The sequence below is a fragment of the Anomalospiza imberbis genome, chromosome 3 (assembly GCF_031753505.1).
Source record: "Anomalospiza imberbis isolate Cuckoo-Finch-1a 21T00152 chromosome 3, ASM3175350v1, whole genome shotgun sequence".
NCBI lineage: Eukaryota > Metazoa > Chordata > Aves > Passeriformes > Viduidae > Anomalospiza > Anomalospiza imberbis.
The window spans coordinates 31,527,529-31,649,424 of NC_089683.1; the positions used below are offsets into that span (position 1 = coordinate 31,527,529).

Below are 121,896 nucleotides of genomic sequence, written 5' to 3' on the forward strand. Positions count from 1 at the left end.
GCAGAGAAGCTAAATTAGTGCTAGATCTCCTGGGTTCTGAATCACAACCATGGCATTGCCCTTCCTCTTCTCACTACTTCTGCTCAAACCACAGCTTCATATACTGATCTTCTGCAACCACGCTCCTGGGGAAACCCAACAGAATCTGTCTTTTTGGACCTTCCTTCTGTGGGTAAGTCTGCTGGCAGATGGGTGGCCAAGTCACAGATGCCAAACGTCTGACTGGGTGAGGCTAAGCAGTACCCAGTGAGCAAGGCTGCCAAGCTGGTCCCTGTGGACAAGGATCCGTGCCTGCACGTAGCCAGCAAATGTCCAAATGAGGATGTTAACAGAGACACAGCTCTAGCATGAGTCGTGTGCTTTGGCTCCTCCTCTGCCTTACGCCACCACAATGACCCATCATGGTAAACCAAACTTGGAACAAGACAAAAACTCTGGACACATATAAAAATGCAGTTTATCCGAAATAGTATTTTCCAGGCTTCCTCTGGGGTCAATGCAATATTTGCTTACTCTGAGCAATATTGCTCCCAACAATACAGACATTGTTTGAACAATATGAACAGAGAGTGAACGAAGAGAGTGAACAACTGCTCTTAACAATACAAGCCCTTAAACTCATCAGCTAGAGAGGTTAGCAGAGTTAATGAAACTGGAAAACTCTGCCATCTTGGACTATTTGCTTAGATGTGAAAGAAAGTACCAAAAGAAGCAGTCCCAAGAGCTAAATTTCATCCAGTACCCCCAGCCTGTTCTGTTCAGGAGAGAAGGGCCTGAAAGCAGAAACCTGAAATACAACTTATAGGTTGTGGGAGAAGAACATTTCCCTTCTTTGCTTGTAAAGATGGACATTTGGGGAAAGCAGCTTCCCATATGTAACTCAGGCCTTTGGACATGATGCCAAGGTTTCTGGCCTTTGTGAAGGACTTGCACAAACTTCAGAGGGACTCCTGAGACCTTGTGAGTCATCTCTCTCTGACACAGGGACTTGAACTTTTTTCCCACTCAGCTGGTTTTCTCAAGTCCATTATCCTTCCACATCAGGACACATCCTGTGGGATACATTAGATATTAATTAACTACTATTAATGTGTTCTTCTTTGTGTCCAATATTTAGATCACAGGTGATTTCAAGTCCAGATAATGTATCATTAGGAACAAAGCCAGTACTCAGAGCAGCTGTTTTGCTAAGAAGCCTGGAAAATCTGAGACAGGATAGAGAAAACCATTTACCTTTTCTTCTCTCGTGACTGTCTCTCTATTCTGCTTATGGATCTTCATTGAGTTATTCCTACAACCAGATCATATGTTTCCAAAGTGTGCATGGCTTTTACTTAAACCTTTAAATTGTGAGAAATTACATTTCCTTAGTTACAACATTTTAATAGTTACTTTCATAGTCAATAGTGTCACCTGATTTACTTGGGTTTGATTTCCAGCTGCTGAACCTTTTGTTTTCTATTCTAAGCTGCTTTATTTTTTCAGCTAATTCAATTGATATCCCCATGGAGAAGCATGGGAAACTATTTTAATAAATGATGGAACATGAATATATTGTCAGTTACTGGGTAATGTGCTTTAACTTGTAATAGGTGACCTGAACAATAATACTGTGAGCTGCCTCTAGGTTTTTGCATACATAATTATTCAAAAGAGTAGTGCTACATAGTAATGGCATGGCAGTTTGTGCAGTTTTGCATTGCTTTTGAGGTGAACATTAGATCATAAAATCAGGGAGACAAGATTTCTTTTTAAAAGTACAATCCAAAGTATCATGAAAATGGTGAACCATAACTCAGGATGGTAAAACCTTATCCCTGACTGCTTTTTGAAAACCACATCCTCTGATAATTTTGTGTTTGAACAATAACAGTATTTTTATAAACATTCCTTAGCTCAGCAAATCATTTTTTTGTTAATTGTCTGTTGTCTGTCATAAAATAGAAGGACATTTTAGTGAACATGTATATGCTCATATAGATTTGCAGGAAAATGCAGTGTGTGTGTAGTTTCTATCTCACCTTTTCCAAACTTGTTCCCTATCTGACACAGCCTGATAAATGTTAATAACATTAATAACATGTTACTAACAGATGTTAGATTCCTCTCCCTTTCCTGCACACATGATAATTTTTCATTTCTCTCCTGAACGGAGCCCAGGACGGGACCTCATCCCCTGACACGTGGAGGAGTATCTTGTGACTATTATTACTGCTATTTTTTACTGATTATTTGCTTTAGTGACACCTCTGGGTGTCAGTCACATTCAGAACCCTTGTTCACTACACAGAAAATTTATATAAAGGAAGAGACAATAGTTAGATTTACATAGATGGATAGTACTTAACATGATAGACGACTCTCTTGGCATTTCACCAACTAATTCAGAGCCTCTTAGGTACTATAGAAAAGGCAGATGCTAAAACATCTCTGGGGTTACTGTATTTATGAATACATATGAAGAGGTTTCTATCTCATCAGAAGAGCAACTTTGGAAAATGCATGAAGATACTTCTCATAAATATGTGATATAAGGATGGTACTTTATTGCTCAGAGCTTGTACTGGTAATAAATAGATGATAAAACAGCTTTTCAGTGCAGTTGGAAAGGACAAGGAAAATAACAGTTGCAGAAGCATTCCTAATTAGGAGCCAAAATATTTGGCATGCCATTTTTAGGTCAGGTGCTAAAATACTCTGCTAATATGAGGCTAAACTGCAATCACAATGGAGGAAATCTAACCTTTTTATTTATTCCATTAGATATCCCGAATAACGGTTCTATATGGCTTAAATTTGTGTTAAGCAAAAGGTTTAGTCAACGGATCCTTTATTCCAACTTACATGGTTTTCCAGCTACATCCACCCCTCCAGGAGCTGACAGACCCTTCTGGTGGGCAGACTAGAGACAAGGGGTAGCAAGAGCTGAAAAGGGGCGTCTGCTATGCCTTTCTACTCCAAAGGACATCAGTGCATCACTTAGTTACATCTGAGGCAGCAGTTCCTCAAAAATGTTTATCCCAGCTGGAGAGTTGGAGGACTTCTACAGCAGACTGGACTCCCAACCAAAGAGTGCAGTGGAAGAAACAGAAGTGAGTGGAGCTCAAGGTGAGGGCTGAGTCCTGACTCATCTCCCAACAGCAACACAGCCTTGTTGCAAGCTAAGGAAGAACATCTGATGGAGTTCTACAAACCAGTTCAAGAAGCTTCAAAGCAGTCTCATAGAAGTCATGTCCTGCAACTGTCAGCAGAGTTAACTATTACTTGAAAAAAACCAAAAAGTACTGAGCAGAGCAGAATTTTGAATATACCAAAAGAAGACTCAGGACCCTTGCCTATTTGTTGTGATTTATATCAAAAATGAGGAGTAAAAATCACAGAACCCTTCTCTGTTCTTTGTCTTGAGTATTACAAGCTAAAAGTAGCTGTTGGATTGTGTTGGATATGACCCAGATTTACCAAGAATAGAAAACCTATTTAATTATTTGGCTTTAGATAGCAAAAAAAAAAAAAAAAAAAAAAAAAAAGAAGGTGCAAGGAGCTATCAAATAGTAAGCATCTGCTCTATAAGCATTAGTGTTCACATGTTCAAAAAAACCCCAAACCTTGATGCAAGAACAGAGACATCCGAACCCTAGACTAGCTGGGTTTGGTACACACATCCTAAGGCTCTTTATGTCTGTGTGGTCCTGCTCATTCTTCTAGCTGCTGGTGGGAGAAAAGGGCAGTGGAAATCCTTAAATTGCCTACATGACAGATTAAACAGTCTGGTGTCACAGTAGCACTAAGGAACTTGCTTGCAGACAAGGCTGAGCAGGAAAGCAGGACTTTGCTTGCATCATATCAGCATTAATATTTACAGTGGTATAGACAAAATCCAGACATCTAAAGATTGCCTACATTTCCTTCAGGCAATCCACTCCAGATGCTGTCAAGTGACTTCTAGCAGTGACTTGCTTGAAAAGAGGGATTAGCTGGATGATCCCTACAAGGGCACTAACTCATTCCAGCATAAAAAATGTCAGAAGGACAATACATCATAATTATTTCTATTTCTGACACACTTTACACTACACCATTTCAGAAATTGAAAAATATAGTTAGAAAAACCCCAGCAGTGATGATGTAATTTGATCAGAACACTATTATATTATAAATCAGGAAGGAATTACTGAAAATACTACCATGCATACAAAGCTTTGCTCCTACCGACTAACAGCCTCTTTCTTGTTGGTATATCTCCAGAGAACTTCCAAAAGTAAATTCTACTGGTTTTTAAGCTATACATTTTGGATTATACTTCTGTAACTAAGTGATCATAGAAGTGATATGTCTAGAACAGGAAATTAAAAATCTGAACATTAAAAAGGAGAGATTTTTTTTAAGGAACTTGCAAGGAACAATAGTCCCAATTGACCTAAATGTAGATTTAGAAGCTGAACAGAAATTTCTAACTATCATTGTGATTTTTTGGCATTTCCAACTGCAAAATGATGTAAAATTGTATGCCTGGTCACAGTAAGAGAAAAGGTTAGGGAGTGGTCAAAAATAATGCTCCAAATCCCCTTGCCTTCCTTCTGTACTGATTTTCCACAATTAGTCCCTCAGGGTCATGAATGTATCAAATGTAGGATAATGCTGCATATAATAGAACTTTTTTTTCCCCTGAAATGGACATCTATTTGTCTGCTGTTCCTGTTCATGTAGAAGTGGAAGTGCAGGTTATATGGCAAGAGGAGCTGCTAGTACTCACAGTGAACCCAAAGAGAAGGACATAAGGACTGGAAGAATTTAATTAGTGTATGTCTTTTCTCTGTCCCATAGCCAGTGTCCCCTGCTTTAGCTGCACTGTTCTGTTCTATTACATCACCACATTCAACTCTGGCCACACCAAACTATTCCTTCAGAACAGCTAGACAATAGGAGGGATCAGATAAATAAGAAATTTCCTCATGTCCCTAAAGCTGCAGACAAATTCAGACTGGATCCACAGAGAAAAAAAGAAATTTGCAGGAGGTTGGCCAGGCAGAAGAGAAGAGAAATAGCCCTAAGAATATCTGTGGTGGGAATAGAATCAAGTCTATGGGCATAACCTGACCATGTGTGACAGCCTTTCTGATTAAGGGAAGACAGCAGTTGTTCTGCTTTCCGTCTTCCAAGGACTTGACTTGTCTTGTCCTAAACAGACTCTGAAAAGGGCACAAGCTTCTGTTTCCTGTTCTTTTTGCAAATCAAGAAGAATCTAGAGTGCAGTCTAGTGCAGGTGGGCTTGGTTTGGACTGTGGCTTTATGGCTCCTTTAAGATTAACGTGGTTAGGGTTTATATGTGGGAAAAAGCTGTTCTTCACCCCCACATTCATTCTATGCTCACATGTACTCCAAATCATCCATAAAAGGTCTGCAACATATGCACTAAACTGGTCAAATATGAAAGGCAGTCTTTGAAAATTTTACTTACTCACACTGCCTGTGTGAGTCACCTTTCAGTTTCAGCAGCTAAGTAAAGCATTTTTTGGCTCCTGTTGTCACCACTGATGAAAATAGGGATGAATAGATTTTCTGTAAGGCAAATTCTTCTTCTGTGCTACTTTTCTCATGGTATTTTTGCAAGTCTGAAGACAAAGTGTTTAATTCTGATCCATTTTTATTGTTTTTTTTTCTCAAAATCTATATGCTTCCGAGACATGAAGAGCACCCAGTGCATATACAAAACCTCGTATTTTGATTTATCTTCAATTTTACTTTTCAGGGTTTAATCAAATGACAATGATAGCCAGCTAACTTTTGGAGAATTTTCCATGTCTTCCCAGAACAGTGAATAATTGTCTAATTAGATGTTGCCCTCTGTCATGTGTTCAGCTGTTGATGTCTAGCACGCCTCTCAATGGACGTGCTGGTAATGACCCCGTCTTGAACATCTTCTGCCATATTTGGGAAGGTGCCACACAACTGAAGATTTTTTCTTTATTCCTGAAACTGATTGATAAACCAAGCCAGATTGTAAGACTCCTTCTGAAGAAAGCAGTTGTTAATCATTTTTGAAGCACTTGTAAGCAAGGAGCAGCAGTTTTCCAATCTTCTCACTTCTGTTCTTTATACATGCTAAACCTCTTGGGAATATCTGAAGCATTGCCAGAAGTAATTTTTATTTTCTTAGCCAACATGAGTAAAAGGTTACAGATGCTGAATGCAGTTTACATTCTACTTAACTGTGCCATTGATTATGCTCACCTGGAGATGCAAACACGTCCTTCTCAGGAATACTTATGGGGAACTAGCTGCCAGTACAGCAAACAGCTGTCTTTTAGACCACCATTTCTCAAGAAAAGATCAACAAATTCTTAATTATTTTGGTTATTGTTTATTCTTGCAGTGTTTTCCATCTGTGCACATTAAGTTCCCTGAAAATGACTTACCAGTAGTCTAATTTGTTCCAGTGAACAGAATCCTTCAAGTCATTGGTTTCTGGTATTTTTTTTTAATGTGATGATGGGAAATTAATGTTCAAAGCACTCACAATCTCTTAAATGTTGTACTTAAAATCAACATGAGAAATAACTTTTAAATTAAGAGCCATGACTGTTCTCCAGTACTGTATGACGTTATGTTACACCTGAAGAGATTATTTGAGTACCTTGATAGAGTGTACACTGAAATTTCCCTGTGTGTTTTTGCAGCTTCCTTGGTAGCTGTATGCCTTGCAGTCTTCAGTGTATTTGTCATAGCATAATTATATTCACTGGGCCTAGTCTCCACAATGGCAGACACTGTACCATGTAATCCCTTCCTAAGACACTCTCTGGCTACCAACTTTGCCAGAATCAGATGGCTCCCATAAGATTCCCCTCCTTAGACTTACCAATCCTCATCTCAAAACTCAGTGCATTTGTAGGTTTAGCTTACATCAAAGGTCTGCTTTCAAAAATCACTGTGTTCCTACTTTCCAGGCCATTTTCAGAATTACACTCCACCTTTCCTGAGATTTACTAGTTCCTGCCCAATATGCATCTAGCTAGGAAAGTTTTTGTTATTTTTTTAATAGCTGAGGACTTGAGTCACAAGAAAACTCAGCACCCTGGAGGACTGGAACAGGTTGGATAAAGGCATCTTTCTTTTTGTAAGTGTGACTTGGATTTGAAAAAGCTGAATCTTTGAACTCTGGCCCACTGCCTGCATTTCCTGGTAACTATAACAGACATGGACCATTTGTGAACAGCTCAGATATTTGGACGCCACTTACATACACAAGACTTGATCCAAAACCCACTACAGTCAATGGAAAGACTTTTGGTTGACTTCCATTCTCTCTGGACCAGGAATACTTCTAGGGCTAGAACATACATGCTGTCTTTTGCTGCTTTTTCTCCACGTAGTAGCACATCCATATTGCCTTCTCAAATATTTTCCAAATAATGGTCCAAAACAAAGACCTGAGTGCCTCAGCACAAAGTTCCCTTCTTCACAGAAAAATTCCAAAGGCCATAAACAGCAACTGTGAGTCACCACACCCAAAACAACAAATCAGTAAGTAGCAAACGCTCAGTAGAGATAATACATCAACTATAATGTGCAGAAAACAAACAGAAAATCTTTGAAATGGGATTACCACTATGCAGGTAAGATTTGTACAAAAGCTGATCCATTTATGAAGCACTGCAGCAATCAGAATTGCCAGGGAAATTAACAAAAGAATAATGTGGAACTCTACCCTAGAGGCCACAGACACAGTATTTTTTTATATTAAAAAAAAATATTTCTGCAAATTTCTAGTGGAAGTTATTGATTGTTTTCACTGACAAAAATATTGTTAGATTGCCAAAATTGTAAAATAATTATGAGATGTTTCATTAAGCGTGACAATTGAACTGAGCTCCTAAAAGAATGGGAAAACTTGTCACACTGAAAACTTTGGGCTCTTTGCACAGCCTGTGAGCAAAAGGAGATTTTTCCTGCAAACTGATATGAAAGGATCTTAATGTGTCTGAGAGAGGGAGCACAGGAACTTCTGTTCCTGGGGCTGATGGACTTGGATTTTTTGGAGTGGAAATCCTAGAGCTTCTGGGACACTGATGAGCTAATTGCACGAGTACAGCTGGTGGTGTGAAAAGCAGCAGTGGCCCTGCTGAGTCTCCATCCCATGGAATCACAGCAGTCTCACTGAGGTGGCACAAGTGTCAGCGTGTACCAGAGCCACCACAGCAGCACAAGGAAAAATTAGGGATTTAATAGTAATGGAACAGCTAGCCCAAATTCAGTCTCCAAGGAGCACCTCAGGGCACCGGGATCAGAGCAGGTGAACCTGCTGCCCTGTCTAGACACATGGGCACTTGGAGGCCCTGGGATCCGGGCACTGAACATACAGCCACTTCTACCACCTTGCCCCGTTGCTGCTCCCCTCTGAGGAGGACCCAGCTCTCACTGCCATGAGACTATCAAAATGGTCTAAGTCCTTCTTGAGCCCAAGGTCCTGCAATGAAAATAGTCTATTTATTGTGTCCTTGCTCTTGTGTGGCTGCTTCTGAGTTTGAATTTGAAGGTAGGGCAAAGTGCTCCAATTCATGAATTTCCAAATGTTCTGGAGTAGTGTTATGGTTTTAAATCACCCAAATTTGATTGTAAGGTTGCAGTAATTGAAATGTTCATCATAAATCTGAACACACCAAACCAGAGTTTCTCTTTGGAGATGGAAAAATAAGAACAGGAAAATATAGGAATCCACTTGGTTTTCCAGTTGCAGGTAAACACTGAACAATCAAGGCCACTGACCAATCCAATCACTACTGGATTAGTGCCAAGGAGGATTAGGATAACCCATCAGAAAAGTTAAAATGACCAATAAAAGATCAAAAGAGAAGATGTCTATAGATGTAAAAGATAATGTTTGCTTTTCTTTCCAAACCATGTGTGAGAACCCAACATTCTTCAAGAACTGACTGTACTGGCATGGGCAGACAAAAAGCAATGGGAAAGACCGGTAAATCCCCCTTCAGCCACATAAACAAACTTGTCTCTAGGCATGACATCACAATCGACAAAGGCCCCCAGTGCTAGGGTTTCATTCTGCTTCAAGTGTTATAAGCATTAATTTTAGACTTGAGTTGTTGAATAACCCCAGAGGGGAAAGGAAAACAAGCCATCAAGACTTTCCTCTATTCATCAAGTTCTGAAGGCAGTTTTTCCCACCAGCTGACACTATGTATTTCAGCCTTTTTCTTGAAGAGCAGCACAGCTAGAAAGTGCTATGGGGCATGGATTTTCCTCCTAGCAGGGAGGTGAACTGCTGGTTTATATATTGAAAGGTCAGATGCTTTTGTTTGTTCACAGTATATTGACTGTAACAGAACCAAGAGGGTCTACTTCGACATGTATAAACATATAATTCATCCCTTCCTGAAAATGTTTGTGTTTGTGATAATGCCTGGCAATAAAACAAGCTTCCACTGAAAGGCCTGAATCTATGTCTCCAGAAAGAACAATTTCGTGATAATGTCAAAATAATATGTTACATCCAAACAATAATGTGCCACAAAGTGGGGAACCACTGAGAAACAGATGTCAGTGATCTGAAAAAACAAACACTTTCAATGGATAAGAAGGTTCCACCTTGGGCAAGTCACTAGTGTTAAGGTTTATGCTGGGGTTCACACTCCAAAGTTTTCTCTGAGTGGCAGCTAATGGTTAATTTGAAAGCAGATCATCTGAGTGAAGGAAAAATTTTGTCTTCCACTTCTTTCTCTTCCATTGCTTTTGGAGCCTTATGAGGAAAGAGAAGCAAATCAGACTAAAAAGAGCTGCATCTATTATTGCTTAACTTTTTTAGTCTAAAAATACAAAAGGTTCTTGTAAAAATCTCATTTCCCATGCTGTCGACAATGATTTATTTTGCAAGGTGCTGGGGAAAAGTTAAGAGCAGGAATTGGATGAGTACAGTCAGAAAATCAGCTATTTTATGACCTACCAACTCCATTACCCTTCCTCGGTCCTAAGATGGCCCCTTCCCTAAAAGCTTTTCCATGGAATAAATCACTTCAATTTTGAATTCTACACAAAGCAGTTCAGAACTGCAGTTTTTCAAACCATGGTAGAAACTGGTGTTTGAGACAAAGCACACAGTTCCTTTGTGTGTGGGATCAGAGCTATGACATACTGGATAACCTGGGGTGGGAAATTATGCAGACCCTGGAACTGGGTCCATGGAGGACCCAACAGAATGCTTATAGCCACCTCTGCACACATCCTCTACCAAAACTGCAGCCACTATTCAGTATTTTGTCATCTGTTTACATAACAATTTTGTCCTCTCTAAGGGTTCACTTCTGAAAATAAGCCTCTGTTTTAAATGCTTTGACAGTGACTGCATAAATTTACATGACGCATTTCACAATCCTTGGAAAATTGCTTTGCTTATGATGAATACTCAACATTTCTTTGAGATAAGTTTGCAGTGGGAGCTGCGGGGGAAGGCTACACTGGCAAGACATCAAAATCTGAGGAAATCATAGAACACTGCTAATAACATCCTTGTGCTTTACCTCAACAATTATTTTTACAGCATGAGCAATTGTGCCAGAAATTCAAATTACATTCATTATATTACATTTGCCCAAGTGTTTTGTATGCAGGTATAATCCACTTTGTATCACAAGAATTAAGTAGGAGCCTATTACTGAATCATAGAATTAGAGAGCTGTTGAGCCTGGAAGGAGCCTCTGGAGATCCAATCTACCTAGAGCCAATGGCCCAAAACTATGTCCAGAGAGTTTTTGAATGCCTATCCAGGGATGGAGACTCCACACAGTCTCTGGACAACCTATGGCACTGCTTAGCCACTCAGCCAGTGAAAAACGTTTTCCTGATTCTCAGACGGAGCCTCCTGTGTTTCAGATTGTGCCCATTGCCTCTGGTCCTGTTACTGGATACTGCTGGAAAGAGCCTAGCTCTGTCTTCTTTTTTCCCCTCGATCAGGTGTTTATACACATTGATGAGATCCACCCTGAGCCTTCTCTTACCCAGAATGAACAGTCCAGCCAGGTTCTTCCATCCACTGCCATTATATTTTCTTGAGTGTAAATGTCCAGCTGGTAAAGCTGACCTGCTGTTTATTTACCCTCTGCCCAGTACCCTTTGAAATGTGTTTAGATGATTACAACATGGGGCTTTACTACATCAACTTTTTCCCCAGTTTAGAATAGCAGCTTTAAAATTGACCTCATTTTTCAATACACATGAAGTCACAATTGGAAGGAATCAACCTCTGAAAATATTCTAAAAGGTAAAGTGCAAGAGAAGGCAGAGAGATAAGTTGCTGGTTATGGTGGTTTTTTTAATTGCTTTTGTTCAACTACCTACATTTTATTTAAATCTATTTGATGACAGAGAGACTTATAAGAATTATAAAACTGATTTCATTTTTACTCATATTTTGCTAAAATAATTCGGCTTTTATATAAGCTAGCTCATATGCTTCTGTTCAGTGGGAGATATTTTAAGCAGATGTGCCACTTGTGTCTTGCATCTTAGGAAAGATGGATGGATACTTTTAATATGAAAGACACAATTCTTTTATCTATTGTATTTCTCCTTGGAGCATTTTCTGGTGTCTACACTAATAATTGCCCACAGGAAAATTATTCTACTTTTTGCTTTTGTGCAATGTACGTAACATATTTAGCTAAGAGATCCAAATTCACCCACTAAAAGATGATGTTTTCCCAGTCTTTGGCTTGATAACGTTCAACAGGAACTGAGGTTTTATATCCCAAAACATAAACTAGGCATGGAATCCCCACTACAGAGCACTTGCTATGCAGTTTCTTTCTAAATGTCCTGGTTGGCTCATCAGGGAGGAAAAAATTTTAGCAAAAGACTTCATATTTTACTCTTGGCTCTCCACCTTTCGGCAAGAAGGCACCTCCTCCTTCCTTATGGAAAGCACTGGGTGACTGCAAAGCACAGTCTCATGATTTAAAGGGAATGAGTTTACTGTAGCTATGGAGGGCAAGTAAATTAACAAGTTCTCTATACACATGTTCATGGAAGCCTCACAATGAGTACTTACGTGGAAGGAATTCTTGAAAACATAAGAGCTGCATAAAGCTTGAAAACTTAAGGCTGTTAGAGGCACGTGTTATCCCGACCTGCATCTGAAGATGGGCAGTTACAAGTCATCTCCATTCAAAAGTTACATAGATGTATTAATGTGGTACTAGATCTCAGCAAAAACTGCTATCATACTCTGCTATCATCAGATCTTGCTAGCTAGGGCACAGCACCATGACAGCACACTAAACAGACTTCTTTAGAAAGCTAGTTCATGTCTGAAAACAGAGTATAATTGGCCCCAGTGCCAAACAGAAGCTGAACTTTCTGGGATAAAAAAAACCTAACTTAACTCAAGGTACTGAGACCTATTGAAAATCTGGCCATAATTCATGAAATTCCATGCTGATCCATTTCCAATGAGTTCATTAAAGGCAAAACTCAATTGGTTTGGAAGGAACTTGTTCTTTCTCCAGTGGAATTTCCACCACACTGAAATATGGCTTTTCCCACAGTACAATGCACAATGCTACTAATGTTACAGTATAACCACAGTCCAATGTAATGTGCCAAAAAACTGCATTCTGAGAAATGTTGGTTGTAAAATTTGGCTGCCAAAGCTGAATTGATTCATTCCGCTTTAGAAACATGTATCCTTTTGCAGCAATTTGGGTAGGTGTGCAACCTGGGGAAAGACCAGCAAGAGTACAATCCAATACAGAGTACAATCCAATACAATCCAATATAAAGGAAGGTGAATTTTATACTGAAACAAAATGCCATACTGTGTTGGTATAAAAGTAGGATCTTCCTAGCTGTTGTAGCCATTCTCAAAACTGCAAAATCAGTTGTATATGAGAAACATGTACATAAGACATGGTAGTGAATATACAACTTAAGAGTCACAAAACACATTTTATTGTAATTATCATAATTTGTCATAATGATCCTAATTTATCATTCTATTCGCTCTGTTTACACAGAATGCAAAACAAGGGGAAAACAAAGCCATTTACATGTGAAATGTAAGCTATTTGGATCTTATGCGGTTCTAAAAAAGCGCAGTTGACTACACTTTCTTAATTTACCATGTAGTGGAGTGTCTAGGTATCATAGAAGTGTTCTTCCAAAATGAAAAATATTTTAATGAAAGTTATGGTGTTGTAAGTTACCACAAAACCAATGTGTTATATTCTGACCTCCAAACATTTTTGAAGACTTGCAATATATGCACAAAGTCTGACAAAAACTGTTGACAGGTAACAAAAATAAGGGAGATATACCTTTTTTGATCACTTCTAGGTAAGACCTATACCTTGATACGAAATGAAACTGTTCTTGCACATGTCCAGGCAGAGGGTTTTTTACCTCTCTAGCATTTCTAAGTTCAGTTTGAACACCACCACATCTTGTGAGACCATCTTAGAAGTACTTTTAAGAAGGAATGAATAATATATTTTGGTTTTGAGACCTCAAGAACTCTTAATTTACTCCAATGTGCAAGATGGATCTATTAAAATACATTGTATTAATATACAGAAAATGGGAAAAACTCTTCTTGTGATACCTAATCATATGTGTGTATACACACACACACACACACACACACACACACACACACACATATATATAGCCGTGATATTACCCATTCACTTCCAAATAAGAGACATAGAATGATTCAAAACTAAGAAAATAATTTTTTTATGCAAAAGAGAAATTTAAAATTATAAATTGCAAGTCTAAATAATGCATTTAGACTGAGTTTGAGACATCAAAAATGGACTGAGTCAGTCACACAGCTGAATGATTAAGGTTATTAGAGAAAATCTTTATTTCAGGAAATCAGTAATATCACTCCTGACACAGTCAGTGTTTGGCTGAAAGATTTATCATTTATGCCTCCTTTTAATGTCTTTCCATTTAGAGCTAATTTCAATGAGAATTGTCTAAAATATCTATTTATAAAAACTGCCTGTGACTCATCCATTCTACATTTCTAGGACCATTCCTGTATACTGGTACATAAGGCAGGATATAGGTATCATTCACATTTCTAGCATATTCCCTTTTGAAAAAATATCAATCACATTCTGTTTCCAAATACTGTATTTTTAGAATATGTGGAAATTGTGCCTGTGTATCGTCTGCCAGAAAGGGATGGTGAATACATTTATTTTAAAGCGTAGGCCTCTTACTTCTATTTTTATATTTCTGTAGATCATCAGCTACAATCTTCACCATTTTTCCCAGTAAGTCTCAATTAATCACAGCACAAAGCAATGCCTTAAATATTAAGATGAAGATTTTTGAGCAAAACTGTGGGTTTTCTTATATTTTACATCTATTTCAGTGTCTGTAAATTCAAGTATTATATATGCTATATCTCAGTTCTTAATTTATTCCACTTCTCTGTTTCCAGCAGAGGCCTCATTTTTATCTTTATTTAGTGACAAAACTCACTCTCTTCCATCCCTCCAGCAAGACTGCTGTGCTGAGTCACGTTCCAGTGTCAACAGCCACTGTCCCTCCCAGCACACCTTCAGCCTTAGTAGGAACAGCCCATACAAACCTGTCCTAAGGGAGAGGTTTTGTACAGTTTTACCATCCATCCAATCCAGTGAAGGAATAGTCCCAGTGACAACCATTTAAGGATTTCCCAAACTAAATATTGTTAAAACACTGCATGAGCAGAAAATAGTGTTTTCAGAGACAAATTATGAGCCTGGCTGTCCTTTCCAAACAAACAGAGGGACCTCCCCACCCTCCTATGCTCCAGGATGCCATTTCAGCCCAGCCTGGGGCAATCAGCCCCTGCCCCAGCACTGTTAAGAAAACACTTTAATTTCGTACCACAGTCTAAAGAAAGCTTTTGATCTTTACTTTACATTTAAACATCTTTCTCTTCAATTTTCTGAAAGTTTCCTATTTCACTAGGAAATTTCTTGCCTCATTTGTAGGGAAGCAAGTGCCATAAAAGGAAGACACATCTTTCAGACTGGACAGAAACTGGACAGATATAGGAAATGTTTGGTGCTGTTTTGGCTTTTGTTTCTATTGAAAAGAGATCAGTTCAGGAGACTGAGTAATATAACTGCAGGATACTACCTTAGAAGATGTACTGGCTGGGATTTTACAATCTACAGGCATTTTCTGTCAAATATACTGTACACAAGGGCATTGCCAAATAACAACACAGAGTATTCATGGTATTCTGAGGAACTGCCAAAGAAAACAAGCCTGCAGATTACCCTTTATTTGATGTTATGCTGACATTTTTCACATGAACAGGGTTTCTGGAACTGAAGATTAAAAGATGAACATCTAAGAATGGATTCTGGGCCAGGATTCCTGCTTTCTGTTCAAACATTGGTTATGGTTTTATATCTTTGCTTATTTACCCATAATGCAAAATAAGATTAAAGGCCATTGTAGGTAAAAGACTTATCTTTTCCACTGTTTTCCAGTGCACCAAAAAAGTACTTTTGTTCCTTGGAATTGCATAGAAGTAATAGATTTGGGTTAAAATCACGTCTTGAAACATCTCACTCCATAGTTGACAGCTATGTAAAGCTACTTACAAGAGAAAATAATATAATCTACTCAGAAGACTTCCCACTTGTTAATCTATCACAACATGAGTATAAAAGCTGGAAGAGGTCTAACAGTTCAAAAAGATACAGGGAGACTTGGAAAGGCCAATATTTATAAAAGTATCAGCTATAAGAAACCCAATACTTATAAAAGTATCAGCTATAAGAAACCCTAAAACTCTGTGTCCAATCCTCTGCTTTGGAGTTCTGGATGCAAGATGGGTAACAGCAAAATGCAAGTCACACGGAGTACATGATTCAGGAACCCTAGTGACTTTCTTAATCTTTTGTTCATATACTGCCAGAAAAATAGTAAGCCCTTGGAATAGCAGGAAGGCAAAAGGGAGTGGAAGAGAGCAGAAAGATTTCTTCTTGTCAGTCTTTACTTTGCCAGGCTAAATAAGCCCAACTCGTGCAATCACCAGGTGCTCTAGGCCCTGGACCCCTTGGTGCTCCTCAGATGAACTAGCTGTAATGTGCCCTTATCCTTCAGATTTCCCAGAGTTAAACAGGCAGGAGGCCTTTAGAGCGAGGAACAGCACATAAGCCTCAGGAAGGAAAGGGGGCATGGAAGAAGGGAAGGAACACCGTGCCAGGCACGACATGTCAGCATAATATGAGACACAAAAATGCTCCTGTACCATGTTCAGTAATTTTAATTACTTTGCTCTGTTCATTGTCGTGAACAGAACCCAAAACTGCAAACACTGAATAAAGTGTTGCAATTTTCCAGTAGAGGTTGCTATGAGGCTTAAACATCTGGGCACTAAAACTGATAAACGTCCCACTTTTTTTTCAGTTTGGCAGCTGCAAAACCGGTATTACTCAATGAATTTATCAGCTTTCTATACTTCTGCTTATCCCAGACAAGAACACGTTTTTTTTTCATAATGCTGGAGCTCTGTTTCTTGCTCAGAGACCAATAATTCTGGTGAAGTTCATGACAGTAGGCCCTGGATATGTTCCCTCTCTAATGGAAAAAGAGACAGCTTTTGTTTTCTTCTTTCTGTTATTTCCTGTGCATCTAAAGATTTTCTACTTTCATTACCGATTAAGTTAAAAATATATCTCCTTCAGTATTTTTAACTTCAGAACTTTACAGGGATAACACACTCTGAAAATGAGAAACAGAAAGTATTGTATTTCTTCTCTGTCCCATTTTCATTGATTTGTTCAATATTTAGTATTATAGAAATAATCTTTGTAGTGACTTGGAAGGTAACTCAAGTCTGGTTCAAGAGTCCAAGTTATTAGGGCCAAATTGCTTTCTGAAACTCAGAGATCAATGGGTGTCTCAAAGTAAGCACCCAGAAATGTCATGTTCTTAAAACTTCAGGAACTCTTGAAAATCCAGTGAGTAGCTTGCATCAGCCTAGGAAGTAATAAATATGAGCTTCACAAAGAAAATGTACAGTGGTAATGGATAAAAACCTCAAGACAACCTGGACTGCCTATAGAGGAATGACAGATGTGGGAGTCAAACTGCGCACAAAACTATTCTTTACAAACGGTTCAGAAACAAACAGGATTGCTCAAGGATGAAGAAATTCATAACCACATAGCTGACACATAAATGAAACTGAGACCAGTGCTTGTGTGACAGCTTAATACAGTCTTGCTGCATTTCCTCATCAAAAAGCAAATCTCTGATTACTAAGGGCTTTCTAAATCTCCAAGCTTAGGGAACAGATTTGTTCACTCAAAGCAGGAGTGAAAATGTAACCTCGCTAAATTTGGTGGAAAAAACATAGTTGATCATACAAGAGAATTTCACAATCACTCTCAGAGGTGTAACAGTCACAATTAGCTCAATGATTTCACAAAATAGCAAAAACAAAAAGGTGGAAACATATTAAGTATAAATCAATGAAAACACAACTGAGCATTTTTTTTCAGATGCCAAGAGTGTATCAGCATTAAAATCACTGTTGTATTTGCTTATTTTTAGCTTAGTGTCATCTAAGAAATATTCAGATCTGGAGAAGCATTCAAGAGAGTTTCTTTTAATCCTCAAGTCCTTTTCCAGAATGTGAAAGTGATCAGTAAGCATTCTTTAACTAGTTGGTCAAGGCAAAACTGTGAGGCCTTCTGCAGGTTACTGAAGGTAATGAACTCTTTATTAGAAACTGTGTTTCCTTGATGACTTATAAGCTATATGAGGTATGACCTTTTTTACTTTGAAGACCAGAAATAGAACTACCTTCATACCACTAGGTTCAATGGTACATCAAAAATAAAATTATACACAAGGTGTTCAATCTTATTTAAAAACTGACATGAAAACAATTTCTATTCTCACAGTGCAACATTTTCCCAAATTTTTTTCCCAGTCACAGCTGTGATCTGAGCTGCAGTCAAAAAACGCCAACACATTATTTCGTTTCTTAACAGCAAGGGACAACCTCAAGGATTATGTGCCTTCTTTAATGTGTTCTCCACAGAAGAATATATTTTTGAAACTTGCCAACAGGAATTATTGCCTTTAATATCTATAGAGATTTATCCATTTATCACTAATATATATATATTTTTTTTTTTACTACAAAGAGGGGCCTTCATGGGAAAAAAGATCAACTGCTTGTGCTGTTTTTGAAACCCCTTGTGTCTGGCCAAATCAGTTATTTTCCCTGTATCTTCTTCTTTTATAAGTCTCTGTACAGTCAGCACTAGGGAATTCAACAGAGTACTGCAAAACCACAGCAAAAGTAAAAATAAAGGACAGCATTATTACATCCTTTCCTTTGTTCCATTTTTGCCCACTATTGCACAGAGATTTCAGCAGAGATGCATTACCACAATATTTAGCCACCATAAATCAGTAACATTGCGTATTTTTTCAGTTTGGCTATCCATGCTATCAGAAATGCAAAGCACTTGCTCTCTGAGCAGGGGGCATGTGGAACAAAGACTGCCTCCTTCAAGCTCCTCTCTGCAAACACAGAATCACAAAATCACAGAGTCACAGAATTGGCAAGTCTCAAAGGGATCACAGTGGGTGATGTGGTTCAACCTCCCTGCTCAAACAGGGTCATCCTAGAGTGTATGGCACAGAATTGTATCCAGATGTTTCTTGAATATGTCCAGTGAGGGAGACTCCACACCCTCCCTGGGAAATCTGTTCCAGTGCTCAGTCATTCACAAGTAAAGAAGTTCTTCCTCATATTCAGATAGAACTTGCTGTACAAGAGTTTTTGGCCATTGCCTCTTGTCCTGTTGCTTGGCAGCACTGAGCAGAGCCTGGAAACATCCACTTGACACCCTCCCTTCAGGTACTTACAGAGTTTGGTGAGGTCCCCTCTTCTCGAGGCTGAACACACCTCCCTCAGCCTATCAAGGGCTCCATGCTGATTGCAAGCAAGCAGCAGCCCTTTCCCACCTGCTTGTTTGTATCCACAGCTTTTGCCAAAATGAAAGGAAATGTGTATGCAATTAAAATTCTGCTTTCAAATAATTTCTTTCTTTTGAACTGCCGGACTATGTAAACTGCTCAGTTGTATATGAAATATTCAGGAACTGAAATTTGTTTGCATTTGCATTGAATCTGTATTTTTCCAGGATTTCTTTGGCTCGCCTTTGCAACTTCTTTCCCAGAAGTGTCATCAGTAGCCCCTACCACCTCCTTAGAGCCATTCCCCTGAGAATTCCTGGAAATAAGTATTCTTCTTTGTTGGCCTCAAACAGTAAACACTCATTTATAAGCTGCCCAAATATCTAAAGTATTTTCTTCATATTCTGGATGGCCTAGTGAAAGTTCTTTTTGCTTCAGAATGTAGTCAGAAATCTGACACGTCAAACAGGTGAAATAAGTGTTAAGCAGCTTTGGGGATTATGGGGATTTTTAAATGAAACATAAATGCTTATCAGCACTTATTTCAAGTACACAGATGGTCACAACTCATACTTTGTAATTCTGTAGGGAGCATACAACCTAGAGCTTACATCTACCCTACAGATCTGTGAGCAGAATTTTGTCATTAAAAATGTATTGACTACCAAAACGCACAGGGTTCATTGAATGTTTAAATATTTCAGGCCACCAGATAATCAAAGGGTGGCATCTCTATTAGGATTGATATTGATAAAAACACAAAAAAAATACAAGGCATCCTTGGCAGGCATTTGGGGTATTTTGTGAAGAAATAAAAAATAAGTTAAAATATATGCTTTAAAAAAAGGTAAAATTTTCTGTTTAAAGGACAGAAAGGAATATTTTAAATGAAGACATGGGCATCTAGTTAAATTTGTCATAGAGACAATGCCAGAAACAGATGCGAGATCAGTGCAAGATGACGTTATTATTAAATACAATTTAGATAAACCTTTTAATCTCTTCTCCAAATTTCTACCAGTATCTTTTGCTTTTACTGCCTGACACATGGCTTTCTTTACTGTACATGAAACTGCTGAATACTTAGAAAAAAGCATAAAGAATTAATAGCTTTGATTCTCCTTCCTCAGTTTGACCCAGAATTAGTCTCTTGCAGTCTAAAAAACATGTGGATGCAATCAAAGAGGATCACTCTTTGAAATGCCATTTGTTTTTATTTCATTTCACTGATAACAAGTCAGGCAGTCTATGGAATTGTGTAATTTACATTTGTGTACACTAAAATTTGCCATGCAGCTTCCAGATTCAGTGATCAGGAAGCCAGCCTGCACACCTAGCTTCACTTCTGTGACAGATGTCTTGTATGATCTTAAGTAATACAGCTCCAGCTTTCCCAGTTATGTCAAAAGGCTTTGCTATGGCAAAAGCCATTCCTACTTATCAGGAAGACAGTGGAGATACCGTGGAAAAGAAGGATCACCACAGTCCACTCCTTCCTCCTCAGTTAGCAAGTAACTCTCCTGGCCCATGGTTGTTCTCTCCCAAATCACTCTTATCACCCTCTGCAGGTAAAGCTCCCTCACGGCCACCACTGTGGTCAGAGCTTGTGTGAACACAGATGACCTCCCAAGCAGGGAGAAGCCAGCTCTCCTACAGTCCCTGAAGGAAGGAACTTGGCAGACACCACACCCTGCTTCCTCAAGCAAGCTATTTGCCAATGTCGGTGCTGCCGCTTTGCTCACAGCACACCAGCACTCAGAGGCTGTGTAGCTTTAGGCGCTCTCTGCAGTTCAAGTAGTTCCTCAGGTGGAAAGTCTCTCTCCCTGCAGCAGCCATCCACCAGAAATCCCCCAAAAGACAGCACTTAATCCTCACAGTCGATCTCATTTTCCTCACCAAAAACCTCGCAGCCTGAATTTCTTAAAAGTTATTCATACCTCGGACAGAGGAGGCATCTCCTGCTTTCAACCCCACCGTCTCTAGCCACCACAGCCCAAATACCTATTAGACTATTCCCATTCTAATTGACTTTTGATACCTGGCATTTCCAGATTATTGAGTAAATAACACTAATACAATACAAATACATCAGTTCCACAATGCCTTTCAAAAAATGAATAGACACATACATTTTCAGTAGTTTTATTGAAAAATGCCTCTTTCATTTCAGAAATAAATAATATAAGGCAGTGAAATTCACAATTTGCAGTTAAAATATAAAAGCAGCAATTCTATATCAATAGTCTTGCAAACAATTTCCAACTGCTTTCGGTAACTAAGAAACATTGTATTCTGAAAAAAAAAATCCATACTAAATATACAACATAAACATGCAATTCCATCTCTGCAGGATTGACTGCAATTTGGCATAAATGTAACTGTGTCTACAAACAAGGAGATTTCAGGTATTATTAAACTGTACCCAGTTGATACAATGATTTCAGCTACTTAATGTTTGTGGAGTTTAGAGATGTATAAGAGCAGTATATGCTCTGCAGATTGTAACTCAGAATAGAAGAAAATTACAATGATACTGGAAGGAGAGGGAAATTTTTGGTTCTTTTTAACTAGATATTGCAGACTGTGATCTGACTGAACTGAAAACATGCATTTGAAAAAGAAGAAAAATGTAGAGCTAAAGCAGACAGTCCTTAAAAAATTTGCAACAGCTCTGTGGTTATTTCTGTTTTGATGTTTTGGTTTTCTTTTTTTAATGTACTTGTTGTTACATTATTTTAATGAAAAGGCAGCACTGGGATAACTGAATGCACACCTTAATCCGTATGCAACCACTACAAGCAACAGTATTTTACAAGCATTTCCAGAGCAACATGAAGTGTTTGGGTACACACATTGCTATCCCCACATAAGCAAGATACAAAACAGGGGTGCGGCTGATATGAAAAGACCAGAAAGCCATACTGCAACAGGAACGATGCACTCTCCCTGTGTGTATCTGCAAATGCAAGCAGAGCAAAAAAAAAACAAAAAAAAAAAACAAAAAAAAAAAAAAAAAAAAAAAAACCCAAAAAAAAAGCACCAATCAAAAAAAAAAACCCAAAACAAGACACACAGATCTTTTACGGTTTTGTTTTTGCATTTCTTGACAGTGATCTTTTCCAGCGCATGTGCTCAGGGTATTCTGGTGAATGCATTTCAACTCCATAGTCCTCATACTCGTCCTCTCTCCTTTCTGACTCCATAGGTACTATAAAGGGTTCACCTTCAGGCTGATAGGGTCCACTTTCAGGCACGTATGGTTCTGGTTGAAAATAGTTGTCCGATTGAACATAATAGTTATCGCATGTCTTTGAATCCATATATGCAAAGAAAGTTAGTCTGTCTACATAATGTTAGTTCAACCTTATTTTCATATAATAAATATATAAATAATTATTTCACTGGGGGTGTTTCTCAGGTTTGCTTAAGAAAGCTTTTTTGGCAGTAAAATAATAAAAGGTTTGAAATTCATCTTGAAAGGCTTCGTATTTATAATACACAAAACAGTGCAGAAAGAGTCATAAATTAGGCAAGGGACAAATTGTGGTAAAACTACTGAAAAAAAACCAAACAAAACCAAGAAAATCAAATAAAATTACTATTTTACAGCTACTTCAGTAAATCTAAGCATTGGGCTTTATTTTAAACTGCATAATTAAAAGAAGACATGGAGCAGGAAAAATGAAGAGTTGGGTTTGGCGTATGCTAATTTTCTCTGAGAATGGGAAAGTAAGTGTAGACATAACTATCACCAGCGGCAATATACAGTACATGTCATTTTGTCGTGCTGTTCCTCGTAACAAACCGAGTTACAGCTGGTGCTTCAGGAACACCAAAAACTACAGCAAAACAGAAGAAAAATTATTATAAAACTTTGGTATTTATAATTGCAGTTACAGATCCAACAAGATTACACATAAAAAAGGTATATGCCCCAATTCAGACATTGGTAACAAGCAACAGACAGGTAGGTTTCATAAGTTGTCAAAGATGTTATTCTGGCATACAGCAAGCAGCAGCAGGCTTTTATGCAAAAGTATCACATAGAGTTGTTAACAGATTTTAGTGGATACAGTCCCAAACAAATCATCTACAAGCCACAATTAGTTTACTATTTACATAAGTTATTTCTCATTTTCCAGGTTAAATCTGTCTCTCTTCTAATGGCATTACCTTTGCTGGTTAGTATTTTTACAAGCCTCCTTTGCCACTGAGGTTTTCTGGTGGTCTAGGTCTTTTTTTAAAAAGAAAGACTGTCTGTTTTATTATTGAAATGCAATAGGCTTAACGAATTGACGTCACCGTCCTTTATCTCATTCATGAGTTATGTTAGTAAAAGTATCTCCCCGTTCTATGAGGTCAACATGGTTCAAGAACCATATCCGTGGTGAAATATCCATACGGACTCATTTTCTAATAAGCACGTGCGCAAACATCTCAGAAACAGGATTTTCATGTATTCAAACTGTAAGCAGCACTGGCGACTTAGAAAATGTGTTAGCCGAAACCTGAAACAGGTCAAAGATGATGTTAGTCTTTTAAAAAGTCCATCTGATGTGCAAAAACATACTTTCATCCAACTAAATACATAACAATTAAGTCTTAGGCATATATTTATATATGTATACATAGTTGCTTGCTAGAAAGAACACTGCTGAATCACACGCACAATTTTCTTTATTTTTCATTTAAATAAGAATTTTTTTTTTGAGATCTGCACAACCACCTGGCTCTTTAACCAGTATCACTGAGTCTGCAAGTGTGTACATATATATATATATATATATTTCCTTTTCTTTTGCTTTTCATGGATACATGCACAATTACACTAACAGCAAACCATATCCAATAGTAGTATCACATACACTAATTTTGAGATCTGGCAAGGCATACATATTAATTTGTTAACAATACTGTGGTCCTGCAGGATCCCCATGTTAAAATATATTAGAATCTTTCCAGTCAAAAATGGTGGTCACTGTGACCCTTCGTTTTGGTTCCAGAAGCAGCCTACTGCTTTGAGCAACATCACAAAGTGGAAGGCTTATATGACTCAGGGCTAATCAGAGACTCCATGGCATTTAACTTGGTAGATATTGTAGGACAGTGGTGCTTTTCAGTTATCTGCACTTTTACCAAATGGATTTCCTTTGTGGAAAAATTTTATTTCAGGAATCAATTTTGCATAAATAATCCTGACATGGCTCAAAAAGAGACACATGGAAACTGCCAACCACAGCATTCCTTTTATTTTTCAAGAGAAACATGGAGAATTCAACCTTGTTCTGAAGACGATTGGAAGGGGTGGTGATAGAGGGGGGAAAAAAGAAGAGAAGAGAAGAAATTGGTCACTTAAATCCTATGAGCAACACTACCAGCTAGTAACCATCTACATTAAAAAACAAAAAAAAAAAAAAAAAAGAAAACAAGACTACAATATTTACTCACTACTTCCTATTTAAAACAAACCATGCTTAGCATCAAGTAATCCTACACCAAATTCTAAATGGCTGCTCATACACTTGCACATTACAATGAGGCAGGCCTGCTCACTGCACCCATCTCCTCCTGACTCAATATGTTCAGATTAGCAGGACTGTCTCATGTAAAGCAGCTCAATATCAACAGCCACATCTGTGAAGGCTATTTAGGGCAAGGTTAGGTTGTTCATAACCTACCTGGGAATCCTTGGCCATTGTAAGGGATGCTAGCACACTGGGATGAATCACAATATCCTGGTGGCCCTGGGGGACCCCGAATACCCGCATTTCCAGGACGGCCTGGTGGCCCTGGTGGTCCTCGTGATCCTGTGGAGCCTGGTGGACCAGTTCTAGATTCTCCTTGTGGACCTAATTTTAGAATTGAGAGGTTGGGAGATTGTTTTCTTTAAAAGACATCATGATAAAACAATTAATAATACTTCTGTCTAGACTACACAGACCAGGCTGTCTTTGGTGAGAAAGCACTCACACTCTTTGCTGTATGGGGGTCAACAGAAAGAAATACAAAAGAAATCTAGAAATGTGACTCATCATGAGTTGCTTCCCTGTGTGTGGCTTATTTAAGTATTTATTCTTAGAAACTAATTTAGTAAGGTTTTTGAGCCAAGTAAGAAATGTCAATGTATTCTCTGGTTAATTTCCCCTTTGTGTAAGATATGATGATCTCAAGGGAAACTACTAGATTAAACAAGCACACTGGATTTCTATTAAAATATAGGAGTACATCAATTATACTGCCCAGTAGCCCCAGGATAGATGAGGTAATGTTGTTTTTGGAACCAGTCTTATTATGGTTAGCAGAAAAGTAAAGCTTCAAGTAACTGGGGCTACAATTTGCTGCAAGCATATTACGGTTCCTGTAATGAAAAGTCATTTTAGCCTAGTAAACTACAAGCAGAACCAAGTGATGCAGCTGATTTATGCTAAGGCGTAAATAAAATTTCATAACACGAAAGCCAAAACTAATAATCAAATAACCTGTCTCTATTATCTGGTAACTCTGCATTCAGGAGTATTTTGTAGTCCAGCAAGTAAAATAAAATCTACACACTATAAAATAATCATCTGATAAGACTTATGAAAAATAGCTGTCAAATATTTGGACAGTGTATTTTCATGAAACACATTTTCACCTTAACAAGCATGCCAGATGACTAAATTAAAAGATGAAGATAAACACCTATTGGCCATGTCCAAAAATCTTTCTAAATTGCTATTTTTGTGGTGATTTCCTACAAATTCATTAGAGTAAACTCTAATATATGTCAAAAACATGCGGTTGCCAAAGGATGTTCATTCACCATATCAAGTCTGGTTCCCTATGAAGAAATATTTGTTCTTCTCCTACTTTTTTGTAATCTGATTAAACAAAAAATATTTACCAGGTGGTCCTGGCAAACCTCGTGGTCCTTGGGATCCAGTCCCTCTTTCCCCTTTCTCTCCAGGGATTCCTAGAGAATAATAAAAAGGCAATGAAAATCAAAGAAAGGAAACCACATCAACAGATATTTCTTAACACTCTCTCACTGACATTAATATTTACTTCCCATGATTTAATACAAGAGTGGTTGAAATTTATGTTCTATAGATGTTCAAATGTGAATTTGGGAAAATAATTTGGATATAAATATAGTAACCCAAGAATAAAATAGGATGTAGATCTAACTTAGCATGAATAAACTCTCTCAAACATAAAAAAGTTTTGAGATACTTAAGCACCACAGATTTTTATTTTAAACTACAATCAGAAAGGTATTTTCAGTCTTGCATACTTCTGCTATAAAGGATGGTTTGCACTCTCTTAGGAACAGTTATAATCAAAAAAGTTTAAGAAATTCTTCTGAATAACTTGATTTATTCCTAGCCTTTTTAAAAGAGTGTATAAAATACATCCTAGAAAACGTAGCACCGAGTCTATCCTATAGCAGAGTAGTGGAAATAAGCAAAGGCCACAAAAGAGTACACTACAGACACCCCATGTGATTGCAGTGATCCAAGATAGGTGTAAAGTAGGTTTACCCATATGTTTACATTCAGTTCAGTTGCTTCCCTCCCTCAGAACATTGTAAAGACCTAAGAGTGTTGATCTAATTCTTTAAAGTCCTACATTTATACTTGTTAATGACTCATTTTCTCTCTTAATCAGTGTTCTACTTTGCAAAGAGTTGTCTTACTCCAAACAGCCTTTCAAGATGCAGCTGTAAAGTGCCAGAAGAGATCCGAGAACATTTGCTCTCCTGGGATATTATGTGAAAGTCTCAGACAGCAGCCAAAATGTTATACCAATTGGTATTTCATGAAACCTGAGCAAGAGAGAAACAGGAAAGCACTGATCTAGTTAACCTTGTCCTTCAGTACACCAGTGTCCCTCGGGCAATCCAACTGGCCTAGCAGGGCTTCCTAGTCCGACATGGTAAAGGGAGCAGACTGCTCCTCTGGCAACCTCTGCACTATGTCCACAGTACAGCTGCCTTGGAATTTATTCACCTCTTTCACCAGGTGGTCCTTGAACCCCAGGAGGTCCTGGGAATCCTGGTCTTCCTCCAGGTCCAGGTTCTCCTCTTGTCCCAGCAGCTCCTGGGGGACCAGGTGGACCAGGTGGCCCTGGCTGGTTTCGGTTTGAATAATAATCATTCGGGATTTGATTCAGCATTTGATTGAATCGGCTCATTTGACCTTCAAAAGAAAATTAAAATGTGAAATGAGTGAAAATCTTTTATCAGAATGAGAAGGAATAAAATATTATCTCTCTTAATTAAATCCTATTCTCGTTTCTATTCAATAAATTAGTACAGATTAATTAGAAAGACTTAAGATGAATGTCCGATAAGAAAGCTGAACATAAATGGAGGAGGGACGGGATCAGGGAGCTTCTGGAAGCCAATGATATTAAAACAGTTCTCATAGAACTATTAAAATCAAAAAAGAGGCATTTTTTTACAGTACTCTTGCTCTTGGAGTTCTATTTAGAGGTTGTTTTTACTCTGAAGAACGGATTTGCTCCATTTCTAAAACTGTAGGCTCACATTTCTATGTACTTTCAGACCTCTGCAGCTACCACAGGCAATATAAATTATTCATATGTAGAGTTAGCAGCACAGTCGATGAAGTAATTTTCTTAAGCTTGTAGGATGCACTGGCTTGTACCTATACACCTTCTGCATATGTGCAAATTTCATTTCCAAAAAAAAAAGGATTTGTGAACAAAAGCAACACCATTTTGAAGCAATGCAGGAAGGAAGCCTTAATGGAGAGACACATCTGATTAGTATAATGTATCGGTCCTAGCATAACACTAAAGAGATCAGCTGAACATGAAAAAAACGAGGCAGGAACGCTCTAAGAAATGTTAAAAGATCTCTGACATGACATCCTTATTCATAAGCATATCCTTATTCATTCACATTCACAAATGTACTTTACTTCTTCTGTGATGTCTAACTAATAGAAATGTTTTTATTAGCAGTCATCACAGACATTTCAAAGGACATACTGTCCTCCTCCCTGTACACAGGCACTCTTAAAGATCCAAAAGGTATATCTGTTTTCCTCAGTCTACACTTAACCTTGTAATAGATACAACATTAAAAACCAGTTTGCTTCTGTCTTTCTTGGCAAGCCTACTGATAGCAAAAGCACTGCTTCAAGATCAGAAAGAAAGCCTCTGTAGACAGCAACTTCATGGGCTGCAGAGCTGCACTATGTGGCAGTAGAGGACTGAAATTCAATTCGAAGTCTTTTTCCAAATAAATATTGTTTCTACTTGCATATCATCACTGATTCTGTACGCAGTGTTTACTCAACACTCATCTGTCTTTCCCTGTTGGCAAAGTACCTGCAGTAAGCATCCTTTTTCTCACTGATTCCCTTCTCTTGAAGATAAGATATGTTTAATGAGAAAATATATACTGATTTTATTGCAAAGATGAAGTAATTTTGGACCAAAATGATAAAGACACCAGAATGTTAAAATTGCATGCCTATTTCCAAAGATCACAGATTAGTTCCAACTCAGTTTATTATTCTGTGATTGTCAAGCTAGCCTCTGGATCTGGCAAAAATTTGCTGCTACATTTTTTCCACCAATTCATTTGCATTGGACAGCTATCAGATTGTCAAGCTCTTGCTGTGCTCTGTGGCCAATATCTGTCACTTCAAATTTAAACCATTGTTTTATCCTTTTAAGAAAGTAGTTAATTACTTGTATGGGATACAAAGCAAGCAACACTGTTTACCATTTATGAGTTGTTCACAAACTTGTCTTGCAACTGCTCGCATCATGTTTTGAGAAGCAATATCACCCTAAATAATCAAATGCAAAACAAGTGTTTCATTAGCACTTTGTACTTTTAAAGACATGGTGTTTAATTTTAAAATTATGAGAAGAACTGACTTTTAAGCAGACTTACTCTGTCACCTTTTTCTCCCTTCATTCCAGGTGCACCCTAAAATAAATAAGTAAAAATTAAGCAACTGAAGGATTATGTTATTTCACCCCAACAAGAAGTGTGCAATTCTAGAAAAAGTTTTGACTCCTTCAAGAAGAAAGATCTGGTTCTCCTTAACTTTTCATTTCAGAGATGCTAAAACAGGTGCCAGAAAAGAGTGGAGAAACAATGATCTTTGTCACCAGACACACTAATAGATGCAAAAGAAAAAGATCTGAAGGAAAAATTCAAACTAGGACCAAAAAAATGGATGTATTCTGAAACTTGGATCACACTGTCAATTTCAAAGTTGAATTTCTAGCATCATATTTGTGTAAATGATTAATGGTCTTGTATGAGTTATATATGACTGTTTAATTTTAAGTTTTAAGACAACTTATTACAGAAGGTATGTTAAGAAGACTAACACATGTCAAGGAAAGGTAGTTGTCTTCTTGAATCCATATGAAAAGGATTCTATATTAAGTGAAATAGAATTACGTAGAGATGACACATAACACGGAGAGAGTGCTTATTCTATTTATAATGACAGCTTTCCTCTTAATTCTCAACCATTTCTAGTCTTAAAAATGTCTCATAGAAGTCTTAGTTTGAGCTCCTTTATAATTACTAACATTTGCCAACTTTTCTTTAACAGCATGTTCCATCTGCCTTTCAATAGTTTAGTGGTTGTGGGGTTTTCAGTTTTCAAGAGTACTATGTAAGAAGCAAACCAGGAGGACTGATTCTAATTTTTCTGTATGTATGCGTATGTGAAAAACACCGGGAATAATGATGGGGCTAGCATGAGCTCACATGGATTTTGATTTCTGGCCTAAATTACTTCTTGAACATAAGGCATATTTCAAAGGTGAAAGATCAGTTTGGTCATCTGCTGCTTTGCATGGCTCTCTACATAGTAACACACACATCCTGAGTGTTACTGCTTTTTACAGTGTAGTATTTCTTTAAGGAATCTATTTATCACCATTGACAAAGCAAAGGCCAAGTGTGGGCTGCAGCTGTTTCTCATAACATTCCTACAGTACCCACAATTAATTTCAACACAAAACACCAAATCATTCCAGTGAGGTCACAGCAGACACCTCTCGAATGTGGTGACACTGTTTCACAGACTTCTGTCAAGGGTTTGGGCAGACAAATGCCCTTGGGGTATGTCAGGGTGTGAACTTAGTGTGGTCTCTGAGCTTCTCTGCTGCAGAGTTGCACTCACATACCCCATGACATGCCACAGAAAATATGAGACAGTTCATCCATCACCGAGTTAAGTAGTTGTCATATGGTACATTTGCATCATGAATAACAAATCGTTCTTGCAAAATTAATTGTACAGACTCAAATGAAAGATTTAGAATGGTGACACCATAAATGTGCCATTGGAATAAATTATGCCACCAATGAGGCAGCTGCTAATATGTATAAAATATACCCATGAAGCTGATGAATAGCCTTTCCCTTCTGTCCTTTGATTTTCATCTATATTTTTCTTATTCTGTGAAGTCCACGGGGAAATACTTGTCTTTTAGTTTTAGCTTATTACAGCCATATGCTGAAAAAGACTATGGACTTGTAAATGCCACACCATAAATAAATGGTAACAACTAAAACCATCAGGAAAATATGACATTTCTGTCTGTCATTCTCCAATAATTAACATTGTGGTAAATGATGATGCATTCAAACTCTAAAAAAACCTTAATTTGATTCCCAAATAGACAGTCATTAATATCTCATTCATAAACTATTACATGTACCTGAAATATTCATTGAACAGAACAGTAGGTTTTTAATTGCACTAGTCTATTACATGAAAATCTGGCGGGGGGGAAAGTGGTAAAGAAACAATTCATGCTTCTCTTTCTGTTTGAAACTTGCCAATTTTTCTATTTCTTGCAAGCGTATTCCTTTGAAATTATCTGTTGTGCATGTATTTATAATACATGCTTGTTTTATTCTCTTTCTTTCTATGGCTTTCATGGTAAGACCTTCTACCAGAAGCAAATCATACAGTACATCTTTTGTTTATTCACTAGGTAACGAGAGAGGGAGAGGGAGGAGGCAAGGCAAGGCAAGACAAGGCAACAAGGTCCCCCAGCTAGGAAAATGCTAATGCCATGTCAGTCAATTTTAAAATTCATTGAAATAAAATGAGCCTCATTCCTCAATTTGTGACCTTGCAAACGCACACTGATTCACAAGACTTCCTTGTGGCTGGAAGTCTAGAGCCTATTTGGAACTAACTTTAAAATTTGAAGATTAGAGACTGACTGGCCATGTTAAAAATAAAATGCATTTTCCGCCTGGATACAAATTAAAAAAAAAAATTACAACTGCAATTACTGAGTTACTATTTGTGTCTTCCTCCCGCTTGGTTATATGCCTCTTAAATTTCAGTTTATTTTCTTTTAATAGACAAAAAAGTGCAGTTTAACCTACTGCTTGACAGCATTTTGAGAAACAGCAGCTGCTGCTGGTATTCTGTTTTGTTGCTATCCTGCAGTGAGGGAGTCACTTGGGGTCAGTGCAAGGGAAACTTGGTTTATGCTGCATGCGGGATTTTTCTGAGCTGTGGGATGAAGGCTAGGGCTGCAGCATAGTTCTACTGCTGAAGGAGGACAAAACAAAGGAAGTTTTGCTATTTTTACTTTTAAAGATAATGCGCTCAATTGTTTTTTCCCAAAAGAATGTTTGTTCCTTCAAGAACCACCAGCTCATTGCTCCCAAAGCAGCACCTTTTTGCGACTTAATCTAGGACATCTGCATAGATGGATGCAACAGCAGTGAACATATGGCAGCAGAGAATGCAAAATTCTCAAAACTTGCATGTAACTCACAACGGACTTGGACAACCCTCGAAAGGTTTTCATAGTTTATGTGATCCTGGAGGCATCAGTTTAATAGCACATTACTTATTAAATTTAAATGCCTTGCATTTTTTCCCAGGAACTGCCTAAATCAACAAAGTCAGACCCTGTTGTCAGAGAGTCTGTTTTATAAACAGGACAGCTCTACCTTAACACAACTTAGTCTGCCTACCCATCATTACTATTTTCAGTCTCACACCTATAAAACAAGCACTGGAACTTTTCCTCTCTAATAGTCCAACATCTTCTATTTCCCTTTATATTTATTCATAGAAAACATATCAATTTCTTCTTGAACCAATATTCTCTTCTAGTTTAATGAGTCTTTCTTACTGTTGATAGTTTATATATATATATATATATACATATATATATATATGATACCTTATGATGATACCTTATGATATGTGTATGAACCACTATTATGGAATTCTCACTCTCTGACCAGACAGACAGCAGATATTTTAGTCTCCTCTAGAACAGTCTGCATACAGTTCTCAATAAATTACCAACTCATTTATGTTCTTACGGTTCCTTTTTCAGTCATTTTGTTGCTACACTGGAAAAAACACCAAAGTTTCTCTTGGAGCTATTTGTAAGCAGACCAAAAAGCCAAATTTCCTATTTCCATGAAAATTCAGTTAACACTTCTAGGATTTACTTGTTCTAGTATAACTACACAGTGAGGTAGAGAAATGTTTACAGTGTGGTCTGCCTCAGCTTAGCACATTAGTGGTATCGAATACATCAGGAAGGAGCTCCAGCTGACCACATTCACTGGGACTAACTTCAGAACACCAAGGCTGCTCATAATTTGCAATTTTTACCTGGAATGCAATATCCCTTGGTTTGCAGGGGTCTTTCTCCTCACTTTCATTTAATAGTACTAGCAATACAAATTGTTTAGGTAGAAGAAAAACTGGCAGGATCTGGTGAAAAATTATTTATTCCTTGTATTTACCAGAGGCGAAGTGAAGCCTCATTATCTTTCTCTTCAGGCAGAATTATGATTCATGACAGTGCAAGTTGCATTTGGCTGTCAGGCTGCACCTTTGGCAGTTGTAATACTGCAAACAAAGGAAGGCCTTGAAATTCTGACCACCAGGAATCTGATAAAACATCTGTACAAGGTACAAGCCAGAATTCCTGCTGGGATCTGTTCTAGAAACATTAGAAATGGTAAATATGATGCATAGTGTCCCATTACAAGACTGCGGGAGGAAACATTTATTTCTAATTGAAAGGAACTCTTAAGAATTAGAGCGCAGGAGAATTTAGACATGGTGCTTGGACAGGAGTTGACTGTCTTGCTTTGCAAAAGCCTTTAAACTGGGCTTGTAGCCAGATTTCCTTCTAAACACATTATTTACCTGCAGAAGATCTTTACTTCTGACCTAGGTCAGCTATCCATTGTTGCAGGTGAAGGAAAAATCAGATACACCTGACAATTTAAAGCTCCCTCGTGAACAAAGCACAGCACTTTGTGTTCCACCCATGTCTATTCAACATATAACCAAGCACAAATATCCCATTAGCAATGTACATCTAAAGGCAGGAAAGCTTCAAGACTTTCCTAAGACACTCCGTGTCCTCTACTACAAGGAGAAACAGAATTTATAGTCCAGCAAACACAGATTGAATTCAATGTGTGTATGAGAAAATGACCCAGCTTCCAGGTGCTCCTGGGAGCTTACACATGCTCCTGGGAGCTTCCACTTCATGGCCATCAAGTTTCCCAGCCTACTACATATCCTTTCAAATTATCCGGCTTTTTTATATACAACTACACTGAGGCAGAATAGAAATTTCTAGATGACTGCCATACATTATCCACAAGTAATGAATGAGTTCTCATTTCACTTGCTGTCTCCACTCCTGACTCGAGCATAATTTCTCAGAGATCTATGAATGAATCAAATTAAATTTCTCCTGAAATTGTTGGTGGGAGGCAGCACCTCCTGCTCTTTCTCCCTGTTCTGAAAGCACTTTAAAAGTTTCAACAGAACCCACAGAAACCATTCCTAAATAATAGTGAAGTAACACTGTAAAAATAATTCAACATTTGCAGAACTGATTATGTAATATTATCAAAGATTGTCCACCTTCAGCAGTTTATCACTTTTTTACTACATGCACATGAGCTAGTGTAAAGACTTTACAATCATTTTGCTGACCTAGTTTTCCATGCTTATGCAGTGTAGGAATGAATATATGTCTTGGCACATAATAGCCTACAATCTTTTTAGTGGAAACCAGAGACCACAATTTCCAGCCCCAACTATTAAACTCAGCAAAATGGCATACTGTAAAAATAAAATTATTTTTTTAAAAAGACTTGTGGGTTTAGGTCAGCTCCACTGTATTAACCACCATGATAAGTGCAAGACAACTATTTAAAGCAGCAGAAGTCTCATGTTCATCAACAGACTGTAATTTTAAATTTGATACTCCTAGTGTATAATTATCTTACTGGTGTCCCACGATCTCCTGGTTTCCCTGGTTTTCCACTTGGGCCAGCAACTCCTGGAACTCCAGGAGCACCCTGCAACAGAAGGCATGTAAAATGAATTGTGGAAATACACAATTACCTACGTGCTAATAAGAAACGTGTTACTGTATTGAGTACAAAGCAATATTGAAAGTAGTTCCTATCAGGTTGTTTTCTGTTAGGTACACAGCAGGCTTAAAAAATTTTTTATGGAATAAATAGTTTGTTTTTTCTTGGAAATGTGTTCTTTTATGTGACACCATAGTTTAACAGGCGTTTTGGCACTGTATCAGTGTGTATATGTTTTTGGTATCATTCTCAATGACCGACTCCTAAAGCAGTACAAAACAGTTTGGCCTTCTAAGTTCGCCTAGCAGATCTGTGATCCATGTAAAAATCCACAACAAGAACACCATAAGCCATTCTAGTGATACTAGATAAATACAAAATATTAAAAGACCAGCATCAGATTATATGACAAAAGCTCATCTACACATTCACAAAGGAACATGAGAAAGACAATTGTGGGGACGTGGGGCCAGCCCAAATAATACCCTGCGTTAGAGACTGCTGTCTATATATGTAATGCAACTATGTGTTCTGTGTGCATCTGCCTTCTGGAAATGCACCTTCCAACTTGCTATGGGCTGGACCTGGTGACATGGGGCTGCAGCAAATTGCCTATCTCAGGCTGTCTGATCCAACATAGGCTTTTCTCTAATAGCCAGCCTCTTTTCTAGCATGGTCCCACAAAACACAATGAAGCAACTCTGTAAGCAAAAACTAATCTTCAAATACTCTTGTCAAGAAAAACTTGTATTAACAGTGTTTTCACCAGTGTACAAGTAATAAGACCATTGGTTTCAGAAGACCTAGCTATTAATTTAAAGATCACGGCTAAAGAGCTAGATAAACTAGTTCTTCCCTTATTTATCCTGGCAGAAATCAGTTTCAAAACCACTGTTACGAGCATTTGTGAATACATGTTTTGCCCAGCTGTCTGCTCACCTTCTACCAAGAGTTTTTCAGACCCTTTTAGGAAATTGAGCAAAGGATCTGTTTCATATTTGACAGAAATTGAAAATGTCAATGTGACTGTCCCTTGGCTCAGGACTCTTTATTCAGAGTATATCAAAGACAAAATTATATTTACCGCTGGTCCTGGTGGGCCTCTGGGACCTGTGGGACCATCTTTTCCTGTGAAACCCTATTCAAAAACAAAAGCAAGATTAGAGAAAATTATATAATTGCAATACTCCTGATTAATAGTAGCATTTCTTTTAAAACCTATCCACAGTACAAGTTATAAAATAGCTATTACAAATCATGCTGGAGAAGGCTATGGAACAATGAGCTTCAGAGACTTTAGATGTTCAGCTGCTGTTGAGTAACTGAAAATAAAATATGTGTTTCTTAATATTTTTTTAAAAAAGTAATCATTATTCTATCCCAGAGGAGCAAAATCTCTCTTTTCACTGTTCTCTCATTCCTTCCAGTTTAACTGGACCATCAGAGGTTTATACTTAACTGGAGAGCCTCCTCCCTCTCAGATACTTCCCCTGCAAGAATGAAGGCTGAGAAATCCCATTTCAGTAATCCAATATAGCATTCACAAGTCAATGTTGATGGTCCATGACCCACCAATCCAACAGTATCCTCTTTGGCAACTGGCTATCACACGGTCATCTATTTTCCTTTCCAGCTATGAATTCCCACTGAAGGACAGCTATAAATGCATATATCAGCCATTAATTTTGGCTGTAAAGGCAAATAATTGCTCCAGTCATCTTAAAGGTGATATTCCACTATGACAACAAAAGAGATTTACTTGACTCCAATTTGAAGAAAGGAATTGCAGCTCCACAATGAAATAACCAGTGTACATGCCCTTCATTAGGAAGATATTTCTGAGTTCTCCATCCAAAGAAGCTCCCAACAGCCAAAGGTTTAGGGGCAAGCCTAACCTTCACAGTAAGTTTGGCACAGACAGATTCCTTATGAATATGTCATCTCCCATATGATGGGAGATAAGCAGAGATGTTGAGATAAGCAGAGTTTCAAAGGGATCCCCTGTAGCAGCAACAATGTGGGGAAGACAGCAGGGCTGAGTCCCTTAGAGCAGTATGTCCCAGGGGATGTCCCAGTATGTCCCAGTATGTCCCAGGGGATATACTGCTCTAAGGGTGAAGGCAGCTGAGAACCTAATCAGGGGAGGGAGCAGGGCAATTTTTACAGAACCTATCTGTCTACCAATAGCTGTCTGGAGAGGTTTTCACCCCTGAGGTGTTTCCAACCCTTCTGCTTCTGTCTCTCCAGAAGGGATGTTGATAAAAGGACTGCTCTTGAAAAAACATTTGAAAATTGGAAGATATATAAAGAAAGGGAAAAATCCAACAAAACATAAAAATGACATTACTTGCTCTTTTCAGAACATAAACTGAGGAAAACTTACCCTTTCTCCTGGAGGTCCCACTGGTCCAGGTGGACCAGGTAAACCTGGCGTTCCCTGGAGGGAGAAAGAGTGAGAAATTGTATCCATGACAGAACAAACATCACTGCTATGTCCTTCCATATATCTCAAGTATATATGTTCTTCCCTCCTTTCTGTCTAATCTCATTGTACACTAACATGTAGCATTGCTTCCTACAGGACATTACTACTCCCTAAAAGTATACTACTTGGGGTTATAAGGACTAATGAAACAGATAAAGAATACAAAGCCCTTGGCCCATGATTGACCTTATCTGATACATGAAACTAAGTCCACAACACTTAAACATTCCTCATGTAGTCTTTTTATCATCAGTAAAATTAAGGACAATACAGTAACCACGGAATATTCATTATGCCATGACATGTGCAGATCAATGACCTTAGATTATCTATAAATATGGCAAATTAAAAAATACCTTAATTTTTTCTCTTCCTTGTATACTTCACAATACAGAAACCTGCAAGTAACTGAACTGTAATATTGTTTTCTTCTTTCAGAAAGCATACAATTAATGTCCCAAGGCTATTTGAATTCCAAAAGTAGAAAGTAATTAGGCAACATTGCTAAAGAAGGGTGCAGCAAAGGTTCTGCGATCTTTATTTTAGGAAGACATTTAACTGCAAGTGGTCAGAAGATGAGAGACCTTCCTGGAGAATTATCAGAGTACTCTTCCTAATCGAATGGTCTGTCATTGTGCATTCACAACTATCCAGATGGACATTTGGCTTGACCAAGTACAGCTGTTTTTTTCTCATTTGCTGTTTTGAATAGCTTAATATTGCCGACATTTCAAAATTCTAAGTGTAAGATAACTGTGTTTCCAAAACTGTGGCCCAGGGAGGTATGAGAAGAGCCTATGACTCCTAGTGACAGAAGTCATAGGCAGCCAAGCTGCATCAGGAATAGAGCAAAATGACATCACCTTGTCTAAGTGTCAACTTACCGATCGCCCTGGGAGTCCAGGCTGGCCAGCATCCCCTTTCATTCCTTGACGACCCTGTAATTTTCACACATGATTACAGAATACATCATTCTTCCAGGATGCAAGGCGTAGGAGGATATAAAGAAGCAATTTGTTGCCTTTCACAACTAGCTGGCCTTCTTTATATGCTACAGCACTGTAGTATAAATGCACAGCCCAAATCCACATGAGCTAAACTTGACAATACAGTATTTATTTTTTTACAGTGGCTTGCAGGATAATCCAGCATTAACAACTGGTACTCATCAAAAATTTTGTAAATATAGACTGAGAATATGGTTCGCAATTGATAAGAAAAATGAAAGTACATGACTCAAAGTGCTCTAAATTCTTGTTAGCTACTGAGAAATTCCACGAATGTTGGTGTTTTCATTCTTCAGACTTTTCAAGTGAACAAATAAATGTCTTATTTGCATTGCACATGTAAGAGGAATGTTTTTCCTTTCTTGCAGTTTGATACCTTTAGATCATCTTTAATAAAATTTTCCTCCCAGTGTATAACCAAAAAAAAAGCATGAAAAAATCTACACAGGGTAACAAAATCATTCTACTTTGTCCTTACAAAACAGAAGGTGTTCCTAATGTCTATCTTAAAGCACATTTTGTTTTCCATTTCCCAAATTCCATTAGAGATGGAGCAGGTAACTAATTTTCAAATTAAAAATGACACAGCATGCAACTAGACATCGCTTATTCTTTCCATAGACTTTATATTTTGACCAAAGACTTCATAAAAAAAGCTCCTGAATATATTAAAATTCAAGTTAATGCTAAATAGGAAACATCAGAATTATATTCTTGCCTTTAGGGTGATTATTTATTGAAATATGGCAAAAGCAGCTTTGATACATTCACAACGCAGGGTTATGCATGCAATCTTCTATAAAAAACAGAACATAGTAAAACTTCATCAGTGTTAATACGAATTACTCTGGCTTTGAAGGCATGCACATGAAATCAGAAATAGCATCTTGCTAAAATATGGATGCTGTTGCTAAGAAAACCCGTAGCTACTGATTTAAGCCAGACAATAGAAGTTGAACATATAAGTCTGTGAAAAAGTCTTCGAAGTAATACTGCATGCTTCATTTTCCTGTGCCACAGTTCGATAGTTTTGAGTTCTTAAACTGGAATGCCTAGCAACTCTACAGAAAAGACTGACAACAGAGCAGCACAACTTACATTGCTGCACTCAGACTTTGTCCCTTCATTAGAATCCCATAAGCACATGTGACATTCAGGACAGAAAATGCTATTTTATTAATGGACTTGTTTAGGAAAGAGATGCGTTTCACAATGCTACTGCATTGTAGGGACAAACAAATGCTCTGGCAAAGCTGCCACCCTCTTCCCAAGGCCACCACCCCCATGGGCAGCTCTGGCTCCACACACACTGCCTGCTGATGGCACTCACCGGTTCGCCTGGGATTGACAGCCCATTGGGACCCTGTGGACCTGGGGGACCTTGAGGGCCCGGAGGACCTGTCTCACCACGAGGACCAGGAGGCCCCTTAAAGCAGAAAATTAAAACAAAATTGTAAATGACAGTCCCGTCTGAAACCCATAACTGCAAAATCCTTTGGGTTAGACATTTAAGGTAAGTCGGAAGCCTGGAGACACATTTAATACTTCAGAACAATGGTGGAAATAGTTGTTCAAGAGGCATACTCTTTCATAAGCTATTCTCTGATTCATGCTGGCAGTCTCAGACCAATACACACCCTCTGGCAGTGCCACTTAGAAGTATTGCCATGTCCTCTGTACAGATGAGAGAACAATAATGCTGCAGAGTGTGTATCAACACTCTGATGCACATAATCCCAATATCCTGATATGTGGTCAATGCCTTTGAGGCTACATAGACTGTGATATATAGTCTTAAATAGGTAGGCTGCACATAAGTAACATCAAGGCATATTTTCAACTAAATTTTTAATCTACATTCTTAGACTAAAACTAAGCCTAAACATTTTCCTACATGTAAGCCTGCAGTAACATCATTATAGATGAATTTGGGAAACATACTTACAGATGATCCAGTCAAACCCCTTTCACCTCTGGGACCTTTAGCGCCTGGGCCGCCCTAAATTGAGTATTTGGAAAGAAAATGTATTTCATACACAGAAAGCAAAGGTGCAAAATACTTACGTGCATTATGAATTCTCTCTAACAATCTTAAATGAAGCCACATAGTTTTGAAGTGTACAGATTGTACTGTTAAAAATGTAGTAAAATGAAATATGCATCAGGAACTCAGGAAAACCACATCAGCTTCAGCCTTGCCAATTCAGCCCATGAAAAATTATTATTTTGATTTTTGTCTCTGCAGACATAAACTTCAATTTACAGTCATCAAAAACTCTGAATACCTCTCTAGTAGACTACCAGACAACTTAATTGGGCTTTAGATTCCTCATGCAGCACTTTTGATAGCTTCAAAGTATGACTACTGGGCTGACTATAACTCCCTAATATTCAAAGCAATTGAAAGGACTATGTCCATTCCATAAATTAATATCTGTCCCCATTTAAAAAAAAGTAATTTATTTCCCTGACAGAGTAAAGAATCTTTCCTTGGAGTGAAATCTGTACTCTGTATTTAGGAAAACTATTTCTGCAGTCCATTAAAAATGTCTTGTACATTATGTGCAAGAGACTGGGCCAGAGTCTTTCAGCCTATCAAACAATGAGGAGCTAATCTCAGTGATCACACTGGAAATACAGGAAAACATCATACAAGCAAGTTAGATGTGGTGGGAGCTGATGAAAAGGGGATGGATTACCATGTTGTTAAGGATATATTGATAGAAACTGTCTCTGACTGACACTTGTCTCACAAAACCACAGACCAACATCAAAATACTTCCATATATTTAAAAATCAGAAAATTTTTCTATTGTGAATAGTTACAGCTGGTAACTTACAGCTGGTCCAGGAGGTCCTGGAGGTCCAACACTGTCTTGAGTACAGGTACAAGCATTTGGAAGAGCTGGGCACTTTGCTTCATCTCTCTGAAAATTTAATCACAACTTATTACTGTCCTTTTAAAGAAATGTACTCAGTGGCAGCATGCTTTTCTGAAACAATAGCAGGAAGATTCTCTATTATCCTGTTTCCAAGTAAAACTCACAGTTAAACTGTGGTTTTGAAATGTTTCTACAGGATCTTTTATATTTTTAGCAAATATTCTCTGTGAGCTATGCTAGGCATTAACAATAGAGGCACAAGCAAAATGTTGTTCTAGTATTTATATCCATTTGACAATTAGCTTGTGCTGACAAAGAAGTTACTTTTTGAATGCCACTCCAAGAACAGATTAAATAAATAAATAAGTTCCCCATTTACAATACCTAGAATTTGAAACATCACTGGAATACAAATACAACAAACATTTTTTACACAATTTCTAAGGGGCTCAATTCTAGCATTACAGCTTTACTGTCTCAGACACAAAGCTTTGAAATAAGGTGATAAAACTCTGAAATAAGTTGACTGGATGCTCTGACAACTGTGATTTAGATGTGTTGTCAGTATAAGGTTTAATAACAGCCTAATAGTAATATTACTAAATTTACTGTCAATAACATTTTTCTGGATAGCCTCTGGTTCACTTATACTTACCATAGAAGGGAGATCACAGCATCTGTCTCTGCTAGTCCAAACTGGACTGCATACAATGTCAAAATTCTGGATTTCTAACTGTAAAAGAAAGTAATACTCTTGAAAGATCATTAAGTTAGGTGTGTTGTTAAGTATGAAATCTATTGACATTATCATTAAAAATCACTCCTCCATTTATTTCTAATGATAGAGTATCCACAGTATATGCACTCAATTACTATCTGCTCTCCCTATTAAAAGAAAAATATTCCCGCCCTTGTTTGAATTTACCTGAGTGCAACTTCCAGCTATTACATTTTTGTTCTTGCAATTCTGCTAGAACAAGAAGCTGTAAAGACTAAACTTCTCAGTTAAGTACATTGGGTTTGACACTACAGATGCTTGAAAGCTTCAGATGCAACAGAGGTTTCCCAACAATCCCCAATCTCTCTCCTCAGAAAATGTCAAAGTCTTGCAATAATGAATGGATTCATATTTATTGCTTACTGTTGCTGATTTTCGGTCCCCTTTTAAAAGCTTCCCAAGTATTTCATAGCCATCAGTTGTGATATTGCCAGCCTCCTTAATTGGTTTTTCCATTATTTCACTGCAGTCAATGTAAATCTTAACATTTGATGAAGTTACAACAATATGGACCTGAAAAGAAGTTTAATGAAATATTGAGACATGGCACACGGGCACAGATACTTTAACACCTTAATAGTATTTCACTGATTCAATAGTACTGTTTTAAATTTTATTCCAAATAATCCTGCTTTACTTCCAACTGGTGGAAACATTCAAACTTATGGAAAGTCTATGACATTTATAATCTCTTTAGAACGTGATTAGAAGGTCAATAAGATGAACACACAAGCACAACTAAGAAATACTATTTAATGTAATAGTTGAACTACTTTAAAAGCTTGCCTTAAATTTTTTTTAAGATGGCATAAAAGTAAAAAAAAAAAAAAAGAACTTTTGAGAGGAAGTGAATATAAGCATTTTTTGGGACCACACAAGATGTTTATAAGCCTGGGACTGCCCGCTGGCTAACAGACTGTAGTTCAGAGGGTGGATTGTTTCAGACCCAAAGATACAGAGTTCAGTTTCCACAGATGACTCAACCAGAGGCATTTACTACATTGAGGTCCAGGAAGTGACCAGAGAAGCCTGCCCAGAACAAGACAAAATAATGGAAGATGCAAGATAAAATTTTCATGAAAGAAATCTGGCTACAAAAACATATGAGAAAACAAGGGGAAACAGGGAAGAGGAAGAGATTAATTATTGGAAATAGAAGACACTTAGGAGGGAGAAAGGAATGACTGCAATAAAGAAAGAATACCAGGAGACAAGAATGAAATGCTTGGGGAAAACATAGTAAGCCTTAAACAGAGGAACATACAAAACCTAAGCAAAGATTATCTTTCCAAACATTTATGGTACGTACGGCAAATGTTACAAAAGTTAATTTTCAACATTTCTCTGACAACACAGAAAATATTTAGGGGTCTCTGAGAAAGAAACAAGGGCCACTTGAGCATGTCTAATCTGCAGTTGATGAAAGAGCATCTTCAGTCAACAGAAAGTTTTCAGGGGCTTTATATACCTTACTGACAGCACATATTTCATATACATCATTATAATATCTATGTAATTGTTAAAGCATTAACACATTAATATCAGGAGTAAAGAATCCCTGAAGTATATGTTTATTTTTTAAATCTTCTCTTATCACAGTACATAACCATTCAGAAGCATATTGTTATTTGATAACTACTTTAAAAATTGGCATAAAGTTGAGAGAGTCCCCTAAATGTCCTGAGTCAATTAGTGCCTGAACAATCTCCTGGGAATTTTTACTTTTTTTCCCTTTTGAATATTTTCCCATGCAGACATGTCTCCAAGGCATCAGCACAGTTTATCTAAACGCTTTAAAAATTATGTGCTTACACTTTATATCTCAGTGCTGTGTAAACAAGTGGGGATTTTAATTAAAATTCCCAACTGTATTCATTGAATAAATAATAATAATAATAAAAAAAATATTACTGCATCATCCAGTTTAAACACATCACAGATGTAATTTACTAGCTCTGAAAGGTACTTAATATGTAAGTCCTTCTACTGGAATGTTAAATATTTGTCACACTTTAAATAAAATAAAACACATTGCATAGCAAATATAGATTATTATATTTTCATTAGCACAAAAAAATTTAGGAAGGGTAAATCTACATCAGAATGTTGAATGCGATCAGTTTAAAAAGGTTCAAATAGGAATAACTACTGAGCATCACCTATCCATCCAAAGAAGCAATCCCAACAATCAAAAATAAGGAGAGTTCTCCCAAGTCATTGACTCAGTCTCTTAAACTTAGATTTACTGCCAGATCTGAATTCCAGCCTGAATCTCATGGCCTAGGCAATAAATCTAATTAAAGGAGGCATCTGGTGTTTACACTAAATAACACGTCTCTGTATTCAACTCCAACATATTTTGTTTTCAACAGTTTCTAACACACCAACATAAAGAATCTGTTCTGACTAGTTCTATTTATTTCATTTATGACATTTTAGGAAAGAAAACATAATTTAATTTTTCTCTCCAGCTGCCTTATAAGATAAAGTCTGATGGTATTCTGATCTGCTGCTAAGTGAATCACATCAATAAGCCAAGCAAATATGTATATCCCATATGTATATCACGGGAAAGAGATACACTCATTATCAAATTTCCTCTTGCTAACTACTGCAAAATGGCAAGCTAAAAGGAAGTCTACTGTGGTAAGGATAAGAAAGTAGATGCTGTCTGTCCCTCCAAAACATCAGTTAGAAATTTAATGACTGTCTCAGGCAGTCAGAATTTTTCCTATGGAACTTGCCAGATTCAACAGCTTTCAGCATGGCTCTGCTACACAGAGTGTTCAAGTATGCCAAAGTAAATTTCCCCACAGTTAGGTGTAGTTAACAGTATTTCAGTGAATGAGCCAGTAAGTCATCAAATGAAAGCTACAAAAATGTTTAATATTTTGGAAAACCTCTCCTTGCATTGTAAAGATTTGTCATTTCTTTGAAACTGGATGGTAGGAGAAATTGTAAACGTACCTTTAGAAATGTGTTAATCTTACTTTCCTTCCTTCATCCATCTGGAACTACTGCTATCCATTATTAGGAGTTAATTAAAACAGCTGATGCTTGAGGCTTTCCCAGCAGGTGGGCTGGGGAAGCCTATTATGCCATCATTAACAACCTGACTGAGATAGCAATTTTAGTAATCATCTGGAGAGAAGCCAGAAAAGTCATCTTTGTTTCATGGTGAAAAATCCCAAATATAGCTCTAAACCAAGGCTCTTCCAGCTACTTTAAATACTATCAAAATCTGAACTTTTGATTCCTTTCTGGGAAAAAAAGATGGGGAATTACGCATTGCATTAAGTAACGGAAAAATTTTTTCTTAAGAAATAGGCTCTTCAGCAAGAATTTGTAATTGTAAAGCTTTAAGATAATTTGCAAATCACTGCTACTCCTGTTCATATTTTGGCATCTTAGGATCACTTTCTCTCCATATGTATTTGTGTATTTAACTAGTAAAATGATACCAAATTTTGGATTTTTATTTGCCGTGTAATTTTTTTTTTACTATCAAGTGTGATAAACAATTTTACATAACTGCTAATTTCCAGCAGCTAGCAGGGGTCACAGATTTTTCCCCATTTGCTCTGATAAATGAGCAGAACATCACTGTAAGTGCTGTCAGATAAGTTTGCTCAGCTCTATCAGATTTAGAGAAACTGTAAGGGAAAACGTGATTCTAAACATCAGCTAAATCAGCAACAGATATTTAAGAGACACTGCTGGCAGTACAGCTTGTAAAGAGCTCCACACCACTGACCTGAAGATGCGTCAGCTCTCACAGTGATATCTAAAATGAGGCATGCTACATAATGCTTTGCATCTAAACAGTACTTGGGGATGCCTCAACTTTCATACCAAAACAAGATACATCCTAGCCTTTACTGACAGTTTTTCTCACCCCAGTAGATTCATATATTTCCTTAAAATTGTGCTGTCCTACTAAGCTATTAAAAAAAAGGCAAATGTCAAAGTCAAAATAAAAGCTGTTTAATGTAGGTCTGATCCAAAGCTACTCATAACTATCAGTTACAAAGTCAATGACATAAAGATTTCTTCATATAGTCAAAAATAATCAGGCCTAAATTCTAAACTAACTAGGTATAAATTCTAAAACAAGAATCACTGGATATAATATAAGACCAGTTTGGGAAATTACTCCAAATTCTGAGGAAACCAATAGCTTTTATACTGTGTTATTTTCATAATCACCTGCGCTTTAAACAGATGAAGTCACAAAACATTATAATGCTGGCACCAGTTATCTTTCCTGGCTTTCAGTCTAGCAAAGCTCAGCTGACAATTTGGCCTCCAGTATCTGGAAGTTGACAGAGGCAACCTCTTATCAGTATCCTCAAAGGAATGCTGGTAATGACAAGTCATGCAGAAGATGGTATCATAAAGAAAACAAATGCTATACTCAAGCCATATTTAGTCATCAGATGAAAACTTTACTAAATAGAAGGGAGATAACTGAAAACATGAGAATGTGCACTTCAGATAACCAAAATTGTTGCAATTTCAGCTCACTTTTTTGCCCTAAAGATATATACTTAACACAGCAAGAAAACATTTTAAACATATTTTTAGGTGTATGTGTAGCCTGAGTCAAGCACTTCCTGATGACTAGAGGTAAGGAAGCTTAGGAACATCAAATTTTCATAACTTGGTGCACAAAATTAGAAAAGCAAGCACAGATCTATGACAAATGAAGGCAGATGCAGCACCATGTAAAGATTTCACTAGCCATTTTGTCAATCCAAAAACTGCAAGTTTCATTCTAAATTATAAAGTAACCTTTTATGGGCTTTTTCTCCTTCTTGTTGCTTCCTCAGTTAACATGACATTGGAATTTTTTAAGCCCAGTGTTTTTAAGCAAAAAAAAAAAAAATTTACTAAATATATACATACACATGTATTATGTTTGTTAAACATACAAATCTTATTCAATATGTTATTTACCTCCCAATACTGGTTCCCTGCCTACTCACTTTCTCTGGCTGTATCTTCCTCTGCTCTGAATAATTACAAATCATTACTCCCACGCAATCTTTTCTCACCACAATTTCCTTTCCTTTCTTTCTTTCTTCCACTTTAACTTTTATTCTTCCTCTTTCATGTAGCAGGAACCAGGCTACAATTTCTTCTTCAGAGATATCCCTCCACTTGCACAATCTTAACAAATTCTTGACAAATCTCTTACACTGATTTAAAGAAGACCTGTAACTTCACAGATCTTGTTTTACACGATCTGCAGGTCCCTATGTCAACTTAAAATACTATCCAAAAACCAAACACAGTCACCTGAGAGGGACTCGTGCTTGGCTTTCTTCTATTTAAAAGAACAGTACTTCAAAAAGCAACATCACAATTTCAATCCTTTACCTTATGGAAGCTTCCATAAAAGATTTTCTTTACGTCATCATTATCAAAAGTTACAGTTTGAACCTCTCCTCTTGCATCCTTGTTAAAGAATGACAGCACTTTGCTGGCAGCTGCAATAAATAAAAATAATACATTTCATTTCATGCATACTACTGAAACCACCATACTAATACAACCCTATAGATAATCTAGTTTACCCCTTATTTAGGTAAACACAAATCATAGATGATCTTAATGGCCTGTAAGTATATAGATGTACTTTCCTTTGATTTTAGAGTTAATACTAAAGTTGAAATGCAGTTTAGATTAATTATTCTTAGTTGAACTATAGATGTACAAAGTTTAAAAGAAATTTCTTAAAACTAAAAATGTATAATCTTTTTATCATGTAGAAATGTTTTGGGTTTGGAAATACTTGGTAAGAACACATGCAAAGTAACATAACATGTAACTTCTCTATGCAATAAGTATAATCATCCTTACGATCAAGCACAACTCCAACTTGTGGTTTGTAATCTCTGTCTGTAATCTGCCAAATTGCAAAAGGCTCATTGGGGGATTCAGGCAGAAGACGGAATAGCAAAATGATAGTGTACGCCTGTGGCAATCCCTCTGGGTGAATCTCCCTGTTAAGACAATACAAAGACATTTTTTTACATGGAAACACATGATGAAAATAAGATCATCATCATTTGCTCTTTTCCAAAGAAAAGACACAAGAGTAACAGGGAAACCACAGTATTTAGTGGAACAGAGCATTTAAACTACTCTCTCAAATAGAAAAAAACGTTGTGATATAAAAACACTGTGATTTGTTAAGATGAACTCACAACTGTCTTCAGTTGGTCCCAGCACCACAATTACAGAGGATGCCAGAATATGACCAAGAAATCTTGGGTATGTATTCTTGTGGCAAAATTCTGTATAAACTACACATGTTTTAAATTCCTTGTTGATAAATACAGAAAAAAAAAAAAAGACCACAGCTTTATTCATTTTTTTTCATCTGGCCTGCTTCAATCAGTCAACAGCATTTAACTATTGCTGCCCTTCAGGCACAGATACAGAGATGGAATATTTAATGTCATCTTTGCAACTGGTGATGTACTTGGGCTCCAGCTCATTCTTTAGTGGCTCAGGTTTAAATTTCTGATATTTAGGCTGTTACACATTAAATAAGCAGAGAGCCAAAAGTACATAAAAACATGCATGAAATGGCCTCCAGAATTTTCTGCAAGGGAAAGGAGAGAATGGAGGAAGAGAATGGCAAGAAAAGTGGTGATCACTGCTTCTCCTTAACCATTATAATGGAGCTCAGAAGGAGATTTAGTCACATGAACATAAACCTAAAAAACTTAACATGAAAAGAGAAGCTGCTTTGTATGTTGGACAAAGCTTATGAACCCATGCAATTAGGAACACTGCAATAAAAACCACATCACTAAGTCAACAACATCATACAGCACAGTGCAAGAATTCAAGTATTAGATATAGCAACACAATTTATAACTTGGATAACAAGTTATTTCAGATATGGAAACAACTATGCCACTAGGATCTGTATGAGTTTATTGCTTTGCTGACTCAGTCTAGAATTTTCTGGATTCTCATGAAAAATAAGGGCCCAGAATACTCTGGCAAGTCTATTCCACCTCTTGAGCAAACATTAAACTACGTACCACAACATTTCTAAAAAAATGAAATAAATATGAAGCCTATCTTTTTATTGTCTTTTAATCAACTTATCCTAAATGCAATATCTATCAATGCAAGAGAGTTGCAAAACTGGGATTATCTGTATTTCCCTAGACTGCTAAAATCCTTGCTGTCAGAGACCTCTCATCCCTACAGGTATTAATGGCATGCCAATGAACTTAAAACTCCTGATGTCCCCCACTTTTGAAGCTGTGATCTCAGAAAGCTAGCAAAAAAATTTATCTCTTCATAAACCTCAGCTTCTGTGCTTGTGATCTTATCTTTACGCAATCTGGCAGGATTGCAGATGATTTCAAAGGCTTCCATGAAAAGAAAAATTTTCCTAAATTTTATAGGAACAATGGGCTATTTTTAGGCATCTCCTCTGAACCAGAATAACCTTTTTTGAAACTTACTTTAACAGATGAGAGAGAAACTAATTTAAAAAAATTTAAAAAGGGAGAAAGGTACTGCTCCACTTCTAGTAAAAGTAACTACTAAGTAAGTCATATTTTTTTCTTTGGGAAAAAATTTTGGCAAGAATAACCGTCCTATTACCCATCCATAACCAAGCTCTAAGACCACAGGCCCTTGAAAACTCTGCTCCATTTGCCAAATAAGGCAAGTCAAGTAGAGGAGAAACCACCCTAAGTTAGCAGCATCAATGTGCTGCCTACTGCAGTAAGAACAATGCTTCTGGAAAAAGTGATGCTAATGCCTCCATACTGAAACCATTTCTGTCCAGCAATGTGGAATTCATTGTACTAAGGAGGTTGTTGTTCAACAGCCTAGGTATAAACTGTGGATTATGTGCAACTTGAATGGGGTAAGAAGCATAATCTCAAAGAAAAATAAGCAACTAGATTAATAGTGAACTATGATTGCAGTGGAAGGAATAGATTAGCATGTAATGAAAACAATGATAGATGTTCTTCAAGAGTGTACTTCTTGAAGCTCAGTAAAACAAACATTAAATTAATCCATCTTCCATAAGACACAAATGCTATCTATAAGCTCTGTTAATCCTTCATCACCTGGTCACTCTAAATATAAGTCTTGAGGTTTACTTACCGTATTGGCTGGTTGACAAAGGCATTTTTGTGAAGTCTATATGCTACATAGCTTGGGAAAGAGCCTGATTCCAGTGAAACTCCTTGTACAGAAGCAAAATGCTTCTCTGTTAGATTGTATGATTCCAGCATCTTGAAACCTTTAAGTCCAGAAAGAAAATAAAAAATAAGAAACACTGTAGAGTTGTAAAAGACACAAATGAACCTATGCCAAAATATCAGACAATTACTTACCAGGTGAAGTGTATCCCTCCAAGTAAATAAGGGGACAAGCTGAAAGACATGAAACAATATATAATTCAAAACTACTAGGCCTAACAGGATATGAACATGTGTATACTTCAGAAAGTGTTATTACCAAGAAGTCTATGCTATTATTATTTCTGAGACAGTTTTTGTTACATTTGTCATACTGTGTCCTGAGCTGTGGTAGATGTAATGTCAAAATCTTTACTCATCACTTTTAGTAGGGTATTTCTACTCTGAACAATTATATGGAATGACAAATGAACCCCAAATGTTTTAAGATTATAATTCATAAGAAGAAAGGAGGACAATGACACAGTCTTTCCATTAATATTTAAGGCATGAGTCAAGCTGCATAATAGCTGTCAGATTCTCAAGAAATAACTGCAAATTTATGTGGCTTCTCAGGAGCCAGCAGATGAGGCAATTAGGGAACATGCCATTGTACATGACAGGCCTGAGAATTTCTTATTTTTGCCATAGAAGGATTTCACTTGAATAAACAACTGAGCTTTACTTAGATAATTTTAAAGCAGCATCACACACTATAGCTATATATCTTTAGCACCATTTACCTATTCCAATGGTAAATGACTTGCTGTGCCCTGCAGTTTACATTAGGCATCATTCTACTTCTTAACCTTGTCAGTGACTGTTATTCTTTTCTTCTTCTACTAGTACTTTGGAAATGCAAGATTAGATTGCATAAAATATAATACTCACTTCAAAATTTTAAAAAGTAACTTGCTCCCTTGAACTATATCCAGTTATTCTGAAATCTAACTTTTTAACATGAACATATGATGTACCTTAAATAAGATGGCAAACTGTATTTGATTTGTGTGGCAAGGCTTTGGTAATGGGGAAGATACAAGGGTGATTTCTGTGGGAAGCTGCCAGACACTTCCCCTGTGTCCAACAGTCAGTTCCATCTGGTTCCAAGACGGACCTGACGCTGGCCAAGGCTGAGCCCATCAGCAGTGGTGATAGTGACTGGGGATAACAAATTTAACAGCGGGGGGTGGCTGGGGTTGGGGTTTGTGTGTGTTGGAACTGCACAACAGCCTGCAGCTGAAGAGAGGAATGAGAATATGTGAGAGAAACAACTCTGTCAGGCACCAGAGCAGAGATTCCACTGCATTCCTGGTCTTCCCTGAGGTGAAGACTATGGTGAGGCAGGCTGTCACTCTGCAGACTGTGGAAGTCCACAGAGGAGCAGATATCTGCCTGCAGCCCCTGGAGGACCCTAGGGCAGAGCAGGTGAATATCTGAAGGAGACTGTGACGCTGTGGGACTGTGGTAAGCCCATACTGGAGCAGGTTCCTGGCAAGACCCATGGCACCTGGAGAGAGACGTTCATGCCAGAACAGGTTTGCTGGCAGGACTGGTTTACCTCATAAGATACCTACAATGGAATAGGCTGTGCCTGAAAGACTGCACCATGTGGAAGGGACTTAATGAGGTTCAACAAGGACAAGTGTAGCATCATGTAAATTCACGTTGGGAGCTGACCTACTAGACAGCAGTTCTACTGAAAAGGACATGGAAGCTTTGGTGGATAACAGACTGACTATGAGCTGGCAGCGCCCTTGCAGCCAGAGAGGCCAATAGTATCCTATTCCATCAGTATTCCATCAGGAAGAGTGCCAGCAGGTCAAGGGAAGTGATCCTGCCCCTCTGCTCAACCCTAGTGAGGCACATCTGGAATGCCGTGTTAAGTTCTGGGCTCCTCTATTGCAAGAAAGACTAGGAGCTACTGGAAAGGTTCCAGCAGTAAAGCATGAAGATGAGAGGTCTGGAGCAGCTCTCTTTGAGGTAGGTGAGCCTGTTTAGAGGACACTGAGAGGGGATCTCATTAATACATATAAATATCCAAAGGTGGGTGTCAAGAGGATGGTGCCAGACTCTTTTCAGGAGTGCCGAGCAACAGAAAAAGGAGCAAAGGCCACAAACTAAAACACCAGAAGCTTCACCTCAATATGAGGAAGAACTTTCTTATTTTGAGGGTGGCAGGACATTGAAACAGGCTACCCAGGAAGGTTGTGGAGTTTCCCTCTCTGGAGAAATTCAATATCCACCTGGATGTGTTTCTGTGTAATCTGCTCTAGGTGACCAGAGGTGTTGGACTGGATGATCGCCAGAGCTCCCTTCCAATCCTAACAAGACGATTCTGTGATTCTGTGACTCACACTGGAGCAGTTCATGAAGAACTGCAGCCCATAGGAAGTACCCATGTTGAGAAGTTCATGGAGGACTGTCTCCCATGGTAGGGACCATCACTGGAGCAGGGGAAGAGTTTGAAAACTACTTCCCCTGGGGAGGAAGGAGCAGCAGAGAAAACATGTGATGAACTGACCACAGCCCTCATTCTCTGTACTCCTGTGGTGCCCAGGGTGAGGAGATAAAGAAAATTGGGAGTAAAGCTAACTCCAGGAAGAACGGAGGGGTGGGGAAAAGGTTTTTGATACCTGGTTTTATTTCTCCTTATCCTACCCTGATTTCATTGATAATAAATTCATTTTTCTCCATATTGAGTCTGTTTTGCCTCTGACAATAACTGCTGAGTTATTTCTCCTTGCCCTTATCTCAATCCATGAGCCTTTCATTGTATTTTCTTTTCCCTGTTCAGCTGAGAAGGGAGCAATAGAGCAGCTTTGGTGGGCACCCACCATCCAGCCAAGGTCAGCGCACCACTCACTTTTAGCAGTATATAAGCAAACATATTAATTTGGGAAAAAGGAAACCAATGTCTTCTACTCACTTGAGGTAGCTGTCTCACACACAAAGGTGACGAGGTTATCTTGAATCTTTTCAAAGGCATCAAAGTCATCAACAATAAATACATGACGCTCACTGGGCTTACTGGCAATCTTGGCCAGTTCATTGTAATCCACATCAGCCACACCAACCACAAAGACACTGAAGCCTGTAAAAGTAAAACTTGTTACTTGAAATGCAGTAAACATACATTAACATTTTTTTACATCAGTATTGCACAAACCATTGACTTGTGACAAGCTACCTATGAGCACAGATTCCAGATCTCTTTTCACCCTGTCAAAACTCTGAAACATGTTTCACATCTTTCTTTCAAAACTTTCTCCTCTTTCATTGTTTTTTGAGGCATTCTCCAATCTCATGGGCCCTTGGCTACATAGTCTCCTCACTCTTTAATACAAAACATACAATTGTCTCAACTCTACAGTATCTTAAATCTGTTCCGTGGCCAAAAACTGTACAGACCATTAGTTATCCAGTTGTCTATCTGTTTGGATTTCTTGTATTTCATGCCTCTCAGTTTCTCTTTCTTAGAGTAGTATTCACCTCACCAACGTCTACTTTCCAAGTTAAGTTGTCTAGTTTTTCTTTATAATCACCAGATAGACATGGGCATACTCAGAAAGCAATTCATCTTAGCTCCCTCACATGCTGAATTCAGGATAGGAAAAGTCATTGTCCATAGATGCCTATCTGTTGCTCTCTTCACCAGTCATAAAAGGACCCTACACAATGACCTTAGATTGGACATTTAGTTGTAAGATGTCTTAAGGTAAGTGAGAAGAACCAGACTACAGAAGTCAATTATATCACCAGGTGTAAATTTCACTGAAGAGAAACTGCACAGACATTGGAAAAGCCACTCGGAGGCTGAAACTGGGATTCACATTTATTACATTTATTCCAAACTATAAAAGTAACTTTTTTTTTTTTTAAAGAAGGTAATTATTCCCCTGTAGCCAGTTCTGGTGAAACTTTGGCTGAAATACTCTGTCCAGCTTTGAGCATGCTTTGATATGTGTAGAAAACAAAGCAAGTAGAGAGGAAACTAAAAATTATAAGGGGTTTCAAAAACATGATCAACATGACATTGAAGGAAATAGGTTCGTTTGGTCTAGAAAAGAGAAGACAAAAAGAGCAGATGACAACAGGTTTTAAATAGAAAGGCCCATTACAGTGAACAGTGATCAGCTTCTTTCCTGGTTAACTAGGTAAATGAAGACAACAATCTCACTAGCATGGAGAAAAACTTAGATGAAATGCAAGAGCAAGGTCTCCTACCACTTGTGTAGTTAAGCACTGAAGCATATTGTCCAGGGAGACTGAGAAACCATCTAGACAGAGCTAATTCTTCCAGATTAAAGAGACAGAGAAGATGACCACTTGTGCTTTACATGCATGTGATTCCCATAAGGATGTACAACATCTCCTGCTCAGAGATCAGGACTAGGTAGTTCATGCACTGAAATGCAAAATGCTGAGTGCTGGGACAGGAACAGCTTACTACACTCACATAAACCACAATCATCAAATCTGACAAGGAAGTGCTTCTTAGCTCAAAAGGCAGCAGAAGAGTCTGTTCAGACCCAGCTCCTTCAAAAACAGTTACTTAAACTGGGGATTCACTGGTTTAAACCAGATAAAACATAAACCTCAGCAAACCAGACCCACTAAAACATAAGCACTACTATGGAGCGCACTTCCCAATGATTTCTGGGGTCCACACACCTAAAAGAGGAAGAATTAACCAAAAGCCACATCTTTGAAATAATATGCATATGAAATCTTTGGGAAGCCACATCCTTCCCCAGAGAGAAGGCTTAAGAAAGAAAATGTAAGTCTAGGTCCAGAGAGCACAAATTCTTTTAATAGTTCTGAGGTTTTCCCAAATGCTCAGAATACATTTCCGAGTCCATAAAGGATGAGTAAATGCTTCCCAGATAATTGAAGCGATACAGAAAAGAAACAGCCAGGTAGGTGCTGTGAATTGCTTACCAGAGTGCTGTATGACTGTTGCTGCTTTCCTCACCTCATCCTGAGACCGACCATCTGTGACAACAACAAGTACCTTGGGAACACCTCGCCTCATGCCACTCTCCCAAGTCAAGACCTTTTCTTTGATAAATGTTAGGGCTTTGCCTGCAAAGTGTACAATAAACAAGGAATCATCCATATTATCCACAAGAGAAGAATTCTTTTACTTCGTAAGGGCAGCAGCCACAGAACTAAAACACAACAGAAAAACCTACTTCTTCAGCCATGCAATATTAGGATAATTACACATTTTCTGAAAATGTTTTATCTTAAATATATAGAATTACAGCCCAGAATTACCTGTCCTTGTGTTTCCTCCTCTATACTGAATGTTTTGAAGAGCTCCCAGGGCCTGGGCTTTGTCATCAAATGTATTCAGTTTAAATTCAGATTTTGCCTCATCACTGTACTGCACAAACGAAACCTGAAATGGAATATAACAACACAGTGTTCAGTCTCATACCTCCACATTCCGGCCAACTCTCTCCACTGAAGTATGTAAATTTGTATATTAATAATTCTTAAATAATAAAAAATTCTTTTCCAAATATATCTGATTGTGTACACACATATATATTTCTATATATAGACATCATGGACATGTGCACACAACTATCTTTTCTTTTTTTCCTTCTTTCCTTTTTTCTTTCTTTCTCTTCTGTGTATAAAATGTGATATGGCCTTAAATGCATATGATCAAATTCTTGCTATTACTATGGTGAGGTATATATGCCTATTCTCTACTTCTGAGCAGATGTACAGTATCTACTAAAACTCTTCCAGCTTTTTTTTTAGGGTTAAAAATAATTTGTCAATAGAATGTCAATAAAGTTGTACACACACACATGAGTCTATACTCTCTTGCCTTATATACTGAAATACAATCACTGAAAATTTATTGATAATCTTTTTTTCTCCTTTTAATATTCTCTAAAATTGCAATATTATAGCATACTATTTTAATGCTGAATAGAAATACTTCTGTATGTATATATTCACATTTGTGGTAGTAAATTCTCCTTTTAAAATTATTAATTTTCAATTAAAAACCTGAGATTTTTGCATCTTAAGTGGTATGTGACTTCATTATTTTATTAAACATTAGTGTTTGTATGTGTCTGTCACCTATATTGTCTTCTCCACTTCCATATATATTAGCAAGAAAAATATATGAAACAAAAAAACAAATTAAAAGGAAAACTACCCAGTATGAATTAGAGATATTTAAGATTTAAGAAAGGTGAAGAGGTAAAGATTGTCTGACACAGAGTGACTCTAAGGAGTATAATTTCCTTTAAAAGTCTAGAGAGTTAAAGATAGAGAATCAAATGACTAAAAAAATGCCTAGAAGATGAAAAGCAGACCTTTAACAATGTAAATATCCTGTCAGCCTTCTAACCAAAGAAAATGCATTGCACCTGCAGCTCTCTGCAACCAGAAATACCATGTAAGAAGCTCTCTCACACCTCATGTCATTCATTTCATCTAGTGAAAGAGAAGTGGTTGTGGGAACCTAGATAGACATTGATTTCATCCAGCTTCCTACAAGTAGAAGAAAACTGATAATGGTGCAATGCTTATGGCAAGAAGCCTGACAGGAAGTTACCTTGACATAACTGTGAGCAGCCCAGAACCCCTGAAAGTCTATCCCTCATTAGCTATTACTGTTTACTCTCTCAAAATGCACTAATTCGTTATGAGGACCCTTTCATACTTTTACTGTGCCCACTGTGGAGCGGCCCCATGTTACCACAGCATGAAAAGGCTTCTGCAAGTGCCTTTTTCAAAGGCATTCTGCCATTTAGTGCAGTGGGATTCTAGGGAGCTCAGCAATGGCAAGCCACCTGGACCCTGCAGGCACAGGACTCATCTTGTACACTGAGAATTTAAAATGTAGCCCTCAATCAAAAGTCAGAATGTCCCTAAAAAAATTTCTGATATGACAGAGACAAAACCTAGGATATAAGAACTAAGCAGTGTGCCAGTTGTTGATGTTGTATGCAAATAAACAAAAATATAAAATTGACCATACATTGTCCCAGTTTCTCTACCTGGAGGATTTCCACAAGCTGTAACATTTGTATTTCAGAATATTAACATCTCAAAATAGACTGGAGTTCCCTTTTATTTATAAAATGCCAACTATATTTAATAAATAATAGGCATGCACACCCATATACATGTCTTTTACAACAATCGAATACAAAAAATGACAGCATTCTGAAAAAAAAGTAACAATTCAGTTAATCTTCAATTTCCCTCCAAAATGTACCCAATGGAAATAACAAACTTACCTGGATTCCAGCAGGATTGATTAAATCAAAGGCTCCCACTGTACTAAAAACAAATTTCACTACTTTGTTGAAATTATCATCACCAATACTCCAGGAAGCATCAGTCAAGAATACTATGTCAGCTTTGGCACCTCTGCATACTGAAAGTCCAAGAAAAGGAGCCCTTAAAATACATCAACCATACCACCATGAAATAAATATTGCTTCAAAATTTGAAAATTCAAGAATGACAAATATTCAGCAATATTCAGCAAATACCACACATTCAACCTGGCACATGACTAATACACTACACAAAAACACTTACTAAACTGTATCAAAGAAAACTTCAAGAAACGTGAAAGGGTTCAAGAATAAAATGTAAATATTGTAAATTACTTTTTTTTTCCCTACCAGAAAACATGAATTGTCTGCTGAGAGCAGATAATCTAATAGGCTTTCTGCAGAGCTATAGAATATCAATAATTTTTTCCCCAAAGGTTTTCATCTTGCTGTTCTAAACCAGGAAATGCTGAAGTCTAATAAAGCTCTGGAACAAAGGGATGGCATTAGGAAAGGTCTCAATCTTCATTTCCCTAAAATACTGTGCTAGTTTTAAATCCACTTAAAGTTACAAAAAATGGAGGTAAACTTGGAGTACAGCAACTACACAGAAATATTGAATAATTCTAGAAATAAACATACCATCCCGAGCTGGAGGAATTGTGGGAGGTGGAGGAGGTGTAGGTGGTGGAGTTGGTGCCTCAGTAGGTTTGAGGACTGAAACAAAATAATAATTTTATTCTACAGCTGAAACAACACAAATGCTATAGCTAAAACTTAAAGTTCACAGTATCTGTTACCTACCTGTATGTGCCCTCACAGAGACTGGAGGTCCCTCAAGGTTAGGGGTCTGAACAAAGACAGTAGCATTGTATTCTGTGTCTGGTGAGAGGCCAGTAAAACAGTGGCTCGTTTCTGACCCACGTATTGTGATTTCCTGTCCTCTGGAACCTGTCAAAAAAGCCCAATGGAAAGAAAGTTAGAACCTATTACTTCCCTTCTAAGGTATATATACATAAGTGTAGAAATGAAGAAACTTCTGGAGAGGAGATTGGGACAGCACTCTTATTCTTGTCCCATAACAACCTTTCTAGACTAAAATTGTGTGGTGATTATGAAACCTGGAGCACACTGGAAAGTACAATTGCAGCGCACATGTGAAGCCAGCCAACTGGTAGATGTAGTCCACTTGACAATAAGCAGTACTCCCTCTTTGCAGCTTTTTCACCACTTAAGAAAAACAGGTTATGGTCAGAGCTTTAAAGTTCAACCAGATGTATCATTATGGTTGGTGCTTGCCACAATCCAAATAAGCGGTGTTGTCACTGACATAAGACAATTAGGTTTCTAGAAAATGCAAAAAATAGAACACACTTACCATCAGTTGGGTTTAGCTTCAGTCTGTAGGAAGTTGCTGACCGATGAGGTGACCACCGGATACAGAGAGTATCCCAACCCACTTTGTAACTTGTGAGGTCAGTGACATTCAAATATACTGTGGAAAGAGAGAAAATTTTTTTCTCTGGAAAATAGTATGTAATAGGTAAAGCACACCAAAATGAAAATTATATTAGCAATGCTGGCTTGGAACTTGATTTTTAAAAATACTTGCAGAAAGAAAGAGCAGTTCTAGTCAAATCTTTTTAGTTTACACCATACAGATCCTCACCTAGCTATTTGCAAAAACCCCAGATCCCATAATGGGTAACAGCCCATTTTATGAGTTGTCACATGAAGTTAATCTCTTTACAAAATAAGAAACCTCCAAAAATAAAAATCCAACACGCATATATAGCAGCACAGAAAGAATGTACTGAGTCAGGATGCTTGATTCATCATAATGGAAGTAATTTTTAGAAGTTTCTTAGCTGAGGCCATCATCAAAATTACTGGACATTCCTATGAGGTAAAAGCAGAGTATCAAAAAGCCTAGACCTGCTTAGTAACATGGTTAGATTCTGTAGTACCCTGGAGACAGGTAAAGATTGACTCCACGTATAGCTTAATAAAATTTTAGGAAATGGACTGGAAAATTTTATTTCATCAAGTCATTGCTTTAAAATATATTTTCATTACTCTTTCCAAGATTAGTGTTTTTAAGATCTACATTATGGCGAGATGACAAGTATTCTCCACAAGAGGATGTTCGGGCTTCCTAGCAACCAGCCATCAAAATCTTCTCTTAATCAATGTTATCTCAGACCAGCATATGTATCTAGCATGACAACAATAAAGTTGTTCTGACTTACATGTAGTGCCTTGATCTGTCAAAGGTATGCTCATTCCAGAATCATACTGGGCATAAACATTCACATCATAAGTAGTACTGGGAGACAGATTATGCAAAGTGTAGGAAGTCACTTCTCCCACAAAAAACTCCCTGGGATCATTTGAACCTTGAATCAAGGAAGCATTAAAAGCAGAGAAAGAAAGAAAGAATCGTGATTACATGAGCTACAAAACTATTCCGTCTCTTACACGTCAGTAAATATTAACCTCATTTTTTTTCTAAAACAAAGCATATTGATTTCTCAAATTTTAGCATATTACAATGTCGCAAACAGAACATACACATAGTTTTACAAACTATTGTGCAATGTTTGTGTTCAGCTTCTAGAAAGATATGTATATTGTTTGACGGCCACATAAAACAGAAGTTCTGCAGGCCATTAGTACCCAAATACCTGTCCAACATCATCTCATATACACAATTCATAGCCTTAGAAGGACAAGAGGCATTAAAGAGGCTAAAAACAAATCAAGTCACTGTATAAAGTTTTAACTATACAATTCAATCCCTGTAACTTAATGTATGAAACTGCAATTGATAGTTTGTGTTTATTATAGAATACTGATCATAAGACTATAAAGTTCTCAAGAAAATTGGTAAACAGAGGAAATAAATAAATCCTTTAACACAAAGTGATACATATGATTTCTACTCTGGTCTGCCATTAGCTATTCACTGTTCTGAAAGTGGTACACTCAGAATTAACAAGTTTGCTTACCCACAGGCTTGTATACAATTTTATAGCCAAGAACAGGGGATGGTGAAGGATCCCAGGAAACTCTGAAACGTGTATACCATTCATCAGTTATATACATATTTTGAGGAGGAAGCAGGCCAACTATAAAGAAAGAAAAAAAAACATTTTAATTAGGCTAGTAATTGTTTTTCAATTTTTAGAAATGCAGATTGTTACTCTGCAGGTAAGAATCACATCAAGGACATAATTAACTTAATGAAACCTTTACAATGTTGAAGTGTTCAAGGAATATGTCATAAATTTAAAAAAGAATAATCAATATGAAAACTATAATTACCAGTTCTGCCATTTCCAGTCAGTTGTCCACCATCTCCATCTTCGTACACAGCAACAACAGTAATTTTATATGGTGTATCTGATTGTAGTGGTTGTAGTATCACATTATTCCTTATGCCAGGAACTGTTGTCTAGAACACAAAAGAAACAGAGGTAAACACATCCACAGTCTTGCAACTGATCAGTAGTGACAATAGCTAGAAACAAAAATTTGTTCTGACATTTGGCACACTCTGTTTTATGTCCACCATAGAAAAAGTCATTCAGGATACCTTAAGGGTAACAGCCTATAAGCAATTATCAGTATTTGTTATTTTGAATTACAAAACACTGTGAGCATCACAAAAACATAAATCAAATTGACTCTTCAGTCCCAACCCTCACATCAGACTGAGATGCTGCAGTTCTCCACCAATATTTCAATACTCTTTCCTCACAGACATATAAAAGTCATAATGATGTGGGTTTTTTTCTTGGCAGAAACAAGTTATTCTGAGAGAGAAGCTCTAAATATATTGACATATTAAAATGTCCCTATTTATGCATCCCTCAATCTCAACTTCCTTATGCAGCCATGCACTATTGCTCCCTTCTAATGAAAATGTAGGTATAAACCCAAAAGTGATCCTGCTCCATAAGGAAGACACAAAGCACTGAAACTAAGGGAAGTAACTTGAGGTATCTGTCTCAAAAGTGCATGCCAGTCAGTACTTGCTATGAATACTTGATTAAAATTTTCAGTTGTTTGACACTTGCTATTTTTATGGGTTGTCCAATCTTTTCTGCAAAGAAGATATGTGTGTTGACAATATGTGTGTCCTGATTAATGAGTCCAGTAGGGAATTTTCAAACAGTGAATTTTCAGCAAGTGCTATACAGTAATATAAAAGCAATAAAAATGTCATTTTGGCTGGTGGCAGTTGGCAGGAATTCTGCTATTGTCCTCTGCAGGTTCTGAGCTTAGATTTGCTAAATATTCTGTGAATTTTATAAGCTTGAGAATAACTTGTGTTATCATTAAGGTGCAGGAAATGAAACACACAATTCATACTGAAACTTAGAAGAGCAAGTTAGATGCTGAATCACAGTTATCATTGCTGTCTTATTAGACTGTCAATTCTCTTCAATTTATGAAATGCAGACTTATGTTTATTCTGTATCCTAGAACACTGACTTTGTAATGAATACAGTATGAAGTAATAGATGGCTATTCAATGCATCACACTTCAACAAAATGCCAGGAAGCAGATTCTGTTCAGAATTTTCTGATAAATGTGTGACTCGCATATTTAACATTATTTCACACACGTATTTGTTCAAGAAACCATATATTTTCTGTACCTTCATGGAAAAAGACCCCTGTTTTATATAAACCATGCCTTCCTAACATTGACAACAATGAGCAGAAAAGCCACAGAGCCTGCACAGTGTACTTCATGTAGAACAAGTGTCTTATTTTTTCTGTAGCCTAAAGAATTGACTGAAAACATCTCAGTGCTTACTAAGGAATTACAGAACTTACATATTCATCGATAGGATCTCCCACAGTGGGTGAATAAATGATTCTGTACTGCTGGACTGGCCCATCAGCATGGTCCCATTGTACAGAAAGGCTGTTTGTAGTCTCATCAAATACTCTCACATTCCTTGGACCACTGCGAGGCACTGAAGAATGAAAATACAGAAGGTTGTATGGGGCATGATACCTCTAGATCAGTGTCACCCTCATCAATTCAAATGTTTCCCTGAAAATCCTGAATAAATAAATATGCATGGAGAGATTAAGTCAATGATCATGCGGTAGTGCCTGAAGGTCTTAAGCAGAAAGAGCCCAATTGGAGGAACTGGAGCAGTACGGAAGGGAGAGCACATCCAGATGTGAAAAGTGAGCATCGACACACATTCTGCTTCTCAAAATCATGCAGACAAGTATAGCTATAGCCTGTCACATCTTCAAGTTTTAGCTGAATATGGGGATTTTACAGGGAAAACATAGAAGTAAAATTATTGTTGTTGACAGGTTCTGCACCATTATTTCTAGTATGAATTTTAAAGAATCTAAGGATAACCCAACCAAGATCCTGTGAGATAAGCTGCAACAAGGAGATTTTGGTGTTTAGGTGTCTGCAGCAAAAAACAAAGAGCTGGGGATGCCAACACATACAATTACTATATCAGACACTGAACATGAAGCCCTTTTTTTTCTACTGACAACTAATTCTACCCATCCTAATAGGCTTTTTTTTAAAAAAAAGATAAATTGTTATTCACCTGTAATTTGATTTTGAAAAGAGCTTTTTAACTCTTACACATTCAAATTAAGCTTATTTCACAGTTTAAAATTACATTACTAATTGTTCAAGTACCACAACTGACAGACAGCATAGCAAAAGTTCCTTGCCACAGAAGCTTATAATTGCTGCAGGCATAATTCAGATGCATTAATTCAGAGTTGAATTAAATAGCTTACATTATGTATAATTGTAACTAATTTTATAAGTTCTTCACACACCAGTTTTGACATATATTTCACAACACAAGTACTGACTGTCTCTTACATGTTCTTCCCTGTGCTTGACTTGGATTTCCCTCTCCATCTGCATACAGAGCTATAACATTTATTGAGTAAGCAGTGTCAGGAGTCAAGCGCTCAAGAATCACATCACGAGTGTTGCCTGGCACCACAATCTAAAACAGAAACAACAAGCACCTATATAAATAAAGTTTCAGCTTATACCACCTTTTTTTAGAAAACAATTTGAATGAAATATAGAAAAATTGCAAACATGACCATGTTGCACACTGTCCAAGAAAAATACCATAAGTTTAAAATAAACATGTAATATTGATAAAAATTCAACAGCAGTGAAAAAAAACCCAAATAGTATAAGGAGCTCTCATTCTGCAAAAACAATTGTTACTAAAAAGTCCTTACAATTCCTTACATAAACACATGTACATCTACATGTACAATATGGTGTATATTTTGTGTGAGTACATTCATGGTCAAAATTTTAAAACTGCACGTATTTCTATAGAAATCTAAGAATTCTTACTTCACACCTGGAGGTTACCTTTTTTACCCATATCCAGATTTCAGTGCTCACCAACGCCCAGAAAAGAGTAATGATTTGGGGTAAGCAGATGGTTTGGTGGTAAAATCACATAAACCTGGCATCTGGTTTCATAGTTACACAATTCCTAATAAATATCTCTTGGAAAAAAAAAAAGGATTTAACTCATATTTACCTGCAATATGATAAAGGATACTCAATCCTTAATACAGAGTTTTAAATGGGAGAGTCTTATTTCTTTCATTTATCAAATTAAACCTTTATTAACAATGGACTAGACTCCTATAAAAACTGTTTTCAGCAGAGACTCTCCTGGGCAGACAGTTGGCCTGAGTTTACTATTATTTTTTACACTCATTAAAGGAAGCAATATTCTCTACACACATTTGACTAATAGTATAAAAGCTAAATTACTTACAGATTCTGATGGCCTTGGGCCAGCCAGTGGAGCATAATTAATTCTATATTGCTGTACTGGACCTGGAGCAGGTTCCCAACGGACATTCATGCTGTTTGGTGTGGGATTGTAAACGTGAATGTTTCTTGGTGTTCCTCTCTCCACTAGATCAAGAATAATTTAAATTACATTTTAGAAAGTTGTTTGTGTAAGTTCTATTTCTAAATGAATTTACAACAGTGCTTAAAAGAAGCTGAAAAGCACCTCAGCCCAAGATAAACACATTACTTTTGTTAGCCCAAAATTTACAAAGCTAAGAATCTCCATGTTCAGTCTTTCCAAACTTCCAAACTTCTGTACCAAGCAGCAAAGTACGTTTGTACTGCAAATTGAAAATATGATCATAACACTTTGTTATCCTATTGTTGATCAGATATGCATGAAAAAATAACCACAAACTACACATTTGGGCTAGTAATGTCAGGTCAAGCTGACATTAGTAGCCCAAACTTCCTAGAAAATTTTAAGTACACACATGGACATTAGCATGGATTAACACCAATATTCACTCCTTGTTCACAAGGATTTCTACTAGCACTGCAATTAAAATTTTACTGTTCAGTGAAGTAAACACTAAATGTGCTGCACAACTTTTGGCGCTAAGCTTGCCTGGGTTAAGTGGTCTGAAAGCCTCCACACAAATAAGCAAAGGAAACAGAATAAGTTACAAAGCTGCAAAAATAACCAAACAGGTAAACTTTTAATGTAAAATCAATTTCTAATGATCTGAGGCCATTCATTAAAAAATCCTAACATTTTCTTGAAAAGGGCCATTTTACTTACAGGTGCGCCCAGTGTCAGAGGTACGTCCACCATCCCCCTCTGGGAAAACTGGAACCACAGTTACAGTGTAAGGTGTGTTGGGTTCAAGAGTCCTCAGGATGACATAGTTTGTATTTCCTGGTACTGTGGTCTATAAATTTAAAAAGAAAGGAAGGGTCAAGAAACTTACAAAAACATACAAACAAAAAAAATAGTTTAAGATTTTTATTTATCACTTACTCCCCTAACATACCTAATTTTCAGACTGGATGTGATAAAAACCTTACAAAAGGTGAAGCTTAAAATAACATGGTTTGTGGTATCTTCTAGAATAGAACTGCTTTTCAAGATTCTGTCTCAGACTTAATACAATTGAGTTCTATGCACTCCTGTATAATCCCTTACAGTTTTCTCCACTTTTGAGTCCAGATCCTGTTTTACTAATGAAAGTAGCAGAATCTGCAGTGATCTCTTTAATGACTACTATTTAGCAGCTCAGAGGCATTAAAATATCATTTTCTAAGTAAAAAAAAAAAAAAAACACATTAAATAACATCACAACATGCTAGTGACAAGAAGTAATGAGCAGCTCATGTTAGGAAATAAAACTCCACAGCACTTAAGAATATTTGTCATCAGTAGCACTTTAGGTGCTATTGAAACAATGGCATTCATGTACAACTCATTTCATGTGCACATTGAATTGCACTGATGTAGAAAAAGAAACACAACTGGGAGACAATATTTCCCAGTCTGCAGCAAGGGTCTCCTATTTTCAGGATTCTTTTAGCTCTTTAGCAATTAAGTAATTTCGGAGGATTAGAATGTGGATTTTTCAGCTTCCACAAATACCATTGAAGCTTACAGTCACATGACTTCGTAGCAGTAAAAATGGGTAGAAATGAAATCTGCTAACTTTATAACCTTTTGTACACCCTGAAGTCAGCTTTACATTCACACACAGTGCCCTAGGGATAAAGAAACAAAAAATTGTGTGTGGCATTAAATCCCATGCTAAGAAGTAATCACTGATGGTCTACTATAGGAAATAAAACATCTGTAATACATATGGGAGGAACTTCCATGGAGGTGCTGTGCATTTTCTCCAGGGTGGCTACGAAGAGAAAAAAAAAAAAACAGTGCATAGGCAAAAAAGACCTACTTCACTCAGCAGCATTTCTCTCACCACCACCATGAGCTGTAATTTATCTGAGATGGTTAGTGAGATCCACATGAAGAATTTACCATTTCTTCTGCACCTCCAGCTGTAGGTCCATAAAACACTTTGTACTGGCGAGGACTTCCTTCTGCATGATCCCATCGAACATTCAGAGTACTGGTGGTTGGGTCATAAACTAGCAAGTTCTTAACAGTGGTGAGAGGTTCTGAAACAGATCAATAAGATGTCAGAAATGTGGAACTCTATTCTATCCTTTTTAATGTCAGAACACCCCTCTGTAATGTATTCTTAGAAAATTTTAAGAATAGGTTTAGTAGCTCATGTTAAATGTTATTTATCTTCATCAATCAGAACACATAGGCCCTATCCAACACCACATACAATGCTAGTTAGAAAAATTTATTTCTGGACACTATTTTGGAATTATGCAATGAGTTCATTAGGATTTTTTTTTCATTCCTCACCAAACACATTGCTTTGTCCGACTTTCCATTGCAAGTTCATAATTAAAGTAAATGAAACTGAATTAATAATTTTAGCTTTGTACAATTCTTTAAGTAAATACATTGAAATGGGTTTTATACCTGGAGTGTCTCTGATAGCAAATCACTCAGTGATTTCTATAGCAGAATCAAAAGAATGCATCAATATAAAATGGCAGAGTCCTTAAGTGCATACTATGAAGGTCAGCCTCTCAACTGAAGGTGCTTAAAAGCACATATATATGAGAGTAACGTGCCCTCAGATGCTTTAAGATGTTTACTAAATTATGGCATAAAACAATTAAACAAATAAAAATGAGGAAGAAGTTCCATAGTAAGATTAGGGTTTCTCTCAGCTGTAAAAACTGGGCATCCAGTCAATGGCAGTCCTCCAGGGTTTGTATACAGCCAGTAGACTGACAGGTGTTCTTACTTCAGAAACTTGAAAGCCCCCAAAGGAAAAATGACAAATAGAGATGAGGTGAATTTTACCACAAGAAAGTTTTCTCAGCTCTTCTGAAAAGCAATACATTGATATTGTCTTGTACCTAATATGACCTAAAGAAATTACTTACTGGTTCTGCCTCGTCCTGTCATTCGGCCCCCCTCACCGTCTGCGTACATTGATGACACAGTAATAGCATATGGTGTGTCAGGCTGCAGCTTCTGTATCACCACACTGTTCTGTCGTCCCCCAACAGTAGTCTGCAGCAAAACAAATGGAAAATATTAAAATCCTTTTTATACTCTCTTTTTGTGCTTATTGCTACAGTAAAGAACGCAAGCATTTGAGGCACAGTGGAAAACACTGTGATGTGTCAAATGCTGCAATATTCTTGTGACTGACACTGACAGTAGACATTGAACAGTAGTAATATTTAGTACATATTGGTTTTAGCAAGTTTAGACACGAAGCCATTATTTTTTAAAATCTCCAAACTTGAATACAACCACAATTATATATAAACTCCCAGTTCTGTAACAGCACAAATTATATTGTAACTCCTATCATTCTTTGTACTTTTAAGACTATCTGCACATTTTCAAAGCCTATTCAGCTTACATGTTCAGCATAACACTTCAAATCATCTGCTGATGAAGAATTGACAACGGGCAAGCATTTACACATCTTCACATTTCATAGCAGTATATTATTTTAATTTACAAGCAGACTGTTTTAACTTACAATCAAAGGGGTTTTTTGTACTCAAGTGTATAAAGCTCCTTTCAAAGCACAAATGCTTTAATCATCCCATCATGGCTGCCTCTACATTTTAGTATCTGATTGCCGTTCAAAACCTGACCTTAAATGATCATGCTGGTCTCTGCAGTTCAGTGTGCAGATTTTGCAGACAATTTTTTCTGTCTTCAAATCACCTGTGATTCCTCTCGGTGCTGAGGCTATTAAAAGTCAGACAGGGCAATGGAAACCCCCCAGAAATTTATTTTAAATACTTTGGTGGGGACTATTCTACTGCCTACCCAGCACCTACAGTTTAATAAAATATCAGAGTAGCAAAAGAAGACAAGGCATAATCATCATATGACTGCAAGTCATTTGCAAACAGACATTAATTGCCATGAGTAGACTAGGAGAGTTCTGTGTGCTCTCCTTAAATAGAGGTTTTTTTCTCCAACGGCCACTGCTTGACTCTATAACAAGCTGTAAGCAATTAAGTCTATTAATAATATTCTTTGCACAGATTTCAAGAGGATGATCATAATTCCCCTTTTACTCCACTGACAGCAATTAATTACAGATGTTAATTAAACTTATTGCTGTTCCTTATTTATCTAGTGATTTCTCACTAAAATAGTGTGTGACTGCTCAATATACATTTCAATTACCTCAACCCAAATGCATGTTGTTCAGAAGAGAGTTAAAATGGGTGTGTAAATATACAACTGATTCTAAAGTAAATATTCCTAGATATACTTCTGAACATGTGTGATCTCCAGTTACAGAGGCGAGCTATGAATGTGGTTCTCATCTGAGACTGCTCCTCTGACTCATTTGACAGTAACCACAACAGCCTCCCACTACAGAATAGGGCATTTTTAAGTAGCCCACACTTCTGATAAACAGCCTGACTGAATTACCATTCCAAGGCTGTGTTGCATAGGCTGCCAGTAGCCAAAATCATTCATGCTGACAACACAGGGAAAGCTGGCTGATCTTAAAGTACTGTCTCTCCATGGCATTACAGTTTCTCATCATCGTAAAAGAGTCTAAAAAACCTTAAATACTTCATTAGCACATGTTTTGCATGTATTTCTCTTTGCAAGTGCTACCTCTGTGTGTTTATTCTGACCCTTGAGTGGTGAAAGACAGTCTCAACTGTTCACAGCATGTTCCATGGCAGTCTTCTGACAACATGGGAACCACACTATGGAAATGATGGAAAACTCTGACTATGAAAGTAGTCATGGTAGTTCATATTATTGATTGTCCTGATACCTCTATCTGTGACTTGTAGCTTTAGATGCTGATTGACTTATTCCTCAACACACTTTATTTTAGTTTTATCCATGGATAAACAGTAGGAGTTTATGAACTCAAAGATCTTTTCCAACCTAAATGAGGCTATGACTATGTGATTTTTGAGAAAACAGGATGCATCCAAAATTACTGCTGCTCAATTAAGAGTATTCTTACTTGGATTTGAAAGGGGAAGAAAAAAAGGTAGGATTATATACTTATTCACTACAAATATAAATCTTCATGTAAAAGGTAATTAATATATACAGTGTTGTGCTTTGAAAATAAATTATTCTAATGGATTACTTTGCAGAAGGTAGCATTTAAGGTTGAATAACTTTAGCACTTCAAAATTAGTTACCGACTGTTCAGGGCCATCCCCACTGATAGGCTGGTAAATGATTCTGTATCTCTGCACTCGACCACTGGCAGGATCCCATTTGACAGTCAAACTGTGTGAAGTTGCATTGTACACCTGAAGGTTTCGTGGGCCACTCTTTGGGGCTGAGAAGCATAATAAAGAAAAGAATAAATATGTAGCTAACCAAAGAGCAGAGACAAACACTTCATTCTTACTTTTAAGGCTGTATGAATGCCTGATCAAGAGCAGAATGTATTAAGTACAGGGGAACATAAACTGTAATGTTTGTAAAATAATAAACATGTGGTAATCTAGTGTTTAGTATTCTTCTAAATACACAATAATATTTATCAGATGATCTCAGCTTTTTAATGTCAACATTCATCACAGTTTAGAAAAAGAGAGCTATAAGTTTCCTTCAATAAAATGGTACCTGGAAATTCAGATTCTTACCTTGTGTAGTAATAGGTACCAAGGGTACTAGGAAAAAAGTAGAAAGAATTTTCAGTATTCTTGTATGTGTATGCCTTCTGTTTCAATAACTATGAATAACAACATGCAGAATCCCTTAATTTACTTACATGTTCTTTCACTGCCAATGAGGTCATCACTTTCTGATTCATCAGGATAGATGGCGGTAACCGAGATATCATATAATGTATCTGGATTCAAATTTTCAAAGACCAAACTATTCTCTTCCCCATTTAAGATAGTCTTGTGAAGAAATTAAAAAAAAAAAAAAAAGGAAAAGATAGATAAATAAACAAAACCGAAACATACAAATGAAACAGGCAAACAGAGTGGGATATAACTAAGTTTTTACTCAGTAACATTACTGAACATGGCTGTAAATATGCCTCCTACACCTCACTGAATTTCCAAGTTATAGACCATTTATCAATTACATTTCTTAGTTTAAAAATACACCCTCTGAAGGACTGCCCACAAAAGCTTAAGGTGGCTGTGTATTCTTACCTCCTGTTTTTCTGCTCTTCCATAGGGCCCCCATGTTATTCTATATAGAGAGACATCTGGAGCTCCATGATCCCAAGTACCCCTGAAACTATTTGTAGTTATATCTGTGATTCTGAGATTGACTGGCGCTGGCACAGGCTCTATTATGAGAAAAAGAAAAATATTCCACAAAATGTAGCTACAAAATAAATACAGTTAAACAAAGGAATTACTCAGACAAATGACGTCTGAGTTTAGAAGATTATGTAGAAGATTAATCTCTCAGCTACCATGCTTCTAATGACTACAATCAAATGCTGTAGTATAACCCAGTCCACTTACAGTAAGCAAATTATCTTCCTAAGGTCACATCATTAGGTCATTGTCTGATAAAACAGACTTCAGAAGAGGTCACAACTCACATATCTACTCAAAACAACTGAAGCCCTGGCTGTTGCATTTTGGAGTTATATGGAGTGAACATGAACTCCCATAGAAACAGGTCAAGTTCCTGCATGAGTTTCTTGCAAATCTTAAAATTCCTTCTATAAGCCAAATAAGTCACCACTTATTTAGAAAGAATTCACAGAGGTTAACTGTAGGTTAAGGAAGGAAAATATTATAGCCACTGGGAAAAATATGTAAATAGGTAGAACCAGAGAATTAAACTTGAAATAATTTCTTTGGCAGACCTTTCCTCTTCTTTCCTTACACACACATTCACACAAAACCACAGGTACAGAGCAAAGACTAGCACAACAGCAAGCAGGAAATCTCACAGGCATTTTTAAACACATCAGACTACCAAATGAAAAAATTAGAAGAAAAAATGAGAGAGAATATGAATGGGTTTTTTCTTCTTTTTAACACCAGATGGAGGGGCAGTGAAAAGGTAAAATTACTCTTCTCTATTGTAGCTTTTCTGGTTAACTACATTCTTAAATCCTAAGCCTTGATCAGGATGAGAACTTCCTTGATAGCTGCTTCCTCCTTGCAGTGTGTCACATCTCTTGTATGGAGATACCTCTTACAGCTTGTGCAGCTCCATTTCCTTGTCTCCATTTGTTGAGGTTATTCAAATGCTGCCTTTATGATTCTCTAAAAGTAAAGTGGCTTTAGTATTCCATGATGCAAAAACTCTCTTGGATCAGAGCCAGGATCGTGTCTCTCTTCTAGTATATGGCCCAGCTTCTTACTCACTTGCCTAGATTCCTGTGAAGACTTGCTAAACCTTTCCTCTATTGTCCTCATATTTTCTTATCAATTCTACACCTACACTTGTCCTTCAGTCTTTAAATAGAAATAGTTTTGCTTCAGTGGTTCTTCACCTCTCTGCAAACTGCAATGTCAGTGTTCACTGCAGTAAGACACAACTCATCTAAGACTCCTGCTGTTTATTATATTGCAAATAATGCTACAAGTACAAATAAAATACTTTTCAGATTAAATTAGAGCTCCACCTAAATTCAATAACATATTGCAACACACATAACTTAAATCAAACATAAGGCAAAAACAACCACAAGAATGATTATTCGGAAAACTTACGAGTGATAGCTTCTGCATTTGTTGGTATGGATTCCCCTTCGTCATATACTGCAACAACTTTCACATTGTACAATTTTTGGGAGGAAAGGTCAGAGAGAGTAATGCTGGTTTTGAGTCTGTCAAGTTCCACCTAAGAATAAAAATAGTGACTTAAAGAATTGTAAATTGCTCTATTTCTTACTCTGCATTTGGTCTAATGGCAGAAATTCCTGCACTGAAAAACAAAGAAGTATTCTGCACTAAATTTTACTATTTGCCCTTAAATTTACTCCTAAATATTGAGTGTTCTCTACGAATTCCTTTGCAAAACATATTATATCAGATACACGTAGTACTTGTGGATCATTCACTGCTATATTCCTTTGGAAACAAGGATGCAGACTGAGCCTTTGGAAAATTCTGGTTCCTTTAAAAAACATATTTAATTCTCCAAGAGCTGGTTTATGCCGAAACAGGCAGCACAATTAAGGAAAGCTTGTACATAACTAAAAGACATCTCTAACAATGCTCACACATGTTCTGTCAGTAGGCAAAGGGGCTAACATACCTTTATTCCACTATCCTGTCCTCTTAATTATAAGCTGTTCTCAGACCTTGGCAGTACGATATTTAAGCAGAGCATAGAAATGGCTATTTACCAAAAGACATGAAAATTCTTCAGTCAGTTTGAGGATTTTTTCCTCTCTGGAGGAGGAGGAGAGGAGGAATATGGGAGTACCCAAGAAATCTATCTTGTGCTTATTCAGTTTCCAAGAAATCCGTACCCTTTCCTGACTGCAATCACTATGAACTGATGTTCTTTACTCTCACTGGTGAGTTATAATACTACCTTTACTATTATTTTCGTAATCTAGCTTCTCAAAATAAAACTTTCATAGTACTTTAAAAATTTTACCTCCTTTACATCAGCATCATCAGCTATTTTGTATCTTAGGATGTATTTTCGAACTTTTCCTGGGGCAGGATCCCAAAGGACATTCATGGTGCTGTGAGTAACATCCTGAATTGTTAAACCTCTGGGTCCAGGCAAAGGTACTGTAAAAATAATGATAGTAGTAAGTGAATGCTATTCATAGCAGAGGTATAGGTCTCTCACAAATGGAAGTGAATTCTTTTCATGTCTTTCAGTTAAAGTCTTTTCAGTGAATAGAGGCAACCACTTTCTGACAAGTTCATTGTCCTGGGCATTAGATGAGAGAGTTCAGAAGCTTATTTTCCCAGCAATGAGCAAAATATCTCTAAACTGTGGTAGTTTCACCTTTGTAACTTATGAGCACAACTCTTCCAGAAGTAACAGGGACTAAGACCATAATGTTTGGTGACAATAGTCACTTTTCATCTATGGTTAATGGTTTAAAATTTTTAAGGACATAAAAGTAGCCATACTGCATGCATCTACACCAGAAGCATGCCTCTGCCAATAGGAAATTTTTAAGGAAAGGCATAAAAGGGAAGCCATTTTTAGATCTATTTTTTTCTTGATATAGCATGTTTCTTTAGTATTTTCTATGCTTTAGAGGATGTCTGAATTTGGGAACAAGGTTTCTAAATTAATACATACAAAATTGAAACCTTTTAAAAACACTGTGATCTCAAGATTTCCTTCATTATTTAAGTTAAAAATTATATTGTTCCCCTTTTAGTAGCTGGACCCTTCTCATTGAAATTGTCTTTGAGGTCTTTGGGAAATGTGTAAGTGGTAGAAAATGCATAAAACATGGTTAAGATGGTCTTCTAAATGAAACAGACGATATAAAAACTGTTGCATGAAATATAATTAAAATTAGGTGTTGCTGAAGCAATAACAAAGCAAAAATCAAGATGTCCATACACGTCACTTCCTGTGTGGTGAGTGGATCACTCTTCATATCACCAAACAAAACGTAAGCTGTTAAAGTGTACTCAGTGTTGGGGATGAGATCTACCAGCTGCACCTCATTCACTGATGGTCCCACACGCATCTGCGCATGAAAAATAACACACCATGTTTAAAAACTGAAGAAAGCAAGGGCAGAAAAGCAAACAATGATTTAGCTTCAAGGGAATTTTGTTTGTGAGATTCACAGTATATTTACGTTTTCCTGACTGATGTCATTGTATATAATATCCCAGTAAGTTCACTGCACTTCAAGAAGTGCATGCCAGTCTTTTGACTACTATGATAGTCTAATATTTTTTCTTAATTTAATTTTAGTAGAGTACAGGTAGCAAAGACAAGTTCTCTTACCTCTTTCTCTGTGGCTGGGACTGTAGCATTCACAGGTTCATATGTTAACAAATAGCCAGTAGCTCCATTGAGAGGTTCCCATCTCACTCTCATGTAAGTTGATCCAATGTCATAAACATTCAAGTTTCTAACTGAAGAGATTGGCACTGTCAAATAAAAATATATATTAATTTATTTAGTTAAGCATCTTAATATTTTATATCACAGGTCATACCACTGAGAATATTGCACATGGGTATTAGGGCATGTTATGGGTAGTAGAGAGGTGATGTGCAAACAGTGGTATTTAAATCCTTAGTATAAGAATGAGGTAATGGTAATAATGCTTTGAATGTGGCCACAGATTTTCTACACACACAGCTAAAACTCTAACAAGTCTGCACTAAAACATTTTAATCTTGTAGAAAGCAACATTAACTCACTTGAAAATTTAAATATGAAACAACATGACTGGCTTGGGATCTTAACAAAGAGGATTTTTGTCCTTTCCTTTTGTTTTCTATATTTCTAAAATTATTAAATAAATTAAAATAAATGAAAATTTTCCATGAAACCATGTGAAAAAGTAACATAGACTTCATAAAAATGATATACATTTTAAGGATTTTCGACAAGTCTAATACAAAATAAAGAAGTGAAATGAACAGCAGACATTCAATATTATTAAAGAGGCAGAAGAGTCACTCTATGTTGCATACAGCATAAATATACCTGAAATCAATGTAGACAGCTCACAGGAGAAACATAGCTGAGCTATAACTCATAGGAGCGGCATAATTGTGTTGAATTAGCTTTTGCTAATTAGAAATAATTCTGTCTGGTAGTAACAGGAATTAATTACATAGCATAAACAATTTGTTTATCATCAGATTTCAGGAATTTATAAACTCTGTCTTGTAATTCATGTCTGTTGTTCTAGTTTTGTACAGCCATGCTTTATGAGCCTAGAAAGAAACTGGGACAAATATTTTCTACCACACTGCAGTTTCACTTTGCTGAAGTCAAGACAACAAGGTCTGAACAACCAGAGTAACACAACCCAGTTTGGTAATTCAAATTAAATATTTTACTTCTGCTAAGAAGAAAGTCCATAGTGCTGAAAGTTCTACTGGACAGTTCCCCAGATGCCAAACTGGCTGTTAACATGTTATTCAAAACTCATTTCTAACTTACAAGTTGTTTCCCTGCCGATCAGAGGTTCACTGCTTTCATCTTCTACCACAGAAAACACATTAACCACATATTCTGTTTCAGGTTGCAGGTCTTTCAGAACTGTTGTTCTTTCCATCCTACTTACATAAAACTGCAAGAGAAGCAATGTAATCACTGTAAGAAAAATATGTTTGTAATCTTATCTCTAAGAAAAACAATCATTCCTTGTGAAACTGCAGAAATCAATGACAAGGAGATAATTCTGGTCCTAATTTTGTATACATTTTGTCTGACAATATAGCATTATTTTTGCAAAGTAAGCTGTAGGGAAATCTCAGATGGACACTTGTTTCAAATTGCACTGGATCTGCTTAGCATCACTTACAGTGCACTCTGATTTCACATATGGTTTACACTTCTGCATCACTAAAGAACATAAAGAATGGACAAGGGAAAAATTTGATAAAAAATTCAAAATCCACGATAATCCAGATGGTTACAGCACAAGGCATTGGAAACACCTTGTTGAACAGAAATGCCATGAAGAAGTCAATTTGTAAAGTCAGTGTGCACTGGAACAACAGCTCAAACTTTAATCAAAGGCCAAATCTTGAACTCTCCATGAGCCAAATATAAGATTTAAAGCCACAGTCAGAGATGGGACGTTCAGAAATAGGTACACAGAGGCACCTAACTATGTTTTTCTAAACACTTCATTTTCCTAGATACTATTCTGTTTGGTTAAAGACAATAATGAGCAATTCAGATTTCACAGGACCAAGAGTTGCCAGCCACTGGCTCTCTGTGTAGAGAAATAGCAACTACAAGTTTTATCCTGTGCAATAAACAGTTTGGAGTCATATAGTGTTAATCTAAGCACTTACAGCCTGTATCCCCCACTGTCTCATTCTCTACAAAGAAGGAAATGCATGAAAAGGACACAGGACCTACCCTGTATGGTCAGAAAATTTCTGGTACAGCCATATTTCAACTAATATATGACAGTGCAGTATGAAAATAAAGGAGTTACTAGAAATAGAAGACAACTCTTTATAAGAAATATATTATACTTCTGGATTCATGACATTAAAACAACTGAAGTATTAGATATGCTCCTAATTTTTGTAGTTTTGTGTAGTGTATACTAAGGCATGATATTCTTGACCTTAGGAACATTTTTAAGTTGCTTTTACACCCTGCTCAGCACAAATTCAGAATGATATTACCATGATGTGGAAGCCCAAGGTTATACCAGACAATGTAAAAGCTGAACATACAATACTAACCTGTTTAGGGCTACCTCCAGACGTAGGATAATATTCAACTCTGTATCTATCAACACTCTCAGGAGGTGGGCTCCATCTCAGTCTGAAAGAACGAGGTGTCACTTCTGAAATAACTAAATTTGAAGGAGGTGGCAAATCACCTGCAAGAGGGAAGCAAATTAAAAAGATATTCATTTATCTTATCAGAAGGGGAAAAGCCCACTTTGTGTAGTTGCTTATATTTCTTTTTCCTCAGGAATTCTTTAACAATTGCATGAAGAGATCGCTCATATTAACATGCTCAAGATTAAACAAGTTCCCTGTAATTCCTATTCTACCTTCAACAGCAGTGTTTCACTGAAGAACCATCAGCTAACATCACTGGTTTTTCATGCTAAGCTTTGGTTTTGGGCTGTTAGACATCAACACTTGAAAAGAGCAGAGCTGCTAAAATTTTCCTGATTGGATGAGTATTATCAAAAAACATGCCACAAATGAAAAAAAGCTGGCACACTAAGAAAGATACTTCACAATTCTGGGGAGAAAAAGAAGGCACATCCAGCAATGTCATGCTGTGTTAAGTAATAATACAGTCACTGCTGGAAGGAAAGGAAGGACCCCTGCAGGGTAGTCCAGGTGGTCTGCACAACTTCCTCACATCACCAGCTGAAAAAACAGCCCACAGCTAACACAGTGTTCCAAATAAGTAATAAAAAGGAACTAGCAGTGCAAGCATGTAAATGGATAAAGAATGAAATAGACTGAAAATGTGATGTACCTGGACCTTTCACACTGTTACACAGATTTGTAGTTACATTATCAACAATGGTAGCCAGGAAGGAGAAATCTGCAACATTGTAAGCATGGATGTCATCTGGATCCGTTGCAATCTGCTTCAATTCATTTTCATCTGCATTTTTAATACCTTACAAGAGAAAAACAAAGCAAAACCTGTTAGAAATTATGGCCATGAAGCACAATAGCATGCAATTAAGTCCCTAAACACATTCTTTGAATAACCCTTTATGTACTTATGTATTTGGCCACTTCTCTGCACGTTTAGCAGACGAGCAGGAGGGGGTTGCTGCAAGCCACCCTGTCACAGAATACTTACCAATTGCATACAGTTCTACTCCCTCATCTTTGAGTTTTCTTGAAGGGGCAACTACATCATCTTGTGATTTGCCATCAGTGATGAGAACACCAATTTTGCGAGCTCTGGGTCTTAAGCCGGCAACTGGTTTGAAGTTGTTTCTTAAGATGAAATCCAAGGCCATTCCTAGCATGTCACAAAGAAAGTAACTATCACTGTAAACTATTTTCATATAGTAGTCACAGTAAAAGAAATTAGTGCATCCTAGTGACTTCACTCTGACAACATAGTTCCACAGTTAATTTCCTTATAGAAGCATTTTGAATCTAATTGCAGCCCACCATCTCGATCACAGCAACTGGTACTATTCAGGTGCTCTCTTACCTGGTGTGCATCACCCTCCTGACTTCCACTACTCCTCCTTCTGGTTCCTGGCTATCTTTACCCCAACACTGACATGGAATTGACCTTTCTTCTTCTCATAGGCTCAACAGCAACTATGCTGTTCATCTAAGCTCTTCATCACCCAAAACCTCTTCTAACACATTTCTCCTGAGTTTACACGACTATGCTGGACCTCTTCCAACCATAATGAGCTGAACTCTTAAGTCCCTTTCATCACAGACACATTTGGGTTCACTGAATAATATCAGGGTCAGCTACTAGAATCATTTTCACTGGAGCTTAAGTGAAATCCTGGCCCAGTGACCTACCTGTTAGAGTATTGCCTCCTTTGTATGGCAAGTTGGCTACAGCCTCTAACAAAGACTGTTTGGTTCGGTAAGCATTGAGATTCCATTCTGTCCTGGGATCACCACTATACTGTGCAAGACCTGGGAAAAAAGCCATCATTTACTCAGTCATTCTGTGTCTCTGTAGCAGTTATGCTCCATTTTTCCTTCAACATATGAGAACTTACCAATCTGTACTTTGTCAGGACCAATATCAAAAACTTCAACAATACGGGCAATGAAGTTCCTGATGGTTTTAAAATTTGGCCGCCCGATACTCCATGAACCATCCACCAGTAGCACAATATCAGCTTCTGCTCTGGTTCTACATTCTAAACCTGCCGTGTCAACCAGAAAAATATAGCCTTAGCATGATAGCTTTCTTTCCCCATCCTTTTAGATGACATATGTCATGAGTTAGCTTCCAAAATAGCTCTAGTTTTATTCACTGGCACTCCATCAAGTATGACCTATTTGAGAGCATTATTCACACTAGTCAGTGGTTCCATGGCAAAAGCTATCTAAATTCCTACATGTATGTTTCCTTTTAAAAATAAGCCTTTGCAAATGTCAAGGCCAGTGCTCTCTATTGTCATGTCAGTGTCTGTTTTGGCCTTTGAATATGGCTGATAACTTGATTTCAGAAGTTTGGTACAAGACTACTAAATGAACCACTGATATGGCAGTAAGCACTATTAGATTATAGAATTTTACAGTATTTTGGTCTGTCACATATAGCTAAACTACTAATTAATTTTAAACCATGTAATAGTAGGATTAACAGCATGTATTACAATCACTTTCAAATAAACAGTATTCCTCAATTTTCAGGGGAAAAAGACATAATAATACGTGTGGTATAGAAGTTTGCATGTACAGCAAAGAAAGAGCACAATCCAGAGAAGACACACAAGCATAAACACAGGTCAAGAGATACAGAGGGAACAAGAACAAACATTTATATAAAGCTGCAATATTCTCAAAGGGTAGGAAGTTATTTCAGATATCTTCAGTTTACAAATTACAAAATAAAATATGCATCATATTGTTTTTATCACAGGGAAAATAACAAAATATTTATACAAAACAGAAAGACACAATAATTTTATCCACAGCCATTTGCCAAAAAAAAAAAAAGCCAAAATCCTTTCTCTCTTTTTTCCTGGAGATCTTGTTACCAGCTGCAAATTTTCTGGCTTCCTGCCATCAGAGCTTCTGGTCTTTATATGGAAGAAATCCCATTGAGAAAAATCATCCACACTCATCATAGTTGAAAGATATTGTGATTTCATATATGTTCCACAGAATTGATCCAACACTGTAGACTCATGAATATAACTATTCCATGTACCTGGGGGTTAAAAGCATGATCCTCTTCTGCACAGAAAATATAGATCTAGTCTTTAGTCAGGACAATAAAATCATTTGGGAGCAGGGTTTAAGTCAAACCATGTTAGCTCAAAAAATTGCATGCATAACTTTAATATGAAAGTTAAAGTTAATTTTATGTACAATAAAAAAGTTAATCTATTTTGACTTATATATTTCCTCCAACATATTATAGTCCCTCACATGGAAAATTCTAGTAAATGTGCCAGATCTAGGGTGATTTTTCCCCCCTTTAATAAATAATTTACTGTTACATTTGCAGTCCAAGACATAAATTCATTTTTCACATTAACCGTGACTCAAATCCATGCATTAATAAAACTAATTAGCTTAAAGAGTGCAACACTGAAGACAGAAATGAGAGCTGCTATAATGAAAAATAACAAACCACTCTTTGTGCAATTTTTTATTGCCAGCTTATTAAAGCTTTGGTCTAATGTCACTGATGGCCTGTTCTAGGGTTGTTTTTTTTTTGAGTTTTACTCTCTATTATTAGACAGAGTAGGACACCAACTATTTAGGAAGTTTCTCAAAATGTTTCAATAAAGTCATATACAAGAGGAGTATTTTTTACACAGCCTAATGTGGACTAAGCAAAAACAATATAGTCAGCTGTCAGAAACCTTTTTTTCTTTATTTAACTCTGAAAGGGCTTTGCAGTTAGGTTCTTTCTCCTCACCAAATTCTCTCTGATAGTTATGCAAGCATTGAAATGGCAGAGGAGAAAAGGCTTTACTTATTCATGTATACTTGGGTATTCAGAAGCAGACCTGCTTTTTTATGCTTTCCATGAAGGACTGAGCCCTGAAACCTTCTTCAGGTGGTATTATTGAAAGTACAGTGAGCACAAATATTAACATGCAGAGGCCTATTAACCACACTAAAGGGAGGTAATATCATAACATTCACAAAAACCTTGAAAGAAAAGTTTACTAGCTACACAGTGAGCAGCTCCCAAAGAGATACTGGAGAGCACTCTGCAACTGCCTTTGTGAAAAAGTCTCCTCCTACTATAGGAAAAAAAAAAAAAAAGACTAAACAATGACTGTGTTGAATATGAACTTAAATCATATACATTAACACTAGGACATTCCCAACTATCAGATCTTTGTTCATTATATCATCTTAGTTGAAAAGTTACCATATAAGGACAAGCAAAAGGCCAACAATCTGCTTAAAATTCCTTGCTCGACTCCTGTCAAGACCGCTGTAGATGAGCCATGATAGCTGTTCACAAATTTGACCTTATGTGATTTAACAGAGATGTGGACGGCTTGAAAATGCAATGCAGATAGCTTTGAATAATCAGCAAAACACAGGTTGCCTGCATTATCCTCTTTGCAAGATCATCTGTGGGATGTAGAGGACTAGAACTGTGAAGTGGGGCATGCTTTGTGGCCATTTCAGAACAGGGTTTATGTCATCAGGGAAGGGAATATAATGAATCCTGTAAACAAGTATGTATGTGCATAAGAAAAACAAAAAGGAAATGTAGTAAACTTTTGATCTTTTTTTTATCCAAAATACAAAACTGCCTTTTCTTCAATTCAGTCATGTTTACCTCTAGATAAAAATGGCTCCGTAGTAGTATCTGAAAGGGTGGTCATCTCTTGTCCAACCAGAGGGTTGCTCTCTCCTCCTTCAAACATGCCAAAAACATTTACCTTATAGGTAGTTCCTGCCCTGAAATAGTCAAAGAGGTGTACTTTAACTAAAGTCATTTGGCTAGTTAAATGCTAAACACTTCACTTATTAAATTGTCACAGGAAAAAATACCTCATGGAAAAGAAGGTGCTAAAACATGAAGGCCAAATACTGCCTCTTCCACAAGACACTGATATTTCAACAATTTAAAAGCTGATTTTACAGTCTATACTTAAATTTATAGCCTTCCTCATTCAAGTTATTTAATTCTGTGAAGAGAAATTGTCCAGGCAGCCAGAGATCAGGTTAGGAAAGCTAATGTCCTTATAGAATTAAATCAGGCCAAAGACATCAAGGGCAACAAAAAAGTTTCTATGGTACATCAATGATAAAAGGAAGATTAGGGAGAAAATGGGCCCCCTCCAGAAGGAAACAGGAGACCTGGTTACCCAGGATATAGAGAAGGCTGAGGTACTGAATTATACTTTTGCCTCAGTTTTCACTGAAAGGTGCTTCAGCCACACTGCTGGAAGGTCACAGAGGGAAAATTAAGGGACTGGGAGTGATGCCTGGGCTGCATCACAAGAAGCGACCAGCGGGTCAAGGGAGTTGATTCTCACCCTCTAAGCACAGCGTCCAGCTCTGGAGCCACCAATATAAGAAGGGCTTGGACCTCTTGTAATGAGTCCAGAGGAAGATCAAAGAGATGATCAGAGGGATGGAGTACTTATCCTGTGAAGACAGGCTGAGAGTTTGGGTTGTTCAGCCTAGAGAAGAGAAGGGACTGGGGAGACCTTATGGTAGGCTTCCAGCACTTAAAGGGAGCCTAAAGAAAGCTGGAGAAGCACTTCTAACAGGGGCATGTAGTGATAGGGCAGAGAGTAATGGCTTTAAACTGAGACTAGATTTAGATCAGATATTAGGAAGTTCTTTACTGTGAGGGTAATGTGACACTTGAACAGGTGGCCCAGAGAAGTTGTGGGTGTCCCATCCCAGGGCATCAAGGCCAGGTTGGATGGGGCTTTGAGCAACCTGACCTACTGGAAAGTGCCCATGGCAATGAGGTTGGAACTAGATGATCTTTAATGTTACTTTCAACACAAACTATTCCATGACCATGGGATTCTTTGACTTAATGATCCTATTTTAATTATATTTAGTATACTTGCCTAACAGATTTTGACATAGTGTGAAGCCTGCTTTAAAAATCCAAGCCTCTGAGAAAATGAATCGAGAGCTAAACTAAGCATCTTTTTAGAAACATGGAACAAGAAACTTTTGAGAGGAAACTTTAGAAATCCCATTTATTCTTCATTATCTTTCTCATATGTGAAATACAGAATACAGCCTCAGTCATATTATATCTTTGCCTCCTTCAGTTCCTGTGAGAACACCACAAGTGATGTAAATTAATAATCATAGAAAGAAACCTGTCAGGTACCTTTCAGAGATGGCATAACAGGCATAACATTTCATAGCTAATTGACAAAATTATTTGCTTAACTTACAGTAGATTTTGCCAGGCATTTCAATACCAGATCAGGATTAAACAAAACCCTAGGCTAAAGTTATTTAAAAGAAACAAACAAAACAAAAACCAATATGAGGTAATATTCATACCTGAGCTCCTCCAATACCACTGTGCTGTCATACGGCCCCACAATTAATTCTCCAAGACTTCCATCATCTTCAGTAGGGTGGAAAGTTACTTTGTACCCCTTCACTCTCCCAGGGGCTGGCTCCCAGGTTACTCTGAAACTTGACATAGTTGAATCAGAAGTTCTCAGATTTCGAGGTGGCTTAAAGGGAGAGGCTGAAAGGGTGGGAAACAAAAGAGTTTAGATCAGGTCTGCATATGGCAAAAAATCAACAAGTATGCAAATCTAGTATTAGTGACAATCCTAAACTCTTTGTTCATTTCTTTAGACACAAAGACAAGTATTAAGAGATGAAAGATGAGATTCCTGACACTTACTTTTGGCTATCTAACCAATAGGTACATGGGCTAAGTCTCTTGTTGAGGCTCCCTCTGCAGTCAGTGTACTGAGGGATAAATTGCCTGGCAGCTAAAGCAACTTCACCAACCACAGGTGTGGCAGTGTGTCAAAAACCAATTCTTCTGAGGAGTGCCAGCCAAACAGCTTGAGGTTTTTAGGTCAAGAGCAACTTCCTCAGAAGACTAACAGCTGCCCACTGCAGGGCAGTACTCACAGACAATGGTTAACAAGCTGTTGCTAGCTTCTGCATTTTGTGCAACTTTTGCTTGTGTGCAACTCCAATGTGCAGTCATGGAAAATACTGCATCAGTGTAACCTCAAAGTTAAAAAAAAAAAAAAAAAAGGGAAATTGAGTAAACAAAAAGCTACCACTATAGCTTTGGCCTGAAGGACAGAAGAAAGAAAAAATATGCCTTGTCCCTGTGCCTATGCAGTTGTCTAGCTATAGCTGAAAGATCATAAATGTCCTCAAAATGTGAATTCTGCTGAGAAACAGTAGATACACTCCTACTCACGAGGAAAGTACAGATTGTCTGTCTCATCTCTCATCATACTCCCTGAATTATCATGATAGCTTCAACTAAAAAGATGACTCAGGCTTCACTTGCTTCCAAAGAGTGTTTACCACAACAGTTATTTAGACTGAAAGCAAATGCATATCTGTATCAAGAGGAAGAGTTCAAAAATCAAAAGCACCTGGATGATCTAATATTTATCTCAGCATAATTTTTAGCATTAAACAACTACTTATTGGTCAAGAGCTGATCAAGTTTTCATGACTCCTTTATATCAACCACATTTTAGGTTAAGAAGAAACCTTTCTTCAGTAACTGAGGTGCTGATATCTCCACTGTTGGGATGCCTTTATCTTACTTCCTGTCATTCAATGTAACATATATTCAGAAAGCAGAGAATGGCATGAACTATCTACAGAGTACTTCAGTGAATGGAACTAGTGTCAGACAGGCAGAAACATCTTGAAAAAGATTCTCTTTAGGTAATAGCTTTCCATCTATGGAAGCAGAAAACTGACACTAAATCTGATTGATCTGAACATATAGAGAACATTTCCTTACAAAATATAAGACCAGCATCACATTCATACTAAAGGTAGAGTAGAAAATGAGTTTTGCTTTTACCATAAAAATGCCTTCATTGAGACTTAATAAACTTTTTAAAGTTTCAGTTTCTGAGGGAGAAGACAACCTGTCCAAAAGACCATGAAGTCAGACTTCCACAGATGAATCTTCAAAATCATCTACTCCCCCTTTTTAGTACCTTGGGTTTTCAACAGAAAATATGACCAGAGAAGACAAACCTAAATAATAGGATGCTGAGTAGCTATTTAATCAATACCCACAAGCAAAAGGCAAAATATGCAGCAGCTGACAACACTTAAGATTAAGTAGCCTGTCTTCCTCACAAAACACCTTGTCTGAACTTCTGATGACAGCATTTCAAAACAATTCTAATATTTTCAAACAGATTTTACACTGTACTTACGTCTTTTAATATCAAAAGCAAAAAGCTGTGTTCAGGCTATGCCACAGTGAAATTAAAAAAAAAATCAAACTCTCTTCTCAACTTATAATATTTTCTTCAATTTTCCAGTCAATTCATGATCTTGGCAGACTCCACCATGCTTTTCTATGTTTCCTGATTATTAATTTTCATAATACAAAAACTTGTATTATGAAATCCTGTACAATCTTAAGGTACATACCTGTTGTTCCTTCTCCTTTTCTTGATTTCCCATGTCCAAAATCATAAATTGGAACAACAGTTAGGTCATACGTAGTTCGGGGTTTAAGTCGCTTTAACACTATGCTGGTAGCAGGAGCATTTACTCTTCCAGACATTTGTCTTCCTCCGCTGCGTGCTCTGTAGTTCACACGATAAGACAAGACTTTCCCAGGTGAAGGCTGCCATGTAACTCTCATTGAATTTTCTGTCTCGTTGTCTACTGTCAGAGTCCTGGCATTTGGTGACACTTTTCAGTGTAAAAATATGGATAATTTTTTACTTCATCATATAGAGATTTATTCAAATGCATAACTACAAAATTTGTTCTGCTGTATTAAAAAATAAATCTGCCCTTTTTAAAATTCCAGTATTTGATTGTGGGGAAGACACAGGGGAATCTCACGGGCCATTGTTAATTATTTTTTAATTGTAATGGACTAAACAAACAGAAGTGTAGTTTTCACTACTGAGACAAAAAAGGGGGAAGTATAAATCACATGATGGCAAAGCATAATTGGGAGTTTTATTTAGTCATGTTTTTCATTAATCCATTAAATAATGGATTCAGCACTCTCAAATGAAAGCAAAAAATTATAAAGTCGTTGATTTTCATGAACACATTGTCCTATAGATTTTCTAAGTTTTGACTTTACAGGTCTGATAAGGTACTGGTGAATACCTAAACAGCTGGTTGTTGAACCCCATGCAAACTGTCCTTCAAATAGAAGTGAGTGACTTTCCAAATGCTTGGAAAATCACTCATCACAACATAGCATATGTGCTGAAATAGGCCCTTGAACTAATAAAGCATTTTCTTGACAACTGAAGCATTCAGCTTCTAAGAGATATTTTCCAGACTGTACAAACGGTATAAATAATTCCAAGTGAAATGACAGGTATGCAATGCTGGCTGTCAGCCAAAATAAGCCATCTAGGTTTTGGCAAAGCTGAACTCTCTTGGCATGGTGGAATCCATCAGTATTTCAACAGACAGTAAGGTAGGCTTTGTAGTTCCTGGGAATTGACAATTTCTAATTGTGTGTATACCAGTTTCAGGCTATTAACCCCAGGTCTGGGGCTATTGATAGGGCCAACAGCAATTTCCCCCAGTCAGCACACAGAGAGTCAGCACAAACGATAAGGCTATGCTACCCACCTAACCTGGAAAAGCTAGAACAGCTAGTGCTGCTGTGCTTGAACCAAGAAGGAAGCCGTGGGACAGCAGTCTGCTTTGACTCTGGGGAGTCAGCTCTCACTAACAGCAATCACTACTCTTCCAAAACCTTAAGAACAACTGCACTGGGTCAAGGACAAAGGTTAACGTAATTCAGCAGCCTGTCTCCAACAGTAGTCAAAACAGATGCTTAGGACAGAGCACAAGAACATGTAAACACACATGATGCTTCCCCAGAGCCTTCCCTCAGGCTTTGTCTTCACATGGCCCCTTCAGTCAAACAACAGAAATGTCAAGCCTTATCCAGGACATCCCTTCATTCATTCTGACTCCTTTACTTGCCAGTTCTTGTTATAAAGAAACAAGCCATCCCTAGTCTCTCTTTTTTTCACTTTGCCTACACTGAAGGAGAGGCCTGATCCTGCTTTGACAAATACAATATAATGTTTGGCAAATAAGAAAAAGAAAAGCCCCAGAAAGGCAAATAACAAACATTAAAATCACCCAGTGAGACTCAGTTTGAGGACTGTGAAGATTGGAAGGGCAATAACCTGGAAAGGAAACTCATTGATTCTGTTGGAACGCACCCCATCTTTCCTCTTTGCTCTAGCTGTATTTCCTTCACCTGATTTTTAGCAGTCACACCAAACCTATAAAGAGCTGAATTCAGAGTAATATGCAGACCAAATCATATCTTAACTTGGAAGTAATTCTTGCTGAATCCAAACCTATATGACATAGAAGAGATTTTTGTAGGGTTTTTAATGGTCCAACAAAATGTCAAAATTGGCTGAGCTGAGGTGGCATTTTGGTTTGGGAAACTTTTCTCAAAAAAAAAAAAAAAGAGGAAAAATAGGGTCCATTTTCATTAAAAATTATAATTTTATCAAAACCAGAATGTTACATATGGTGATAATGTATTACACTTACCATCAGTAAAAGCCTCTCCTTCTACTGGGTCTCCTTCTCCACTGCTGTAGGCTGCATAGACTGAAATCCTGTATTTAGTCTCTGGCTCCAAGCCTTCTATCACAGCATCCACTGTATTTCCAGGGACTCTCTTCTCTCGCATGGTATCATCATAATGTGATTTCCATATTATCCTGTAATGGTTCACTGTTCCTGGAGCTGGTGTCCATGATAACCCAACTGTAGTGTCGGTTATGTCTGTGGTAACCAAATTACGTGGTGAACCGCGTTCTGCAAGAAAGAAAACAGCAAATTCTCTCTTAAACACAAATAGCAAAAGTTAGCAAAGTACAAATGTAAAAGTCAAATGATCTTAAGAGCTTAACCAAACTTTTCCCATCAATATTATTTTCAATAACATACAATGGTAGTCCCAAGAGAAAACAGATGAAGGTTTCAACAAAATGCTTAAAGCTAACTTTGGACTATGAATGATCCTATCCTTACCATGTAAGATACTTAGCAGTCATGCTTTAGAATATGCAAAATAAAAATGACAGTATTCAAAGACCTGGAATGAAGCCAGTGCCTAAATGTGGTGCAGCTCACTTAGGTAAATTTTAACTCTCAAAAAAATTGTTTTATTTCATTCATTCATTTTCATTGTTATGTGTGTAACTTTTTTCTTAGGGTTAAATAATGGAGACTTTTCACAGAATCATAGAATCTGCTGAGTTGGAAGGGACCCAGAAGGATCACCAACTACCGGCCCTGCACAGCACCATCCCCAGGAGTCACATCATGTTCCTGAGAGAATTATCCACACACTTCTCAAACTCTGTCAGGCTTGGTGCTGTGACCACTGCCCTGGAGAGCCTGTTGCAGTGCCCAAACATCCTCTGGATGAAGAACCTTTCTCTAATATCCAACCTAAACCTCCCCTGACACAACTTCAGGCCATTGCCTTGGTCCTGTCACTGGTCACCAGAGAAAAGAGATCAGTGTCTGCTCCTGTCTTCCCTCTCATATTCAACTTTCCATCAAAAAGGACTCCCAGGTTCCTTTCCATGGCACTGCTTTCCAGCATCTCATTCCCTGCTCTGTCTGTACATCCAGGGTTGCCCATCCCAGGTGCAGAATCTGGCACTTTCCCTTACTGAACTTCATATGCTTGATGACTATCCAGGCCTCTAATCAATCAGAGTCCTTTCTCTGACAATTTTATTTTGTTACTTATTAGCACTAGTATATTCCAGAGTCCCACTTACCAGATCAGCTATTTCATTTTATGTTCACAACTAATTTGCATGTGTTTACATCATCTCACACTTACTGTAGAAAACACTCTCCATCTTTCCATTCATAAGACCTGTACTTCTTTCCTCCCTGTAATTTGTTTCAGCCAGCTTGGAACAAAGGCAGCAGCTCATTAGTCTGTGAAATCCAGTGTCAGATGGATATGTGAGTCTCACCTAACACACCAGAGTAATTCCTCTGCTTAAAAGTGAAGCCCATTGGTCTAAAGTGTTGCAGTGAAGGGAGTGCCTCTGCTTAATGTTTAATGTAACAGTTTAATTATAGTTTAATTAGTACATATGTATACAGTTGTTTAAATATAACATATGTTCAATTTTCCTGTTGCAATGGCTTGCCTTTGATAGCAGGAAAGGAGCACTGACTGGTGGATTTAGTGCAACAGCCTCATCATAGAAAAATCTGCAAAAGGGCTCTATGAAACCAGATCCATATAGACAAAGAAGTACTCAGTTCTTTGGTGTGTATTCTCTGTGGGATTTCTCACTGTACAGGACTCCTGAGTGGTTCTTGCTTAGCAAAAGGACTTAAACACTTGGGGTGGCCTCATGGCATCACAGTTAAGTTTTACCCTCACTGATAAAAATATATCCTTATACTAATCCACAGCAGCCACAGGAGCAGAATCAAAATTATTTGAACACAGAAGAATTCAGTACTTATCCAATTTCCACTACTTAGTCTCATTGCAAGAACAGACCTCACTACATTCAGAAGCCTGAAGCAGTTTCAGGCTGAGCAGCAAATTGCTCAAAGTCATAGTCTGTGTTTTAACTTTTCATATTAATTTTTCTTTTACTTTCACCACAATCTGCAACATTTCCAGAAACAATCCCAGTGGGGCATAAAATATTATCTGTAAAAAGTTTTGTTTTAGAAACATCTTATTGCCGATACAACTTCATTTAAAGTTAGACAACTAATCCTACGTGACTTAATGATGAATAGAAATTCATGTCAGCCTATCAAAGATACCAGCTACACAGAGTACAGAAACAGAGAGTACCATAACAATCACAAACATGACTCTCAAATACAGCTAACAGAATATGTGTTGTGGGGGGGTTTCTGATTTTAATTCAGTCTTAGGGACATTCCATCATGTTTTTCTGGAGACAGTTCTTTTTCTGCCCTAATTCTGCATCAGTTTTTAAAATTGTACCCTTCAAACTGATTTCTAGCCGCATAATATAAATTACCACAATTTATGGCAACTTCTCTTCAAATAAAGGTTAAAATACAGAGGGTTTGTTAAAGTTCAGTTGACATTTCACAATAGTGATTGCATATACTGAAAAAGTTATAGTGAAAAGGCCCAATTCAGCTCATGCTTCATGAAGTCTCACCAAATTCAGCGACTGCTTTAAATGAAAGCCAGGGCAGAATCTTAGCTCCAAATAACAATTTTCCTGGAAGCCTGAAAAAAAGATTTGCCTTCAAAAGTAAATTACAACAATTTTTCTGTCTGCTCTTAAGCTCCTACTCTCAAATCTTGGCTTTTTCATACAATAAAAAAAATATTAAGGCAATCCAAATGGAAAAAATATGGAAAACCTAACTTGATAGAATGCACAGATGTCTCACAATAAAAACCTTTCTTTCCATATTTTAATGTAATATAAATATACAAGTCACTTTATTTTGGCTACTTTAAAACATGGCTCTGCCACAACATGATTTCAGTATTCAAGTATCTGCTACCACAGCACAATTTTTTGCAAGTCTACTCTTGGATACTACAGCTAATGATATATGTTGGAAATACTGCAAAAATAACTTCTTATTTAAAACCCTTATTGATTAAGTCATTATTGAGGTCATTAAATAACAGAGGAAAATAATTTGTTTGGAATGGATTATAATGAACAGCAGTTACTGTAATATGTTGGTTCTGAAAGAAATATTCTTTGGAACTAAATGTCTTTTTTATAAGTCAAGGTAAAAGAGGGAAAAGGAACTGGGATTTCTACCAAACCACTAGAGCTAAATGGAATATTTTTACTTCAAATAGTTGGAAACTGCTGACAAGACAACTTACCTACTAAGGGAAATTGGACATTTTATATGTTACACTGCAACTGAGAACACTTCTTCAACATAACACGCTAACTTGATTTGCACCTCACGTGTGAGGTGGAAGTTCACTCACAGCTTTTTTCTGCTTCACTTGGTCTCCCACAGTGGTTTTTTTTTTTTTTTAATTTATTATTAGGAGAACACCTAAGTTTAAGATGCAGTACAACTGTAAGACTTAAACTGTTAGGATTCCATGAAATATTATCAAAGCTGCTACACTCAGAGTCAAGAAACACATTTATCCTCCATAATAACAATGGTATAATGTGGCCACTAACAAACATACAATGAGACCTATGAAATTTTCTTCCCTTGGATTAAAACAAAATACCTGGGTAGTTTGCTTATATTTAATGTACACACAAAAATCTACAACAGTACTACCTGAACACTCATTTTTTCTTTGGTCAATGTGTTCAGAAATGCTTGTTGAACATCCACTTCTTGCCTGCTTGTTTAAACAGGATGGTTAAGGAGCATGGAGAGACAATGCACATCATAAGAAGGAAAAGTGTTGGCTGGCTAGCAAGAGACTTCTGCTTTTCCTTGACTGGAAGTGGAAGCTAATGTACGTTCATCACTTAATGCAGCCCCCCAAGACATCAGCAAACAAGGATGAAGTTGGTTTATTAAAATTATTCCCTAACAGGCAGGAGTCCTATGATGCTCTGGATCATCAAACCAGCTGATGTAAGCACAGCTGTAAGCTGTGGTGAGTGTGTACACAGGAAAACAAAGTGCTTGCATGGACAGGTCAAACCCTTGCCTGGGAGAGCTGGCCAGGCACCAGCTCCAGGCCGTCAGATTCACGTTGGCAGTTTTTAGCTCAGAGCACTTTTCACTGCCTACAGTCCCCTGTATATCTCTACCATTGCTTAGAGCAGACACATTTTCAAAAATTCACTTGGTAACCTTCAGTCAGGTGCTTTTATATCCTATTCTGAACTTCTGAAATGTCCAGTTTCCATATTAAATTTTTCCACTGTAGTGTGCCAGAGACACAATATGATATTAAAGCAGTTTCCCTCTGTCCACTTGGCTTACTTCCTGTAGCTCTCCAGCAATCACTGCTGTTATTAAACACAAGACTGAATCAGCTAAAATTAAAATGTTGACATTCATAAAAATCAAATGTCCTTATTCAAATGGCCTTTCCCCTCAGAGACATTTACACAACTCCAGCTGATCTCAGTGGGATTTTTACATGCAATTTGGGGCCAAATTTTAAACAGCTTTCTGTACGTGTTTTTTTAAAACCAGGTTTCAAAATCAATCTGCCGTGGTAAATTTTGTGCAGAGGCATGTTTCATTTAAGTTAAACATAGGATTTCGGTAAGTTAGTATCCTAAAATGTCAGAATCAACTAAATAAGCCTTCACTTGTAGAGGCATAGACCAAAATGTTCTGGCCTGAGTCCTAACTTGTTTACAATGGGCAAAAGTCAGGAGCATCCCATTGTGTAAGGAGTATGCCATTGTGTCAGCAGGCTAGATTGCCACAGCCAAGGATCTAAGTGCATGTATCAGATGAGATGATAGCAGGTAACACTCTAGATAGTAGATAGATGATATTCCAATGGTCAAACTCTCCTCAGCACTGGAGGAGACAACCGCTTGGGTGGGCTCATATTCCTCCCTCCAAGAGATAAAGTGGTTAGCAACCAACCCTCAGGCAAATAGAGAGGGGATGTGGCCATGGTGCAGGGGAAAGCCAAAGACTTACTACACAGAGGCATCCTCACATGACCCCATTAAAGAAGATTTCTTCTCTTCTGCAGAAAGGCAAGAAGATGCCAACCAGGAGAGTTCTAACCCAAAACAATGGTTAGAGAAACTTTAGCCAGAGCACTCCTGAGTCCCTGGTGTACGATAATGCCAACAGGTGCTCACATTCAGTCCCTTTAATATTTTGTCTGTCTTTTCCAAAAGTTATTAACTTAACACTGTGAAGAAATATCTTCTTACTATTCACTCAGCCTTCCCCCACTGGGTTTTTTTTTCTGATACATACTTCATTTCCTAGATAAAACTAAGATAATTTTCCTCAGATTATCAAGTCTGTTTCAAAGGTCACACTCAAAAATCTTGGAATGTATAATTTTAAAAATGCATGATCCAGCATTAAGTTTCCTGAGGACAATGAGTCCTTGTTTCTGTCAGGACGGAAGCAGCACTATGCTGTGTGACCATTACGTAAAGTGCCTGTGATAGGCTAAAAATCTCATTGTAAGAAAATGTCACTTGAATTTGTACTGTTCTGTCTGTAGGAGGCCATTCATTTCTAAAGCATTTTTATGTTACTACAGAAACCGCAAAAACGAATCATTTATTTAGCAAAGAACTGCTACTCATTTTCTGACTGAAAATGAGCCTGCCTCCAAAATCCCCAAACCTAAACTATAAGAAATATATATAATGGAAAATCACTTCAAACTGAAAATGACCCAGTCATGACAACTTTTTTTCATATCTTGTTTTGGTACAGCCTAATTCTCACAACACAAAATAGCTAATCCTCAAACAGGATGGAAGGTTTGGGCCCTATATCACTGAAAAAAAGATTCTCTTTCTAAAGCAGAAGACACAGTGACATAATTATCTCTCAAATTTATTTATACTATCCTGAATATAATACAATATGCCTCTTTTTGCTTATTTTAAAAAGCACAGATAAGAAACAAAATGGGCTGACACCTCTGCTAATGGAGACCAGCAACCTCACATATGCCAAAGAACTTTGTTCTTTTTTACCAACAGCATGTGTAGCCTAGGATCTTCACTGATATAAGTGAAAATACTTGGAAATTTCTCAGTGCAAGCAAGATGGAAACCTGATTACTGAATATTTTTTGGAGAAAAAAGTGAACCAGCCTTTTTTCTAAATTTCTCTGAAATTTGCATTTAAAAGTGTAATGACTTCCCTGATTACAGTCAGTTACTCAAATATTCTTAAAACGTTTCTGCAAACCATATAGCTGCCATCAAAAAGATGCATAAACCAGATCTTCAGCTTTCAAGCTTTTCAGACATTTATTGGGATTAAGCATTTCTGTATTGATTACTTAATCTAGCAATGAATTTTTTAGTCTTTAAAACAACTGCAATTTATGAAAGTTAATCTGCTTAGCAGATAATGTACAGTATGTTCTTTTCATCTGACATCATGCATTTGAGCAGAAAATCCAACTCTTGCCAGACTTAAAACCACTCCTCTTATTAAAAAACAGATTACAAAAACAGTAGCTCTCACAAACTGCCCGCTGTCTGCTGAATTTGACTCACTGCCTTCACCATGTTTCTCATTGTATTTTATTTCTGGTATATATAAAGATCATACAATCCCAAGAAATACTGAAAGCCAAATGGTTTGTTTGGAGTGTTTGGAGATAAGAGAAAGACTTTTCCCTAAGACATTCTATGGGTGCTTCCGTCTTGTTCTTCAATCTGTATTACATAACATCAAATATAACCATCAGTGCAAACTGTTTAGTTCCCCCAGCTGTCATAAGCCCTGTTCCCCCCCCAAGGCCAATGGCAGCCTTCACTGATTTAATTTACTTTAGCAGTTTCAACAACTTTGTGTGAGCTGAGGTGAATCATAGCCAAAATGTATGTCTGAGGAAAATTTTTCCATGGCACCTTTATAGAAGTGCTCCAACCAAAGCTTCCCAGTGATGGATTGCCATGCACTTTTGAAAGTGAGAGAATAAAAGTGGAGAGTTTTCTACAGCACATATTTTGAACATGCAGTTATGTTTAAAGCAGTGTGAAATATAAAGCTCCAGATTTTTCACCTCTGGATGGTACTTCATAACTGTAGACAAAATCAGCCATTGACCGAAAGAGGTCATATAAAAGATGAGAAGGCTATTAGTTTCCTAAAATCTGGATAACTGGAGAAGGAAAGCATACTCCTTTAACAAAGGGGCAAATACGCTGTTTCCTGCTCCAAAAACACACACAGACCAAAAAAAAAAAGAAATAAATCTACCATCTCTGAATAACAATTACCTGGTAATGGAACAGCACTCAGAAATGAGTCATTTTCTGATAACTCATTTGCTAAACTCTCTACACTGTGTTGTCAGTGAACAGTTCATAAAATGCTGATCCTCTGGCATGTGTTTATCTTTGGGCTGGACCAGAAAGCTATGCAAACAGTTTATAAAAGAGATTATCTACAGTTACTTGGGGGAATATTTGCCCTCTCTGTTTTATGCAGAGAACCAATAAGGGCAAGCATATGCTTAGCAAAAAGAAAAACACAAGGAGAAACTGAGATTACCCAGATGGTAAATTATATCAAGTACACAGAATGGTTCCTGGGTTTCTGTGGATTGATTTTCCCATGAAACCTGAAACAAGCCATTTCAAAACACTGCAAAACTACCATGCAGAGCAAAGCAGAGGAACAGAGGGCAAATTCTAACTGCTCCAAAGTATTTTGGAGATAGCAAACATAACTGAAGGGCCTTCAAGGAATTCCTGGGCAGACATGTCCATGCAGATCAGGTTAGAGCAGCCTGAAAATTTCTGGTTTTTTCCTCTCTGCTGGAGGATACTCTTGTCTGAGAGTAACTGCCTGTGTGAGTTCTACTACTACATGCAGAACAAAATAAATCATTACTGAAAGTAGGAAGAATGTTTCCCTACATCCTTAATCACAGGAGACCATTTAGTGATTCAGTAAAATTCCATAAACATCTGAGAGTTTGGATTTTTCATTTCCTGCCACTTGACGATAAGATAGTTGGAGAAGATACTGTATCCAACTCTTCTCTTCTCACTTTTCTATTAGCGCTGAAATGTTCTCTACACACAAACTCACTTCTCTTACGCTACATATCAATTCCATGAACCAGTAACCATCCCACTTTGAAAGGCAATCTCAAGCCTAGCTCCTGATATGATGAACAACTATGGCACCACTGACTGAATTGGTTTGGTGAGAATTCATATGGTGAAGACATCAAGTCAGCCCCATAGGGATTCCTGATACAGAAAAACACTTAAGTGCTCAGTCTTTCTGGGTTGCTGGCAATGAAAAACACACACCACACTATTTTGTTTCTCAGACACCATGGCTCATGGAAAAACTAACTAAAATACTAAACACTTTTTTATGCTTCCTTTCACAGCTTTTTTGTCATTACTGTTGATAAGTTTATTTCTCCAGAAGTTAAGACCTGTCCCATTTCCAGCCTCAGTCAGACAAGTTATTTCAGCTACTCATTAGTCAAGTATTCACTTCACTGACCTATGTTACTTTTCATCCTGGTCCAACCATATATATTTTAGCTTCCCAGCCAGCATGACATCTCTTTTCATGTAAACTTCTATACTGAGCTTTGAAATTTGAATGTTACCTTTCAGTTCCAGAATTGCAACTCTTTTATTCATAATTGTCTGGATTTCTTTAAAGGTTTTGTTATTTTATCCTTCACTGTGGAAAGATAGGGCCATACAGTGAAATACTGTCTTATGTGCTGCAACAAATATTTTGAAAACCTTTCATATTCTTAGTCAGAGAGTCTTTTAAAATATCTATGACTATGTTCAAAGAGTCCTGGCCTAATTCAAGTACTTTTATTGCCCCATGGAATCGCAGATATGCTGATTACTGAAATACACGATAGATATTCCATGAGGAAGTATTATGAATTAGGTCTTTGCTGTCATGCAAAAAGAAATTTGTATTCTGTTGCTTCCCTTTGATCACCCAGTAAAGACTGACATCTCTACAGTGCTTTTACTATCACCTTATCTAACAAAGCAAATTTAAGAGACAGTTTTAATATGAAGTGTAATGATTTCTGAAGAGCAGCCTGATAGGATTTTCAAATCTTGCTGAATCGTCAAAGAATTTACACTTGAGTCATAAAGCTGTACATGTCAAAATGGTAAGTAATTTTTAATTTGGTTTCTTCCCAGCTGAAGAACTGGATAAGAAGTCATTCAGTTGAGTGATAGGATGCTCCTTTATTCATATTTATCCTAAGAAAAAATCTGTCACTGAATTTTTAATGTAATGTTTTAATTCAGTTGCTTAGAGCAAAATTTCTTACAGAAATGCTTTTGTGACCTTTTAAGTCTAACACCCATTTTAAACTTCATCTGGTTGCATATAAGCCGATTCCTAAGATAGAGGCAAATATTTTTTTAAATTATTTGGCTCTTTAACCAATGTCGAGAATGTTTTTCTTCTTATTAACAATTTAGCAATGCAGAAAGTCCAAATAAGAATCAGAGCCCTCAAAGGAGACAAAGGGCAGGGAGCACTGAAAGGACAAGACAGTCTGTACCTGAGAATGAATTCTGGTTTTCTGATGATTTTGGCTTCTGATTCTACTGTATTTCATTCACCACTCTCTCTAGGATTTGTTTTAACTGAAGCTCGAGGCAGTGACCCAAAAGATTTTTCTTTTGCTCAAGTTTTATGATAGGATAAAATGCTAAGCTTACTTTATGAATTTGAAACATACTTGTTGTCTCCACGACTCCTTGTTAATAAAGGAGCTCTCCTAAGTTTACTGCAAACATTCTCAATGAAAATGTTTCCACCAAATGTAAACAGCTAACTTGGTCAAACCTTTACTAAAATTTGAGGTATGTCCCTAAGGAAGTGAACCATTCCGTCTGTTTAAGAGTGAGACAGAGGCTCCTCAATATTTGCAAAGGAAGACTGAGGCATTCCTCTACATGCTGATAGCACAGAGGAGAAAGCAAGGCTGCCAGCTTCCTATGTCTGCTTGGGACCCAGTTTGTTTTTGTTCTGAGGGTGAAATTTGTATTCCTGGATGGACAGTGGCTCTTGTTCAGGGGAAAGAATAAAAGAGACTCTTGCCCAATATATTCTGCAGTATTGTGAACCTGCTGGGGTGTGGAGGTGAATTCAAACTCTCCCACACAGCACAAAATCTGCATTTTCACCCTCCCTCTTCCCTCCAAAACATGTTAGACCTAGGAAGTGTCAGCACCACCACCAACAGGGAAGTTCATTATATCCTGATCATCTCTGGCTTTTCTGGATGGTATGGGCAGAATATTGATACCAGATCTCATTTACCTGGATCTCAGCAATGTTCTGGGCAGGAGATAAGCTCTTTTCTCCTACAAAAGGAGATCTTTGGACCTTGCATTTGTAGTGAAAGCAAGGGAGTTAGGAAACTTTCAGCATGAAATGCAAGTTGCCTGATTCTCTGACCTCCATCCATTAGAGTAAGCAGGTCTCAGGCAGTGGGATGGGCAGGCAGTTGGTGTCTAGATCTCCCACTTACTCCTTGTATAGTCAGTGGACAGAGAAATATCCATTTGAAGGAAAAATGGGATTTCAGATGGACTATCTGCCTACTGGAACCATTTGCCTTTCTTCATCAATCACAGAAGAATCCTACAGAGTCCATGCTGCAAACAGCAGTGTTCATGTGCCTACATTTTAGTAGGAAGAATTCAGCACACTGATGAATCATTGAAACTGGTTTTTAAATTTATTTTATTTTACATTTTCCTATTAAAAATACGTTTTCTGGATTTTTTCATAACCTATGTTATAAACAAAAAGTTGAACTGGTGGAGAAACTGAGAATCAAGTATATTCCCACTGTAACTTGACTAGCATCAACAGATTAGTCTAAATGCCACATAATTCACCCATAAGATGTTTTCAAGTGTTGTGCCTACACAGCTGCAGTGCCAGATTTCAGCAGTGCATCCCTGGCCAGCACAGAACAGAGTCACACTTCCTTTCAAGGCCTACGAGGAAGTTTTCTCTATCCTCTGACAATCTACAGATCACATTGAGAATGCTCACAAAGAGTTAGTTTGGGAAATTATCTGTTCAATGTCAGAGAAAGAACAGCCTTTCCTCCTTATAAGAAAGCCTTTGGGTCTGACTTACACTTTTGTCAGCATTCTGTTTATGGTCAGCTTCAGGTTCTTTCTTAGAAGTAGGATTTGACTCTGTATGCCTAAGACTACACGGTGTTTCTCTGATGCAAAAATGGCTCCTGAACATCTTTCAAACTCAGTGCTGTAGAAATGCTGCAAATTTTCAAATCAATGAGATACTTCAACCCCATTAATTAATCCTGTTACATTAAGAAGAACAGGCCACTAAAACAGCTTGGAAGATGATAGTTATAAGACAAAATATTTAATGGAGGCTGGTGTGGAAGTACAGTCAGTTGTGGTTGGTGCTCCTGGCAATAGCTTTTCCAAGAGACACAGAGTCACCTCCACAACTAGTGATTTAACCCACTTTTTTTTAATTGGAGGACAGAAGATTTGGAAAGTTCATGTAAAGCAGGAGAGTGTCTTTATGTCTATTTTTCATTTAGATATTTACTTCTACAGAAAACTTGGGAAGACACTTTAAGACACCATAAACATCAGTCAGATAATGAATAAATAATAACAGAAACAATAAATAATTACCTTCAAGTGTTTCTCCCTCTCCAGAAAGGGCATCTCCTGCTCCAGAGGCATACAAGGCAGACACAGTCAGTGCATACCTAGTCGCTTGGTCCAAGCCTTTCAGCACTTTAGAGGTAGTGTCACCTTTCACAGTCACTTCCTTAGTTTCACCTCCTGCGACTGGAGTGTATGTTATAAAGTACTGCTGCACTTTGCCAGGAGCAGCACCCCAAGACAGCTTCATTGTTGATGTTGTAGCATCAGAAACTCTCAAATTCCTTGGATTTCCTCTGACTGCACATGTTAAATAAAAGATGTTGAAAACAAGTTGAAGCAAGCTTAATTTCTTGGTTTATCTCTTAGGCTAACACTACATAGGATTTTATGCTAAAAAAGAATTCTCTAATAGGCTGGACCAACACTGCTACAGTGTACCTTTACTGTAATCAGGACTGTATATTCCCATCCCCACGCTCCTTAGGCAAAAATGCACAATAAAGTCCACTTAATTTTTTTTTCCGCTGATAAAGCAGGCTCAATCCTGGAGCACTTATACATACTAGCGCCTCTAGATTTGTTCAGATTCAACAAAGATCCATGTTGAAGTCACTGTCTTCAGAATCAAGTCAAAGATGACAAATAAAATGTGAAATTAACACGTTTTGGTTTCCTAAAGAGGTCTTTTTGATGATGACTTTCATTGGTCAGTGAAACTTCAACAATGATCAGGACAGTCATACTGCCTATACTCCCTGAATTTTGCTTAATAAGGCATGATACATGTTAAAGGATCATGCATTTTCAAATACGTTAAATCTACGGTGATAACTTGAGAAAATTAAATGTTTCCTTAACTTCTTGTTAAACATTTAGCACAAAGTGCAAACAGAGTCAGAATTTGCTCAAAAGGTATATAATTTATATTATTGACAATATGAAGAATCATAAGGACAATTAATTTAACACACAAGTAAATCCTTCACCCAAGTTACCTTGCCATATCAGGTTCAAGACACCGTATTTTAAAATGAAATATTGCCATTTTGATAAATTCTGTTGTCTTAAGTTATCTTTCAGCTAGGCTTGGGCAATGTTATAACTCTCTGTTCATCTAGGATAACACATATGGACGATATGGTTTATTCTCTTTTCAGTATGAATATGTCAACATGCTGCAAGTTTTTCTCACGCTTACTATGTTCACAGCATTGATCATGTACCTTCATCAGTTTTTGCATATCCATTCAATGAATTCCCAGGCCCAGACTGATACTCAGGAACAACAGACACTTCATATCTTGTATCTTGGATCAAATTCTGCAGAGTAGTTGACCTATCATTTGCTGAGACAGTCACTTGTCTCCTTTCTCCTCCAGTAAGTGGTCCGTAAACAAGCCTGTACCGTAGGACATTTCCTGGAGCTGGAGTCCAGCCAACTACAAAGCTATCAGTAGTTTCATCTGTAATCCTTAAGTTTCGAGGAGCACCTTTAACTACAAAAAAATATACACACGTAAGTTGTAAATATTTGCTTTTAGTGAAGCAGTGTCTGAAGCAAAACCCTGTCAACCATTCTGTTAGCTCATCCAGTTTACCAAAACTGCTTATATTGCCCTCCCATTGCTTTAGGGTACACACACCTTTAGTAATTTCTGAAAATGTAGGGTCATAGTTACATTCAGCAGTGGAATGAAGTTGTCTCCAAAAGTACATTCATCCCAGTTTATACAACTGCTTCTGAAACTTAAGACAGTCTGACTGTGTTTAATGGTAAAAGTAGGACTGAACCGTGTAAGGGACATGTGGGCATAGCAAGGAAATTTCTTAACACAACAAATAATATAAGTTTCCTTGCTGCAGCACTTTGCTTCTGCACCCCTTCCATTTATGGCAGTTGTCAGATACACCTGACTACACACAGGCAGCTATCCTATTTGCAAGAACAAGCAAGGAACAAACAGCAAAAAACCCCACCAAACCAATTCTATTTCTTTGAATTTTTCAAACAAAAATATATTCATTGCAATATGAACTGCATCTAATTTTTAAAAAAGGTTTCTGAATTTAGTCTCTAACTCAAAGAAATGGTTTGTTATCCTAGAAACTAAAAAAACTGTGGTGAATTCTTTAACCTAGCCTGCTCCTTGACAAAAGGTACAGCAGTTCAGATGAGCCGAGTGGGCACAGCAAAAAAGACTCGACTCTTTCAACAGACATAAAGATCTACTGCACTGCATACTGCCTAGAAGTACATAGCATTGTCACTTAGGGAAAAAAAGTTTGGGTTTTTTGTTGTTTGTTATCTATATTCCATAAGTATTGTACTTCAAAGTTAAGAGTGGAGTAATTAATAATCCCAGTTTAAAAAAATAAACTTGTTTTCTATTAATCAGAAACACAATACTCAACCTCAAATCCTTTAAAAGCCTGAAACCAAAGTTAATTGCCAAGAAAGCCATCTGGCTCAAACTGTTAGCTAGATCTGCATGGAGAGCTCCTGATGTTTATGTGGCTGTAGAAGAAGTTTCTCTTCTGAGACGTGCTGGGATATCATCATATGACAATATTAATAATTATTTAAGGTAGTATCAGTTACAAATGGGAAGACAGATTATTTTTATTAAATCTTTTCCTTCTCCTGTCCCTTATGCACACAAGCTACATGTTCTATCAGCCAAGAGTTTTTCTGTTTTCCTAAGGGAAAATTATGTGTGGCCAAAATATTCTGACTGGTACAGTCATGGAAATGTGCTCACTGACAGTGAAACCTGTATCTTCCAAACTTAACATCCAAACTAAGCAATTTTACAAGTGTTTATTTCTATCAGTCTTAAGAGGAAAGAGCAATTAACAAATCTTCATGCTGTTTCTTTTGCTCCTTTGGAATCATTTATGTCACCAAAGGTCACAAATGACAACATGGAATAATGAAAAAGAGTAGATCAATATTTTTAAGAGCATGATTTAGAGTAGACTGAGTTTTCAACTACTGGAATAGAAAATCAAATCTACTGTCATGCTGCTCTTTTCAATCAGGAGAAATGCATCACGGCAACTCTATCAAGAAAAAGTAAAGCTATCATGCTTAAATTTACAGCCACTGACCACATAAAACACATACTGACATCAATGGAAGTTTTGAACCAGCTGTTGGATCAAACCAATGAATTTCTGATTAAAAAAAAAACAGTTAACCAAAACTCAAGGCCTTTTAAGCCTACTGTATATAGAACAAGATTTCTATTCGTGTTGTATTAGACGTAGACATAGCAAATTGCATAGACACACATTTGTCTTTAAATGTATTGAGGTCAGCATGCATTACTGCATCTATCTCATCGTTATTAAATAGAATAGAAATGAAGAGTTCTGTTGGAAAGGATCTACAATGTTCATTTAGTCCAACTTGAGTCTATGTTGACAATAATTCATGCCTTTAATAACAGACTTTAATATTGAGAACGCACTACTTCATTTGAAAGGAGGCCACTGCAGAAGAACACAGCAGAGGAACACATCCAACCTCAGAAAAATTAAAGTGTGATCTTAGCAACTTAATGCTTGCATATTATTAGAATTTTAAATTTTTACCGGATGCACTGAGATACAATAATGTTTATTCTCATTCTGCGCTGCAATACAGCTTCTCAGCCTTAGCTGGCTGTTCCTCATTTCCCTGTTCTCCAGCTAAGCAAATTCTTATTTGAACATATGACTCCCTTGTGTCTGAGAATAATGGGAATCCTACCTTCTAAGGTGGTTTCCTCTCCATCCAAGGGAGGGCCATCACCATCTTCATATTCAGAAATCACACTGACTGCGTAAGTAGTTTCAGGTAGTAAGTTGGTGAGAACTGAGCTAGTACTTGAAGCTGGTACTGAAACAATGAATTCATCTCCACCAACTGCTACTTTATATTTGATGAGATAGGACAAAACCTCAGATCCAGCTGGAGACCAGCTCACTTTGAAACTCTCTGATGTTATGTCAGAAAAGACCATGTTCTTTGCAGGTACGTAAGCTGTATGGAAATAAAAATGTGCATATGAGGCATACTTGCCAGAAGATGTTAAACACAACATTTCTAAAATAAATAATAAATGTTCCTCAATAATCTGATTTATTCTAATTGAACAGATATTTTGTTGCATGTGCACAAAAATTTTTTCTACACTTGCTTATATCTATCAAATTTCAAGAAGATCATATCTAGGCTGCCTAAAATAATTCACAGTAAGTAGAAGCACCAAATTAGTGATTTCTAGATCAAATTAAAACAGTCCATCTAAAATATATACATATATTTACAAAAACTTAATTTAGAATCTGATTATCAAGTTGAATTCCCTATTTCATATGTCCAATGAACAGCAATAACATTATGCCCTCAATGGAAACTAAAAATTGTTGGGGTTTTTTTCAGACCTAGATTAAAAATAAGACAAAATAAAAACCAGTATTTTTTCAGGAATGAAGTCAAAGGGGGAACTAGGAATTGACATGAGGCACAGACACGAATCTGACATCCTGAGCTTGTTTTGCTTGGCCTAGTCACCCTGTCAGTGGGGATCTTAAAACTGTTCAAGCCCTCTAAAACAAAGGCTGCTTTGCTGGTTTGTTCCTCAAAGCTATCCTGAAACAAAAGGTTTAATTTTAAAGTGAGCTGGGCTTTCAACAATGGGGACTTTTCCATGTTAGTGTCCTACTAAGCATAGGTAGGGTCACTGTGGGTACAGCTAATCATAAGGAATTTTATCTGACCAAAGCTGGACATTTAGAAAACTTTTGAATGTTAAATGTTATCCATGCTGGCCTAATTTGGATGCGTGTTAAGACTTTCATGTGCTACTTCATTTCAGTCTTTACAGTTAGATTGCAATCACTGTCACCTAGCATCTGCTGCCTCAAGTTGTCTTGTCTCTAAGCCCATTTCAGAGGGCCATTAATTTTATCCTAAAACTTAATCGAATTGCCCTCTAGACTTGTTGGCCTTACTTCCTTGCCTTTTAACATCTAAAAGACAAGCTTAGACTTGCCACCTCATTTTGTAGAGCTAAAAAAGAATGCTCTGGTAACTGTTTTACTCAAAACATTGAGTGCAAAAGCAGAGCTTATCCACTAAGGTCATTCCAATAGACACACATTTTATTAGCTTTTTTAGATACGTAGCAGGGGTGGGGGAAAAATTTCCCCAATATTTTTTTCATTTTCATTTATCCATTAATTTCACCTGTTGCTTTTAACATATTTGAAATGGAGAAGCAAATCCCCAGTTATTAAAATTATCATTTGTATATGGTCAATTTCATCAAAATAAATTCTTTCAGTAACTGTAAGCACAAAACATTGGTTCAGATCCTCTTTTTCTACATTCCTCTAAGTAACGGTAGTTGCTTACATTTTCTCCTTATAGCAGCCAGCTCCTGCTCAATTCGTAGGCAGACAGACTGTGTAAGTTCAAATGATATTCTTTGAAAGGCATCAAAATCTTCCACTGTGTAAACATGGGTGTCCGCAGGAGGTGACGCGATAGCTTCCAACTCCGTACGCACTGCATCCTTCACACCAACTGCAAATATTTCTACATCTGCATCCCTCAGCTTAATTGCAGGTTCTTTAAAAGCATCTGACGATTTTCCATCAGTGATAAGAATCATTACTCTCGGCACATTTGGTCTTGATCCTTTGCTGGTAACAAATACTTTCTCCCTCACATATGTCATTGCTTTGCCTGTGTTGGTAGATCCACCTCTGTAGGGGAAGGTGTTAATAGCCTGAATTATGTCTTCCACTCTGTTGTATCTGTTCAAAGAAAACTCCATATGGGGATCTCTGCTGTACTGGACAAGACTTATCTGTACTTTTCGAGGTGATATCTCAAAGCTTTTAACTAACACTTCCAAAAAGGCTCTTACTTTAACAAAATTGGCGATACCAATGCTGTAGGAACCATCCACTAAAAACACAACATCAGCTTTTACATCCACACCACGTGAGCATTCTGCAAAAGAAAAGAATAACCACTGTAAACAGATTTTCAATTGCCACATAGCATTACAATTGTATCTGTAATTTGTGTATCACACACAACTGCTCATAAACAAAGTAAAGTATGCTAAGCAAAGCTGTTTCTCAAAAATAATAAAGGTATGATATTAAAATAAGCATCAGAGGTTCCATCAGTGAAGAGCTACAATTTGAAAATAAGGTGGCTCCAAACTCACCCACTTGAACTTTTACTTGTTGTGTTTTTTCCATTATTGTTATTGGCTCACTGGGGGTCAGTCCTTTCATTGCATAAACATTAATTTGATACTCTGTGTCTGGAGAGAGATCTTTAACATTCAGAGCAGTTGTCTGAGGACCCACACTCAATACATGTTGTTTTCCCCCAGCTATCATTGGAATGAATTGCAGACGATAGCCAGTTATTTGGCTTGTGGATGGATCCCAAGTGATTCTAACAGACTTTGAGGAGATCTGAGTTGCCACCAGATTTGAAGGAGGCTCCACCACTGAAAGAAATCAAAAGCAAATCCGCAATATTAGTTACAATTATAAACGTATTTTCTTAACAGTTTCTATTTCTGGAATAAGTTTAGTTGTCTTTGCTTGATCTTTACTAAAAATCACTTTTGGGGTTTTTTTAGCATTAATAGATAGAAATTAATTACAGGATAGTCCAAATGAGACATCAGTGAGAGTGGTCCCCCAAGTATAGCATAAGTTTCAGGAGAAGTGCTGCCCAGCTCTAAAACTGTTTCAACCAAAAGTGAAAGCTACATTCACAGGAAAATTATAGAAAGTGTGAACAAACGCAGACTTGAGCAGAATACTACAACAGCAGAGTGATCTCTAATGCCATTTTTGTCAAAGAATAAACTAGTTACTTAAAACCTTACAGGGTGAGAAAGCTGCAGTGATACAGCTTCATGTCATTGTTTTCTCAGTTTTCTCCAGCTTTCATGCTTTGGTTCTAATCCATTACATATTCTGACCCTTCACCAAGCAGTTTTTTTCCCTTGAATACATTTTTCCACAGAAGTGATGCCTGTGTCCAAACTGACTCTGATAACTGCACATCACTGTGTTGCCTTTGAAACTATGGAATAATGGAGCTATTCCAAATCTGCTACATCATAGGTTCTGTTATCCTGCGTTTAAAGACACAAAACTGAAAACAGTTTTCCACACTTTCTAAGTGAGGCAACGGATGAAATCTAGAAATAAAGCAAAGGAAGTAGGGATAGCCTCCTCAACAGACATTGGGACAAACTGAAGCTACAAATAATTTTTTATAAAGTGTCTCACCTTCTTCCCCACTAACCAGTTCACCTAGTTGTTCATCAACACCGGAGCACACTTGCAAGATAATTTCATTCTGTATATCCACAATTCCATCAAAATTAGCCACATTGAACACATGCTTCAGTGACGGCTGAGATGCAATTAGCTTGAGCTCCTTTGCATCTGCTGCTTTGATACCTAAAAGTTGTAATAGACAGGGCTGTGTTAAGTAGACATAAAATACAGATACCTGTGAATGTACTCATGAGGTATCAAAACATCCTGGGGTAAAGCTGAGTTTAAATTAGTTCTGCCCTCTGTCATGATCAATAATCAAAACTACAAAATAATGATTAATGAAATGAGGTGGCAGACTCAATTTTCAACCAGTGAAAATAAAGTGGTATAAGTGAAGAATGAGGCCAAGGTTGAACTATGCTGGTCAGTCATATCAATCTCCATGCAGGAGCTACATAATCACCTCAAATTAACACAACTGATGTGTTCCACTCTGGAGGGCACAAATGACCCATTTCAAGGCATACACATGAAAAGAGGGCAAAATGAAATTCTTCAACCACACCATCTGCAAACTTATAAATTAACTTTTTATGAAAGTTAATCTCTAAACCATTAGAAAAACTCAACGTACCCAAGGAAAAAACTTCAACTCCTATGTTGCGAAGCTCTCTTGCAGGAATTTCTACATCATCTTGAGCTTTTCCATCAGTAATGACAATGGCTACTTTGGGAAAGCCTTTTCTTGCTCCAGCAGACTCAGTGAAGGTGTTTTGAACAAGGTAATCAATAGCCTCACCTAAAACCAACATCACAAGTTGTGTCTTTTTAGACTTGCATGAACTACGATTTAAAGCAAATTTGAACTATGAAACGAAATGCTGAATAAACATGTATGTGGGAAATCTGTACCTGTCATTGTGTTGCCACCTTTGTAAGGTATCCTTTTAATTGCATCAATAAGATCACTTCTTCTGAAATACTGATTTAAATTGAACTCTGTTCTTGTATCTGAACTATACTGAACAACTCCAACTCTCGTCTTTTCTTCCCCAATGTCAAAAGCTGATACAAGGGCAACCATAAAGTCCAGAATATACCCAAAGTTATTTCTTCCTACACTCCATGAACCATCCACCAGGAAAACTAAATCTGTCATTGCACTTATGGAGCATCCTGGAACACAACAGAGAAAAAAGGAAAACCAACTCTATTAGCAAATGAGCAATTTCATTCTTACAAATCAGTAAAAAATGTCTAATAGAAACTTAGTAGGTAAAAGCCAAAGCAAACATATATTTAAAATATTGATGTAATCTGAGATATTTTGACTGGGGAAACAGTACTTACGTAAGTGAACACCCATATGAGTTTTCTAACAGTCATTATCAAAAGGGAACTGCTTTGAGACACCTTTCACACTAATCCACATGATCTGTTATGCCACAACAGATGAAAGCACCCATACAAAACTTTTTGTAATGTTTCGATGTTACAGAAATATTTTATTTTGTTAGTATTTGTGCTTTGCATCTTTATTTCCCCATTGTATCTGCACAGGTTCTTCTGCAAAGCCTTTTATCCACAGCACAACATCTTTTGTTGTTAGGACCAAGACACTCATGGACTTTCTTAGGTTAGTTGCATGAAATCCCTAGTTTCAGTACCAACTTTGCACTTTAATCTTTCAGTGCAGCTTATCTTTCTATAACAAGTCCCTTCACAAGTTTTCTTAACTATGCACAACTTTACAAGTTAACCTCTTGGTAGGTAGCACAGAAGCGCAGTTTAACTTTGCGAGCTAGACTTCAGATAAGATAAATGTCAGAGAAGTTGAAAAGCAAAGCAACTTACTTTGTAATTGAGCCTCAATCTTCTTTTCCTCTGGTATTCCTGGGCCACCTGTCTGAACTACACAAAGCACAAGACAGAATGAATGGGGGAAACAGGGTTACATTTTTAAACATCAAAGAAAAGCACATAAGGAATTAGAGACATGCATCTAACAAGCTTCAGAACACGAAAACATAAATGCAGGTTCTGAATATACCACCTGTACTTACAGATTTGACAACACAGTATTCAGCATGACACAAAATACAGAAAATGTAAATATCTAAGAATCTTCTGTATTTGTACATCTTGTAGAGTTATTTCCTGAAAATTAACTGCAACATGCCTGGAAGAAATACCAGTATTACCCCTCTCTAACACCCAGGAGAATTGATAATTTTCCCATGGTTCTTTGTGAAGCCTGAGATATGATACCAAATGTGTCATAGAAAATAGTCTGCTGTGCATTTTTATTTAATTAAATTTAATTTATGCTTTTTTGTTTATTAATAAAAATTATTAAAGCTTAAATTCAATATTTTAGTATGCATTTAGGTATATTCTGTCACATTTTATTAATATCTGATTAATATAGTTTGCTTTCTCACACAGGATGCCAGTTCAATTCATTTGTTACTGACATCAGTGATTGCCGTCCCCTTGAATTCAGCAGATGCAATTTATTAGAAGTAGGTATAGCTCAAAAAACGTAGTGGCCTCCTACCAAGAATTCTATAGATGTTGGCAGACACTATATCCATGTTAGTATCCTTTGATCTCTTGCAAATTTTCTCTGCTTCTACTAGGACTAATAGAAAAAGGCTGTTCAGACAGCTCCATCAAAGGAGAGTTTAGGTATGTGGCAATTTTGTTGGAGAACTGGATCAAAGCCAAGTTTTGTGAATGACCGCTCAGTTATCTTAACTGGCTTTCTAATTGTACTGCAGCTACTTACTTGTCAGCTGGCCAAAAACAGGCAGACTCTCCTCTCTGTCGTCATATGAAGCTATTGATACAATATACTCTACATCAGGTATAAGATCTGATATGACAGTTTGGGTAGTGCTAGGTGAAAGAGTAAATTCTTTAGTAGGTCCATCTGCAATAAATATATAAAACACTCAATGCAGCCTTAAAATCCAATAATATTGATAAACTGACTGTAAAACAAAATGCATCAGGCAATAATCTATCTCAAATCCAATAATAATTTTAATAACTTTCCAATAATAATAATAACTTTCCGTTTTCATGAAGTATAAATATTGAAACATGAAACTTTAGGCTAATGTGATTTTTTTTGTAGTGAAAAAATTGCTAAAGTTTCTAATAAATTCCAGGAAATTTGAAACTTGAAATGTGCGTACAAAATGTACTACCAGCTAACAAATCATATCCTGTTCTGATTCAATATCACTTTTATACTGATTATTTCTCAAAGTGAAATAGAATAACGGCTGTCTTACACAGCATAATACAATTCTTGAACTTTAAGGTGAAAGCATAGAAGAGGAGCAGAGTGATTATTCTACCTTCTTTTTGCTCCTTGCAAAGAAAAGGCATTCAAAACTTGTTACTTTCTGTCCTGAAATGGTAAACACTAAGGCAAGCTCTAACTTGGAAGAATCACTGTTTTTCCTGTATGCCCTTTGTTGCTACCCAGGCTTGATCACTAACTTCCAAAAGATTTTAATGGCTACTCTCACACCTAAGTTAGATATAGGCAAAAATAAACTCAATGTTTCAAAACATGGAATCACATTAAAAAAATTGACTGGACTCACCATTTGTTGGAACAACAGTTATTCTGTAACCCACTATTGCATCTGGTGGCCTTTTCCATGACATTTGAACATTATGTTCATCTATAATTGTAAAATTCAAGTCTGATGGTGGGTTAACTGCAAAAGATTTATACCAGGTAGATGTTTAAAATCTTGAGCAAGTTTTGGCAAATGAATAAATAAAACAATGTTGAGCAAAGCTTACTAAAATTGTCTTTGCATAAATTTGTTTCCAACAAATATAAAGATATATTGTTGGAAAAAGAGTAAAATAAAAGCTGACAAAATATGACAAAACATCAAAGAGTATATGCATTACAGAGGACAGCACAGAACATATGTTTCTTGAGTTGCCAAGACATTCAAGAATGGCCAGCAAAATCAAGCACAATAGAAAACACATTTGGATACATGTACAATGAGTTCACAGATAATCACCACATATGCAAACATTTCACATAACGATTAAAGGAAATTTTTTTACATGCTGGGTGCAATCCGTACAAGCATGCCAAATCACAACCTGCTTACAATATCATGAGATCATTTAGGATTTGGAGAACACAGTACTCTTCTTAATTAGACATCAAAGAACTGATCAGCTTTTTTAATATAGTCTCTGCATATGATGTTTCTTATCAATTTCACCAAATCTAGAAACTTGGCAGAGAAAATAAACTATTTAAAGAATACAGGAAAAGACTGGGCATCTAATGTTCAGTAAAACAATTTCTGTTAGGGTCTAGATAGGAATAGACATGCAAAATGTATATCAGCAATAATGATACACTGATGCATCATTATATTACAAAATATGGAGAACTCCACCCCTTTGTTCCTAGAAGCCACTTAAGTGACATACTTTGCATATAGCAACAAAGGATGTAGGAACTAAGGGAATAATAAATGACATTAGCAGTGGTTGCAATTTGCCAAAATATTTGAGCTGATGCAAAGTTCTCAAAAATAAAATTCTACCTGTTTACACCAGATTTCTGTACAGTTTCAAAGGTGTAAACTATTGGTTTTATGTCCCTTTGCAGCAGGTGTACCCATACTAATAGCAGCATTTTAACATAAAATGCCAGTATGGTTCCAAACAACACAATGGTTAATTATGAAAAGACAACATCAAAATATATTTAAGGACATTTATTTTACAGAATTTATAGAAAATGGCTAAGAGGGCACCAGTGAACTGAACAAATGCCTGCAAATAAAACTTGTAGGAGCTGATGACAGAAGTAACTGAACAGTACAGAAAGAAATAGTTTACATACGCTAATTTGCAGCATCATGCATACGTAAATGAAATGTTGATTATTGTTTTTTTAGCTTCCCACAATGGACAAAGCCTCCATGTACAAGGTTCATTACACAAAGACATTTAATAAATATTTTATAATGATATTCTCTTTTTAAAATTGTCATGCTTATTCATGCGGTATTTTACTGACTCACTGTCAGTGCATGGTGTATTATATATTATTGTTTAAATAGGTCTACAAAGTAAGATTAGATCCAGCCATACTTTCCTTAACTACTAGTGAGAGAGTTTTGCAGGCATTTTTAAAAGACAGATCTTCTGTTTCATAGAAGATCTCCATCATAAGTCAGATTTCATATCAGATTTGAATATAATTTTAGAAGTAGATAAAGTAGTAAATGCTAGAATGTTTAATTATGAAAAGATGCTGTCCAATTACAAAAAGTAAAACTGAGCTAAAAATATATGACATTTTTGTCCTTTTAATTTTCTGTAATTTCTGACCATAGGATAATATGGCTTTATAATACTGATACAATAGATAACACTAGTACTGAAGTAAATGTTATTTTTCCTGTTGTCCATACACAGGCAGTGAGATTAGACCATTAGCCTGCATGCAGTTTATTCATAATTCAGTTTATGAGTATCACAATGCTAGAGATGGCAGGGTAGTTACTTAGTATCAAAATCATGCAACATGTGTTAATAGTAAAATACATTTAGATGATAAGAATATCATTATAAAATATTGTTTCAGTAGCAATGGCTCAGGACAAATTTAATGCAAAGGCAGAGACAACTGACCTGAGCATGCTTTTAAAAAAAAATCAGTACATGGAAAAAGTAGCACCACCAACCTTGCAAGTAAATTGGCATGTTGCAGCAGAGACTTAGGCTTTAACTGCTGAAGGACAGCAGCAGCCCAGCTTGTTGATATCCAAATGACCGGATTCCAGATAAACTGAAAAAGCTGACTGTGAGGAAAAGTCTTTAGCATTTTAAAGGATGTTTTTCCGTTTTATGAAAATTCAGATGTGGGTCTTGGCAGGTAACAAGAATAGTACATTGACACATGAGTGATGTATCCATTCATCCAGGTGATCATAAACAATGGCATTGCAGGGGAACTTGAAAGTCCCCTTGTCCATCCCACGGTCAAGACAAGACTGGCCACCGTGTGTCATTCCTGACATGTTTTCTCAGATCATTCTTAAAGACCTCTACTATTGTCGAGACTGAGAGCTTCCCACAGAAATTACTCCAAAACCTCACTGCCTTTATCATCATAATTATTTCTGACACCTAATCCCTGTCTTCATTGCTGTACTTTAAATCCATTCATTCTCAGCCTCATGGCTGGCTTATCAAACTCAAGCACTGAATACTTCTCCCATAGAAATCCAAAAAGTAATCTTGCTTGAGTGGAAAAAAAAAGCTGTTTGGATTCAATGTCATCAAAATGTCTTCCAGATGGCCTGTGAGGTTTTGATGCTCAAACAGAATCTCCAAAACATCCATGGACCTTCACAAGGGTCAGATTTCACCCAAGTGAAACCAGCTGTGGGGTGAAGACCAAACCATGGTCATATGACTGAGAGTAGTAAGCTGATCTGAAGTACAGAAAAATGTTTAGATTATAAAAACCTTATTGTAATAATAAAACAGGGCAACTGTTACTCCATCTCATTAAAATTCTTCTTCCAGAAGGGAATTCACCAGTGGAAAAATAATACATTTGCAATACTGAATCAAACCAGAATCTAGGAAAAAAAATGCCCCTTGTTGTAGTAGGAGTTTGCCCCTTTACAGGGACAAACCTTAAAACTTCACTCAACAAAAGCTTACGTGTGAGTGCAGCTTAACTCCATCAAGCAGTCTTGATGTCAGGCTACTTGCAGCAGTGAAGTTGCACCTATTCTTAGTGTAGTGACACTGTTGATCCTCTGTCCATCAAAATCCATGCCAAACCTCCCACAGATTTGTCAAGGTACAGGACCATGATCATAACGTGTCATGGTGTTGTAGTATTGCTGCATACAGTGACCCAACTGTTGATGCACAGAAATGCATGGTTCCCCTACAGTTTTCCAGAGTAGCAAAAACATATCCTGCTGTACAACAATCATATTCCCACAGCATGAATTTTGACCACCCTTAGAATTGTGTTATGATAATTTCCTTAACTGGATCTTCTATATTATGCATCACGAAAGAAAAACAAAAGGAAAAAATCAGATATCATGTACTTAAAACATTGCCGGTAGTTGAGTATTATACACATGTAATAAGGTTATAATTTCTGAAACAAACAAAAAAAAGAGAGGGCAAAGCATCTTTCTTATGCTATGCAGGTCTTATATGTCTTATATTAGCTTGTATTTCTTCACAGGAAATACAACAATTTTACAGCTTTTTGCAGATAACATAATGTGACTGCTAGAGGATCCCAATGAATACCTTAAGACAGAAATAAAATGTAAATGGAATACCAAGTAATTTATATTTAAAACCAGATTAAAAGTGATATAAGTTGGAAGTAGCTGCCATCTACAATCCCTATGTGAAACGTATTTTGTGATTCCATCACTGGAAAGGACACACTATAATTAGCATGTAAAATAATGTGTTAGCCCATGTTAAAGTATCATACAGTCTACAGAAGCTGAAGAGTGAGCTCAGCCTTACCATTCCAGCAATAAGGCCTGCTGAGGCTGGAAGGTGCCAGAATTCTTCATTTACTGTTTTTTTCAGAAATGGTATGAATTTGGTAAAACTAACTAGATCATGACCCCAGTTAAGCTCCTCTGAAGCCTGCATTATCAATGTGACTGGAATGACCTACAGCCTAGAAATGTAGTAAAGAGCAGCTTCTAAAAAGAGCAGCTTCTCAGACTTGTTAGATATTCATTGCCAATCACAACACAGAAACATTGCCATCTGTATCTTTGCATTTTTAAATTTTATATATGCTTATGAAATTTCTTCAAAATTGAGGATGCATAGCTCATAAATGTACTTTGAAAAAAATTCATTTAAATCTATATACCTATACAAATACATACATATCTCAACATGACCCATATATATATATATATATATATATATACACATCGTATGTATGAATATTTACCAAATTTTACAAGTTTGAGCATATATATATACATATATGTATATGTATGTGTATATGCACTTACACATGCATGTATATTTGGCTTCTAATTAGCAGCAGGAAAAACAGGGATGTATAGTCATCCTCATGTATATAAAAATTTCAATTTCACATGTTAATCTACATGGCTCTGTATTTAAGAACTTTGAAATCAACAGCTTCTTTCTCAAAAGATATTGCCATCAAAATATAATAAAATAATGGTTCTACCAACCAGTTTCAAAACTTCAAAAGTTTCAGCTATCCCAGATCACCTCTGAATCATTCAGTCAATGAAAATTAATGTACTCAACACAGCTTTATTACAGGCCAAAAATTCTAATCTTCTGCAACTGCTGTGCTGCAATTATTTGTCACTTACTATACTGGGTGTCCTGATAACAGATTTTTCACCAGACAAACTGTTTTAGGTGCAACACAGAGGTACTACACCTGGATCAGTGATGCCCTCCTTCCCTACTTCCAGCCTAGAAAACAGACTTTTCTAGGTCTGAACCAGTTCTTGAAAAACTGAAAAGTCAGCACCTTCAGAAGCTCAGTTAGGCTACACAAAACCAATTAATTCCTCATTTATTTCCTGTGCCTTTGAAAATCCCTCTGTATTAAGAATCATGATATGCTACAGAAGCCATGACAACATCACAGCAGTAACTTGAGGTTATAATAAATAGATTCTTCACATGCCAATATACTTTACTTAACTATGACTAGAATAAGAGCCCTTGGCTCTTTGTGATTACAGATGAAAAAAATACTGCAACAAAAAGAAATTCTGACATGTGGACAGACATGGAATGCACTGGAGTATTGCTGTGCTGGACTAAAAAGGCACAAAACAACTTTAAGTATAAACAACTTTATGTTTAAGTATAAAATATAGAATCACACACAAGGAGTTTAAGCTGGGAGAGAGATATCAGAAGGATTGCAAAATAAAACAAGAAAAATTTCACAGTAAAAGAAAAGAGTAAAAATGCTGAGCATGAAAACAGATTTGCTTCCTTGACCACTGTAAACAAACAACTTCCCCCAGTGAAAGGGCATGAATGCATTTAGACTATATATGGGCTTTCCCCCCTCTACTCCTACAGTGACTGCCCAGCTAGAAACTCCTGTTCTGCTGTACCTCTGTAGAAAAGCTCTAACACCATTACTGCAGCTCACTTACTGCTCATTGCCAAGAGCAGCAGAGCACAGCTCTCACAAAGGACTTCACAGCAACTGTGATGCTGATGAAGAATCAGTTTCATACTGAAAAGTTCAGGAATCTATGGACAGCAGCATCAGATAAACACCAGATCTGCTCTCAGGGGAGACTGAAAAATGAAAGCTGAAGGAGGGCAGAAAATAAAACTAAGCTTTTTCTTTCCTCTGCTCTCATCCCATCTTTCTACATCATATCAAGAATCTTCATCACATTAAATGGCCATCTCCCTTATTCTCCCTCATTTTTTCATCCCATCAAGTGTCTACCCACACCTTTGGGAAAGAAATTTTAAAATGCATGTCCTGTGAATGTACATGGAGAGTCAAAAAGAACCAAGAAAAGAGACACAGGACTGACTGACTGGTGGGGGGAGATAGCTTTGCCACAAAGGGATCTGAAATTTGGAAAAATAAGTCCAAGGCACAAATGTTCACAGGAGAAAGTCACAGGAGAAAGTCAGTTCAGCAGACAGAATCTAAGTTGCAATGACACCAAAATAAAGTAAATAAGTAAGGAAATAACTTGCTAAAGTAAATAAGATGCAATTTACAAAATTATGCAAACTTGCAGCACAAAATTAAAACAGTGCAGAAGAATGATCAGTATAGTGCAAACAAAAACCCCACTGTAAAAATCTCTACAAAAGCAGTTCCCACCACAGCAAGTTCTAAGGCACTCCTAGTTTTGAACTTTCATTTTCAGCACCACTATTTCTCACTCCATTTTCAGCACCACAGTTTTTTGCCCCACACTTCCCTGCTCTTGCTTCAAAACTCTGGAGCTAGGAGAATTTTCTTATAGAAACATGATCACTGTAAATTAGGTATTTTATTTATCAAACATTTCTGAGTGCAAAGTAATGTAAGTTCTGTCCAAGAGCCCTCTACAACTCTCAAGATCAGGTTTTATCCATTCTTTTGCTTGGCAATAGTACATCCTCCAACATCTAATCAAGGTCATCCAGCTATGTGTCAAGATTTGCTGTTATAACTCTGCTCCTCCAAATACATTTTTGTAGCTTGCTTTAACAGTACTGAAGCTATGACTGGCTTAGTCTACACTGTAGCTAAATAAAACCCCTTCACTTGCGTTCAGAAATAACATACTCAATACATAGTGCAGGACAACAGCAATATTACTACAGCTCTAAGTGAGTTCCTCCTAAGATGGGGAAGAATGCACAAACACATCCACTCCCTCCATCAAAACTGTACACTTTCTCTGCTTTCTCTGGCATGACCATCCTGCATTTCAAATGCAACTCTAAAATGACTTCAAATGACCTTTTTCAGTTCCTTTGCCAACAGCAACACAGCACGAGAGGAAGGCAATGGACTGATTCTCTCCTAGGGTGACCAGATGTTGCACTACTGGCAAAAATGCCATCTTTTTCCAGAAAGCCAGTGTACTTTACATCTGCATGCCCCAAGCAAGCACTACTACTACTGCTTTGGGGGGCAAACACAGCAGAGGCATCTCTGACACCCCATGCTTTTCAAAGAGATCAGCCAAGGTGACCAGGTCCAGACAAGGGAGCTTGTGGCAGGCCATGATCAGGGAATTTCTTTCAGTTCAAGACAGAAAGAGAAGGAAGGAAAAAAAAAATTACCAGTTGCTGCTGGCTTCTGTTTTTTTCCAGTAAATCCAGGGGAGTTCACACCTACGATGGTGTCAAGTCCCAGAGGTCAGATCAAGTCATTTCAGTGCAGGACGTTTAGCCTTTTTATTTCCCCTGGAAGCCACTGCTGGCAGAAACGCCATGACTATGACCAAAAAGCCAAGCAGCTCACACTGAGGCCACAGGACGCGGTTGCTGTTAATCCACTGGGGAGCAAATGCCAGGCCAGGCCATTTTGAGGCAAGTGTGGCAGTGAAGATGGGTCTCCCCACATCTTCAGCTGGAGGCAAGATGCTGCCAGGGTTGCCAGGGGCCTCAGCCTCCAGAAAGACTGCGCTGAGGGCTGAGGAGGAGGAGGAGAAGGAAAAGGAAAGCCTTTTTGGAGGTGACAGTACCACATGCGTGCCAGAGCCTTGCAGCCTTGGCTGCCGTAGCAAGGCCTGGCCCAGGCTTCCCTTCAGCAGTGCCCACGACACGTGTCACAGCACTGGCAGCACCTTCCCAGGCGTGTTCCCCGGGTCAGAGCCACCACAGAAGCTGAGGCGTCCCTGAGGGAGGGTCAGCCACCCCAAGGCTCAGCCGGGGGTCGCCCCGCCGAGCAGGGGAGGCCGATGCACCGGCAGGCTGGTGGGGCAGGGGCGAGGTGTCCAGCTGGACAAAACACACAGGCGCAGAGAGCCAGACTCTGTTGGAGCATTTTATTTCAAAGTTGCAGGTTGTTGAGTAGTAGGTTTTCCGTTTCCTCTCTCAACATTACTAAAAGAGGCCAGAAACCAGCCCTTCTTGGTCCATCCTGGGGGCAGAGCCATGTCCCCGGCCATGCCAGGCTGCTCACCAGTGGCAATGGGCTCCTCGGGGCACTGCGCCCGGGTGGCCACACCAGCTGGCCCACGTTCTGTCTGTGGGGTGGTGTGGACAGCACACCAGAGGGACAGAGAGAGGGAGCTACGGTCCGGCTCATTAGCCAGGAGAAAGAGAACACAGAAGGAGCTGGGCAAGGAAGGAGAGGCGTTTCTCTGAAGGAGAGAAAGAAAGAAGGTGAAGTATTCACACTCAAAAACAGAGAGGGAGAGAGCCAGTAGCTCAAGGCTGATTGGGAGATTTGCTAGTCAGCGGGGCACCGGGGCAAGAGGGCAAGGAGGAGAGGGTTACCTTCAGCCTCGATGGAGGAGAGGAGGGTGGCTGCACACAGAGCAGCGACTGCCGAGCACAGCGCTGTCTTCATTTCTGCCCTTTCAGATCACAACAACATGAATGAATCTGCAATGATGGGGAAGGGAGGAAGGGGGAGAAACGAGAAGGAAATGATACATGTGGATTAAAGGATTGCGTGGGTGTATTCATGAAACATAAAAAAGACAAACCGTGGATTTCACTTTGTTCCCTTATCTCCAGCCCCCCACCCACGGGACCAGGTTGAAACCTCTAGACTTGAAAGCTGTCCAAGACGACAAAAGATCTGCATGACTAACTGAAGAGTCTCGTCTCACAATAATGTGCCTTTTGTTGCTGAACCCTTTCCAATCACAGTAAGCACATGAAGCTTTAACTTAGTTAGGGTTAATTTGATCAGGGAAGTGCAGTGAAGATCTGTGCCTACACACAGGCAGGAGCCAGAAGGGAGCTCCATGACTTCATCGCTGAATGTGATGATAGCTAATTCAGAGGTCATTCCTGCTTTGGATCAACTAAATGTCTCTTTCAGCTGGGGATTTTAATCGGCTCCTTTTTCATAACTGTTGAACCACTTAGTTAGCTTTGTTTTACTGGTCTCAAGGCAGTTTGGAAACTGTAATAAAACTTTTTTGAGGGGTTCTGCCTACAATTGCGCTATTCTTCATTTTGTGAAAGTCTGAAATAGGTTATACAGAAGTGTGTGTAACACACATCTGAAATTTGACACGTCTGTCTAGCCATGATGTTTCAACATCTGATAATTCATTTACATGTCCTGAGAGAAAATATATTTAAAATACACTATATAAAGCTGACAGGCATAAGAGTCTCACAACCACTGCAAGTTGTCTAGCAAAAGAAGTGGGATTAGGCCAGGTTAGTGGTTCTTAATTGCAAGCAGCCATACCTTCATAACTGTATGCTCCAGTTCATGTAAAATTACTGCCAATTACTACAGCAAAACATCCAAATTATTTCTTTGTCTAAGTAAAGTCTAATATGAACATACACACACATGTAAGTGTTTCTATAGTTTCAGATTTTCTATCTCAAGAAGTAGGAAGGTGGCAATTTGTATGAATAAAGTCATACATGCATCATATATCGTAATTAGGCTGGGGGAAAGAGAATTCCAAAAGCAATTAGGCAACAGATTTCATCAGGAAGGTTCCAATAGCAAAACAAAAGAAGAATACATAAATCATTAATCCGCAGAAACAACTGAAAGGGAAAACAATATTCTTCTACCATCTAAAGAACTACCCAGCAAGGCACATTTGGTGGGAAGACACTATGGAGATCCAGGAATTTCCCAGTTATGGACACTGAGCTTAACAGGCTTCATTTGAGCAGCTGTATATAATTGCCTTAGCCAAACGCCTTAACTGCACATGAAAATACCAAAAGCTCAATGAAAATCTAAGCAAAGGTTTCAGTCTAATGGCAGTTCCAGCGGCTAAACAGAAAAGCAGCATTGACCATAATGAAACTAACACAAGAAAGGCCAAGGTTAGTATTAAAATGCTCGGAAAGCTCCAAAATCGTATCATTGCTCTGTGTGGGAAACGGCTGCCCCTGGGCAGATCTACAGCATCCTGCAGTGAGTTTAAGGACAGCCTAAATTCAACGAAAAAGGACATTTTGTCCTGCGAGCTTTGACTGCCATCTTTTGATCATTTTGTAAAGCAGCAGAAATTAATCATCTCACAAAGGCATCTAGGAATTCTCCATTGCTGCAGGTCTACCATTCCCGACACACGTTTTTGCTTCATGAAATACACCACCTCAGCCAAAGCATTCGTTTGCTAGTCTAGAAACACTGTTTCCTTCTCGCGAATTTAGATGTGTGAAAGAAGTCCTGGAGGTGGCAGAGGACACCTCATGGTTCAACAAGGACACAACAGACGTCGCGTCAGGACTAAAGGTTTTCTCATTGATCTTTAGAGACCACTTAGAAAAAGTCAATCCCGAGCTTTCACAGTGCCAGTCCCATCTCAGGCTAATTCAACCGACAAAAGCTTAGCCAAAGCATTTCTAAACCACACAGTGCACTATATTTAACACTTTCAAGAAGAAAAAACTAACGTAAACGGAAAAAGAAAAAAACCGCAGGAAAAGCCCATTACCTATCAAAGATATAAAAAACTGGAAGCAGGATAAAGCATCACCGACAGCTGTACACACAAGGGAGGGAAGCGAGAGCTCCTGCCAAAGCCACAGCGGTAGCGCGCCTGCAGGCGCCCTGGGCGCTGACAGCAGGCTCCGCCTGGAGCCTCCGGCCGCCGGGAGCCTCCATCTCCGGGACAACACCGCCCTTGCCCTCATTTCTGCCCGGGCACCGGTCCGCCGGCAGCGCTCGGGACCGGCATCCCGCCGGGCTCCCCCGTGCCTTTCCCCGGGCTGACAGCCAGCAGCCCCGGGGCGCTCTGCCCCGCACCTCTCCGCCCGCCCGGCCGCACGCCTGCAGCCGGCTCTGACAAGCCCAACGCGCGCACACACGCTCCTTCTTAATCCCGTGTCAGCTGCCAGCCCAAGGTGCATTGGAAGGGGCTGCGTGCGTGGTGCGTGAGGACAGAGTGGGACACGGGGGTCGGCGGCGGGACGGGCAGGGGACCCCACTCCTGCGCGGGCACACACAGACCTTCCAGGGTGGCCGCAGGGTGCCTGGGTCGGTGACGGGACAGCTCCTCCGGTGATGACTCCGGGGGTGCCAGCAGCGGCGGGAGCCGCAGCCGTCCGACCTGGATAAAGGGAGGAGGATAAAGGATGAAGCTCCGGAGGCACCTTGTGGAGGGAGCAGCAAGTAGCAGCAGCGGCGAAGGAGGAGCAGCAGCAGCGGCAACAGTGAGCGCGGAGGAGGCGTCTCGATGACTGTAGCTCCCGATGCGAGGGGTCTGTCTGGGAAGACTTGCCTTCTCCAAGTGGGAAGAGCCTCTTCTCAATCTGCTACTTAATAGAGGGCTGTTCCCAACTCTCAATTTACCCTCGTAAGCGGTTACGAAACTTCAGGGAAGGTGGACTGCTGCCACCGGGTGATATATGCGCTGCTGTGCTCCAGCAAGGAAGGGGATCCACTTCTGGAAACTGGCGCATACCTCCGCGCATTCCTGCGGCATGAGACGGGAGCCGCGGCGGCAGCGCGCCCGGAGGCAGGGGCCCAGCCCGCCGCCCCCTTCCTCCCTCCCTCCCCCCCTAGGCTTCCCAAAAGGGGAGGACACGCGAGGGCAGTGGAAAAATTGAGTCGCCGGGCAGGCTTCGACGGACGGCGGCGCGGAGGGTGTCCCCGGGCGGGGGCTTCCACGCCGCCCCCGCCGCCCCCGCGGAGGACCCGAGGCTGGGCTGCTCCCCTGCACAGTCTTGCAGAGAAGTGCGGGCACTCCCGGTGGCGCGGCCAGGAGCCTTGAGGGCAAAGGTGATAATAATCATTGTGACACCGGTCAGGTGTGTCAGGCCTCGACGCTGTGCAGTCACACATACATTAAACCTGCATTAAATACACGCTCCCCCCCGACAGCCCTCCGCCACATGGGTGTTTTACTTCGAGCACAAACTGGGGCGGGCTGAGGGACGGGGCGCACGGCCGCACCGACCCTCCCTCGGACGCCGCGGAAAATCCGCGCCCGTAGCCCATGTCTGAAATTCTGTGCCTTCAGGAACTTCACCTTCCAAAATCGGATAATCCGCTGCGGGACAGGCTCCGCGAGGGTCTCCCATCACTCGCTCTCGGGAGCCTGCCCGGGCCACCCGACGTGTCCCGGCCTCTGCAGCGCGC

General features: G+C 37.8%; 1 protein-coding gene and 1 long non-coding RNA gene across 10 annotated transcripts; both read right to left on the reverse strand.

The window, feature by feature from the left end:
• Positions 1 to 21,083: 21,083 nt before the first annotated feature.
• On the reverse strand, positions 21,084 to 121,037 carry COL12A1 (collagen type XII alpha 1 chain). 9 transcript variants are annotated; one of them, XM_068183845.1, is made up of 66 exons: positions 120,909 to 121,037; positions 118,101 to 118,208; positions 109,685 to 109,801; positions 108,856 to 108,999; positions 107,922 to 107,978; positions 106,980 to 107,243; positions 106,702 to 106,866; positions 106,074 to 106,247; positions 104,987 to 105,277; positions 104,161 to 104,763; positions 102,511 to 102,783; positions 99,983 to 100,255; positions 98,784 to 99,056; positions 86,983 to 87,252; positions 84,859 to 85,125; positions 82,759 to 82,951; positions 81,056 to 81,177; positions 78,294 to 78,443; positions 78,088 to 78,207; positions 77,396 to 77,560; positions 77,060 to 77,206; positions 76,303 to 76,442; positions 75,038 to 75,167; positions 73,865 to 74,010; positions 73,469 to 73,598; positions 72,533 to 72,672; positions 71,638 to 71,767; positions 70,111 to 70,250; positions 69,717 to 69,849; positions 69,589 to 69,615; positions 69,136 to 69,278; positions 66,871 to 67,000; positions 65,879 to 66,018; positions 64,655 to 64,784; positions 63,833 to 63,975; positions 62,899 to 63,028; positions 61,863 to 62,005; positions 60,342 to 60,471; positions 60,026 to 60,145; positions 59,267 to 59,413; positions 58,396 to 58,512; positions 57,822 to 57,968; positions 57,660 to 57,734; positions 56,976 to 57,115; positions 54,982 to 55,105; positions 54,643 to 54,786; positions 52,631 to 52,795; positions 49,858 to 49,896; positions 49,625 to 49,763; positions 47,342 to 47,484; positions 46,859 to 46,968; positions 41,843 to 41,992; positions 41,357 to 41,434; positions 40,660 to 40,746; positions 39,765 to 39,818; positions 39,150 to 39,245; positions 37,697 to 37,750; positions 36,711 to 36,764; positions 35,412 to 35,465; positions 34,241 to 34,312; positions 28,868 to 28,903; positions 28,694 to 28,760; positions 26,946 to 27,134; positions 25,841 to 25,909; positions 24,636 to 24,806; positions 21,084 to 22,219 (listed from the first exon to the last, which is right to left on the reverse strand). In XM_068183845.1, the coding sequence occupies exons 2-66, from the start codon at positions 118,171 to 118,173 to the stop codon at positions 22,038 to 22,040; spliced, it is 9,369 nt and encodes a 3,122-aa protein (XP_068039946.1). In that variant the 5' UTR covers positions 118,174 to 118,208; positions 120,909 to 121,037; the 3' UTR covers positions 21,084 to 22,037. The 9 variants fall into 9 exon arrangements, with proteins under 9 accessions (XP_068039946.1, XP_068039945.1, XP_068039947.1 ...); XM_068183844.1 differs by having other exon boundaries at positions 120,766 to 121,037; XM_068183849.1 differs by having other exon boundaries at positions 22,164 to 23,465; positions 120,766 to 121,037.
• On the reverse strand, positions 29,738 to 34,223 carry LOC137470459 (uncharacterized). Its single transcript, XR_010997070.1, has 2 exons — positions 32,155 to 34,223; positions 29,738 to 32,102 (listed from the first exon to the last, which is right to left on the reverse strand). It is a non-coding gene; the product is annotated as an uncharacterized lncRNA (long non-coding RNA).
• Positions 121,038 to 121,896: the final 859 nt, after the last annotated feature.

Coding starts and splice junctions, on each gene's coding strand:
- COL12A1 (XM_068183845.1), bottom strand. CDS start 118,173: ATGAAGACAGCGCTGTGCTCGGCAGTCGCTGCTCTGTGTGCAGCCACC. Junction 109,802..118,100: donor CTCCTCCATCGAGGCTGAAG/GTAACCCTCTCC, acceptor AATCTTTTGCAG/TTAACCCACCATCAGACTTG. Junction 55,106..56,975: donor TCAATCCTGCTGGAATCCAG/GTAAGTTTGTTA, acceptor ATTCCATTTCAG/GTTTCGTTTGTGCAGTACAG.